General features: G+C 40.1%; 2 protein-coding genes across 4 annotated transcripts; both read left to right on the top strand.

The window, feature by feature from the left end:
* The first annotated feature begins 1,771 nt into the window (after window positions 1–1,771).
* faf1 (Fas (TNFRSF6) associated factor 1) lies at window positions 1,772–72,127 on the top strand. 2 transcript variants are annotated; one of them, XM_034710864.1, is made up of 20 exons: window positions 1,772–2,081; window positions 4,433–4,501; window positions 5,839–5,885; window positions 10,738–11,003; window positions 11,114–11,205; window positions 12,368–12,415; window positions 13,006–13,097; window positions 21,783–21,888; window positions 27,047–27,133; window positions 36,414–36,509; window positions 36,820–36,943; window positions 37,062–37,125; window positions 37,217–37,298; window positions 45,170–45,324; window positions 51,146–51,282; window positions 51,380–51,468; window positions 56,487–56,567; window positions 57,078–57,155; window positions 61,549–61,764; window positions 71,037–72,127. In XM_034710864.1, the coding sequence occupies exons 1-20, from the start codon at window positions 2,022–2,024 to the stop codon at window positions 71,118–71,120; spliced, it is 2,073 nt and encodes a 690-aa protein (XP_034566755.1). In that variant the 5' UTR covers window positions 1,772–2,021; the 3' UTR covers window positions 71,121–72,127. The 2 variants fall into 2 exon arrangements, with proteins under 2 accessions (XP_034566755.1, XP_034566762.1); XM_034710871.1 differs by lacking the exon at window positions 12,368–12,415 and having other exon boundaries at window positions 1,774–2,081; window positions 71,037–72,126.
* An 11,910-nt stretch (window positions 72,128–84,037) lies between these two features.
* Window positions 84,038–87,156, top strand: dmrta2 (DMRT-like family A2). Of its 2 annotated transcripts, none has more exons than XM_034712012.1 (2): window positions 84,038–84,872; window positions 85,377–87,156. In XM_034712012.1, exons 1-2 carry the CDS (start codon window positions 84,398–84,400, stop codon window positions 86,261–86,263), a joined length of 1,362 nt encoding a protein of 453 aa, XP_034567903.1. In that variant the 5' UTR covers window positions 84,038–84,397; the 3' UTR covers window positions 86,264–87,156. The 2 variants fall into 2 exon arrangements, with proteins under 2 accessions (XP_034567903.1, XP_034567893.1); XM_034712002.1 differs by having other exon boundaries at window positions 84,112–84,872; window positions 85,374–87,156.
* The last annotated feature ends 34,740 nt before the right edge of the window (window positions 87,157–121,896 follow it).

The raw sequence follows: 121,896 nt of genomic DNA, 5'->3' as shown, positions 1-121,896 counted from the left end.
TGTTTACATATTGTATATATGTATACAGTATTTACACATATGTGTGTGTTCATACAGTATATTTGTATTTGGTCATATTTGAACTGATGTATGAAGTAACTGTTATTTACCATACCTTAAATAATGATGTATTAAACATGTTGTCATTACATGAAGTCATAGTGACAGGATCATTAGTTCATGGGGAACAACAGGAATTCATTATTAATTCATACAGAAATTCATCATGAGTCATGCATTACTTCAACATGAATTAAGCATTATTTCACGAAGAAAACTGTTCCATTATTGTAAAGTGTTACCGGATTTTGTCCTCGCAAGGGAACAGCCAAATACAGACAGCTTTTACAATTTTGAGTAATAAAGCACCATAACTTGTTTATCAAGGAAGCAGATGTTTGCATTAGGTGGTGCCCTATTTTTGGGACTGCTACAGTAATGGGCCAGTAGGTTACAAAGGTGTAACGAGATCGACAAGCTTGGGCTACTCTTGCCCTCCATAGATTTGCCATAGTGGGGCATGGAAACACTTTATAAAATTACGGCTATAGTGTCTTAAATGAAATTAAAACTATGTGAAGAACTCGGGTTTGAAGAAGATTAAGGCTGCATTATATTGTCTAAATTTTGAGCTACTGGTCTGTCACAGTGTTATAATGCAGATTACGTTAAGTTGACTAGTGGTGGACAAAGTACACAGCTTCATTACTTAAGTCAAAGTAGAGATACTCCTGGTCAAATATTACTACAATACAAGTGAAAATTGCCCTGTCAAATTATTACTTAAGTTAAAGTACTGGAGTACTTGCTTTTAGATATACAGTACTTAAGTATTCAAAGTACTTCTTAAAAGATCTCAAAACGTATTTTCAAAACACATAGAAATGCAGTCAAGAGTACATTCTGTTACATCATGTTTATTTAGAAAACAATACTTGAAATCTCTAAAAACTATACCATGGAATAAAAAAAAGCAACTAAGTTACTACAAACACAGACAACTTAGTTTGAAATGTTCATCTGGAATTAAACAAACATTACGTAGCTCAACACGCTTTCTCAGGTTGGACAGTGAATTTTTGTATGTTTGGACAGAGTGGGAAACAAGGAGAACATTTCAAACGATACGTATCATTCTTCATTTCAAAAACCTCTAACACGGGCTGAAGATATGGCCATGGGTACTCAGGTGGAGAAATAAAGCCATCATTACCACCTCTACATGAACTGCCTGATCTGAGAAATCTGCTCTGTGTTTGCTCCACGTTCAATCGTGGAGACGCACGATATACAGGTACGGCTAAACCACTGAGACAAACAGAACTACATAAACACATTTTACTGTCTTAGGAGTCAGATTTCAGAAAAGAGAAGGAAATTCATGAACTAACTTCAAAGCAAAAGTAGTGAGTAACTAGAGCACTGATAGAAATGTAGTGGAGTAAAAAGTACAATAATTGTCTCCTAAATGTAGTGGAGTAAAAATAATACTCAAGTAAAGTACAGATACTCAAAAACCTACTTTAGAACAGTACTCAAGTAAATTTACTCTGTTACTGTCCACCACTGAAGTTGACTAACTGTTTATAGGCGCAATAACTTTCCAGAACATAGAGAAACAGAGGTCAGATGATGATTAGGATATAAGAATATATAGTTTAATAACTTTTCGGTGGAGCTAGCTTGAATAAGACGAATGTAATGCTTTTATGACTGAAGTAGGTAAACGTCTGGAATTGAGCTCCAGTTTCACGACACATGCGTCCGCTTTACGTCTCAGCCGTAAAGCAATGGAGATGACAATACTGATATGAGATAACTGAACACTGGGACGCTACTTTCAAGAATTTTGTCTATCTGAAGGTGTTAAATTCCGACAGAGTGTGATACATCCAGTTTGCCAACCTCATACTCGTTGTTACGCCTAAGCAAAGTATCTTATTCATACTCAGTGTCCCTCTGTGAGGCGAGAAAGCGACGAGAGCCAGTGGAAGAAGAATTGCTTTTAGCCAGTCATTGCCATGGCCTCCGAAAGCGGCGATAGCAACATGGATAGAGAAATGATTCTGGCCGACTTTCAGGTGTGTCTCGTTTGTTTCCTCCCGAATGTTTGCTTCAGTACCTCGTTTAATGGTGTGTAATAGTTTTTGGCTGGTGTCAGCGGCAGTACTGGCGTCGTAAACAGTAGAGCTGAGCTGAGCTGGGCTCTCCTTTCAGGGGCTAGCACACTAAGCTAACTAACTGACAGCTTGCTAACTGATTCCGAGGTTAATTATTAGCTGTAGCTAAAATCATTAGACACCGTCTGCCAGTCCAAAACACAGTTATGTGTGTTATACGTATGTTTGAAGTGTACATGCATGACAGGTAACGAAAACCTAGTGAGCTAAAAGAAGAGCTACGATGCTCACGACACTGTCAACTTGTTTACACATTCCCAGTTGACGGCTAGGCTTTAGAAACCTCGCCATAATAAACTGCGTGTCTCTTCACAGATTTCAGACCCCCCCCCCAAATGCCCAAACACTGATGCATTTTAATACTTCGCAAACCAAGGCTTCTAAAGTACGCCTTCACTGTAAACTGGCAGAGATGTGTGGCTTGCTAAATGGTTGTTTATCATGCTTATTGACACCAGTACTGAAACAGTAAACACTATTTGTTGTGTCGATCACAAGGATTTGATATTGTGCCTTTGCGTTTTGAATGAACAAGTCAACTTCCATGATTTCAGTCAGTTGACTTAAGAAACACAATTACACACGTTTTGAACACAAAATCGTCAATGTGGATGTTAGAGTGAAGCAGATATGTTATTATATAAAGATGAGCAGAGAATAGATACAGAAGTATAACCTTAACTTTTGAAAGTGTTGTGGGTTTTGCTGATGCTTGTTTAATGTTTAAAGTGATAAATGGTCCATCTGCTCCCCCATTAGAGTTTACTACAAAGAGTTTATATCACTGCATGCAGATAATGGAAGAACAACTAGGACAGCAAATAGAGGTGACTGTGTCATACACCACAGATCTTCTGAATTGGGCAAATCAGCCCTCTCTATTAGAGCAACAACTGCTTGGAACTCATTACAGAGTAAAATCAGAGAGTGCTGCAGCTTTGCTGAATTTAACTTGAGGATGAAATCATGGCTAAAATCAATGTAATCTTGTACTCATCACACTCAGATATAATCAATTTCATAGTGTAGTGCTTTTAGCTTTTTATATTTTATTATTGTGTGGATAGTTTGGATGTTGATGTATCCCTGTTGCTTTATAGTAGTTACAAATTATTGTGTAGTTGTTTAAATTATTTACTTTTTGTTTTTAACAGAGGCATCACCTCTGTCTCCTGCCCAGGGACTACATATGTAAATTAGCTAACTAAGTGGCTGTACACTGTTGAAATAAATAAATAAATAAATAAATAAATAAATAGATGTATTTCCAGTTTAGGAGAAAGACAGCTAAAAGTGTTGTGCCTTAATAGCAATAGCAATTTCATTTATAAAGCACATTTCATTACACGTAAGTTAAATGTGCTTCACAGCAATCAAACAAACAGCAATTATTCCTGCACATGCATCGAGTCACAACAGTCATTATATCATTCACACGCTTGAGAAAATAAACATGGTTTGAGTCTTTTTTTTAAAAGTGGAGACAGCTGTGATGGACCTTATAGAAGTTTTAAGCCAAATTAACACTGTATGGCATACAAATATGTTAAAAGCAATCTAATATTAAATATTTTTTGTCTTTCCAGCAGTAGTTGATAACCATAAGGAAACTTGCACTACTCAGCAAGAGGGGAAAAAAAGTGTCAGAAGTCACCAATAACATATAAGAAATTGAAATAAGGACCAGAGACTACTGCCTATTAATAGCATGTATTAAAAACAAAATCAATCACCAGTTAGCTGACACTCAATCAGAGAATGTGTTCGGATTCTTGTAGTTACACTGACTGTCAGAATGAGGATGCCTTTGAATTTTGATTTTGTGCTCATTAAGGGAGAATATAAAGGGAAGAATCCGAGGTATCACTACAGCTGTAATTGATATTGGTTTATCCTGATCCACTTTGCAGTATATGAGTCCTTTCACACAATGATATTTTGTTTAGCCTGCTTTGCAAAGGTTAAAGGTATCAAACAGAACTCAAGGAAAACTGGTGGCATTTTTTTAGACCAGATAATAACTGCATGGAGGGCTTTCTGCTATTACTTACAGTATTGCTGTTATGGTTAGTACCACAGTAGTTAAATGCATCTTTTAGCGACATTATTTATTTATCCTTGTTTTTTTGTAAAAAAAAATCATTTTATGTAATGGCAGATCAAAAAGTTTCATGGACAGAAAAACTGCAGCAGAATCTCATTCAACACTTTCTCTAATACTATTCCCCTGTTCTTTTTTCTCTCTCTCACAGGCTTGCACTGGAATTGACAACATTGCAGAAGCAATCACTCTGTTAGAGCTTAATAACTGGGATTTAGTGGTAAGTTCATTATCCACAGGCTTTGAGCTGTGCTCTTTGACAGAGAGGACACAGAGAATGAGTTCAAGAGGGCAGTAAACATCTAATAACAAGCTCTCTGTGTCATTTTGTTGTGACCACAGCATTTCTTCATTTTGCCTTGATGGGTGTCTTGTTCCTCAGACAGTGTCTAGACCCCTGCCCCCTTCCAGTGCTTTAACTATGACAGAAAAATGTGATGTGTGATTGGGGTATCGTTGAGTTGAGAGACACTGTACGAACAAACGTCCTCTGCGAGGTTTGTATTAAGTCATTATGAGTCAAAACTAAGGAACCCTTTACCTCGCAGTACATGTCAGAAGGGGTCACTTTATTTTTAGACCAATGCTGGCGGCAGTTCAAAGCAGGTGGCAGCAGCAGTCCAAGCAGTGGAAGGACAGATGGTGGGGCCTGGAATCATTGCACCTGTAAATCTAATCACTTCTAGTTCCCCTGCAGTAATGAGGAGTTTTTGAAACATTGGCAAGAACTTATCTAATGATCAGGTGTAGAGTGGTAAAACATATCTAGTGAAGCAATAATGCATCACAAATATGTCTTGAACAATGAGTGGAATCCAGTCATCATTTATATGATTTTTCACATTTGTCCTTTTTCTACTCTCTCTCACCTCATTGGTCGTCTGAGCCAATTGGGAAAAATGTTGAAAGACAATCCTACCTCAAAACTACAAAAAACCAATACAAATCACAAGACCAGGCACACATCTAATTTTAGAAGAGGAATCATGTTTGACCTAGGAATCTTCTAAGTACAGCACTGGAGTATGTTTAGTCCTGCATTAAATCTGTTACCAAAGATAACATGATGTTTTACGTTTACACTTTCTGGATCTTTTCCACAGTAATTCTTGCAAGCTGACAATTGGAACAATAAGTTGAGACCAACAACACTTTCAGTTTGTTGTGCCTTCTTATTTGAAGACCCTCACAATTGTTTTTGCCTTTTATATACAGTGTTTCTTTCTTTCAATACAAAAAGTATGTGAGGAGTGATTATAACTGCACCTCAGCTGACCTTATTTAGCTTGTTTTTGCTGTGAGAATAGTGGGTGGGTGTTCGAGTGAAATCCAATCAATTGTTTATTCAAACAAAAGCTCAGAGCTGGCAGTGGTCATGTTTGTCATTTTCACTTTCTTTGTGCTGATCAGCCAGCCTTTTTGAATTCTCCATCTTTCTCTGTCACAATCTGATAGGGCAAGCCTGAACCTTTTCAACAAGCCTATTTCACCCATATTTTTATTTGTAGATAGATAGATTGTACTAGGTTGTATAATACTTTTCCACTTTCATTATAGGCAGCCATCAATGGAGTGATACCACAAGAGAATGGGATCTTACAAAGGTAATTACTCATCATTCTTACATGTCAGATGACCTTACAAACCTAAATGAATGTTACCTATAATGTTGCATATCTTGTATGACTTTGCAACACACTGTCATCCCCCATTGCGTTCCACAGCCTCAATTACAAAAATGTTGGGATGCTGTGTTAATAAAAACTGGATTTGATGGTTTGCAAATAATAACAAAGCCTCTATGTAATAAAACATACTACAAAGAAAACACACCAGATGTTGAAACTGAAAATTGTTATTGTTTTATGAAATTATATGGTCATTTTAAAATGGTTACCAGCAACATGTTACAAAAAAGTTGAAAGGGGCGTGTTTACCATTCTGTTCACCTCTTCTTTTAAAAACAGTTTGGGTCTCTTTTGCTGTAATTTTAATTTCCTGATACAAACATTTTCAGTGGGTGACAAGCAGGCCAGTTAAGCATCCAGACTCTTCTACTACAGAGCCATGCTGTTGTAATATGTGCAACAAAGTTGTTTCGGCAGTGTCTTGCAGAAATATGCAAGGTCTCCCTTGACAAAGGCAATGTCTGGATGGCAGCATATGTTGCTCCTAGTGTTGCCAACTCCTCAGTGAGTAAAGTAGCAATTGGCTGTCCTAAAAGTCGCTAGAATTCGCTAAATGATGTCATTACTTAATTTGCATAATTTGACTTATAATGGACACTGTAGGAGAGACAAAAAGAGGTTAAAAAACACCCTAGATATGTTTATAATTACACTTAGGAGTCTACAACAAATGAAAGTAAAGCATGACATTTTTCAACCATAACATTGTCTACATTTTTATTGTATACAATCTTCATAAACAATCTAAACGGACCAAAAAGAGACAGTAGGTGGGATCAGCCACCGGTGTCTTCGTACATGTGTGATACATTTGCAGTCTTGAATGCAGCCTAGGAGGGACTCACAGCATCGCCAGCTGCTCGTTGAGAAACATACATGCTTTCATGTCAGTCTCAAAAAGTCTTCATTTAACACCAGAAAAAGTCGCTAGATTTGTTGCTCGTTGCTTTTTTGCAAAAGAGTCGCTAGAGGGGTCTAAGAACTCGCTAAATACAGTGACAAAGTCACTAAGTTGGCAACACTGGTTGCTCCAAAACCTGTATACATTGTTCAGCATTGATGGTTCTTTCCCAGATGTGTAAACTGCCCTTATCACATGCATGTACGCATCCCCATAACATAACTGCTTTTTAACTGTGTGATGATAACAAGCCAGCTGGTCCCTCTCCTCTTAACAGCGGAGGACATGGCATCCATGATTTCCAAAACAAATGTTAATTTTTGATTTGACAGACACAGGACAGTTTCCCTCTTTGCCTCAGTTCATCTTAAGTGTTAAATGGACTGTGTTTACATTGGTCTTTCTCTGGTCTTCTAACCAGTCAAAGAGCTTTACTGTGTCACATTCACCCATTCACATCTAATTCATACACTGATGGCAGAGGCTGCTGTACAAAGTGCCCACCAGTATTAACTAATCCCATTCAAACACCGATGGCTCAGCCACAGGTTGCAGTTTGGGGTTAAGTGGTGTTCCCAAGGACACTTAGGCATGTGCACAGTTGGACCTGGGATCAGACCTCCCTATATAGAGACAACCGACTCTACCACTGTGCCACAGCTGCCTCATATGTAAATAGACTCCAACTAGAGAAGTTTCCAGCGTTTCTGGTTCATGTTTATATATAATAATAATAATAATAATAATAATAATAATACATTTAATTTAAAAGCGCCTTTCTTAACACTGAATGCTACTTTACAGAGGGATTAAAACAAAATAAATAAAATAACATGCTAAAATAAATAAAAACAACAAGCAAAGTAACACCAAGTAAAAATTAAGCAGTGGAAATTAAGCAGAGAATGCAGATTGGAACAGAGGGGTTTTGATTTTTGATTTGAAGAGGGGTAGAGAGTCAATATTTCTGATGTCTGGCGGGAGTGAGTTCCAGAGTTGGGGAGCAGAACGACTGAAAGCTCTGCTCCCCATGGTGCTGAGACGGGCAGAGGGCACAGAGAGATGGAGGGAGGAGGGAGAGATGGAGGGAGGAGGAAGACCTGAGGGAGCGAGAGGGGATGACAATGTGGAGGAGATTGGACAATGGATATATGGTTATTTATGGGCAACCTGTCTATGTGTCGACGTGGTGACAAACTGTGTTTCACTGATAATGGTACTTGGAAGTGATTTTGACACCATGTAGTGATTTACATGACAAAGTTGTGTCTGTTCTGAGTTTTGGCCTCAACCCTTTAGTTCAGAAATGTCTCCAGATCCACTGAATCTTTTAACAATGTTTGGGCTGTGTATGATGAAAACACAGAATTCTTTGCAATGTTATGCTGAGGTACACTATCCTAACGATTTACTCCCGAGCCCCTTCCAAAGTGTTCCACCTTTTCCCATTTTTACTTCTGGGGGATTTGGCCTGGCTGGAATAACTTTTTTTACCCAGTCTTGTTAATTGCTCGTTGAAAATTAGCCTCACAAGTTGAGAGATGTTCCTCCCAGGTGATTTCTAGCATTGAAATAGTTTTGCAATGCTAGAAAACAGAGTTTTGTTGTCCCGGTCAAAACTTTTTTTGAAACATGTTGCTGGCATCAAATTTAAAATGAGGATATATTATTCATAAAATAATAAAATAATTAAGTTTCAGTACATTTGATGTACGTTCTTTGCTCTATTTCAATTCATTATAGGGTGTTCAAGCCATTTGCAACCAAATCTGATTCACACAGCATTCCAACTTTTCTCAATTTAGATTTTATTGATTTATTGATCATGAAAAAAGGATGAGACTGTGTCAAGATATCTGAGTAGTTGGTACTAGAGCAGCAATGTATCTGTGAAATAGTCTGCATCTCCTGGCAGACATGCAATAAAAGCAACTATCAAACATTGAAAGAAACGTGAAACAGCAACCTGATTGTGTTGTTGGGAAACTGAACTTCTCACCTTGGTTATGATCTGGTGATGTGAATATTGCAGATTTAGAGTGTGTCTTAATGTTGTACTATGATGTTGGTTTTTACTTAAAAACAGTGTGAATGCTTTATTCACTGGTTCAGAAGTGTTAAACTGATGAAAGTCATTTTTGTTTAACCTGCTCCTGTGATGAAATATGAATGTTAAATCTAAAAGAAGGCACCTTTAATAGATACCCTGTATGCATGTTTCTACTTAAACTCCTGCCGATTTTTCTATTTTTCTGTTTGATATAGAAGTAATATAAAAGACTCTGCAAAGTTTCTGCCAAGATCAGAGTTGTGAACAGGTTCTGGGTTGAAAAGGTTTCTTTAAGAGGCTTTGAGCGCTTCACTTTCCTCCAACGGATAGTTTCGACTCATGAATGCAACGTGCTGATCCGAACCCACTCAAACTGGAGACATTCTGCTAAACCGTTTCCTTTTGTGTACACACATTGTGCACACATTTGTGCACAGGCAAGCAAGTAGCTTTATGTAGTTCAGGCCCTTGGGCCATGAGAATATTGCGGGTGTTTCTCGAGGGCACACATTGCTATGAATGGAGGCTGGCTGGCAGCGTGACCAGCAGCCAACACATTTACTAAGTGGCTGGCACAGCTACGAGTAGGCTGGAGTTGCCCAGTAAACAGACTCTGATGACGTGACATGAGCTGGAGCCAGTTGGAGGCTACTCCAACGCTACTGCCTAAAATCCATTTCCCTCGCGTCCTCTTTAGTAAGCAGGTTGGGAATTATAATAAGCTTGCCTTGCTCATCAGCAAAAATCCTCAGGGCATTTTCTGGTCAAACTTGATGAGAATGGTGAATCTATTGTTGAACTGGCTCTCTGGTCTGACAGTTAGTCTTTGGGTGAAAGCCTCAACAGTAGAGTCTGCTTTGGGATACTTCACAGAGGAACAGTGCCATCTAGATGCAGGACAGCATGGGAGTTATTCCCAAACGGCAACAACCGACAATTTAACGGTCTTCAGTGTTGCTGTGCCAAGTTTGGTTGAAAGTGCTCTCATTTGTTGTGAATGCTCACCCTCAAAACAGTTTTTTTTTTCACATATTCTTTCAAGAGGTGTAAGATCTCTTTCATTATCCTCTCCTATTTTTAGTAAAATATTGTGTTTATTCATCTGTATTGTCTATATTCCTCCCCTCTCATTCCCTTCATAACACCTTTGTAACAGGAAAGTACTCGTAAGACGTGTTCACTTTAGTGACAGTTACATTTGGTGTTATCTCAGTGGCTCAGATTTCATACCTGACTCTCTTTCTGGGTTTTCTATGATGGATTTTCATCTCATCTTCAAATCCATTTAGTAGTTGACAGAGCTTAAGTCAGATAACTTCCTGACTCTTTAATCAATCCACTCCTAAAACATTCTACATTTAATATATAGATATTTAAATCTCAGTAAATCATTTTTTTTAATGTCAATCTGCTACGAGGCAGTTACGATGGGATACTATTGATTGAGTTTATCTAGCTCCCTGTTGACTTCTTTGTGTAGATTTTATGGTTGCCTCAGGACAGTGTCCCCTTCATAGGGGCAAAATAAAAGCCTTTGTTATAAAGCCTTGAGTCTGGCACACTCTCTTGTGAGACAGTTGCTATTTGCACTTCATGGAACAAAGAAAACTCTTTGTTCAAGGCCAGGAGACAAAGACATTATTTACAGCGTTGTGTTAACTGTGGGCCACAAACTGAAGCAAAGAGAATAACATAATAGAGAATAAAGAGATATTGAAGGGAGGGTGGGAGGAGCAGTCATCATCACTGAAACGCTCTCAGATGTTCAAAATTTGATGCGCAAGCACATCACCACTAATCCTCCTGTCTCCGTACAGTAACTTTTCCAATGAGGCGAGCCAGTCCAGCATGTACGGACCCCCTAGCCAATCAGAAGCAGCCGATGCAGCAGCAGGGGGTTCCATTCCTCCTCCCTCGTCTTCGTCTTCGTCCTCCTCTCCTCCATCGTCTTCTACTTCAGCTTCTTGTCCCAGCATCTCCTCCTCCCGACGCATTGTAGAGCGTCAGCCCCGGATGCTCAACTTCAGGGTGGAGTACCGGCAGCGCACTGTAGAGCTGGTACTGGAGGAAGGCAGCACAGTCGGTGAGCACCATAAACACCAACATAAGAGACTGTATAAAACCAAACATGTCACACTATCCCTTTAATGCAAAAAAAATTCCAAATGCCCTTTTTAAAATGTTTATTTACAGGAGAAATCAAACAAATTCTCGAGACGGAGCTTGGTATTCCAGTATCCAAAATGCAGCTAAAAGGATGGAAGAGTGGAGATGTATCTGACAGTGTGAGTCTATGAGCGTTCGTCACAAACATGCACATGAAAAATGAAACAGAACTAGTGATAAGCTAAACTCTGAAACTTGATTATTTTTCAGTCTTTTTGAAAAACCATATCTGTATGTATAACCCTTTTCAGACATGCACAAAGTTGCTGAAAATTTCCCCATATTAGTCAGGTGAGCTGTATGTGTGAACACAACCAGCCCAATTTTTTACCCCAACATCACCCGGAATATTTCCGACTAGCCTCCTAGTATTATTTCAGGATAAATATGTATGAGGTTGGAACGCAGCAGAACCTCTGCCAAAGAAATCACTGCAAGCAAGCTGGGGGGGGGGTTGATGTTTATATCATGTGCCTGGTGTTCTGCCTAGTTCAGCTGCTTGATTGATAGTCCTACTATTGCGCGGATCCAGAGCAGAGACAGTCAGTTTGATTTAGTAATGTTTTCAGGTCATAAACACAGGGTAAGATTGCTGTAAGAATAAGCGAGCATGTGCTGGTACTCTAAGTTAAACTTTTAAAGAGGATTCCAGGAGAGGTGTATCTCAGGACACCAATATCCTCTATCACATGATGCTCCCATTACATGATCACTATTTTTCACACAAGCAGTCTTTTGATACTCTTTACAAAAACCCCCACTGGTGACAAACACCCAGGATTAAGGCTTGTTGCATGCGCAGCGCCCTGAGTAGCACATCTTAATAGGAAACCCTATTCAATAGAACACCGCTGTGAACCCAGAAGAGCGACTATGAAACAACATCAAAAGGTAGTGACACTGCCTTATTCTCTTCTCCTCTCCAGTTTGTTCTTTTCACTCATCTGTTGATACTGGGGATATGTTCAAAAACTTGTCCCATTTATAATAAGGCAAAAACTGTTGTAAAAGCATATGACTCTGTCTCTGTCTACCATTTTTGTAAACCATCTTTATTTCAATCATTGACAGTAACACAGCAGTGAATTTACAAACAGACAGTATGCCAGTAGAGGGAAACAGAATAAAGAGAATAAGATAAAAAATATATTAAAGTATACGGGTGAGTAAAATGTAAGGGCCCGTGGTTTTGATCTTGGATAAGGTTGTAAAACATAACACAGTGACTATACCGCATCATCTATTTCATGTCATGATAAGACTCCTGAGATTTCTCCTCAGCCCGACAGGGAAGGCATCCCACCGCGAGGTTTTGAGCATTCCTGTCAGGTAAATTTCAGGGTCAGAGCTCCTGATATTTTCTAGAAATTTTCCAGAGTGCATGTCTGAAAACAGCTTATGTCTTAGCATGTATCTTAACATTAACATTATACAATGTTTGTTAATCGTCTGCCTTTGCACAGTTACTGCATTTTACTGTTTCATTCAAATTCTGCCACATCTCATCTCAAAAGAAAAGCATGCCATACATCACAATTTCTAACACTATCAAATTTCCCATAAAACAGTGACTGAGTAGAATAAAACCAGCAGCCTTCATGGCCTTTTTTTTTTTAAGTCACTGAACTTTAGATATCGTTACCAATATTGGCCTTCAAAAAACATTTCTTGAAGCCTTATTTTCTGCTCTACCTTTGGACAATCCTTAAAATGATTTTCCCACTTCTGATAAAATAGTACACTGTCACAGGCCTTCATCAAAATCTTCATCAGGAGATGTAAACCGTTTTTAGAGCTGGAAAAGTAAACATTATCATGTTGTGTGCACAAACAAATCATTTTATCCTTATCAATAAAGCCTACCTAGTGAGTGAAACTATTGACGTTTCATCTATGTATTTGTGTATGCTTGTCATCAGACGGTGCTGAGAAGTTTACACCTGCCCAAGAACAACAGCCTCTATGTCCTGACCCCAGAAATATCTGCTACTGCCAGTACCAGCAAAAACAGGTATTGATTTCGTCCATCAGCACTCTCTTTGGATCACTTTTTATATATTTTCCCACAAAACATCCTTCTCTTCCCATTCTGCTGCACAAGCATCATTCAATGCATTTGGGATTGAAATGCAGTACCTCATAATGACCACTAGGTGGGGGTCAATGTCCAGTTATGCTAATTCAGAATCCAGCCTGCAAATAACATTTTCACTGGAATATTAAGAGACATTTGACCTGCTGGTGCACATTCATTTTCTCTCGTCTATTGTGACATTTTGAGAAGAACATCTACCACTGCTTACTCTGTGTGTTGTGTCAATAATAATTTTCCTCTTGTTCTTTAAGCCTGCTATTGTTGCTAAAGGTTGTTATGCATCTTACATAGACTGTGTATATATTATTGACACTTAATACCTATTTGTTCCCGTTTTCCAAGACATATATCAGCCTGACACATGATTTATAGTACCCGCTCAAAAAAGAGGTCTGTTGTGAAAGCTTCATTAAGCAGATGCTCTCCTTCCAAAGGTTGTTCTCTTCATTTCGGGGAATCCGTGGCAGTATTAGCAACCTTTCTCTCTGAAATGTCAGGCTGCTGAGTGGAAAATCAAAGTGGTAATACAATCACAGGTGGCAGCTGAGTGAACATGTGAGTGTCCTTTCATCAGGGTCTGGTAAACAATGTCGAAAGAAGTCATAGTTCTCTCTTCATTGCACCTGTGCCGTGGAGAATGACCTTAGCCCCTTCTTATTTTAAATGAAAAAATATAAGCATTGGGCGGGTTAAAACATACTTATGTGAAGATACATACTTGTCTGTGTAAAATATATAACAAAGGTTTGGATTTTTTATGTCTTGCTATTTATGTATAGTTGGAGAGCTTTAATTTGCGGTGCATGTATGCACATTTTCTGGCTGTCCTTCTGTGGGGATTGCAGACATTTTTAGTCCAAATGAGGAAGACAAGAACATACCGTGCTGCTCCTGTGATTATTAAAAGGATGGCACATATTTAGAAGCCCATTTTGCCCACAATTGATCCCCCTCACCCTGAGTGTTGATCAGAATGAGGACTTAGCATTGCATCTATGAGAAAAAGAAAATCTTCAATGATTAAAATGTTTTCTAAGCATAAGCAGATTTAGCAAAGTTGAATTGTGTGCTTTTTTTTTTTTTGAAAGTTTCATTTTTATTTTTGCTTCACATGAGCATATAACATTGAACAAGTGAGGAATAAGACATTACATTACAATCAGTAAAAAATAAAGTGAAAATTAAGTATAACAGACAGGTACAGTACACAACAAAGGAATTCAGACAAACAGAAAAAGTTAAGTGTCTTTGTGGCTATAGCAATCCCATTTTTCCCAGAGTGTATCTCCCTTCATCTTTTGAAGGCAAAGAGCAAAAGTCATTTTTTCCATACTGTGAACAGAGTCAATAATGTTTTTAAGTAGTTAAATGGTGGAGGGTTCTTACTTGCAACCATGAAAATCTTCAGAAGATACGTGTCTCTTTCTGAGGCCTTCAGGTATTTTCCTGAGGTACCAAAAAATGAATGAAGATTCAAATGATATTTATAAAATCTCCAAGATTTGAATGAAGTTTTCCACTCCTCTCCAGAAAGGCTGACGGAATGGACAAGACCAGAAAACAGAATTGTGTGCTTTTAACATTAGTAGATATTTTTAAGATTACACAATGTCAGATCATGAGACATGTTTTTCAAAGCAAAGCATAACAATAGTCATCACCTGTAGACAGTCCATTATTGGCCTTATGTTTTTGCTTGTTCTTTACAAACTCAGTAGTTTGCTGTTGTTAATATAATGCTCATAATACAGATGGTTATAAACTCAAATACTGACTTAATAAATTAAAAATTGTGTTCTCTAATACAGTCGAGACATCCTGGGATGCTTTTTGGTGTAGCAATCTGTAGTTACAGTTTTTGCAGTTTGCATGTTGCCCCAAAAAAGTATTACACTGGATCTTTATAATAGGATACAGTGTATTTTGACAATTTTCAGGGGCGTTTTTCTTAGCCAGAGTAGTCTTATATAATGGCCTCAGTTTGTTTGTTGACAGTGGATTCTAAACAAAAATTGCACTGTTACTCTCCCCACACTTCTTCATGTTAGCAGCCAAGCAAGCATCCACATGTCACCAGAACACTTGTAAAAGAAGTCATTTGGCAGTTTGCCGGTTTGCCTGCTAGTTAGGCTAAGTGGTAGTTATATTGTGTTGGCAGCTAATGGCCCTCATCTCCCCAGTTTTCCCTCCCCTCTCTCCCTCTTCTCTGCCTCTCCTCGTCTTCTCACTCCCCCACCAACTGCCGGGTCCTTTTTAGCAGCACCGTTGCCATTTCTCCAAGTGTTATCGATATCATTTCGGGTGTCGGGAGCTCATTATTCTGTGTCAGCTATTTTAGTGGAGGACAGTCGGGGCTGAATGGAGTGGGTGGCCGTTGTGAATGCACATGCATTCGTGTGTGTGTGTGTGTGTGTGTGTGTGTGTGTGTGTGTGTGTGTGTGTGTGTGTGTGTGTGTGTGTGTGTGTGTGTGTGTGTGTGTGTGTGTGTGTGTGTGTGTGTGTGTGTGTGTGTGTGTGTGTATGGTGACCCTGTTGTCATACTGTGAGAGGATAGATGACAGATAACAGGGAACAAGGGGGAGCAGTCCCCTGTAGCGGGACCAGACAAGCTGTTATTATGCAGTAAAAATAAACTGTGGTCACACCAGAAATCCACATTACGAGCAATTTATGTGCAGTGTGTGCAAATTTGTTGCAGTAGACAAAGCTCTGTGCCAGTAAAGTCCCAGACATGTCATATCACCAGACAAACTCTGGGTATACTCAGAGGGAACTTATCTGCTCTGGTAATAGTATGTACTCCTTCTTAGTTATTAAAACAAAAACATTGGTAAACCTAATTATTTTCCTTAATTTAAGAGCCTCAGTGATTAATTCTGAGATATGCATACACTCTTTTTGTTATTTCTATTTCTTCGTTATTGCAATGATTTCCAAAAAGTATAAATCTTTGTTATTATAGGCTCCTCCTAAAGATAATAATCCAGAAAATATGTACTTTGTTATACGGTTAAAGAGTCATCTCTGAAAGACAGGCGCTATGCCCTCGATTTTTAACCAGGTAACTGCAATGGTTTATAATCAAATTCCCTCAGTTACAGTTTCACCCTTTGATTCAAATTGAGTTTCTCCTTCAACAAATCAAACACATTGTAGCACTGCAGAGGCTGACATTAAGTGAAGGACAAACCCCTTTGTGCTGGTTTACTCATCCTTGATTTGAGTTTCAGGCTTTAGCCAATAAACTGCCTCTTAAAATAAAACGTAAAAAGGAAATGGATTAACTTACTAGCTCGAAGCAGTCAGATGTTAAAATTATTCTTTGTAATATTTATCCTGCTAAGCTGTCGGTTTCTCTGTATCAACTTGGATTCCCTTGGTACAGATATTATGTCGTTGTTGTCAAATATAAGTGGTTTCATAGCCAGTAACAAGTGTTTGATGGATTTTTAATTGATTCATGAAATAGAAAAATACATTGTGTTATATTATAGATTTCAGAACATGACTGATCTTTATGTTAGAAGCAATATTGAGCTGCATTATTCTATATAATATAACATGATTTATATCAAACTGTTTTAGATTTGGTATGCTGTCATTCAGGATGGGAAAAATAAGTTAACATTTTGAGGGACACTGACGATCTTGCAGTGTTTGCAGACATTATTTGTTTATATTTTGAATTAGCTTTGTAAGCACAGGCCGGTGCTAATTACTTAACAATGCCATTAATTGTCTCAATTAAACACCCTAATTGATTAATAGCTCCATCTCTACTTTAAATCTTTTTTATAAGATAGTTTCCTAAAACATGGAATAATCATACAGTATACATATGTTTCTGCACCCAGCACTGTAGCTTTACTGGAGAATGACTGTTTTTATGACTGGCAGTAACCATGATATTGAAATCAATGAAAACAACTTCTCCAGACGTCAGTTAGAGAAGTTCCAAAGTTTAGATGAGGCTCTTGTTTATTTCTGTAAAGGTATCACGGGATCCACTGAGTTAAAATCAGCCAGCTTAAATTAAAGATTTAATCAACTCATCATGGGAAAGCTCCATTATTTAGAGCTTGTTTTAAAGGATGATTTACCAGAGTTAATTCACTTGTTCAATAGACATTTGAACAGGTTTGTTTTGCATGTAAGAACTTGGTCACTATGATTTCACTTCTAAAAAGATTGTTCAGACAGAAATGCACGACGTGCTGAGGTCATATATATACAGTTGTGCTCATACGTTTACATACCCTGGCAGAATTTGTGAATGTTTTTTTGGGCCATTTCTCAGAGAATATGAATGATAACAGAAAAACTTTTTTTTCACTCATGGTTAGTGGTTGACTGAAGCCATTTATTGTCAAACAACTGTGTTTACTCTTTTTATATCATAATGACAACAGAAACTACCCAAGACATCATAAATTCTGCCAGGGTATGTAAACTTATGAGCACAACTGTATATTTTGGGACCCCCTCTAAAACGAGATTGCACATCTCAAGGGGTTTATCCCAATAAATCAATTCCTTCAACATATATAAAAAGTTATGAGATGGCAGTTTGTTAATAAATTCTGCTTGATCTCCATAATCTTAATCATGAACAGTGCACAGCGCAGTAATGCAGTAATTCTGTAATGCTGTATTTTGTTATGAAATATCTAGACGTCTAAAAGCACAAAGACTTTCTTGAAAAGTCCAATATTATCCAATATCATCCAAAAATGCTGTTTCAAATGAGGTTACTAAAACCACAACTGTCTCCCAAATATGCTTTTGCTAGTTTTTCGTTATAGTCTGAAACCCCAAATTCAATTTTACAAACTCCTGTTTGCTTCAGATTGTTGCTGAGTAAAAATGCAAACGTCCCATAAATGGTAATATCCCTGCCAATTACTTTGTAGAGCTTGGCTCTTGCAGCACACATACCTAAACCAAACGGACTGATTAAACAGTGCTTCACTGTCATTATGATCCTGCTGAGTACACTTCTCTTAGTTGTCATGTTTGATTAGAAATAAATCTTGAGGCTTTGGGAGATTTTCCATTGAGCACCGATCCACCCCTGGTAGGTATTTAGTTAGTGATGTGATGTACAGTTAGCCCTGCAATGTTAAAGCCTGCAATGAAGAAGATTTCTCTCTGTGGCCATGCTGATGACTGTCTGTGAATACAGGAGGGTGTTGAGGAGGAGCTAATCTCTTGCATAAATGATGAAGGCCTGATGAATATTTCAATGGAGCCTGTTCCCTTGTTCGTTTACTCCCCGCTCGGCTCTCAGGCGGCGTGTTTGCCAACGAAAGGTTATTTTAATTTGAACTCCAAAAGAAATTAGAAAATTGCAAAAATGATTCATTAGGTTTTGTGTGTTTTATGGTGGCTCCCCACCTCCCAACTCTCTCTGTCAGCTATCTGGCAGCAGATTCACAGAGGCTTTATTATGACAGCTAGCTTGCTAGTTAGCTGAAGCAGCCTTTATTGGAGGAATCTGACAGTTAGCATGCTGATTAAGTTTGGGACAGGATGGCAGACCAAAACAGAGCAAAACGGTTTCGAATTCTCCTGCTTTGTTGTGGATGCAAAATGTGGAGGAGGTAAGAAGACCCTGTGTGTACCTCATGACCTCCCCTGTACTTATTGAAGGTAAAATGGTCAGTCAGCGTGTACTCTCCTGGGTTGATGTGCTTTGTGTGTCTTTAAGGAGTAGAAACACACACATGATGGTGTGGGTGGTTGGGGAGACAGAGTGTGTATGGGTATTTGTATTTTGCAGGCACATGTCACATTGTGTGTGTGTGTGTGTGTGTGTGTGTGTGTGTGTGTGTGTGTGTGTGTGTGTGTGTGTGTGTGTGTGTGTGTGTGTGTGTGTGTGTGTGTGTGTGTGTGTGTGTGTGTCTGGCAGTGCTAGTTTAATAAGGTCTAGAGTCTGCTCTGTGCCGCAGGGACTCACAGCTTAGGCGATGGGCTTACCTCAGAATGAAACCAATCTGTTTAGCCTGCTCTTCTCCCCCTGCAAAACGCTCCATTTTCCCTGTCCTTAAAGTTAAATGACATTTCCCTCCCTGCACCCTTATGCCATGTCAAGTACCTCCAGAGATATTTCAGGCCGACCTGGATGTCACGAGTGTGTGTGTTGAGCAAGAAAGAGACCTCTGAAGGCAGAAGCAAACACTGAGACATCCGCATTTCAACCCCTGCTTCTATCAGAAGACAGCTGCTTTGAAAACATCAGTGGTGAAAGCTGTCAAACCAAAGGGATATCAGACTTGAAACATGGGTGTTTTGTTTATTTATCAACCAGCCGGCCTCATCAGACAGATGGGAAATGACTCGTTATGAATGGCAGGTTTATTTCCCCTCTGACTGCATTTGATATTTCGAGTAGCTATATTTGTACTGTAGAGCACCATGAGTGGTCGGATTTTTTTCAAAGTAAATCTTGAACAGAATTCCACCCACACACATGCTCACCAAATGGCTCATCGGTCTGCCATAAATGACTGATAAGATGTTCCTTCTTTGCTTGGAAGGACAGAGTAACACTTCCACTCAGTTTACCCTCTATCTCTGTCTATTTAGGAGTCTAGCAGCCTGCCAGCAGTAGCTCGGGACTGTGTCCAAACATAATCATGATATTAGCTAGATCCTTATTTATGTGTCCCTACCCCTTCCATTTTCCTCTCTCTCTCTTTCTCGCTCTCCCTCTCTCGCACACTCATGCAAACACATCGCTCTTCTCCTTCTGCTCAACCCTATTACGTATGCATCTTTCCTTCCTACTCCACACATTTCCAATCTTCCCCAGTTAGCTACAACAAACATTACATTTACATATTGATTTCGTAGTTTTAGTCAATGTAAATATGCTGTCATTACAGTAAATTTGAGCTTCTGTTAACATAAGCTCGTCCAGATCTGTGCAGATTAAGGGTGTGATTGCATAATTAATGTGTGCGCTACATATTAATTCCCCCATCCCTCTCTTTCCCTCAACTCTTCCTCTTCTCCTCGGGTTCTGAGCCCTGATTAAGTGCCTGCTTCGGCCCTTAAGCCTCCCATTGATATTCAGCCGCACAGACCCAGCATTTGCTCAAAACGCTACTTAACCTCACAGCTTATTGTAAATGAAGCTTCCAAAAGTTGATTCCCCCCCACCTCCTCCTCTCTACGTGAACACACAAAATGTCTGCGTTTGCATTGTTCACAGCGTCTCTGTCACCGCTGTGAGAGATGGTAAGCGGGTCACGTTGCCGGTTCCAGAGAATCAGGCTCTTCACTTCACAGCCTCTTGATAGGTTATTTTTTACTTCCAGGTCACAACATCATCAGCTCATGACATCCTCTATGGATGTGCAAATATCTAAATCCATCACTGTCTCCAGTGATCAATGTTTATACTCTGATAGAAAAATGGAAATAACCAGAGGTGTCAAGTAACAAAGTACAAATACTTTGATACCTTACTTAAGTAGATATTTTGGGGTATCTATACTTTAGTGGAGTAATTATTTTTCAGCCAACTTTTTACTTCTACTCCTTACAGTTTCACGCAATTATCTGTACTTTCTACTCCTTACATTTTAAAAATAGCCTCCATTGCACCATTACGGTACTTATAGGCAACAAGTCATCATATCTTCCACTTTATGAAACACGTTAATGCTCAGTAGTACACATATATGGTTCTTTAATGTATTTGCATTGTAAGAAAATGCGTTCATTTTCAATGGGCATAAATAAGGCTGAAACATGTGCAACCCAAATATGTCAACACTAACATATTAATATAACATTATAGTCATTATGGCCTCTAGAAACATATTTTTTTTGGGAGGTGGGGTCGTGCACTTTAGGCCCCTGTGGTGCAGCCTAAGCTTTTGTCCTTAATGGCATTTATTACCCTTACATTACTTTTTCTTTTATACTTTTAAGTAGTTTTGAAACCAGTACTTTTACACTTTTACTTGAGTAAAAAGCTTGAGTTGATACTTCAACTTCTATAGAAGTCTGAGTAGGCACAGTTTATGTCCTTTGTATATAAGAACAACCATAATTCAAAGTGGAAAAAATAACCCATAACTGGTGATCAGCTGGTGGGTTCATTGGTCTATAACCTGTGGTTAGCTTGTACTGTACTGCATGTCACTGTAAAGTTGTTCTTTTAACAAATCTTTAGGGTTTGCGCTTTAGAAGGTGCTGAAAGCCCTCCTGGGTTTACTTCATAATAGCTGGCAGTTTTTTTTAGCAATAAGCCGGATTGATGGAAGCCATGCTGCTTCTGTGCAGCTGGTCATAGCTGTGGTAGCCTGCTGTGCCTGAGCGCAGCTCTGACCAGGCTTGTTGAGACACAACCAGAGAAGTAGGTGACTAGCCCCCAGAGGAGGCATCCACCTCCCCTTGGGCCAGCAGGCTACCACTGGTTTACAAGTTTCAGCTTGCCCTTCTCTTGACTGAGTCACTCTCAGTGATAATGTTTGTTTTTCTGTGCCCCCCCCCCTTTTTTTTTTTAGTTCTCTTGCTTCGGTATTCTCCCCGACTTTGAAGTTCTTGTTGATCCCTATTGCTTACAGTTTTACTTTTTCTTGTCTGATTCAGTGCTCTCGAGGAGTCATTAAACCAGAACTTCTTGCTGGTCATCAGCCACCGTGAGGCCCAGAGGGACTACAGTCTCAACTTCCCCGGCTCCAGAACCATACAGGAGGTAAGACACCAGCACATGAACACTAAAACCATTCAGGACATCAGAGAGTCACTGTATATTCCCAGAACCATACAAAAGCTCTCACTGACTCCCCCACATGCCCTCACATACATACTATTATTGTACCTGATTTCCTGGTTTCCCATAACACTGCCTTCATTCCATTGGCTAAACAGCGCTAGTCTATCTCAGCCATCGATTCATTATTCATCACAAATGATCACATTTCCGAGCACATAATTACTCTCACAGCTGCGGTCTGTTACAACCCCCTCTTTTTCTCCTGACTCCCCCTACTCAGCTTCTTTCTCCCTCCGTCTGTCTCTCTCTCTCCCTCTCAGCAGTCGAGGAGGCAGTTTAAATACTCAACATTGTTTGATTTTGGCTGGCTGGAGCAATGGAAAGAGACAGAGTCCATTCATTTTCTTCATCTGAAACTAAACAGTAGATTTGGCAGCTTATTAAGTATTTATAGACACTCGTACTGGACCTAGTTTAAAAGCAGCATGCCACTCTGTCCATCGTTATTATTATAATAACTACTGCATATGGACTGTAGCTTGAACAGCATAAAAATGTCTTCTCTCTTGTATGATGAGAAAGTGTGTTTGGCTGTGTCAATGTTTGGCCACACACAAGCACATAGATATATTGCTGCTCTGTATCATCCTGCTCTTCCCCCCATGCAGAGGGAGACCCAAGCAGGTGCCATTTCTTATTCAGAGTGGATATCCTGCTGTTGCAGGTAAAGGGAAATAAGCTGTAGTGGAAATTCCCACTATAACTCAATTGCAAATGGAAACATCCATCTTTAGTGGGTTCCTTTTAGTTCTAGCTTTGTATCTTTTTTATTTCTTGTATTTTCCCTCACGTTGTGGTCCTCTTGTTTTACAGTGAGCTAATTATGCGCTCTGAGGCAGCAGTGAGAAGTTTTTCCATGTCAGGTTTTTTGTTCACTGCAGCTTCAGGCCTTGCTCCTCGGTGCAGGTGAAGATTACACTAATAATAATCAGGCTACTAGCAGGGCTTGTAATGGTGCTAATTGAGCAGATTAGTACAACCAACATCTGAACTGGAGGAGGCAGCTTGCCTCCCTGGTTTTCTCCCTCTCCTTTCTCACTCTCTCTTTTTTCTTCTCCCTCCGTCATCTCTATCTCTTTTTTTTTCTCTCACCCTCTTCTCAGGCAGATGGTTTTGATGAGCACCCACTGTGAACCTTAAGTGTTTCTGGTGGGATTACAAACACTGGGGAGGGGTCCCTGCGGTGTGGGAGGGAGGAACCTTGGACACAGAAAGGAGGCAAAGGACTGCTGGCTTGGTGGGGGTGCTGTATGAGGCCATGGGGGAGAGAGAAGGGACAATGTGGGCTTAAACAGGCCTCCATGTCGTGGTCTTTTCCTTACGCATGCTTGTCTTTAGGCATCTCAAGGCCCCTGTGGTGAAAATGAGGCCTGGATCTTTAACCTGCATAGACCTGGACTCTGTTTGCCTCATGTTGACCACACTCTTTATATATTTACTCTGCAGCCAGGGGGTTGGTGTCTTTCCTTTCCTTTACTGTAATGTGTTAGGAAATAAAGCCTCATTAAACAATGTGTACACACATTATGTAAGGAATGTTTCAAAAGGTTAGGAAGCCAATTTTGGAGCTTCAGGTGCAAACACAAGTAGTAAAGACAGTCAAATAGTAGCTCTGAGTGACATTAATAAAGTTGCTGTTGAGTTAAGTGTGATGCTCAGGGTCAAAGGATGAGTTATGTAATGAGACTTATAGGTAGAAACCAATTAAAGGGAGAGTATTTCTGCCATCCTAATAAGACTTAAGAATGCAACAAAGAAGCAACACCATATTCAGCCAGGCTGACTCCCCATTCTGCTCATACTGTGTCCACTCACGAAACACATATGGCCTCCACTACAGAGCACCTTTCTCTCCCCATTCTCCCCTTTGTCTTATCTGAAGACTAGCGGATGGTCTCTGCTTGTGCATATCAATGGGGATAGAGTCCTGTCTTCTTGTTTGTCTTTGCCAAAGGCTCTGGCTATGCCTTGTGGCTCTCAGGGAACTACCCTTGCCCCTCCCTTTCTATTCCTTCATTCTCCTTCTCCCTCTCCCAGTGTCCTCTCTACCTTCTTTCTTCTATATCTCTCGAGCGCTGGGTTGTGTAGACTCTGATTGGCATTACCAGACAAGAGTGTGGGGGTAAGTTGCTGGCTAGCTTCTGAGCTAAGCTGGAGAGCAAATGTTTGCCAGGGACGAAGAGGGTAGAATAGGGATGGCTGCTGGTTTCGAGTTGTCCGTGACCAGACCAGTTGTCCTGGGGATTTCCCTCATTTTCTGCCCCCCCAGGGCTGGGCTCGGGCCCCATCCCTGCTCCGCAGCTGGGAGACATATAGGAATCAAATGCAGACAGGGCTACAGGGCTGAGAAAAGCAAGTTTGGATCGAAAAAGGAATGAAAGAAAGGCATCTGGTGCCTAGGGGAGATGAAGAAAGAGAGTGAGAGAGGGAGAGCTTGTGACTGTTAAACGGAAACCTTTCCTTTGATTTGCTTCCAGCCAGGGATTACAGGCAATTGGCATTTACAATGATTGGATCATTAATTTTGCCGTATCGCCCAGCAGCTCAGCACCACAGCCAGTCTCACTAATAGTGTTTATAACCAACTCCAGCTCCCCCTCATCTCAAAATGAACATGAACACACAAATCAGTAGTGCTACACTTGATATTACAACTTTGATTTGTTCTGCTTTCTTTTAAACTGTTCCTTTACATTTATTCTCAGCTGCACAAGTCAGGCTGATGGACACAACTCCCTCGCTGCTGGAGGCTTTTCACCTTGGGTTCAAAGTACTGTTTAGTAGTGACTCATACGGCAACACTTCTGCATTACGTCATTAACGTGGGCCGAACAAGTTTAATCTGACAGTAAAAATTGTTACTTCGAGTTATACTTTCAACATAGTTGTTTTAATTTGATGTAGTCTAGCTTTTATCAGTGAGACTGATGTTGTGGCAGACAGGGGGCAGCATTAGACAGTAGTGCTCCCTCTGTGATGGCTCCTGTGGCCAACACATGCATTGCGTTGTAACTGAGGGCTGCAACAAAAACTTCAGCTACCTGTGGAAGAATGAAAACCCTGTTGCTATATTTTCTGACTTTGACTTTTTTTGGCTTTATTATAGTTGCGTCAGATTTCCCTTTTAACACCAAACTTTTCATATGGTCGGAGACGGCCTGTGTGAGTGACTGTCTGCAGAGTCTGGTGGTGTAGTTTCAGGTGGGCAGGTCTGCTGTGTAGCTGTGTTTTCTTTCTGCGGTGAGATCAGGTTGTCCTTTGCCAGGTGCCTTTAGCTGTCTGCCCCCCCCCCCCCCTCCTCCTCCTCCTCCTCCTCCTCCTCCTCCTCCTCCTCCTCCTCCTCTTCCTCCACCACCTCTCACCTTCATTCTCTCTGTGGTGGGCATTAGTTTGTTGTTTCTCTGATGCTGCTTTAACCTCTGACTGCAGCCTCTTCATTACTAGTGTTTATGCCTCTTTCCTCCCTTTTCCCCTCTATTCATCGGCTGGCCAGCCGGTCAGTCAAATCCCTGTAGTCCGGCTGGTCAAACATAGATATTACACTCTGTAATAACACTGGCCACCCGCTCTGACCCCAGGCTGCTATCCTGGCCATAGCTTCTCATCATAAGGAGAGGCGCCGAGTAGTGTGCTGTGGGATTTACGATAGAAAGACAAAGGATGGACTGTGCCACTCATTTATTATTGTTCTTTTATTTTTTTTCTCTCAGCTTGTTTGTACTGCAAATTGCTTTGGTGTGCCAGGCCCAGCACAAATAAAATATAATTTCTTTGAGAGATTGATGACTTAGACTATTTACTGTTGCTTTGGAAAAGGGATGAAATCAAATTTGAATATATAACAATCTTTGCAAGCAGCCGATCTTGTGTCTTTACCATAAGGACATCCACACACAGACACAAACAGATGCAAAGCATGTGAACACCAGAGTAGTGGAGTGAAAGTTCCCTGCAGTCTTCTTGGTTCTTTGTTTTGTAGCTGCTCTCCTGCTTTGCCTGCCGTTGACTTTGACTTTGTGTTTGTAGCGTTCTTTAAGTTTCCACTTCCATGACCAGCAGCCCTGCATATGCCCACGGATCCATCTCACTTCAATGCTTTTTGCAAAGACAGGATTTGACCTGTGTGTGGATGGCTCTTTGCTCCACAATTGACAGTTTTCTCAGCATCAGTGTCCAGCCCTGCGGGCCTGTAGAGGAGGATTCTGCTAAACAAATGCACCAGAATCCACGGCCGCCAGCGCTCAGACGCCGACAGGGCTTTGATCACCTTCGGCTGGCGCACATCAGGCTGGCGTGAGGGCTTTAAACCAACAACCCAGTGGACGGTGTAACGCGGCGCTTGGTTGGACAGACGCTGCTGGCTGCTAACTGTTTAAAAGCACGGAATGTTATTAAGTGATGCAGATACAGCGTCCGCGCATGAATGGGAAAAGAGAAATACTGTTCATTTCAGAGCGTGGGTCTGTTGTTGCTGGGCATTAGCTGTGGCATCTGAAGAATGCTGATAACACTGGCTCTCTTTTTCTTTTTTACTTCTTCTCTCCTCTTGATTCATCTCCTCCCTCCTTCTTTGTCCCATCCTACTTTTTCCTTATGCTGCTGAATGGACACTTTGATGTAGCTGTAGATTGAATTCAGAAAATTGTTATTACTGCAGAAATAAATGTGGACATTTTGTAATAAAGTGTAATAAAGCAATTTCTAGATTTACAGTTGTGCTCATAAGTTTACACACCCTGGCAGAATTTGTTTGTTTTTATTTGGCCATTTTTCAGAGAATATGAGTGATAAGAGAAAAACTTTTTTTTCCACTCATTGTTAATTATTAGGTGAAGCTATTTATTGTCAAACAACTGTGTTTACTCTTTTTATATCACAATGACAACAGAAACTACCCAATAAAACCATAAATTCTGCCAGGGTATGTAAACTTATGAGCACAACTGTATATTTTAGCTGATTTGTCTTTAAAATTTCACATACCTGCTTTTACAGTACCAGTATTTTGTAAGAATGTTTTTATATCTTTATCTTTATACTTTAAACTAATAGTTTTATTTTTCCTATGTTTATACAGGTAAAGAGGAACGTCTCAGACTTGACCAACATCCCAGTCCGGCATCAGCAGTGGGAAGGATGGCCTGCGTCAGCAACTGATGACTCTGTAAGAAACACAGGCACACAAAAAAAAACCTTTATTTTTTCACTTATGTTACAGTGAACTACTTTATATCTACGAGCATCCACACTTTTCTCCTATCTTCCACTTTTCACTGCCTCCTTTAAAAATGATAATTACACTTCAAGCTCAAATTGAACCTTTAATTTAAAGGTTATTGTTTAACATTATATAAATACTTTCAAATTGAAGGGGAAACTGTTCCACACATTCAGCCCACTCTCAAGCATATGTCAGAAGCATGAGAGTAAGATGTTGGAGCTAATTAAGACGTCAAAGACGGGTTGCCATCCCGTGTCCTCTATCTGTGGACATTAAATCTCACATCATTGAGTCCCACTGACCTCTCCCGTCCCAGGGTCGCTCTTCCCAGCCTTTCACCCGGCACACAGTCGAGCTGATCAGAAGCAGCCCTCATACAGAACCTTGAGGAACCTCTGACCCCTTTTGTATAGCCCCATCTTTGACAGCATATGTGTTCCCATGCTAATTGTATGGGATGGTTCGACACTGAGGAGCTGTTGTGCACACATTCTTGAGCTAACCCCTAGCTAACGTTTTCCTTTTAGATCTGCGTGATTGATGTTTGGTTTGGAGCGTTGGTGTTGACTTTGTTTCACTTTTTTTTCTGAGTATGATAAGTCAGAACAACCTCGACTATAGCAACCAGACTACAGATTCCTCACTAAGTGTTTTTATGTGCATTTGTGGTTGGTATCCTGTTTTGGTGGAAACTGTCTAATCTGTGTGTCAGTCATTATTAATGTTTCAAAACATCAGTGTATGAACAATGACTACGCCTGTTTTTATGACTTGAAGTAAAGCTTTAAAGATTAACAGTGAAAGCAAATACATTGCACAATTAATGTTCTTAAAAGGGCAACGGACAAAAGGTTCTGCACCATTTCACCACAGGAGACTGTTTGCTTTAATTTGCTCTAATACAGCTCAGAGCTGGCAATGGTATAGCCGGGAACCACCAAACAAACCATACTGCAATGATACAGATTTTTTAATTTTAGTGATAAATTTGAAGACATCCAGATATGTGATCAGTGAATGTTCAAGCTGCTTGTTCACATGTTGGATTAGGGCTGTAGGCAGGAGATAAGTCTTTGGAGAATGGACATGACATCAACGGCATGCTTGCAGAAGCCACAGTGTTCACAACATGATGGTGGCAGAGCAACAGAGACAGATGCCATGATGATAGTTTTTGCATTTTTATCAATACGTGTAAACAGAGGAATATGCAGACATCTCTACTTTTTTTATCTTGAAAATGTTTCTCCTTTCTTAGCCTCAGATGTTTAGATTCACCTTTATATGTGTCAGTCTTTCAGGTTTGCTCCGGTGGCATGATGAAAACATCATAAACCCCACCAATCACTTGCAGTGAATTTTCCTGAATATTTCCTGCTGCTTTCTCACATAAGCTCACCCCAGTACTTCTCAGTATAATAGTGAACTGTTCGGTACAGCATCCATGCTCCAATATGAGCTTATGAATTGCAGCATTTTTGGTTTTCTTGTAGCTTCTATGCATTGTATTTCACTCCTGATTGGCTCTGTTTGTGTGTGCCACATCCCAGTGAGTCCACACACTGATGAGGAAACTCGAGTCAAAATCTAATCACTATACACTAAAGTTGGGGGAGCTGACAATACTTGTCGGATTTCACACGTTATTTTTAAATGGCAAGTGCTTAGGACAGGCAGCAATATGAGGAAGCACTGCAGTCTTTAAAATCTGTGCTGTGGTAATTGATTAGCAAAAAAATGATTTGCAAACATTGTTTTACACATGTTCCCTACTCAAATTGAAACACTTCCAACATGACTGCACATCTGCGACCCCATCACCCAGAGATATCACTGTCTGGAAGCAGGATTACCAGCATGTGACATGTAACACTGACATCCCAAAAGCAACAGTACCTTGTAGGTGCCTGCCATCACACATATAGATGTACATATAGCACTTATTCAGAGTAACAGAAAAATAACAAAGGCAGTTACCTCACTGTGATGATTCACTGTATGTCAGATTGTGAGATGAAGAGCGCAGTAATCCAAACCTGTTTCCTGTAAAAGTCATGATTCGGCAGAGGAGTTGACAAATGCAGTGAATACGTTGATGTTGGAGAGTCCAAACATGTCACTGGCAGTAACCACAGATAATATTTTGTATATTTATGTTTGTTTATTTATTTTATATCACAACAATATACCAGGAATATAATGGAATCCCCTGTGACCAAAAAGACAGAGGTTTGTATAGAATTGTCGGCTTATTTGTATAGTTATAGTTAATTATACAGTAACTGTGTTCAGAATATTGAATTTTCCAGATGCAGAGGATTAAAAAACAATATAGTCATTTCTCTGCAAACATTATAAGAGTATAAAATTATAATATAGGTATACAATAATTTTAGTGATCAGATGAATTCCTTGCCTGTTTTACAAAGGGAACTGTGAAAAACCAAAAACATAAAAATAAAAATTGCATTACATGACAACCTTTTGACATATTGACCTGTTCACACACACCACATCACAAGACTCTCTTTTCCTATTACAATCAATAACATTTGAATATGTCAATGCTAAAGATTTAAGAATGTAAAGATACATTTATTGCATGATTTAAAATAGATACCCCTCAATTTTCAACCATGTCAGAAATGTATAAACTATTTACCAATAAAACAAGATTTTTAATATATATTTTAAAATCCCATTTTAATTTTGAATTTAGATTATGTTGATGTCTACAAGTTGGGAATTATTTCACCATAAACACAAGAAATGCAAACTAATGTTTAAAGTTCACCAGCAAACAAGCTCAGCTAATCCTTTAGTGCTGAAAGTAAGTTTTAATTCAGTCAAACAATTCAGCTTTTACCTCCACTTATGTGTTCTTTGGGACTGGATATCAATGAATCACACAAGCCACCCCTTTGGAAGCTGCAGATATGATGACCTGGAATCATGAATATATCACGGCTCATTGTGGCATCATAGGCCTGGTTGGCACCTGGCTAACACACATCTGCAGCGTCTGTGCTTCCTGGATGAGAAGATATTAAAAAGCACAGAGACAGAAGTGTAATAATGGCCTCTGCTCTCGCCGCAGCCCTCTTATTGAAACGTCTGAAGGTATTAACAGAGAAAGCCCAGGGCTTGGCCGGCCTAGCAGGCGGATAGGAAGCCAGTGTTAGTTTCTACCTCATTAGCCCAGTCCCATCTCCCGGGGTTTGGGCCAATAAACATGGCAGCCAGAGGCCCAAGATTACGTTCAGCCCCACACATTAGCCTGCTCGGAGTGGAATCGATCACTACCTAAATGTGCTTTGCTGTTAAGTGAGTGATATAACTGCTTTTGCCTGTTTGGATCCTACATTTGTGTGTTTGCAGATGTGCCTCAGTTTGTTCTGCACACTTTGGCCAGTGCTGGGTCCTCAATACTTTGAGCACTAACTAAGATTTGATAAACAACTAACTGAAAACAGTCATTGAGAAATTTCTCATATTGTTATCCGTTTCACAACTTATTCTTTTGGTCATATGTTTTCAGATTTTTCTATATTTTTTAAAGTGCTCAACAATTTATTTAAGAGAAAATCACAAGATCAAACTTTGTTTAACAATACCCCGTAGCAGTTTCTTGATCACTTCTCAGACAGGTTGGTTGCTTCCGTTTCCTCATTAAACAGGGATAAACAAAGTTGTAATAATACATTTTTGCAGGCACTAAAACTATTTATTTCTCTTCTACAGTCAAAGTAACTGATCAACTTGTTTAGAGTATCTGTTTCAGATGCCAGTTTAAAAGAGATTGTGTCCTGAGAAAGATATTTGAGTGGTGTCTTTGTTTGTTTATGTATTGTTGAAGTGTTGAAAATGAGTTTGTCAGTAAGAAAATCTCATGTTTCAGGGAAACCAGTAGTCAATGTGTTACGTCACCCTCCCGGATATTGTCCACTCAATGTGTTTCATTGTTTATTGTGTTCTGAATTATTCAAGACCTTATTGAGAGTTGAAATTGGATCTTCATGGATAATGCTCGTGTAACACTGAACAACAGATCAGTTTATTAAGTGTACTGTGTTATTGTATGAGGTGTTAAACCAAGGAGGTTGACTGAAGAGGGAAGTGGCACAAAGTGTTGCTGAAGCACTGGAGATGTGTGTTGATGCTCATTTGTAGGAGGAAGGTTCTGTTTGTTACCCATCTGTCACATTCTCACACTGTTTTGATTGTTAATGACATTGTGTTCTGGGGTAACTAATTACAGAGTCATTTAAATCAAAATTTTAATTTGACTAACCAACCATTCTCAAGGTTAGTATAAGTTCAGGAAACATCACAATGTATTTGTCATGGCCAAAAATGAGATGGCTGCTTTGGTGTCACCGTTAGAAGAGCTAGCACCACCAGCCTCTGGTCCTCTTTGCAGATTAACGTCCACATGCCTGTGCTGGTTATGCATTGTACGGAAGAGGATTAGGGCCACTGAAAAAAAACAAACCATTATTTTTAATATGAGAAAAAAGTCAGAATTCTGACTTTAATCTCAGAATGCTGACTTTTTTCTCAGAATTCTAACTTTAATCTCAGAATTCTGATTTTTTTTCTCAGAATAATAATAATAAAAAAATGTAACCTTAATTATTTAATCATTTTTCCAGTGGCCCTAATCCTCTTCCGTAGCATTGCTTTGGTAGAGTTGTTATATACCAGTTTACAACAGACAATGAAAGATACAAATACTGCCAACCACTCTGAACTATGAGATGCCATCAGCATTTTGGGCTTGATTACATCCGGATCGTACAGCATTACAGCATTACGGCAGAAGCTAGTACCTAGACTTTAGCAATAGCCCCGGCCTGTGGCAGGTGGCTGTACTACAGCTTGGACAATTTTATAATTTGTTTGACTGTCATGTAATTCTGTTGCTGTCTTGCGAGGGTGATGATGTTTAATCGTTTAGTGGACTGAACACAAACATCCCAAACAGACATAATGATGTCTAGATTTGCAAGAGTAGCCAGGTTGAAGATCATAAGAGAAGGCACACTTATTTTTGTATGTTTTTTAAATCAATTTTCTTTGGTTTTGGAGTATGACAAACCGTGTTTATACTGGAAAAGTCCTCTGTAAGAAAAAACAGTCCACTTAAAACAAATATTCAGGGTTATTTATTTGCAAAAAGCACAGTCCAGCTCTGCCTTCAACTCCTGACTTTTGTGGCTTTGGCAAAGCTGCTCCTAACAGTACTGATGACGATGACAGAGGCCTTGGCAACAATACATTCGAAAGAGAAAACGTGACAAAACTTCCTGCGCTGATTGATCCCTCTCCCTTGCTTCCTCCTTTTCTTTCTTTCTCCTCTTCTATTCCTTCCTCCAAACAATACAGCAGCGAGAGTTTCCAGACAGGCCCCATCTCATTGGAGCTGTTTTGATTGGCAGTCTTTCCTCCACACCTGTTGGAATGATTGACAGCCAGTGGGACATCCTTATTACATCCCCTCAGCCCTCCAACCCCCCCACCAGCACCCATCCTTTCTTCTAGCCTGTAATTGCTGACATTTATGCAGTGTTTCATGGTGTTTGCTAATGTATTAATGCTGCCGAGCCTTGGAGGTGCCTTGCCTTGTAGGCCAGCACCTCCCTCCATTTCCCAGCTGGCATTAATGGAATCCTTCCCTACCTGATAGGGGCCTATGAAACCGAGGGTTTATTTAGGAGGGCCAGGTGGTTTCCGTGGCAACAGGGCTCAGCTGTAAGCTCAAGCAGAGCCCCCCTCCCCTGTGCGAATGGCAGCATTCAGGTGACATTCAGAATCAACTTTGTCTGTCTGTCTCACTCCCTATCTCTTCTTTCTGTTTCATGTGTAATTTGAAGCTCAAATTTCACAGTTTTTGTTTATGCCTTTATTTGTAGAGGATGATTTCATTCAATAGTTATGAGCAAATACGTCGCACAGGACCCAAGAAACCAATAAGGGGAGAAATATCTTTCTTGAACAAGGAAGTTAACAGGTGTTAAGGATGGGGCACACTTGATTGATAATCTTTTTGTGGTCTTTTTATATTTGAAATATATAGAGATATTTTATTCATTGATTTGTTTCTGACCAAAACTTCTTCCTCTAACTGTCCCCTTTCCCTTTACTATCCACCCTTCCCCTCTCCCCTCGTAGTTCTTCCCTTTCTCCATCAAAGAGAAAGTGGAGTAAGGTGGTGCTGTGGTTGTGGTTGCCTTCAGTGCAGCTGTCAGTAGTAATTATCTCACACTCACAGCCAGACACCTAATCCAAACACTGCCTACACTAGAAAAGAAAAAAATGAAACACAGAAAGAATGACGGGAGAGAAAGAAGGGTAGAGAAGGGAAGAAAGGGTTGAAGAGGGGAGGGAAAGAGGGAGGGAGGGGGTAAGAGAGAGAGAGAGAAAATTCTTTCCCTGTATCGGCCTCTGAATGCTTAGAGCCTCAATGCAAGTGTTAATTAAAAGAATCCAAAAAAGAGGAGCCAGTTCCTTTGTGTGGAGATGTGGGAGAGGGTCATTTGGGGGGGTTAACCTCGTCCCCACACCCCCCGTGCCCCGCGGCGCTTGGGCCTTGTTTCCACGTTTTACCACTGAGCCGCCAAGCTGCACTTGTGTACCTCAACATCAGAAGAAGCCATCGGGTCAAAGCAAGGAAGAGGATTGAGAGGCACTCAACTCATTTTTTTCCCTTTTCACCTCCCCTCCTTGCATCCATGTCAGAACAAACCCTCCAGGCTGTCTTTGACAGGGGAAGTGATCAACTTTATTTATACACTTATTAGGCCCTCAGACCAAAGCCTCTCATTGTGAGTGCCTAGGGTAAAGGGTTTATGGGGATCCTCTCGGCAGCCGCTGTTAAGATTCTCACGTTTGATTGCCACTCGATTTGGGAATAGGCAGAATAGACTTGGGGCCATGCCTTCACTTCCCTCAGGCTAAAACCCTGTATGTCTTTGTTGGACTCAATACCTACAACTCTCTGAGCACTTATTCAAATCTCAGGCCGAGCATCCATCATGTCTCCAATGGCTATGGTGTTTCTTTCTTTAAGAGAAAGACTTGATTGCTTATCACATTTTAACTGCTGGAGGAATGGTGTTTTTGTTCCATTATTTTGAAAAGTTCAGTTGAAAAATATGAATGACACAATGATCTGAAAAACAGACTACTAAATTACTTAGAGTTAAGTTACAGGTGGAAAGAAGAGGCAATTCAGCTAAGTGTTCTTCGTAGGTGTTCCTGGGATACTCGGCTGTCCTTACTGTGACTGTTAAACACTTCTCACAGCCAAGAGTACACTCCCAAATAATTGGTAATACACAAGAAATACAATCCGTTTCTTCTATTATATAAGTTTGCACATCTGTTACTGTGGCGGGGTTGACTGAATGTTGTAAGCCTTGAGGGACAAGGTGTTAATTCAACAAGAAACAAAAATCCTATTTTCATATATGATTTTAATATGTTTCATTGTTGACTCGTCTCTGTAGGGCTGATGTCATTCTTGGTTTGCATAGCTTCAACAATGCGTGGCAGTCTAGCCGCTGCTTTTTTTGAGCAGTTTTCTTTGCTTAAGACAACATGGAGGAGGAATACTCATCAGGATATTATTCATTCCTCAACTGTCAGGGGAGATACGGCGTTTCTCATATGTCCTGTTTTATCATTGAGCTGGTGGGAATTTAAAGTATAGTGGTTTGTATTATAATCACTTTTTTCATGCTACAATAAACTTTAAGATGGTTTTTGCTCTCCTGGGATACTCAGGGAACAATAATTTAAAAACCTAACGAGCAGGTAAGAATAACTCAATTTAAGGGATGGACCATATTGATTAAAAAAACCTCCTTCATAGTATGTGAAATGTTAAAAACAGCAATTAGAGTGTTTCAATGCATTTATCATTTTTTTGGTTAATAGGTAGAATTGATCACCTGACAAATCAAGGCACTTCCTCACATTGATGCAAAAAGACATACAAGTTAAAAACCTTGGCCAAATCTATACCATCTTGTTGGTTTGTTGTTATACTGCCCAGCACTAACTCTGTCGGCTCATTCATGTCGCTCAGCAAAAAAATGTCCAAATGTTTGTGTTTAAATGTTTTTGTCTCTTGGCTGCAGCTCACTAACTTTCGAACACTGAAAAGATAAGAGAGTGAAAATATAATACATAATAGACACCAGATATTACAGCTCTTATCAGTGCTAGGTACACAGCAGTACTCACTTAAGTCCATGGTGCTGACAAGGTCTGGTGGTTACACTGTTCTCTGCTGCTATAGAGGCTGAGGCCAGCATGAGGAACCACTCTATTTTAAAAAAAGAGACACAGAGAAACTCTGTGTGTAGCCCTTTTCAGACTCAATTGGCGTTGCATGTAATCGTCTCTTGATTCAACCATGTCCAGCTGCTCTTTGTGTGTCTCAGCACCTGACAATGGAGCAGATCACAGGATCTCTGCAGGGGGGACAAGCAGCTTCTCTGCCTCTTATCACACCAAGCTCGCCTGACCTGCCACAGCCCTGTTGTTTAGAAGTTTACACTCCCAGAAAAGTACTCACATCAGAGTTTTCAGCTTTGTTCTTAACAGTTAGCATGTCACTGAAAATATTGTCTTATTGTCACGTTGTGAAAAGTCTCACTATGTTAAAGCGACTAAACCATGGATTATCTGTTTGGTTACACACAGCTTTATTACAGTGTGGTATCCTCAGTTTCAGACTATTCCCTGTCAGAGCCTTGCCTGTATTGTTGATGTCCCTCGGGGTCTTAGCCAGGAAACACCAGCTGTAATGAGTCCCTGCTGAACGCTGACATTTTCAGTCCTGGTTTTGGATTTGGTAGCTCATTAGTCAGGTGCTCTCTTACTACAAACCACCACCACACTAACAGCAGGTGTACTGAAACCTCATCAAGGTTCTTCCCTTGTTTGTAAGATGAGCATGCTTGTGTTTGAAATCCATAAATTCACTCATGACACAGGCTTTGCCTCTACCTGGCATAGCCTGGGGAATCAAGTTCTAGATAAGCTAGTCAAGTTCAACCTGATCATTAGAAACTACCCAATTTAACTTATTACAGTGACTTTGAGCGCACAAAGAATTGGTTGATCATCGTATATGCTCCAAGATCTCACTTTACTGGTGACCTTTGCTTATTGAAGTTGACTTATTCTTTCTTTCTGTATGTTTTATCTTTTTCAGATGACGCTAGCTGTCTCTGGAATCAGCTATCCTTGCCATCACCTCAGTGTTTGTCGAAGGTCCTCACCAGCCAACTCCCAGGAGCCCACAGAAGAGGTAGACACACACACACACACACGCACACACACACACACACACGCGCACACACACGCACACGCACACGCACACGCACACACACACACACACACACACACACACACACACACACACACACACACACACACACACACACACACACACACACACACACACACACACACAAGCTTTCTCTAAGTGTCTTTGCTATGGGTTAATTTCTCCCTCATCTTCTAACTCACAAACATGGTGACCAAACACATGACACTACATTTCATTAATAAGATGAAAAAATAAAGTCTTGAAATGAATTAATCATGTCTGATTACAGTGTGCAGATGTTCATATGGTCAGCGACAGCGAGGGGGATGACTTTGAGGATCCGTCAGAGTTCGGTGTGGACGATTCAGAGATGTTTGGAATGGGCGCCTCCACCTGTCGGAAAGCACCAATGAGTACGTCTAGCAGAGCATCTTAATATTGGATTGATTGATTCCAGCTCTAGGTCTTGTATAAAGTGCTTTTAGAAAAGCCTCAGAATCTTGTTTAAAAACTGATTGTTGTCCCCTGCAGTGCCAGAGAACAGTGAGAATGAAGCTGATGCCTTACTGCACTTTACTGCCGAATTTTCCTCAAGGTGAACTAAGCTTTACATGTGTCTCATTCTGATTCAAAGATGGCTTTTGTGCATCACTTTATATGCTCATACACTGTTTGTTTGTTTGTAGGTATGGAGAGGCCCACCCCATGTTCTTCATTGGGTCTTTGGAGGCAGCATCTCAAGAAGCCTTCTATGGCAAAGCCAGAGATGTAAGTAAGCTGATCAGCTGTCTGGGGCCTTATAGGAATGTGCATAACTTTTTGAGATACTGTAATGGGAAACAAAATCCTATTTTTCTTGGTTTTGTTATGTTTCAAACACTTTTAATTTTGACTTTGTAAGATATGAGGTTCTGATGTTACCAGTGTTGACTTTTCTTTAGCACTGATATCATCCCTGCTTGGTGTAGTTCAGCTGCTACTTTTCTTTTTTTTTTTGCAATTTCTTTGCTTAAAACAACACAGATGAGGGACACAGACTGAGCAGGATATTTAAGTTCTCTATCAAGGGAGATACTGCGTTTCCCGAATCTCTGTCTTCATCGCTGAGCTGGTGGGAATATAGGACACAATGTTCACCAATTTACGCAGTTTCTTTATATGGCAAGTTTAGAATTGTTGATCCTTCTGTCTTAAAAAGAAGAGCGAGGAAGAGGTCATTTTGTTACGTAAAGCTCTATGTATAAACACACACAATGAAAAGATGGGATTAAGTAGAAAGTGGGGTACCATGTCAGAGATTTTGATTCTTGTCTGTACTCATAGACATATAAAGAGTAGATGCCGCATTGACCGCTACTACCTATTGGCGCTGACGAGCCATGGGGCCGCCATCTTGGTCCGGTCACCCGCTCCACTCAGTGTAATCTGTTTGGCAGGCGCAATTAAGTGACAGCACATTTGATCAATCATAACTCGCTAAATACTAAACTAGTTTTCATGCGTTTTTTTTTTTTCTGCAAACGTCATACATGTAGGTATGATACAGGACACATGGTTTGGCCTATTTTAATATTCATAGTGGGCTTAACAGTAATAGAATATTCTGATATGTGATATATGTGGTGTATGAAAGGTATTTTGCCGCACAGTGCTCTGGCATCTTGAAGTCTCTGCAGCTTCAGTTTACGTTTACAGGTAGGATCATGGGTAGGATGACCAGACCAAGATGGCGGCCGTATTTCTTGCGCCCCAGCAGCCAATGCGGCGTCTACTCTTTATATGTCTATGTCTGTACTCACCAGATCATCATCATGATTTTCTCCTATACAGAAGAGGAGGCTGTAAGGAATTACAACTGAGATATCAGCAGCTGCTGACCAAAAACAGTTCTGTGTTTTTAGAAAAGGATTGGCTCAGTGTTGGTGTAGTTTGTTGCTACAGGCACAAGACAAAGATAAATTCATGTACACCCTAAGAAGTCCAGCTATAAAAGCACAAGTCTGACAGCTCATCAAATGCCGAACACTTCAAGTCTCAGATCTCCAACATTTCAAATTTATGTACAAAATGGGCTTGCCAGTATTTGATCGACAACTTTTTTTTTTTAGCTGTCCCCTCCATGTCTGCACCCCAGATAGTGTGTTTAAACACAGAGATTTTGTTTGTCTAGCTGCAGCCGTATGTGGCAAAGAAGAAGGTTCTTTTTATCCGCAACAGCGCCATAATGCAGCTCCAGCTCTGCCATCTCACTCCTTTGTACCTTAATATTCATCCCACAATGGCGTAATGCTGGTGTCACAGTGTGCAATTTTACAGCACATTATGGCATTTTGTAAACACAGGATGCATGATGTGTAAATACAAAGAGGGAGCTTTACATACACGCACTAAGACATGCACACATACTGAGCGCTGTTCTGCCCTGCCTGTTCTGATGGTTCACGGTGATACCGTCTGGCCTATGTAACCCCCCTGGTACTACCTCTGATGCCGGCACAGCAGTGGGACAACTTGGTCCCACCATCATGCCCTCTGTGACATTTTGATTGAAGGTAAGACGTTTTAGGGGCGTAAATAATGGACCTTGAACTGGCAGTATGAAGAGGGCTAGAGATACAGAGAGACCGATAACATGAATGGAGAGTAGTCAAACAAAACAATGTCAGGTGACCTAATAACTATACCAACAATACAGAGTGCAGTAAGTTAAATTCCAATTAGCAGAGGTCACTCAATGTGCAATTTAATTGCATTATTACACTATGAAGGCAGATGGCAAATGCCAAACACAGACTGAAAAAAAATCATTCATTCATTGAAGTGACTATTTCCTGAATTGCCTAAACAGATTTTTTCTTCAAAATTGTGTCGGAATAGTAATTCACTAGGTCCAAAGTCCATTCTTAAATAGTGCTTACTTTTATTTGTGTCCCTCCTATGTCATGCTGTATGGACAAGGCTTGGATATAATTTGATCAAAACCCTCATCAAATTTTCGACCCGACAGCTGAGGCTTTATTTTTAGCTGTCCACTTTCCCCCCATGTTTTTTGGCTTTTGTCCTTTTAAGGATGCTTGTATCAACTGACAGCTTGTGTGGATTACAGCCTTATTAGACTGTGAGGACACAGCAAGATGTTAGGGGGGTTCACATCACCAGGCACACAAAGGGGGGGGGGATATAGTGGTAGGGGCCCAAACCAGACAACGTGGTGTGAAAGAAGAGGAGGATGCAGAAAAGTGGAAGAGAATGAGTGAGAAAAAGTCATGAAGGACACGGGTAAATGGATGGAACGAGTGTAAAACAGAGATGGGGGAAAAAACCTAAAGAGAAACTTGGCGTCTCGCCTGCTTCCCAGCTGATCTCCTCTCCTAAGCCAGCACAATATGGCCAGTGTCTCCCTGGTGTTCACACACTCTGTACTGTACTACTGTGCTCTAAGCAGTGCAGGGGCGAAATAGTATTCATTTTCACTGTATTGTGTTTTATTCTGGGTGAGCTTGATTTAGTCTGCCAACTGTGCTGTGGTTAGAATGGCTTTAGGTAAGCTAGATATGTGCAAAGAATTTTGCATGAAAACAGAGGCTTTTTGATCTGTTGTGTTTGTCCTGTTTTGTCAAAGGCATCCTAGACAACAGGCCAAAACATGCTGCTTTAGACGGTTTCATTACACAGTAGCATATGTGCCTGATTATGCCGTCCCCTCACCCAGCCGTCCAGCCATCCTGTGCTTTGCCCTTTGCTTCCATTTGTAAAGGAATCTAGTTTTTTGTGTCCTCATCGCAGAAAAGGCCTACTTCATTAAGAGGATATTAGAATAGGGTTGATTTGACTGAAGGGGGACTACTCAGCAGGTTTATAAACAGAGGAATCAGTCTCACTCTCTGAAAGCCTGGGAGAGGCTAATCACTAAGCAAAACACTACATTTGATGAAGTGTTTCTGAAGGTGTGTGTTGAGGGACTGTTGAGATAGACTCAATCCATCCTTAATGAAAATGCTTTGGGCTGCAGAGCTGAGCTGAGCTGAGCTGAACCCTCTTGGGGATCAGTGGTTAGTCGGAGCGCACAGAGAGATAGGCCACCCATCACTAACCACGATCCTCCTAAATCCCCATCAACGCAGTGGTTAATCACTCTAACCCCACTCTCCTACGCTCTCCGCGCCTCTCTCCTGTCTGCCACACACAAAGACACATCAAAATTCATAGCCTCACTGGAGAGGGGAGTTCAGAGATTTATCACTGCCAAGTAGCCGCTTTAAAACCCGGCTATAGCCTTGCAGAGATGAGAGGAAAGCGGGACGGGGAATCTGGACTATATGGCATGTAGGTACATGCATGTCAATCAAATCTAGGGATGTATAGCACCAGCAAATCTCAGTCATGGTTTATTTACTAAACCTGAAATGTGTAATTCACATGCACAAGTAGGTGGCTTCGGAGTTAAATTCATGTAGTGTCCACAGAAATTCTTTACATGCAGTTAAGTTCTGTATAGTGTCTTACAGGTTTCTGTCTTTAACACAGATTTTGGTGGATTTTAGGTAAATAATCAAGAACCTCCACAGCCAAAAGCTCTAATGTGGAACAGAAAGCTGTTATTTATTTTTAGCTCCTTTTAGGAAATAATAAGTAAGTTTGGATTTTTGTTCATGTTAGAAAGATCTAACTTGTTTTTGTACGAGCATCCTGTGTGGTTGCTTTTCGATCTTGCATGTGTTTTCTCTCTGTGTGATCACGGTCATTAGCTCAGTCACTTGAGCTCTTCATTTTGAATTGTTTGCTTTTTCAGACTGAGCCTGACATCTGTGGAAGCGTCATTATCTGGACCTCTCTGTCTGTCCTCCACTCTGTACCTGTCAGTGTTTATCAGTAACTCATTCCCTGGCCTCTCTGTTACACAGCGTACCTGTGATGAAAAGCCACTTTTTAAACTAATACACATAACATGCACGTCATGAATTTAATGTTAGCTTTCATTCAGAAAAAAGTGGAAATTCAGCCTGCAAGTTCTTTTTCATTTTCCCCCCATAGAAGCTCCAGAATTGAAAAATAAATCCTGACTAGACAGCATTGATAAAAGTATGTTAATGTGCCACAATATATCAGTATATATAAGCTAATCCTCTACTACAGAAAGAATTGGGAAAGATATAATCAGATTAATCTGAAAAGTTAACCCAGAACCTGGATGTAACACATTTAAAATGTACCGTGGTATGAGACAAGACATAATGCTGGATGTCAGATCTTTATATTGACTTTCCCTTAAATTCAAAGCTCCTCCCTCAGCTTCATATGTGACATCGTGTAGATTAACACTTAGTAGTTACATTCTTCAGAAATATAAATACATTTTATTTTATTTTTCATATTTGTGTTATAGTTTTAATTTGGGATGTTCTGAAGTGACTCATTTCCAAGATGTTTCATTGGAAATGTAAAGTCTGACTAACTGACGGTGAGTAAATGCTTAGAAAACAGTCAAAAGTAAGCACAATGTATTAACACCCATAAACAAGTGACTGCAGACTCTGCGGGTAAACTATTTCAAATTGGTTTGCAATCTGTGGCTAAATCCAGCAGAGCTAGCACCACCAGCATGTGCTAGATCTCGGACACAACAAATGACCTGCATTTATGCACACAGTAATGAATTTGTTATTAACTTGTTTAACTGACTAGTAATTCTGGTGTCAACTAGCAATGGTGAGAAGGTTTGATCGTATAGTTGACTAAACGTGCACATTACTTATTCAAATGAGTATTGATGAAACCAAGATGCAGGATTTAAAAACTGAAACTAATCTGGTAAATTATTCAGTGTTCAGATATTAATTAATCTTATGCTTGGTTTCTCTATGGCTGCCTTATTTAAGATTCTGAAAATATATTTTATTTTGGAAACAAATGTATTATTCCTGCATGACTGGGTGACCATATTTTGTTATAGGTGGTTGTGAATTTTTGTGAGGTAAGTAGCTTAAAGATTAAAAGGCAAAACATATAGCTTGTAGGCCTGTTTGATCTTTGACTGTTAGTGGTAACCTCTGACTGTTGTTGAAATTATTTATGTTTTAACTGTTTAACTCCAATACTGAAAATACCAGTGATATATATATATATTTTTTTTTCTTCCACAACCCCCCTCTCTAGGTTCTCTGCAAATGACCTTGTAGAAGATTTCACTTTAAAAATTACAAATATTATTGATTCCATTGCACCAACTAAAGTAAAAGTGGTCTCCAATAAGAAAAAATCTCCTTGGAGGAATACCATTCAGGTCAAACATGAAAAAAAGAAATGTCGAAAAGCTGAGTGCAGGTGGCGAAAAATAAAGCTTCAGGTTCATTATGACATTTGTAAAGTAAGACTTCACATTTTTAATCTACAACTGAGACCGTCAAGGCAGACCTTCTTTTCAGACATTATCACCAAAAACAAAAATAATGCCCTGTTTGCTACAGTTGACAGGCTAACAAACCCCCCAGTGCCAGTGGCCTCTGAACATCTATCTTCCAGGGCCTGCAATGAATTTGCATCCTTCACTGCCAAAATTCAGAAAATTAGACAAGCAGTCAGCACTACTGTATGAGGTACTGGGAATGTGTTATCTGTGTGTCCACCAAAAAAACAACTCAAATATTATGACACAATTTAATCCAATAAATTACAAAAACCTGCAAGACATAATACAACATTTGAAATCCTCATCCTGCTGCCTTGAAATTCTGCCATCTCCGTTTTTCAAAAAGGTTTCAGACTGCATGACCTCAGATCTGCTTCATAATGTCAACATGTCTCTTCTCTCAGGTTTTTTCCCCCAGGCCATGAAAACAGCAGTAATTAAACCACTCCTGGAGAAGAAAAATTTAGATGCATCAGAAATGAACAACTATAGGCCGATATCAAACCTCCCTTTTTTAAGTCAAATTATTGAAAAAAGCTGTTTTTCAAATATTGAACAATTATCTAATAATAAATGACTGTGTATATGCAAATACAAAGAGTCAATAACGGCAGGACTTTGTTACTGCGCTGTTGTGGAATTGCGACTACGACTGCAATCAGAGGAACATTGATTATACAATCAGATCTGAGTGTGAAACTGCACACACTCTGTCACACACTGGAACACAAAGCGTGCTCAGATTTAGGTGAACAGGTGTGAAAAGGGCTTTAGGGTCACTATCTAGCCCAGGTTGGACCTAGTAATTTAGCTGAACGGAGGGATTTTCTCCTCCCCGCTAAGACGGGCTACACAAAAGATCTGACTTGAAAGCAGAGAGGGAACAGAGGGCTACGGACAGTTAAAGTAAGATGAAGGAGTTCAGTTGGCCAAAATACCCACTTTGATTAGTCTTTACACTTGCTCTAATTGAGCATGCATGTGTGGGAGTCTCTTACTTGTGGGTACCTCAAAGTTAAGTTTGTGTGTCTGCGCATGTGTGTTGGGCCGTCAGTGTTTGAGCGTGTATCAGGTTGTTGTTTTTTTTCTTATGTTGTAAAACTCTCCCTCCCCTCCACACTCATTCCTCTCTCAAGACTGAATTTGCTTGTCTTCTCAGCATGAGTGTTTAATCTTTTCAGGCCGTTGAATCGGCCCAATGAATGAGTCCCCAGCTCCTTCTCTCTAGGAGCCCTGGAGATTATTCTAAAGCACTAATCGTTGAGCAAACACAGCAGTGCTCTCCCGTTCCCATTCTGCACAGGCCACAGTATAGCACAACTTCTTCTTTCACTTCTCCTCACGTTTTACGCCCTGTGTAGATTTTTTGCTTTTTGGCGTACGTAGCCTAGATTACGGCTCCTGAGAAACAGACCTCTTGACTCCCCCCTCACAGCCATGGTTAAAAATGCACTAAGCGGAGACTGAGAGAGTTTTTTTTCTTATTTGTTCTTTTATAGCAAGAGAAGTGACATGTAATTTAGAGAGCATTATTTCCAACATTGTCCCCTGGAACCTTTTATGTTTGTGGGTGTGTTTGTTTTTTAATTAGATTGTCAGTAGGGAGAATCTACCAGGCTTATATGATGGTGTCAATATCCTCGGATTTGGAGCTTCGTCAATATTGTCTGGCCCTGCCGCTACTAACCTGAACAGGCTGCTGGCATTTGGTGTAAAATAAATAGAGTGATTTGTCTGTTTTGTTTTCTCCATATCTCCGTCGCCTCCAAGAGAAGTTTTATTTACACCGCTCCCCATTTGATTTTGCGTGGTATTTGCTTTTTTGCCAGTTGTGGCCTTGCTGTGGTCGGTGGAAGTCATGCTGGATCTGCACCCAGTGGTCTCTCATGTCATTTTATGGTCATGTAATGTGAAAATTTCTCCCCAGTGATGGGACACCTGCACATGGTACACAACAGACCAGCAAAAATGCCAATTTTTTCTCTTTGTTTAGTTCCTTCATACCGAACCTTAACAAAAGTTGTGCATGAATTTATTAACCGCCAACTATACTAACATATGTTTTGTTTATTTTAATGATAAAACAACTCCAAATCAAAAAGAAAAAAATGCAACTGCCTTTCTACTTTAGTGAGACAAATGAATATTTAAGAAATCAGTGATGTATTTTTCTCACATCTTTTCTGTCTCTCTCTCCCTTCTTGTCCCCTCCTTTCGGCACCTTTGACAGAGAAAGCTGCTGGCCATCTACCTCCACAATGACGACAGTGTCCTCAGCAACGTCTTCTGCTCCCAAATGATGTGTGCTGACTCTATCGTCTCCTACCTGAGCCAGAATTTCATTACGTGGGCCTGGGATGTCACTAAAGAAGCTAATAAAGCCAGGTACTGGAGTCAGCCAGATGGCTGTTCGATTATTTTTAGAAGACGCTCTGGTCAAAGAGCTGCAGGATTTTGGTTTTCATGTTGTCTTTTGTCTTTACTGACCATTGTAGATGTGGCAGAAATATCAATAAATTAGGTCCAATACACCTTTTGTTAAAAAACATCAAAACATTTTAGCCTCAGAACCATAAATGAAATGAAAAAGGACAGTTGGTTTTAATATGAACATGCTTGTAGGGAGGACACAGTAAGTGGTACACTTTTGTTCATTTGTTTTCTTTCAAATACTTTAATACATCTACCATAATGAAACTGCTGAGGTTTTATTCTGGTTACAGGAATGAATAGGTTTAAAAAGTCTAAGCAAGCCATCAAATCAAATAGAATAGTATTAAACTTAACATGATTACCAGTAATATTGGGGATGCCAGTTAGGCTCAGCGGTTAAATTGTGCACCCCACAGGCTGGAGTCCTTGATGTGGCAGCCCCAGATTCAACTCCCACACTCAGTCATTTGCCGCATTGCCATTCCCCACTCTCTCGTCCCTGTTCTCCACTCTATCCACTGTCCTGTCCTCTCAATAAAGGCATCAAAAGTAATCTGTAAAAAGAAAAGAATATATACTTCAGACTGGCACCTCTAAGGATTATACTATGTTTAGTGTTGAATTGCTGAGTGTAAAGTAAAGCAGAGCAATAACTGAACCTCCACATGCTGACTGCATGCTTAATCCTAATGTTTTATTTATGGTGGAGTGGACTGTTTGCATAGTCAGTTGTATCTCATAAAGAGGATATTGAATGTGTTTCAGTACGAGAGCACTTGATTGTGTGCACAGGCATCTGCAAACTGCCAGAATATCCTATCAAGGAGGCTTATTTTATCTTGCTTGGGTATCATTTTCTTTACCTAATCTTGTAACTTAATTATTTATATTATTTAAAATGTTAAGGCTGCAAAGACGTTGGGTGGGCAATCTGGCAAAATTTCATGTCATGATTTTTTTTTTACTGCAGTATCACAATCGCGCATTTGATATCATTCTTTTGTATGATTATTTGGAAGACTATTTTGCAAGTTACTGATGAGACTTCAAGTATACTTAGTCTTAGATTTCAAGTATACTCAGTCTTAGACTGGTTGCTTAATTCAAAACTTAACATTGGTTTGAAATGTTAAACAACAACAACAAGACTCAGGTTAAGGACACTCAATAAATAAAATAAATAACAGAAAGCTTATCAAGCTAGCATATCAGTCCATTCACTTCACGCTGTTACTGAGGCAGAACTCAGTATGCTGCTATTTTTTCCAATAATAAAAGTCTGGTAGGCCTACCTCATGCATGAATCTTACTTTTTGTAAGATGTAAACTGACATCATTCATATGGGAATCTAATGATATATTTTTTAAAAAGGAGAACATAGCTTTGAAAAGAGAATTGTCAACTTATCAAGCCTGAACTCAAACTTCTACATAACTATGCAGTATAGTACCCATGCAGGCTAAATATATTGTAGTACTTTAACCACCTCTCCTTAAGATCATTTTATTCTGTGTGATTCATATATGACACACTTTTGTTGTTTCAAATGGTAAACAAATAAGAGTTACTTAAAGACTCTGTCTTTGCATTTACCATCTTTGCAGTGCTTTATGTGTGTGTGTAATCTGACACTGAAAGAGACAGAATCCTCTGCTCTTTCACACTGGGCAAACGCACCTCCTATCACAAAACAGGAAAACTCACTGGTAAAATTTTATATTTTTGTGTTGTCATACTCAGTATGTGCAGCTTAATAATGCAGTAGATTCACTTGAACAGGCTGACAAGCTGTTTGTTTATCTCGTGGCCCAGCACACTGGGTCTGTGCTTTAAAAATGATGTCAACATGTGCCTGTTTATAAGCATAGAACCACAAAAAAATAGAATCTGCCAATGCTACAATCTTTCTGGATTTGCAGATCATTGTCACATCCTAATTCTTCACCATCTAATAGCCTATCGCACAACCTTAGCAAGGACTAAAGATGAAGTTGTTTTGCCATTTAAGTGTGGACAGTTAGCTTTTTGAAAAAGATCTCAAATGTGTGAACAGAGCATTAGTCAAAACATAAACAGCGTTTCTAAATCTTTTTTGCACTAGTGTGCACATGGCCTTAATTGCTGGCATTCAACTCTCACTCACACCCTGTATCTCTGTCTGCTCATTCTTTCCTCTACTTCATTCTCTTTTTGAATTTCTGAGGTTGCATGCTAACAAAAGGCGTTGTGTTTGCATGGTGAGGCCCCTGATTGGGCAATCTTGACTAAGCTGTCTGAAAAGAGGGTCAGTGGGAGACGAAAGACTCCCTTGGAGTGCAAACATCTCTATCTCTCCATAATATTCTAAGTGCTGGTGTAGCTCCAGCACAATGTGTCAATTACTGGCCGGTCCGTGCGACACAAGTTTATTACTCAGGTTATCTTACTCTGATGCCTGCCGAAGCTTAGATTGTTAATTTTGGATTTTGAAAAAAAATATTGGACATTTATGTGAAAACAAATTTACTCTGAAATGTGTAATAGATCATCAGAATTTGTTCAGCTTGATTGAGCTAAGAAGAGGTGGACAGTAAAGTGGACCATCTGAGGGCTTGATTAGGTTTGCTCATTATCATTGTGCTCTGGGAAAATCTCATATTTCTTTGAGCGCTCCCTCACCTTTCTGCTGCATCTTTTCATATTCTCTCTTCACCTCTCTTATGCTTCCATCTTTCTTAATTTCCCTCCTCTTTATTCCACTACATGGACTCCCTCCCTCTCCCCAGAGCGTCCAGAGCTAAGCCTGCCCTCTGGTAGCAGCCATTAAAGAAAGTCTCACACCCTGACCTCAGCCCTCCATTATTTCTTTTAAGGAAATACCCTCCTTCCTTCATTCCACTTTCCTTTCTCTCCCATCGGCCTCCTTTGCTTTTTGCCCCAGCTGAGCCTTTTTATTGCACATTTAAAAGGCAGGCAACATCTGGAGCTTTTCATCTCACACAGCTAGTCACAGCTTTGCTGCTAACGCATGCATGCACATGTGCACACTCGCTCACTCACACTTACACGGTTTCTCCGCATTCTCACGCTCTCTGGCTGATCCAAAGTGACTGGTGATTGGCACCAGTCACACAGGCTGTTAGAAAAGTATCCTGATTGTGTATTTGTGTGTGATGAACCTGCTGGTATTGGAATGTGCCTATTGCTTGGCTCTGTATTCTCACAAGCCTCCTAGTTAAATGATTAATTATGCATAAATGCAGTTTCATGATTGGATGCCAGCATAATTGTCACCCATGGGAAATGAATCTGATATATCATACTGGCATTGCACTGTCATTGCACATGGCAAATATTGAAACTATCACTAGATAAACACTCTGAGAGAAGAACATTCTATGTCTTTATGAGTCTTGCTTTTCCAAATATGTTACACATTTTAATGCTAGCATGCTCGAAGCTCTGCTAAAAAGTCTAAATTTTGGATTTGTCAACAATAGAGCTGCACAATAAATTTCACTTTCATTGTTATTGTAACAAACACAAAACAAAGCCTGGATTTTTAGCAACAGGACTGTGCATTGTGATTATGTGCACATTGCTTTCACTCCATTATAATGCAGCAAGATGAAGCTAAAGCAGGCTATCAGCCACCCTCTGATAAAAAATGGTTTATTTATCTGTGAACAAACCCTAATCATTGGATTAATTTAGGATTCATGAAGGATATGTTATAAATCCAGGTAGGGTGCAAAACATGAATTACAACAGATAGACTGATTGTGAGTTAAATCTTATATGTATTTTTTCATATTTACCTATTTGAAGCCTTTATTTCACAATTTTCCACACACATTATGAATTGTTCCTGTATCAAGCAGGCCTACTTCACTACATAAATGGGCCTGTCTCAAACATTTAACACATTTACATTGTTACACTGTTCAGTTACCAACCAATACAGGTGTTCATGTTTTTGGATGTGACCTTTCAAGTGAAAGTTCTTTTCTAAACCTCTCACAGCAGGGACAAACCAAGGCTCAAACTCACTCATTACACATGACTTCTTCTTTTGACATCCTTCTATGTGAAAACATGACTCGCTGCAAGGGAGAACAAAATGTCATTTTCAAATCAAAACATGTCCACGTTTGCTCTGAAACAAAGTGTGTATGACACAGTGAGCTATCAGAGCATCCGGTTCCCATACATGCTCCTGAACAGGTGGCTGGCAAAAACATTCCCTGCAGTGCTACTGTACTAACCTGACTCATCAAGTGCTCAGTGAAGTAAATGTCAGGTCTAACCAGTCTACTCGCATCATCATGCACCACTTTGATGTGAAGAAATGTGATCTGACAGTCCAGAGAAACATTAACTATTTTAGCTGTCTGGATGTGCAGCGAGAGGTGGAGATGGGATGGTGACAAATTAGAAGCTGCCAATCACATTAACCATCCGAGCAGAGCCTTAAACCCACATTAGTTGTAAGTTTGAAGCAGGTGTTTCCTCTACATTAAGTTACCCCTAAAGGATATTAAGGCCAGTCTGGTACAGTCAAGACTACATTCTTCATCATGTTATGTTAAGGCTGGATGAAACTGTGCTGAACTGTTCACCTCAGTTCCTGCAGTGGCTTGACTTCCTCCCGACTCCACTGTTGTGTCCATACTTGTTCTACAGGTCGTTTTGAGGGCTTCATATCCGGGTTACAGTATTTCTGTCATTCTTAGTCTCAGTGGACACACAGAAGTTTAGGTTGTGTTTTTCTATTGGAATGATAGCTTGTACTTGGACCCACTGACTTTCTTAGTTTTGAGGTAGAAACCGAAGCAGGTTGTCTTGTATTAGATGGGAGCTTTGAGATTGGGTTACCCTTCAAGTTAGTGTCCATTGTTCACCTGGCCTTTCATTACAGGTTAGAGTTTCCCTGTGAGCTATTGTTATAGTACATTGAGGTTGAGGTCTGAACAGGGACAAATGTCAGGACAAAATGATCAGTAGGATTTAGGGTACCCAACCTCTATACTTCACGACAAAGGTCACTCAGAGTTCTACCATCCATATTTTGCATGTACTGGTTTTGATTATTGCTTTAAAAAGTGCCACTATGACTTAGAGTGCTCCCCTCTTCAGTTTTAGGAGACTGCAAGTAGCTGGCTCAGCTTTGGCTTTATGTTTTAATGAGTTACACCCCCTTGCAGACAACGTGCCTTCCGAATATCTTCTACCTCTGACCTGCTGTCCCTCTATCCATTCCATTACTTCTCTATTTTACCAGGCAGTTATTAAAGTAGATCTTATTAAAAGGCAGGAGAAAAACCTAATCTATATTTGCATTCAGTCTATAGCAATTCATTAATATTATGACATTTACAGGGAGCTTGGTGGGGCCCCGGCTGCCTGCTACCCTTTTCCCTCTCTGAAATGTTAATTTAAAAGTTCTGTCTTTGTAATGGAATAAGAAATCCTCTCCTGCCCTATCAATTCTTGGTGTCTGGTGAGGAATACTAATTCATCTGTGGTTCCAATTGAGATAGCATGTCACTCTGATGGAATAAGAAAATGCAGAATTGGTTTTAAAGTCCTTAATGCCACGAGTTGTGTGTATTTCTCTTCCATATAGTATGTCTCCCATGTGTGTGTTATGTTCATCTGTATTTATGTGTGTGCTTTGTGGTGTATACCTTAAGTTACAGGCTCTGAAATATGTTGTTTGTTCCAAGAAAATCCACACCGAATTGTATAGATCAAACAAAGTCATTTTAATCGCATTATGTCTTTGTCTTCCAGACTACTCACCATGTGTACGAGGCACTTTGGCAGTGTGGTGACACAGACTATACGAACTTACAAGACAGACCAGTTCCCTCTTCTCCTTATAGTCATGGGAAAACGAACATCCAATGAAGTTCTAAATGTTATTCAAGGTTGTTCATTAATGTTCTAAACTATTTTTCTGTAATTACTGAGAAAAATGTTAAATGACTGTGCACATTTTGATCCTGATGTTTTGTATACATTCAGGCAATACAACAGTGGATGAGCTGATGATGAGGTTAATGGGCGCAATGGAAATCTTTACAGCACAACAACAAGAGGACATCAAAGATGAGGTAAGGTTTGAGAATGATCAGAATGCCTTTGACTGCAGTGAAACACAAATAGCACTATGAGTACAACATTTTGTTAATACTTCGGGCAGCCTAGAAAAGCAAATACTTATCCTTATCTTTCTTTTTCTTAGTTTCAAATAAACAACCATCCCAGTCTTCTAATTTTTGAAGATAGGCTAGTAGAAATGTGTTCCTGTGTATTAGAGTATAATAACAGAGTAATAAAATGCCACTAAACTTTTATATCACCATCATGCTCACTAACCTCGCATCCCTTTCAAGAACAAGTCAAATCAAGTAGGCGCAGGACTTCTGATATCATCTTTTTCAACATCAATTGCAGATGTCTTTATGGAGAAGAAAATAACCAAGCTAGTTATTCAAGGGGACAATTTTCAGGTTGAGACCTTGTGCTAATGCTACAACACAATTTCTATCAACTGTTCATACAGTTTCCTTGTAAAATGTTATTGAATGAATTACATGAAGCATAAAAAGCATTTTGAAACAGACTTAACTTTCACTATCAAAGGAGGAAAGTGCTGTGGACAACTTTCATAACCTGCCAAGAGCAAGTGCCGGTGAAGTGTTTTAAGATTGAGGTTATGGGTGCTGCCAGTGCTAAAAACACTGTTAGTGGACACAGGCCCTTGTTCTCTTTTTAAGTACATAAAGTTGTCCTAAGGACTTCAATAATGTGTCACCTCCATTTGCACCTACATGTGGAGCTCAAATGGGAATTCTTAGAGGTCAGATGGTAAACAGGTTTTTGTTTGAAGTAAATGCAATTACTTCTGACTTTCCTCTCTTACTTTCTAGGATGTAACCTATATTAAACAGTTGAGTATGTCTTTGACATTCTGCCTAAAAGATAAATGACAAGATGCTGGGATGGAGCAAATAGTATTGTTACACTGTGGCATATTCCAAATGGCAAAGAGAGAACAATTAACCATTTCCCCTCGTCCTCTTTAGTGCTTGTTTGGTATGCCGTCTACAGTTTTCTGAATAGGTACAGGACTCAGACTTGTCTCCCATTCTTCCAGTATGTAGGCAATACTGTGCAGCTCTCTGTCTGGCGGCTAGCTCTTTGACTCCAATAGAACCTAGACAAACACCATTGAGAGATACGATCTATACAAAAAGTGAGTGAAGTGGAAGTCTTTCATGTACTGGGCAGGAATCTGGTATAGTAAGACTGTTTCAGACTTTCACCTGACCCTCTTAAACTCTTCCTTAAATGTTTACTCAGGGACATCAAACAAGAGTATGAACAACATACAATTTGTTTTTGTCCAGACAGGTTTCAGCAGATGGGCGTTAGATGAACCCTTCCGTGCTTCCTTTTCTTTTTACTTTGAATAACTTATGGTCTCAGAGGATTTAAAATTACAGTTCCTTTTAAGGTCACCAAGCGTGTTATAAATAATTGTGTTAGTAGTTTTAAGCTTTATGTATTTTAGATGGACCATATTTTACTCCCTATGTTTACAGAACAAGCTATGAAAGGCTTTGTCATAGCCTCTCTTATTCCCACACTTGTCTCTCTAACATTGTCGTGCGTGCCTCATTTTTTGACTACTGTATCTATAGATGACAGGTGTCACATCATATTAAGAATTTAACAGCTAAATCATCAGTCAAGCAAACAGCCTCTTCAAAAATGTTATTATGTAATAGACCAAGCATTTTCCAGTTATGGGAACCTTGGTTGAGGAATGATTGTCGTCTCAGACACACCCTGAGGCCTCAGCGTCCTCACATGGATCACTAGATTTTGAGCGAAAGTCATTCTCTTTTTGTCATTATTGCTACAATGCTCAGTCTTCATTTTGGATTCATCAGTCTTGTCACAATTGTAATGATCATTAAAGACAAGAAACAACAAGAGGTATTCAGAGTATGGACATGTGTCAGGTGAGACTGTGCTCTGTAGGTTTACACTAAAGGTGGAGTAATCTTTTGAGTTTCTCCAGTATTATGAGAACTCAGTGCTTCAGCACAGACACCAAAAGGATACTCTTCTTAATTTCTTTCCTTGAACAATATAAGCATGTCTTTCTACAAAACCCGATTCTCACTCTGAATCTTAAATGTTGTCTAAACACAAGCTGCTGTACAAGAACTTTGCTGAGATTAAACAGTCTAAGATTGGCAAAATTAACATTTAAATCAGGACCTGGCTGATCACAGGATGAGCAAATAACAATTTGAGGAGACTTTGGATGCCAGCTTTCACTCCTTGACAGTTTCTGATACTGTACTGAGGACTCGTTTTGCTTGATACCAAAAATAAGATTATATTCACCGTTCACCCTGTTCTCACCAGGCTGATTTGATTCACTGCATTATATTATATTATATTGACCTCACTGAGTGGTATTGTTAAGCTATGTTTTGTTGCTGTTTTGACACACAGAAGCATCTCAATAAATAAGAAAAAGTGAAAAAGTATGTACACTACCATTCAAAGGTTTGGAAACACCTTCTCATTCATGGGTTTGTATTTATTTTAATTATTTGAAACACTGTAGATTAATACTGAAGACATCAAAACTATGGAAGAACATACATGGAATTATCTAATGAACAAAAAAGTGTTAAACAATCCAGAAAATGTTTTATATTTAGATTCTGTAAAGTACCCCCTTTTTCCTTCATGACAGCTTTGCACACTCTTGGTATTCTCTCAGTCTGCTTCATGAAGTGGTCTCTTGGAATGGTTTCTAATTAACATGAGCCTTGTCAAGAGTTCATTTGTAGAATGACTTGCCTTCTTAATGTGTGTGAGACCATCAGTTGTGTTGTTCAGAGGTAGGGTTAGTACTCAATGGATAACACTATTTGACCACTGTTGTAATCCATATTATGGCAAAACCAGATTATTTCATAGTTTTGATGTCTTCAGTATTAATCTACAATGTCAAAAATACTTAAAATAGATAAAGACCATTGCATGAGAGGGTGTGTCCAAACTATTGACTGGTAGTGTATGTATATGTATTTTTTCTAATCTCATTCATAAAGGTTACCTTTTATACATGCTTATGTTCATGTTTGTAAAGTGGAATACTTCAACCCTCTTTTTTTATTTCAAAGACTTTGGCTCCTTGTTGATAAAAATCCAAACCCATTAACTAAAATTAATTTTTCCAAAGATCAATCAAAAAATAATTTAAACACAGAAATATCAGACTACTAAAAAAATGTTAATTTTTTCAGTCAATACTTGTTTGGGACTCTTTACCATGAATTACTGCATCAATGTCAATTTCTGCCTACCAGGGAGTAACGCCTTGAGATAAGGTCTCAAAAAGACAGCGTCAAAGAGGCTAACTGATAAAGAAAACATCATTTTCAATTGTGATGATTAGTTATCAGTAAGACTTCCGTATATCCTGTATCTGACAGGACCTATCCTATTTCAAATGTGAAGTCAACCTTGTTACTGACTAATCCGATCTTCTGTAGCTCTGAGGCATCCCTCTCTTGCTGGCTTCCCTCTCATTCTCCTTTCTGTTTTTCACTTTTTTTTTTTTTTTTAAACCTCACCTTTCCAAAGACAAACTCAGACACGAATACAGACATCCACCCAGCCGAGACATTCCTCTCTGACACTGACTTTTGTGTTTGTCTGGAAATGGAGCAGCTGGACAGCCACATTGTGTCTCCAACCAACCTTACTGACTCGCCAGTCATTCCTATGGTTGTCTGTGTTTTTACTTAGTGTAGTTAGTAACAGGCTGATTACTTGCTGCAGGTTTTGTTGTCTGTGAATGTCAGCATTGGGGAACATTTTGAGTTCAGGTCAATTTCCATTGATTACATTTGAAGAGCAGCTTAAACTAACCGTCTTCTGTTTTGGTCAAGTGCTCCTGAACCTGAAGTTAAAAAGGCATGAAACGACAAGAGACAAGATCAAAATGATACTCTTGAGTTGACAGTTATATAATTTCTCCCAAATGAAGCCACTCTAAGCCACTTGGTTCCAAACTTAAACAGTAGGGAAAAAATATTGTATTTTTTATTTTTCATTTTTTACAGCTTTCCCCAATTTTCTAGAAGTAAATCCAAGATGTGTGACAACTTGTATTTTTGACTACTTACCATATCTAGCCAATGCAATGACTAGCCATAGCAAAAGATGTTGGAAATCTGCATCTTTTTCCCACCAAAGATAAGGTCTTAAAATCAAGATACATAGCAGATTCACAGTAGATTAAAATCATGTTGTGCCACTCATGCACACAATGCCATTCAAGGTAAATAATGCATTCAAAAACACATTATAACGTTAAAGAAAGAGTCCCAAACATGAACTACTGAGCCACTTGTTTGCGTGACTCAGAACCAGTCTATTGAGGGTTGCCACTTTTGATGCTTTTGTCCCTCTCCACCATTCTTTTACAGTTTCCTTTCAATGTTCATCCATTATACGGGCCAAAAGCACAAATGTATCCTTTGCATTTTCCAATTGAATACAACAATACACACTGTGCTTTTGCTTAGCTGCACAGTAGCCCTCTGATCATCACAATAAGCTTACTTTGCCATATCCGGACTGGCACACAGCATGGGCCCTCACAAAATAGAAAACTAATGGCTGTGCAGCGTTAACACAATGGACACTCGTCTTTAGTCCAGGTCTTTATAAAACATTTTGTAGCCACAGCAGGTAGAAAGAGAAGGGCCGCCTGTCCCCGTCCCTCTGTACAAACAGGAAGAGAGAGGCAGAGTGAATGAAAGAGAAAGGGACGGAGAAACTGAGATGAGGAAACATAAAAGAAGCTCCGGGTCTGTGAAATGACAGCCCGGTTACAATGGATTCCCTCTCTGTTGCTACTCTTTCATACCTGGTGTTTGCACCTAACCACACTTGACATACTACTTTTTTTTCTCCTTGGTTCTTATTGGCTGCCCCACACCCGGCACCTCAGCTTAGATGTTTTGTGCTTGTGCGTCCTTTTTTGTGTTGTTAGTTAATGGGCTCCACTCTCTTTCTCCCTCTCTGTACACAGGACGAGCGAGAGGCAAGAGAGACAGTGAAAAGAGAACAGGACGAGGCCTACCGTCTGTCTTTAGAGGCCGACCGCAAAAAGGTATTTTAGTTCAAGGTGATTTTTTTCAATAATGTTTGCTGTGACAAAGCAAATAATTTATTGGAAGAAGTGCACGGTAAGTTTAGCATACTGGACTATAAATGGAGGTCATGCCATTTTCAAGTTTGTCGAAGGCAGAAGAATCATTTCTACAATGAATTATGTCACCTTTAAATAATTTTTGTATAGTTTTAAACCAATTCTGTTCACAGTATAACTATTGATTATACCAAAGTTGCTGCTATACTAAAGATGTATAATACTAAGCACAAGACCAATGTCAATATACACAGATGAAATAGCAGAGCACTAAGTATAATGACACCAAGGCCAAAAAATTGACTGGCAGTTGATTTGCCGGTTGACTGAAAATTCCACCTCTGTCAAAGGTAATGTTGCAACCTGCAGGGAACACAGTTACTGACTTCAGCATTGCTAATCCCTTTTGTATTTAGACTTTGATTCTGCTGTTACATCCCATTTGATTAAATTACTTTCTTCCTTTTTCAGAGAGAAGCCCAGGAGAGAGAGGAGGCTGAGCAGGTTCGCCAGGAACAGATGAGAAAGGAGCAGGAGGAGGAGAAGGAGGTGAGAGGAGCAGCCGTACACACATCATACACACATTATGCAAATTACCTAAATTGATATTCCAGATTAATCAGTGTGAGGCTGAGCAGTGATATGTTTTGCCAGCACACAATGACTGTGCCATTGTGCTGTTGTTGATATTTTTATCATCTGTCTTGCTCTCACTTCACAATAATGAGTCAATTAGATTGCGGTTCTGGTAAAGCCTTCCAGGCAGTGAGGCGTGTGTAGTGTGGGGAACAGGCATACAGCCATTTCAGAACAAATAAAATATCCTAATTACAGTCAGATCCCTGTGAATGTCACCTTACAAACACACAGTTATTGTTCTGTTTTACTGCTTTACATTGGTATAGAGTACAGCTTCTTATTGAAACCCAAGTGAACAATACACTGAGGTAATGCACACACAAAACCTGAGCAAACACACACATGTTCACTTGAAAACAATTATTGAATGTGAAGGGGGTTCAACACACACAAACACACAAACACACATACACAGACACTGTCACGCATGCAGGAAAATAATAATTGTCTGTAAGGATGGCACCAGTGCAGTAATACAATCTATAGTAACACAGTGTAGTCCCGCTGATTGTTGTTTACTCAGGAGCAGAGAGCCTGAGGCAGAGAGAGGGATTGGATGACCTGGCTCGCTCAGGTGATTTGTCACTGAAGTTAAACAGAAAGCAACAAAAGAGACCTGGGCAGGGCCTTCATAATTATATCACTGTAGTCCACTAACCAAACGCAGTGTGCACGCTTGTGTGTTTTAAACAACAATAGCCAATATGGCCCTGTGTTTCTTAATTATATTGACTTTCTTTGCCAAAGCTCACTGGTTTCCATGGTGTCTCCTGAACTAACACACTGAGTCAGTCTTATGCTACAGTCCAGATATTCATAAGTATGAGAGCCAACAACAGCTGCTGGGACTGGACAACAGAGACTTATGTTTCTAACACTGCTACGCAGCGATTGTAGAAGTTCAAAAAGTGCAAGCAAACAAGGAGGGTTAGTAACGAAGCATCTTCTTCCTTTGAAGTGTCATCAATTTTTCTACTTTTGATTTAATTTTTGAGTGATTTACTTCGATCTTCATTTGTTAAGAATTGCAAAATATACACTCAAACTTACACTTGAAACAACAAAACTTAAAATATTATTAGTGTTAGAAGACAAAATTACAGTAATTCACAAGCTGCTTGTAGTAGTTTGACTCAGACTCTGAGGAAACTTTTATTTATGTGTCAGAAACTGTATAATCTTTACTTGTTCCTATCCAAGTACTAGGGATAGACCGATTATCGACCATGCTGATTATCGGCGCCAATATTCGTCATTTTGACGCATATCGGCATAGGCCATTTTTAAAAAATCCTACGGCCGATAAGAGATCAAACTAAAACGTGGTTATTTTGGCTCATTTCTCCTGCAGTTTCTCATTACAGGGGATGAGCTGAGCAGCATCCGTTGTGGCCCCTACAACTACTAGTGATTGAAATGTTAATCTTTCACTTATCTTGGTTTTTAAAGGGATATTTAAATATTTAAGTTTTTTTGAGTGGGGTTGTATGAGTTTTTAGTTATATTGAAATTTTGGAAAACTTTATTTACCGTAGAAAACTTTAGAGAGCTATTTATTTGTTTAAGTTATCATTTAACTTTATAAGACATGCTGTTAAGCCTGGGAGCTCCCTGCACTTTTTGTTAAAGTTTTAAAACAAAGATGTTTATTGTCTAAGATTAAAAAAACCTTTAACATGTTGCAAATCTGAAAAGCTGTTTAATTAAATATGCTTAAAGGCATTTAAACAAAGTTAAGGGTTTGGAGTTTGTATTATTCAAAACTTTGACGACAATATTTTCCCTTTTACTGCAAATAAATATCGGCTCTAATTATCAGTTATTGGCCTCCTTGACTACTAATGATCGGTATTGTATCAGCCCTGAAAAAAACATATCGGTCTATCTCTTCCAAGTACATGAATTGACATTGGATTTCAGCATTTACCTCCAAATGTTGCTCTTAATCTTGGAGTTATTTCCTCATATTCTTAAAGACAGATTGGCATAGTTAAGATTATCACAAGATTGGAACATCCCTGGTCCTACTTAAAGCCTGAAGACATTTTTATCGATCCATTTACTGGAAGCCTTTTTTTATAGATTGTATCGAGCTGTTTTAACCCATCCTCAACTCAGAATAATTGTGCTTTGTTTACAGTTGTTTTCATAATCTTCTAATGTAAATAGAAGACACAACAGACAACACATCATTTGCCACCAGAGATTGGACAATACTAGTGGGAGTGCTTTCCCTCTGATTTTGGGTGGCTCGGGGAGGGGCTGCTTTGTGTCTGTGTTTCATGTGCCAGTGTAGTTTGTTTGTACTATTTACCTCCTTCAGGGGGTCTTAGCAGACAGTTGTGTGGCTGTCAGGTGCACCTGTTTGCTTTCTGTGGTTAGCTTAGCATAGATGAAGAGGAAGATTAATGGAGGTAGAGATGCTTCTGCCTTATTTGTGTGGAGCAGCCTGAGCCCGGGGCTCCACCAGACGCGTGCCCCGTGGTTTCATCAGGGACGCTACCTCTCACTTCTGTGGGTTTACATGCTTATGTCTGTGGTTGACTGTCTGCATTTGTATGGCCTCCACCTAACACATACTCCTTTGTGTTGTATGTCTGTGTGTGTGTGTGTGTGTGTGTGTGTGTGTGTGTGTGTTTGTAAGTTTGTCCCAAGGGGCCCCTTTAACTTAGTCAGCATCAGCTCTTATACCTGAGGGAGCTGATGGCGGAGCGGCACGCGCGCTACCCTGCCCACCCAACACCAGAAGCTGCTAATGAGCTACTGTTGTACACTCTTATGAAATATAATTGCATTATGGTGTGTAAATAAAGCCAGGGCGTGTTGTCACAGCATATGCTCCCCGGCTGGCCAAACAGGAACAACAAGCTGGGGGAAGGGGGGGGTAAGGGGGAGGAGAGGGGCAGGAGCAGAGAGAGGAGGAAGGCTCGAGGGAGTGGTGGAAGCGCGGTTCTTGTAGCACAGGAGAGCTGATTAGTTTTTTGGTGGAAGACAACAGTCAACGGTGTCTTTGTGTTAGAAAGGCCAATGTCATGGTGTGTTGACATATTAAGTTATTGTCTTTAAAATATATCTGTGTTTATTAAACAAGACTTAAAACTATCTGAAGTAGACACTGAGATAGTCAGGAGGGACACAGTCTTTACTCACTGAAAATGTACTTGGCATCCCTCTAAGCTACACCAGGCTTTAGGGAACAGGGTGAGACGCAGTGCAACAGATTTAATAATATTTTCAGGACAAGATGATCCTGAACTGAACTGGAGGACACGGTACTGCAACCAGACTCCGGGAACAACTTCTAGGCTATTCTTTGTACTTGTTTGCACAGTCAGTGCCAGTGTTCCTCTTGAATATCTGGTTTAAATTGAATTAAAACACAGAGATGGCTTCTTTTTGTAAGTGCACTTAGTTGGATCTTGATATATGTTTCTTGCACTCCAGATAATTTTTTTTGCCATGCTGTTTATCTCTGTGAACAAATAATAGTTGAAATTGATAGACATTTTAATCAAGAAGAAATGTAATAAAGTGCCTGCTAATGTTCTGTTTTTGAATCATCAGATTTATTGGATTTTTAAGGTTTTTTCGGAGGGGGTCATTTTTTGCCTTTATAGGATAGGACAACTGAAGAGAGGCAGGACATGTGGGGAGTAGAGATTGGGAGAAGACATGCAGCAAATGGTCGAGGCCGGGACTCAAACCTGCAACTGCTACAACAAGGACAACAGCCTCTGTATATGTGGCACTAGGCCAGCAGCGTCCCATTAATTGTATTTTTGACTTTTTCATTTAAATCACCTGTCACAATATTTCTTGTCATGACTCTGCTGTAAAATGAGCAAACTGTAAGATGGAAAGAAAGCAGGCTTTGTCATGCTAATGAGCTTTAAAAAAGAATTGCAGCACCAGTAAAGACAGCTGCATCCCAGCTGCACCTGTATGTAAACATCCCGGCTGTCATTCAACGCTGTGAATCAGATAGTAAAATTAATCCCTTATATATTTCTGCCTCACTTGTTAAAATGTACTTCAATCATTTTCTTGCATCAGTATGCTGAGAATAATGTGAGCGATGTGAAGTGTTGAAAAAAAAACAACTTTTATCCCCAGCTTCTTCATCTACATGTATTGACTGAGGTCTTAAACGATGTCATGGTTCTTCTGTTACCTTTGTGCTCTATAATCAAGACGATTCACTGCTTTATGACAGTGAAGTAATATAGATATTTGGACATGTCTCATCAATATTCATCGTGTTACACTGACTGAATTACTGTTTTTTCTGCACCCTGTCTTGCAGGCTATCCGCTTGTCATTGGAGCAGGCCCTACCGCCGGAGCCAGATGAGGATTCAGCCGAGCAAATCAGCAAACTGAGAATTCGAACACCAAGCGGCGAGTTTCTGGAAAGGCGTTTCCAGGGCAGCTGTAAGCTTCAGGTCCTCTTCGACTTTGTGGCCTCCAAGGGATACCCTTTTGAAGGGTTCAAGCTCCTCACCACCTTCCCTCGTAGAAATGTGAGTTATACTTAAACTGCTTGCATGGAAATCAAGCTCGTATCCAGGGGCGATTCTAGGATCGGATGTTTAGGGGTGTTGAGCCGTGCAAAATAAATTTCACTGTTTTGTACATTTTAATGCAATTTCATTCCCACATTTGTGAAAGAAAAGTATAACAATTTTTGGGAAAGTCTGTGACTAAACAATCGAATCTGATAAAGGTTATTAAAATGTTGAGCCACAGCGAAAGAGAAATGGATTGGAATCATAAAAGAAACATATGGTAACACTAATTTCTAGGGAAAGACTACTCATTTTGATACAGTAGTTCCTCAACATATACATAAACAGTATGTAGGTTTCTGGAGTAAACCAGCCCCCTATAGTGAGTAACAAAAATACCAAAAATTGACATTGGAGTTATTTTTTTGACTTTCATTTGAAATGCAATGCACAACATGTAAAACGTGGTGGAGCTGCTGGATTTTTGTAGTACTGTATGGTTTTGAAACTTTTGTAGCTTGTTAAAAAGGACATACAGTAAAAAAAAATTAAAAATCTCTCAAATTTTAGGGGTGCTGGGATTCAATTTAGAGGTGAGTGTGAGAAGCGTTTCTAGCCCAAAAATGGACTAGAAACGCCTATGCTTGTGTCTACAAAATAATGATCATAGTCCACTCAGAAAGATTTAGTTCACAAGTGAAGAAGGAAAAGGCTTTTTGCTCAGATGGGAGTTAAATGATCTAATTGTCTGATCTTATAATGTGCTGTCTGTCATATCAGTTCTTCTCTGCCCACACAGACTAATGCTAAATTGGTCCTCACTGTGGAAGAGTAGCAGCAGGTTATGAAGGGTTCTCAGCTGCAGCTCATATCTCTGCTGGAGAGATCCACAGCTGTAATTGGCTTTTCTGTTCAGGCCTGGGCTGAACTTATGGCCGTAGCTGTGAGTGGAGTGCAGCGGGGACAGTAGTTAAAACAATCTGTTCTGGCTTATTCGGTTTCTTTTCATGCTTTTTGTCATTATTGTTTTTATTGTTTGTGTGCGGCAGCAGCATTGCATTTGTTTACTCGTAGCTGTGATGAGCATACTGTTTATCCATCCACCTGCGCACATTCATTATTCAGTGAATATTAATTAGTATCAGTGCATTGTGAATACAGTATACTATGACTGTTAGGATACAGTAGTCAGCACTAACTGTTGTATTCTCTATGGCTCTTCTGCTGACGCCCCTGCAGCACTCAGCCAGCTACAACCAGTCATTAGAAGGCTTGGTCGCCGGGCTCTGTGGCAGCAAGCTAATGAGCACTATTTTAACTACCACTTTAATTAGCCATGCTGCTGGAAACAAAAATGGGATTTCCATTAATCAAGAGAGGAGTTCATGTGTAGGGATGGGTGGTGTTGGCGGGTGTGTGGAGGTGTGTGCGCGCATGTGTGTGTGTAGGCTTGCCCAGGCAGTGTGCCATCATAGTCTGTAGAGACCGCCGGGGCACAAACACCTCAAACTAACACACACATTAACGCGTAGCTCACACTCTTCACTTCGTCACAATCACACACTTCAACACATGCACAAATATTTTCAAGCAAACACATGCCCCGCTCACAACTTTGTCACTTAAAGGATTCACAGTTGTCTCTTTATAATCAAGAGTAAACATGTGTTTGAGACAGAGATAAAGATGTGTCTGCATCGCAGATGAAATTCCGGCAAAAACAGGATGGGAGGATTAGAGGGGGAGAGAAACGGGAAGAGGATGGTGACTGCAGAACTAGTGGAAAAGAGAACAGAGAAGACAAAAGCTTAAACAAAGAAAGATTTAATCAGAGAAACAGTCTGAAAGAGAAACGGATCGAGAAGACAAGTGGGGAAGATATTAAAAAGAAGAAGAGGGGAGATAATTCCAGAAAACAGAAAGGCGGGAGATTTGGGGAAAGAGGAGAGGGAAGCAGCTCGGTGGTAGTGCCAGTATGAGGCTGTGAACACAGGCCCCTGTCTAATCCTGCAGCTCTGTGTTGTAATTAAATGAGAGGGAGCATAGAAAGCCTCCATCCCGTCCAGACGCTCTCACTGTTGCTCTGCCAGGATCAGAGGATAGAGGATAGACCACTATTGCATTTGTAATACTGCACAACTGTTGAAACCTTCTTTCCCTTTTTCGAGTTTTCAGCAGCTTTGTGCAGTGTCACTCTTTCTTTTGCTATTTCCCTCCATCCCTCGTCAGCCTGCTTTACTTCATATCCGCACACTCCTGCTGTAACACAAGTACGCTGATCTACTCAATCCAACCTGGGAGAAGTTGTTTCGAACAATTTTGGTTAAAACTACAACAGCATTGACCAGGAGAAAAGACTATGGAGCATCAGTAAGTCTGGTGACAGAGGTTTATTGGCTTTTGTGAATCAGCTTCTGACAGTTTGAAATAAAACATCAGAGCCAAATTAGATTCCTTTGATTCATCATTTTTCCACCTACCCAAAGCTTTGCGGATAAGTGTCTATTAGTCTCCAATTTTTGGACCGAGTCTCTTAATCAACATTTGGTATCAGTGGCTTATCTCTTCAGCACTACAGCAGGCCTTACACTGGCATCATTTGTACTAGGCTTAGCCGTGCTCAGGGAACTAACCCTTTCTCCATTTCTCTGACTGTCAGCGAGTTTGAGGAAGAGGGGGGGCTTTTAGTGTTTCCGTTTTCAGCTTTCCATTCAAGAATTTCCCTCTTTTCCTTTGATACTTGTTGAACACTAACCACTGCTGAAAGGCCTGAGGTCTTCTTCCCTTCAGCTCGCGGTGAACATGTTTAGACTGCCAGTCCAATAATCGGCAGTCGGCTCTTCCTGCCCGGCTGCGCGAAGACACCCAAACACTGTCAAAGCAGCGTATTAGTTTTCTCACTGTGATACTGTACTCGACTTCACCTTCTGCTAATCCTTCCTCCAGCTCCATCAGTGAGTTCTGAATAATTCTTAGACAAAACTTGAGATGCAGAAAAAATAAACAATGGCACAGAAGAAGCTGCACATTGCACTGAGATAGATTTGACATCTGTTATACTGGTGTGTTTGGTTTTTCTTGTCCAGCTATCTGAAAGAATTCACAGGAAGAGCTGCTGCAGTTTATTTGAAATGAAGTTACAATCAAAAAGCTGCTTCCTCTGGACTATTAATCTTCCCTTAACTCATGTCTACTGCTTCACACACTCAGAACTGTTGGGCACTCTGCTTTGTCTTTCTGCATGGATGTGAAATATGTGTCTAACTTTGGTCTTGCATGTAGGCCAGTTTCTCCCAAATCTCAACTCAGAAATGGGTCAAGCTTACTGTTACTTCACTTGGATGTGGTAAAGCGTTACTGTGCAGAATGATGCAGTGTCGGTTTTGACTCTAGGAGGTAAATCTGCTGAAAGGAATAAGTTTAGATGGGCTTAGTGGGGCGCTGGTGGCCTAACGGTCTAAGCGCCCCACATACAGAGGCTACAGTCCTCAATGCAGGGGGGTGCCAGTTCGATTCCTGGCCGAGACCATTTCCTGCATGTCTTTCCCCGCTCTCTACTCCCCGCATTTCCTATCTCTCTTCAGCTTTCCTATGGAATCAAGGCAACCCCACCCCCCCAAAAAAATATAAAAGAGTAAAAATGAAAATAAAAGTTTAGATGTGCTTGCCTAAATCTGAGTCTGACATGTAGACATGGGAACTGATTTAATGACACACAATGAGTCAAGTAGGAGCCAATGTCATTACATTGGGGATTCTCTCAGACAGTAATTTCACTTTTTGTTGACCATATCAAACTATTTGTTTCCCAAGCAGATTATTTTAACAGGTTATAAACATGTCGGGAGGAAATCCTGATGTTAAAAGCTGAGTTTCACCCCAAGGGCTTCTTGGCCCCCTCCCCACCTTCAGCCCTCTCCCTCTCTGCCTTCCAGTTTTCCCTCCCTCTGTCTCCCTTTTCCCTCCTCCTGCCTCTCTACCTCACTGATATCAGAGTCCCATCTTTAGCAATTAACTTTTCTCTGAATCTTTCTAACCTTGTCCATTTGCCTTCTCACTTCTCTCCCCACATCCCTTTCTTTTTTGAACCCTTAAATATATATACATACATTTTGTATGAAATAGTAGAACCTTTCTATTTCTCTCCTCTCTTCTTCCCTGTTTCTCAGTTCTCCCCCCTCAGTCCTACCCCCTGTCTGGGCTGTGCGGTGCATTTCTCTCTTTGAAGTACCGTATTCTGCTCTGTTCCTTTATGTTCACACCCCAGCGCTACGTGCTGTCAACGCTCCTGGCAGCAGATAATGATCTCCCACTGCTTTTGTAATTGGCCAAATAAACACTTGACAACACTAGTTTAAAACAGACAAGTTATTTGGTTTTAATTAACATAGTAGGGCCTGTAATGGCTTCATTAAAAATGCGTTATTTCAGCTGCACGTTTGATTATGTTGGAAGCGGACATCTTGAGGGCCTGTGTTTATTTTCCCTTTCTTTTCTTTCCCGGCTGAGCGTTGCCGAGTGTCGCCTCCTCTGTTATCAGTGTGTTTTATTCATTTGAATCAAGTGACTTACAATTGTAGTATTTATTTTAAAACTTCACATTAGGAGCTAATTATGGGGTTTTAACCGATGAAATCTGCTGCATGATAATGCCAGAGACAGGGGGTTGATATCAGCCGATCGTTTTATGTCACACAATTTTTCATGGGGAAATAAAGACAAAATATCAAAGACTGCAGAGAAGCACCATCTGTCTTTTGTTTGCTTCCAGTTTCAAAATTTGGCTTTTTAATGCCCAGCTTCCAGATATTGTATTATCTACTTAGTTTTTGAGTTCAATTCAGTTTTTTTTCTGTTAATTTGTGTATTTTTAATTAACAACTGGAAAACCTTTTTCCTCCACTAATGCAATTTAGTCAGATGAAAACCTCTCCAAATTAATTTCCTCTTTTAAAACAGTCAGACAGTTCTCTACTTGAGCTGATTGATTTGATTTAAATTGGCTGATGAAAATTATATTGACTCAAGGTTAAAAACAAACTGCAAAGCAGAGAGCTAGATTTTGTCTGTCTTATGTATGTATGTATGTATGTATGCATGGCTGTGTAGGCACAGGAGGAAAGAATATGGCTTAGGCAGAGCAGAGGAAAAACAACAGCTTTGTTTGTTGACAGATGCCTCCATGCTTATGGTCTGTTAATTGGATAACAATGTAAACAATCACCGATGGCGCCCGTCTCCTGTGTCAGTGTGGCATCTTGTTTCCCTACTTTCTTTTTCGGAGTCAGATGCTGCTCTCCCCCCGTCGTCTCTCCCTGGTGCACTGCAAGCACAATCTCATCCTGATTTCACTGAAAGCGCACACTCCACACACACATGCTTTTATGTAGTCCACAGACACACACACTCACACACCTGCTCCACCCCAAAGCCTCATTTACTCCTACCTGATGCTGTGGTGTCATAACAGCCTGTCGGGTTCATTAGCATGGCAGCCATTTGCGACGCTCTGCTCCTGAGGTGGGAAAAGGAGCGCAGCAGCCCTGTTGGTGGTTTTTTCCCCCACCGTTGGGATGGAATATGTTTGCAGCAAACACACACACTTGTACAGAGACTCACACACACCATTTTAGCTCTCCTCATGGCGTCCTGCTCCCCGCTGTGCTATGAGGCAGCTGACTAGGTGAGGGGCACAGGGTTGATGTGGCAGCCCCACCCTGCCCGCTCCGGGACTCCCCGGGACCCTGCTGAGAAGTCAAGTGTCTAAATGACACGTTGAAATGAGGACAAGGAGATGAAAGACACGGAGTTAAAGAGCGCTGACTTGCACAGGGTGTGACATTTCCAAACACCCATGGGAGATGGATAGGCTATCTGATGCTGATATGTCCTCCTCACCTTCTCACACTCACCCTTTTGAACATTTTCTTGTTCTTTTCTCACCCTTCTCTCAGAGCCCTTGAACAGCCTCCAGTTTTGCAGACTGTGTAGTTATCGCAAGATTAAATGTGTAGATTGTTTTAATTATTTTGAGTGTTTGCTCAAATCAATGTGCTCAGTTGCAAATTAGAGTTTTTCAGGCGCCGACATAGACTCAGTGTTTATTACCGTGCAGCTGTGAGGCTGTTCACATCACAGACAAGTAAGATTCTTCAAATCAACTTTCTTTATGATGATAAAACGCAGAATGGCCTCTTGACTAGCTAGTGCACCAAATTCTACATGCAAAGACTTCACTTCAGAAAAGATCTTTTACATTTGGTGTACGACACACATTAAAACTATAGACTGTATAAAATATGGACGTAGTATCCGTGACGTCACCCATCTGTTCCTGAGCGCTGTTTTGAAGCCAATCGGCGGCGCCAGCCATATTGGAAATGCAGAACTCAAGCAGTCATAGTGTGACGTAAAGAGGCGGGGTTTGAGAATCCTAGCCAACAGCTACTGTATGTGTTCCTGTCTGGGAGTCAAGTCAGTCATGTCCTTATTTGGGCAAAAACTCGTAATCTTAATATCTTCTGAACTGTCTCGTTAGAAAAAATTCACCCCCGTACAGTGTGTGCCAATAGAGAAATTAGCTACATAGAGCCAAGCCGTTTTTTGAACCAGGCTGTAAACATGTTTATTAATGCTGCAAAGATCGTCTTTTTTGAATTGGTGTCTATGTGGTTTCTGGTGTTTCTGCAGCGAGCCTCAAGCAGATCCTCGATGAATTGCAGTTTATAAAACTTCCGCGTGGGCTTCATAGTTTGAGGCCGGGGGTTGCTGCTTGATTAAAACTCAACCCATCTGCTCTGTGTATAGATTTAAAGATATTAAACGTATGTGCTGGGAGCTTCTTAATTCCTTGAGGGTCAAATAGCTTTATCATGAGAGAGTAAGGATTGGCTCTTTAAGAAATACTTGATCATTTTAAAACTGTCAGTAATCAGAGACCACTTGTTTGTTCTAGACTAAATGTGGTTAAAGTTGCAGTTCATGTTCATAGTCCTTTATGTAATTCGTTCGCCTCGACCCTATCGCTCAGCTTGTTGTGAGGTCGACCTTTACCACTCTAGCTTGCCCTCTGACCTTCTACAGCAGGTACAGGGAGCCACTTAATTATCCCGCTGTGAGGTTAGAATAGGAGCCCTAATCAGAGGAGCTGAGGCAGCAGTCATCAGATAAGCCCAGGACACATCTCAGTGTCACACCATCTCGGCCATTCAGCCCAGGTGTTAGATTGGCCCATTGTAACACAACCCCTCTAGTGATTAGCTCACATAAGCTAAGAGGCTCACAGCATTGGTGGGTGTCAGAGAGAGAGTCAGATTTTCCTGTTTAAAAAAAACCAAGAAAAACACAGGTCATGTAAGCTAACTCGATCTGCCTCGCTGTGGGTGGCACTGCTTTGTTCCTCTGCTTTCGGACAATAGATGTTGTGTAGAGTTTTGAATACAGATAAATGTTTCCTCCTCTCTGCATCAGCAACGTTCCTGAAATGAGGCATTAATAGCGATCACTCACAAAAAGTTCCTTAGTCTCTCTCTCTCTCTCTCACACTTTCTCTCTCCCGTCCTGTAACCTTCATCAGTTTGTGTTGGATTGGAGCCTTTTTAAGAAAACAAACCTGATGGTCCTCCCAGGGAAATGACACTCTGGCTGCTCAGATTACTGCTTCGACTTTTCTTAAACAACATGTTAGAATAATACACACAGTACACACTCTCTTTCAAGCACACACACACACACACCTACATTCAATGAAGTCTGCTACTTTGGTGTTTCCCAGTCTGGATCACAGGGTGTATGTGGTTGCAAGGTGAATCTCAGAGGGAGGCTTTATGCGCACTTATATTAACAATTATTGAAGTTCTTTTTGCAGATTTAGATTCTTTGGTTCAAGTAGAGATTGTAAATCATGTTTTTCCCTTGGAGGTTGTTGTAAAGTTGAGTCTTTCTGTATTGTTGTTTTCAAAGGGTGTGATTAACTTTGCTAAGCCCTTGATTAGAAAGAGACTTGAAAGAGACCCAAGAATTTTGATAAATGATTTGAAGAATTTTGCTAAACGCCCAAAAAGTAAAACTAGGGCTGTAAAGTCAACACGTTACTTTCAATTGATCACAGAGAAAAAGAACGTGTTAAAATATTAACGCAGGTTAATCACACTGACGTCAATCGTCATACATTTTTCCACAGCTGGTTTGTAAATATGGTGAAAACACATGCTGTGTACATCTCCCTACTTCTCCTATATCTGTGAAGAAAAACATCTACTGTGAATCACACACATACACATAGAGACAGGCTTATGTCTAAACTTTGCATGCGTTGATTGAGGTTCTCCCTTTTCCATTCAATGCAAATCTACTTTAAATTTGGACAAACTTGCAATGTCTTAAACAACCGCGTTCTCTCCGATCGTTTTCAGACTCTATATCATTAACAACAAACCATCTCCACATGTCTCACATGCGGTGAAAACTGATTTATAAGCAACTTTCAAAACCTATTAAACATTCTGCTGAAGAAGATGGAGAGAGACAAAATTAAAGAGGGAGGCGAGGCAAGCAGCTGTGTACAGAGAACAGGGTTGTGTCTCAGGGAACAAGGTGATCACATTGAGACTAGACTAGGTCGTGAAAATAGGGCACAATTAAAACGTGGAAGTTAGTAGTGTTGTAGTACTCGAGACCGGTCTTGGTCTCGAGGCTGCTTATTTCAGGTATCGGTCTTGTCGTTACTGTGATAAGAGTAAAAACTAAACTTAAGGAGTCAAAAGAAAGGCAACAAAGACAAAACCAAACCTTGTTTGTTGCCGTCAATTGTATTCAAAGCAAACTTAAATTAAATAAACAGAAGTCTTTTATTTTGTTAACTCTCATAATGATTTTTCATTGATATATATGGTCTTGGTCTTGTCTCTGTCTTGCCCTGACTTGGTCTTGAATAGTCTCGATCCCTAAATGTCTTGGTCTTGTCTTGGTCTCAGTGCACTCTGGTCTCGTACATGTCTTGGTCTCGGTTAACGTGGTCTTGACTACAACATTAGAAGTTAGTAATAACCATTTGGATCAGGGTTATGCAGTCTGTCCACCTGTGATGCAATGCTTCCTACACTATAAATATATGAGATCGAGCCTCTAATTAATTTGATTAGTATCTCTAGACAGCACTAAACAAATACAAGTCCGATTTAGGAATATCAGATCAATGATTGGGAGCAGTCATGGTTTCAAAGTAATGTGATTGGTGGTTCTCTAATGACTTCCCTCTGTTTCCCACCTACCTTGTCTCTTCTCAGATCACCCAGTTGGAACCGGGGTCGACTCTGCTTGAAGCCAAATTGTTCCCGCAGGAGACGCTCTTCCTAGAGGCTAAAGAATAGGAAGTGGTCCTCTGATAGCTGAGAGGACGGAGTGACTGACTGACTGATGAACTGGCTGGACACACACTAGTCACCGAGCATGGGCCTCACCAGTCTGGGCCTCCAGTACACACAGCACACACACACACACACACACACACACACACATACAAATACACATATACACCAACACACCACATCATCCTCTCAGACATCAACATAAACACACTGGCATGCACATCCAGTGACACACAAGTGCAAGTAAGCTTCTCTGCCCCTCGGCCTGGTCGTGGCACCTGAACGCCCCGTGTACATGTGTTGCACAGAGGAGCAAAGACAGTATCACAAGCACACAGCCAAACATTCACCTCCTCTAAAAGAAACCTCCTGTCTCTCTCTTTCTCCTCTAACACAACTCACAACTTCACATACACAACTGCTGTGTCATGGTTTTTCTCTCACAAACACAACACAGGACTTCGGCAGATTTCAGCATTGAGAGACTGAGTAGACAAATCGTTGTCACTGGAAAAAAAAAAAGAACTTGTTTCCTTTGTTTCCACATTCAAAACACTGAGGCTGCTTTTTTAGAACATGTTTTTTTGTGTTTGAAATCCAAAAAAAAAAAAAAAAAAAAAAGCTTAAAAAATTGAATAAAATTAACAGCAAGAGGTGAAGTTACCCGGCAGAGATCTGGGATGTCTCTTCTCCACCTGCATTTATCCTTTTCCAACTTCCAGCCCCCCAAACCCCTTTCTCTGTCTTCCCCTGCCCCTTCTCCCACTCCTGTACCCCTCCGTCCACTGTCTGTTGCAGGGACGAGTTGTGATGGGACACCTGCGGCGTCTGAAGTGACCCCTCAATCTCTACTCCCCCCCTCGTTTTTACACCCACCGCTCCATACGCCAATGGATTGCTCAGTTTTCAGTTATTTTTTCTTTTTTTTTCCTCTTGATCCTTTTTAAGTTTGATGCTGTATTAGTTTTAGTTTGATATACATTATATAAAATATATGAATATGAACATCATTTTGTCTGGACCCCAAATCTGTTGAACAAGCCACAATACACATGTATCAATTTTTTATATTTTTATTTTTTAGTGCTTGAGAATTTAAGCACGTGAGATAAAGATAGAATAAGGAAGGCTTTTTATTGCTCCAGTGGGCAAACTCCCCTGTACATTCACACAATCAGTTACACATTCCCATTTACTTTCTCATAGAAATTTTACACAAAGTAATACTAAGCAGGAAACAACTTGGTACTTCCAAATTCATTGTTTTCTTAAGATTCTCTTAAAGCTCCTGTTAGGAGTTTTAAGCTGGTTATGAAAAAAAAAGAAATTAATATTGATGCGTCTGAGTGACCTACAAAAGCAAACAACACCACCCACGATGAGACTGATGATTTCTTTGTAATCATTTATTACTGTGCAGTCCTGTCGTGTGGTAGCTACAGGAACAGTTTTTTTTTTCACATTTTCTACTGTGAAGATTTACAGGTATTGATTTGGAAGCAGTGTGACATTTTTCATCAGTCATAACTTCTTGTACATTTACAGGACAAGATCAGCAAAGAGATTAGAGGCATGGCTTTGTCCATAGGAGGCGTCAAAATGAACACAATCCAAAAATTCTCCAGAGATTTCGTGTAGTGTAAAGATATTTAACAAGGGAATTTGAAAAAATTGTTGTAGAGATGCTCAAATAAGATGAAGATTCGCTTTTTCCTATAAAATCAGCCCAAATTTCCAAGCCAAAACATCCCCCCAGTGAGTTGACAGGGTATTAATGCAGGTTCACAGATTTAATTGTTCACTCTTTCAAAGCAAATAATGAGTTTATGTCAAGATTTTTCTTTCAAAAAATGTAAGTTTGAATTTTAGTTTTATCAAATCAGAGGTTGATTGGCGAGCTTTGAAACAGCATTGATCTAATATTGAGCCAAGTTTTAACAGGTGCCTTCAACACTACCTAGAAACTAATAAAAGGTGAGTTACAAAAAAATCAGCTGGTTCCAGTTCAAAAATAAATGAACCACTTTAAGGTAAGACAATAAATGGCTTTTAGGTTAAAAGCCAAAAATGCATCCAGTTTTAGGTCAATCAACTGTTTCCAGACAACAAATGTCAACAGTGTGGGGCTAGCAGAGTGTTGTTATTAAAGTTAGCAAAAAGTAACTAGTTTTATTCCTTTTATTTGAAGATGACTCTTTCTTTGCCTTTTCATGCTTCCCTTAAGAGAATAGCACAGTGGAGGAGAGGGATTCAGGTATAACATGCCACAATGGGCCACAAGTCAGATTTAAACCCAGGCCACTGACTTTGAGGACTAAAGCCTCTATACATGGTCTGTTTAATTTAACCACTGAGCTGAACTGATGCCCAAATCAGTGTTGTTTTTTTAACTGAACTAGTATCAAGGGGTTTATACCTCAATACCTCAACTTTTGAATGACAACTTATGTGAGTAAAGAAAGTGAGCTGCCAGTAAGTTTAAGTTAAAAGTGGTAATCACAAAGGCGGCTCTGTGACACTGACTGTGAGAGATCATCATGTTTTCTAATTAATGTCTCAGCGATAAAACGAGAAGTTCACACCTCGCAGATCTCTCAGCTTGATCACAGTGGAGATAACCTGAACACATTGCCTCAGTTTGTTTAGACGACTTTCATCAGATACCAAAGTTTAGCTCTGCATCTTCATGGCTTGGAGACCTTTTTGCCTAACAATAGTTTTAATATTCTCAATCACACACCACCTGGTAATATCAGCCACACCGCAGCTAATTTCCTGCCTTCAGCGAGGAGAGATCACGCAGGCTTAGCCCTCCATCTGTAGCAGGGCTCCTCTGTCAGCTCGAGGCAAAGTTTGAGAACCCCAGCAGACCCTGCGTCACAAACAAACTGCTGCAGGGAAAAAGGAAACTCACTGTGGAAGGACAAGAATAGACTTGGACAGGGGTTCACAGAGATGCTTCATATTGCCATTTCATTGATTTTATTTGTTGTTTGTTATGGACACCAAAAGGAAATCTGGAACAGAGAGAGAGAGAGGGGTAGCAAGAAATATCCAAACAAATATAGGAGATGTTACGGTGACAGTGTGGGTGCATAGTAGAAAACCAGTAAAAATGTGAAATTCCACATTAAATATGATCCTGAGAGTCAGACAGTATGGACAGTGGATAAAACAATGATTTGTTCTGAGATGTAAGATTGTAGTTGGATGCTCGTAATTTACGGATAACATTCCTCATATTTTTAACTTTAAGATACTTAATTTTAAATTAAGATACTTTAATATAGCTGACTGTATTTAGTTCTGTAGTTATCCCTTATAATTACAGCCAGTGGTTAATGGAAAATAAATCCAAGGTTATCACTTCTAAGACTCTTAACAAGGAATTTTCAAGCATGACAATTGATGAAACCGGAGTGACCAATCAAACAAAAGGATCTTGAAATGTCTTGAATTGATACTAAACGTTCCAAATAAAGCTGTTAACATTTTGATTAATCAATCTGTCTTTTCTAAATCATTATTACAAATACAATTTTAACTAGTTAAAGTCTAACTTTATTTTTTTACACTGACTTTTTTCTACTGCAAAAAAATACTACAGTGAAACTGAACTCTTCATCATCTCATTAAGGAGAGTAGTTTGAGACCATATTTAGACCCATGGTAGTTTCTTCATTATGAACCAGTTTGGAATAATCCAGATTAGGTGGAGCTTTGTAAACTGTTTTGAGTTAGTGGAGTTCTGTGAGCTTCGGCGTAATCTATGAAGGTGAAAAAGACAACTCATTAATATTTGTGTCAGCGCTGCCATCAAGTACTGTGACGTCTTAAAATGTTAACTAAGGTTATTCTAACACATGATGAAGTTGTCTCTAAATACTGGTACTGTTAATGTGATGTAATACATTCAGTGAGTGCATGACAAAAGCATCCAGGAGCGTGAGTGTTTGTTTGTCAGTTTGTCTGTTACCGTCTTGTTTCTCACGCGAGGAATGAGTCAAGCTAATGTGCTCAGCCAGCCGAGCTTCCCCACATCTGACCGGACAGGAGTTGTTGCTAAAGGCACTGAGGGTGAGAAGAAAACATTCCTCAGGATATATTCCCTTGACTGTATTTCTCTTTCTCTGATTATTGATGATATATAGCTTGTAATATCTAACCATTATTGTGAAACCGCAGGGGAAAGTAAGTATTCTCTCTCTCAACAATATTTGTCACTAAAATGAGTTAGTTTAAATTAAAGGAAAGATGACAAAAGTTTTCACTTTGAAAACCTAAGTTATAGTTCAGTCTTCCATGCCCCTTTTTAACAACTTAAAGCTTATAAACAAGGCCTTGAAAGTTCTCAACATACTTAAATTAAGGGTAACACCATGATGAAGTGAATTGCATATTTTAGTTTAAAGGTCTTTGGCAATGTTTCAGTCAGTAAAACCCATCTATTATGATACATTTGCAGATTTCTCAGTGCTTGGAAACCAAAGACATGCCTTTGACTGTGGAAACAATAGATGGATGAAACTACGTCACTGCAACAGCTGAAGAAGATAAATCAGGTAACGGTTCAAGTATCAACATGTAAATGAATTTATGTTTTTATGCCTGAGCTCATGTATGGTAATGAAAGTACTGTTGAAGTCTTGTGCTAAAACTTTTGTAAAGTTTTATTTACTTACATTTTGGGGAAAATCATGTGATATACCATTAAGCTTTAGGCAAGCTGTTTTGTTTCCAGAAGGGATTTGGCTATGATTTTATAACTTGATGTTAAAAAACTAGTTTTGATCAGTACCCTAAAGCACGCTAATGTGTATATCCCTCAGCACAACACACAGACCTTAAAAGTTAGTGTCCTTGAATTTGACTGGTGACAGAGCCAGAGGAGTGCTGACACCCGGGGTGAGTTGCTGGGTTTTCCTGTTTGTATCTGTGTGTCTGTCGTGGCCGTGCAGACACGTGCAGCCCCGGGTGAGGGCGAGGTCAGGGCGAGGCGAGCAGCTCAGTGAGCGTGAAGGCGGCTGTGCATTTATGCAACAGACAGGACAGGTGCTTCATGTCTGCCGGTCCTCAGGGAAAGAGTGAACATAGTGCAGCTCCTCTCAGGTGTGAGATTACAGTTTCTATCATGCAGATCTTTGAATTTAATGTGCACAGGCATGTTCCCCTGTTGCTCTGCAGCTGATGATGCTGATGGGGTCGGAAATGTCAATGAGATTTAATGATATTCCTCCATCCTACCTGACTAGACTTGTCATCAGTTTTTGTTTCAGCATGAGTAAAGTCATCAGGTTTTTAACTGTGTGAGGGGAAGAAGAGTGACACTTGAGTAACAGGGTTTAACACACAACACAATAAATAAATCATTCCATTTTCCTGTCTTGAAATCAACCATTATTACAGAACATAACAACTTAGAAAATATGACTTAATTATTATGGTGTCATTTCATTACAGAGAGATGTGTAGCTTTATAAACATGGGATGATTCATTACAAAGACAAGTTTCTGACAAATTTGTGTGACAAAAAGAACAGAAGGCTAACATCTTCTACTACTATTTCTTGAAATAATTGATGTTTTCTCATCTTATAAAGGAGACATTTTAAATATTTGGGCTCTGTCTTCTTGTCACATAAGTCAGACTCTAGCTGGATGTCTTAATCAGCAGCAGCCCTTCAAAGTGACACAGGAGGATGAGAAAGTGTCTGTGTACTAATAAGCTTACTCTGCCTGCCTCCCTGCCACAGATTCAGCGGTGGCAACATCAGGTTGCAGTCTTGATTCTCCAGCGACAAAAGAGGAAAGCGTCCGTGATGTTTAACCAGCTCCACCGGGGTCAAGAATGCAGCCCACTGGCGAGGGAACAAAATTCCTTACACAAAGTGATCTCTCCTCCCTCCTTTTGAAGTGAGACCCACTGTGATCTGCAAGCACGGCGGCTCTCTGAATCACGGATTCAGGGAGCCGCCGCTCGAATCCCAGACTGGCCTAATCTGGAGGGTCACCCTGAGTTTACTTTCTCAGAGACGCCGGGCCTGCCCAAAGAAACAGAATCTATGCAGCTTAAACTGTTGGATGGGCACAAAGGGAGGGTCATCTTTCCCTCTCTGTGTCTCTGTTCACAGTACTGTTTGTTAATGACACAATAGTCATGGGGAGACTTTGGTCTTTATCTCCACAAAAACAAAACACATTTTCCTCCCTGCCATGTCACCAATTTAATTGAATTTAAGAATTGAAAAAATGACTTTGAATTAGCTCAAATTTTTTGAAAGGGTAGAATTAGGTCCAGTTCCTCTTTTACTGCTTTAACATGTTTGCGTCTTTAAGAGAGTATGTTTTTTCTTCAGGTGCAATACCAAATGAATATAGTTTTACTCTGTGTCTAGTTTGATTTATCAAGCAATATTCATAGGGAAAAATATCCACTGTCCCAAAAGACATCCAACAAGAAGGCAAAAGGTAACAGACAAATTTCACCTGTTTCCATGGCCATCGCTCATAAAGAAGACACTACTTTCTTAATTTCTGTTTTTCAATGGAAACCATAAATGAATGTATATTAATAGGTTTACATGGCCATGATGAGTTCCTAGTGATAAATGTTTGACAAATTAATATCAAACCCCTGCAAATAATCATCTATGTTTTAATTAGTTTTTTTCTGTTACGATTACGTTTGATCGTAATGCTACCTTATTTTTTTTTTACTGTGAAAACAACCTTAGTTTTATTCAATTGGCCTCCTTTCAATACTTAAAAAGCCAAACAACATGACATTTTTGAGTCAGAATGTAATACTGCAATTCTGTGTTTGATAAATATAATACAGTCAGAAACATCTTAATCATTTAAATAAGTTCATTTGAATTTATGTTAAACCCAAGTGGCAAACATTTATCATCAATGATATGTGTTATCTCCCAACATGTCTCCTCCTCTGCTCACAGTTATGCTGCTGTCTGTAGCCGGGGCAATAATGTGGAAAAGCCTTATCTCAGCTGTGGTACTCAGGAGTGCCGCCAGGGATTTTTGGCCCGATTAAAACAAAAACACAGCACACCAGGCCCCACTGCTTCATTACCACAGGATATCCAATATGCTTAGGGCCCCTAGTTTACAAGTCATCTTCCCTTAAAATCATCCTAACTTTTTTTTTACCCCATCCAGCCCCCCAAGTGGTCCCTACTCTCAGTGAAAAATGTTAAAAACCTTAAAGCTGTAGAAAATAAAATAAAATAAAATAAAGGTCAGATTAAGATAGAATTAACCAAACTTTCAGGGTTATTTCAAAAATCAAATGTTAAAGTATGTGATGTAAGTAAAACAAGCCTAGCATTGTTTATTATTCTATTTTTCCACATTTGAATGTTAAAAAAGTGAATAAGTTAGCTAATATCAGGGAAACGAGTGTGCACCTGCACCTGCCATTATGCAAAGTAAATGTTGACGCTACAGGGCAAAGTATAGGCCACATCACATCATTGAGGTCAGAGTTATTTTATTAGATTTATTTTCTCTTATCTTATCTTAAGCGTTTAAGTTTACATGATAAATATTTAATTGGTTATGGTTTTGAAGTAGTAGACATAAAATGATTGTTGACCCGCTGCAGTGAAAAAAAACGTAATGTCAGATTTTAGGATATTATATCGGCAAGTTACAATGTAGTATTTATACATGTGTAGTATGTCTCTTAAAAGTCTTGTTAGCTTCATCCGTCGATAAACTACAGTTGACCTATTATTAAATACGCATGCGCCAATCAAGTCCAATGATGTTAACAGGCTTCCATATTAAACCCAAAGATAAAAAAGAATCGTTCTTTATTCATTACTACATGTTAATGTTTGTAGCTTACATACGTTTTAGGATCATTTTCGGCCTCTGTCGGCTCGTCGCTCAGCTCATTTGTAAGAAAGTTCCTCTGCAGTCACACCTCACATGTGGCTTTATAAAAACCTGTGGTATTCGGATTATCAGCCGCATGGGATAAAGCAATAAATGGGCCGGTGGGGTCCTGAATGGGTGCAGTGGCGTGAAGGGGAGTAATTACAGCTTCATATTAATTGTGTTTCTCTCTCTTAAAACACACACACACACACACACACACGCACACACACACACACACACACACACACACACACACACACTGCCTATGAGCGCTAGTGACATCTAGGAGGGCCAAGTCTTTGTGCGGAACACTTCAAGTTTCAAAAACAAGGCCAATTGAAGCGGCGGAGCTCAAAGCCTCCACCATTGTAGGCGAACACATTGAGTTTTGATTGGGGACAATGGTGTTTCTCAAATTTCGAGCAAAAAGAAAGCCATACTCCATCTGTGATCTCAATGAGCGCCTATTCATCCGCTTCCTTCTTTTCTGCTGCTGGAGAAAAGAAGGCAGATGTGGAGGGATCGAGCAGGGGAGAGTGCGTTTTAATTGGCTGCAGTGTGTAGCTCTGTCTCTGTCCTTTTTTTACACACACACACACACGCACACACACGCACTCATACTGGAGTTATATGCCACTATAGGGAGAGCGAGAGAGCCCAATAATCTCGCCGTGTTGATGAACACTTGTAGCCCATTCATTAAACAAAGATAATCCCTGCCAACCTAGCTCGAGGGCACAAAAACGGCATTTCTCTCTCTCTCTCTCTCTCTCTCTCTCTCTCTCTCTCTCTCTCTCTCTCTCTCTCTCTCTCTCTCTCTCTCTCTCTCTCTCTCTGTGTATGTGTGTGTGTGTGTGTGTGCGTGCATGTGTGCGTGGATGCATGCGTGAGAGAGAGAGAGAGAGAGAGAGAGAGGGGGGGGGGGGGGGGGGGGGGGGGCGCTGCCTGAGTGCTGGCCAACAGCTTTGGCAGAGAGGCACCCTTCAAATCTTTGAAATATTCATACGCCATGGCAGGGTGATCCCCCATTTACCAATAAGTGTTATTCTAGCGCGTGCAGATGATGCTTGTCCGACCTTTCTGCCTCTTCAGCTCGAGTGTTTGCCACTCCTGCTGAAAATGAGCCTACATATCTATGTGTCTTTGTCACCTTTGTAAAGGTGGACTGCTTGTTTGAGATGTGTTTGACTTTTCTCTCTTAGTATAATATAAATTTACTCAGTTTGAGCTTTTTCCCACTTTATTTAACACTGAATGCCATTTTTCAAAGTCATAACTTTATGATAGCTACTTTGTTCACATTTACACATTATAAACAGGCTTATTGCGTAGGGGCCAAACATGCCAGTCTAGATTATAGTTAAAAGTAGCTGCAACTACACTAAACAGTATCATGCAAAATCCAGTAATATATCATATTATAGCCTAATGCACCCTTATGAAGGCCCTTTAATGCACTATGGACTTCTTTCGACTGTTTTCATTTTATTTTCGGGAATGAGAAACATGACTTTATTTCTCTTTGAGAGTCATATATAAAAAACATCCTCACAGTGCATCGACATTTATGTGAATGCTGATAACGACTAATAACTGATCTCACCATTCGATAATGGTGCGTACATTATTGCTCTTATTTCGAATCGACCCTGTATTTTTCCAGAGCTTGAACTTAATCAATGTTTGGCATAACAGAAAAAACATAATGTTATACCTTCACTTCTCTAACAAAGTGAATTCTGTGTCTCCAGCCTCCTGCTCCCCTGACTCTGGCCTTGCAGGAATGCGTTTACCCTGCTCCATGGCGCGCTGAAGCTGGTGTGAAGTGGCAGGTTAAGAGCCTCTTGTCTCTAAGCCCGGGCCTTCTCGGTGTGCCCGTCAAGCGTGTAAATACTTCTGTGTAACACCCCGCGCGTTTCTTTTCTCCTCGGCCTCTTGTCTAACTGCTACTCTAACCTCTGCCTCTGTGCCGGAGCCGGCTGCTGCAGCGGGAGAGCGCGGGAGGGGATCCGGGCCCAGCCGGGCTGCAGGCGGGGCAGTGGCGGTGGGAGAGGCCGCTAGAAAGCCGCGCCGAGGTGCGGGGGCAGCGGAAACATGCTGCTACATATGTTGGGTCAAGCATGGCCTTTGTTGTCATCTTAAAAGGGTGTTAAAAACCCACTCGTCTGTAGCCTTCTTCAAAGCAATGAAAGCTTTTTTATGCATAGGCCTAATGAAGTGGGTAAAAGAATGTTGGATTTCTGAAGTGCGCACAGTCACTTTTAATTACGCAGGGGGCATTTTTAATTGGTCCACGAGAAAGAATGGAGAACATAATCCCTGTCAGAATGCATATTTTTGAAAATGAACCTTCTATTATAGGCTCAGTCAAAATGATTAAAGTTTGTGCGCTTTGGATGAACTCTGAGCCGGACTTAATTTAAGTGGAAACCCTGCACGATAAAATCACATGTTATGGAATTGAACGCAGAGCTGCAAACAAACACGGCTCGCTAAACATTGTCGTGCCACTGAAAACGCATTCTTAACAATGGGAATTGATGCTAATATATCAGCCAAAGTTTTCCTCTGTTCCCACTTTCTATTTCCTACCAGAGCATTCAATAAACCGAGCAGCCAGACTATCGAAAAGTGCAGGTGGTTTCATTTTGAAACCATCTATCCTGAGGTGAATGTGAAGGACGCTTAATCTCTCCCTCTCCAATGAACGCTGGGCCTCCTCAGCAGTTTGCTACTATCACTTTACGCACGCAGGACGCGGGCAATTTTCCTCCGGCTGAGCTCGTCGCCCATACAGATAATTACTTTGAATGTCAAAAAGATGTAGTTTTAATATCGTCTCTATTAGCCTGTTGGCTAGGTAATTAAGGTGCAGATGACAGCGGCGAAGGAAACAGATGGCATTTGCTTACAGTGATTCAGAAAGTAAACAATGAGCCTGAGAGAGAGAGAGAGTGAGAGAGAGAGTGAGAGAGAGAGAGAGAGAGAGAGAGAGAGAGAGAGAGAGAGAGAGAGAGACAGAGAGACAGAGAGACAGAGAGAGAGAGAGACAGAGAGACAGAGAGAGAGAGAGAGAGCAACCATTTCTTTTCTTCTTCACACTCTTCTTCTTCTACTTCTTCTTTACTAAGACTCTTGTTATCATCCTCCAAGGGACTGACAATTGTTGATTTCAAAAACATCTATAACTTTTTAATCTGATTTCAAATAGCTGCGTGAATTCTCTCCTGAGCGAACAGGTGAGGAAGCAGGTGGTTAGCGCGAGGTGCCCTTTTTGTAGCTCTGCTCGCGTGGACTCTTTAAATCTGCGGAAGCATCAAAGAATTATGGAGTGGGCAAAAACAACACCAATAAGCGCGAAACGCTTTTTATATTATTTAAGGAGTCAAACATGACGACGTAGGACATTTTGTAAATTGTGCAAATATTAATCACGCTCATAAATGTAGAACTTAAAATAATATTAACTGAAATTGGTACCTATATTTTTCCACCGTGAAACACTGAAGAAGGATGATACATGTTTTCCCAATGTGTTTTGTCAGGTTATTAGAATAATAATAACAATAAAAGTAATAATAATAATAATAATAATAATAATAATAATAATAATATAATTATAATAACATTTCAACATATTTATATAAATACATTTGCTTATACAAAAAGCACAAACACAATGCGCAGAATTAAGTCTGCACAAAAATAACATTAAAACAAAAAACAAGTACATCCACCGAGTAAATATATGACTAAGCCTATATAAAATAAATTAACAATGGAAAAAAAATCAGTTTTTCTTTTATTTATTTAATCAATTGAGTAATTTGATAATTTAACATTTCCTAATATTAACAAAAGCGGAGCAAGCAAATTCATGAAAATGCTTTCTTGCCTTGCCACATCGCGTTAAACTGATCAGAAGAAATTTGAAAATGTTAACAATAATGATAAATTACTTTGAAATAGTATAATGGATTTTATTAGAAAAGTATTTCTAAAATAATGTTTATTAGTTATCTGCAAATAATCGTTATGATATAATTATCCTTCTAGCTATCCTTACCATACATTTTAAGGGGTAAACATTTGTATGTGTATGAAATCCATGACATCATACAGCGAAATATAGCCTGTTTAATAAAAACCACATCAGAAATTATACTTAGACTCAAAGTTACATTTTAGATATACGCTAGACGTGACGAAACGCAGTGTTTTGTGAATAGCTTGACCAATTTCCTGTAATTTAAAGACATTTTTTAGGTTACACAGCTTTATCAAAATGTAAAGCTGATACCGTCATAATACTCACGTCAGTTGGACGCTGTTTTAACTTCGACTGGTCAAATAGTTTTACTGCGGCTGATCGAAAAATGCAGGTTTAACATTTAACATGCACAGCTTCACTTTTTGCAGTCAATAACGCTCTCTGCAAACACACTCTCTCTTCTGACTGACCAAACGTTCTCTTTCTTCTTCAATCAATAAAATAAATGATACTCACCCTCCAGGTTGACGAGATTACAGTCTGGCATCGTCTTTATTTCAGGGGAATACCACTCTGACAGCAGCCTCTTTAACGTTTCTTATTGTTTCGACATATTTTGAGACTTAAACATAAAGGCATACTAAATGTATCTTGAAAAAACATACTGAAAGTTTTTGGAAATAGAGAAAGTGTTCCTCAATATAAGGCGTATTTCTAATTGCCTTTGTTGCGCACCATCCTTTGATAAAACAGAGTAAATGAAACGAAACATGCTATTGTTTTAAAACTATAAAATTATTTTTTTGAATTACACACAGCATCGATTTTAGCTTTCCGGGAACTCCCTTCAGATTCTTAACACTTGATATTTGGAAGAAGCACTCAGGTGGACACAGTAGAAAAAAGAGGCAGGCCAATCAGATCGCTCCTTCCCCCTTTGGCCAATGACAGGCGCCACATTGTTGTCAAATTTGTCTAATGAAAACGTAGGAGCAACAATAGAGAGGGGAGAGAGAGATCTGTATCCACTGACAATCTCTGGAGGAAGTTAGTGTCTCAGGCTGCGGCGAGTAACAAGCTCGGCTCCTCCCGGACACTTTTAACTTTCTGTTGGGGAGGACTGATCGCTGCTCTCCACTTCTGCTCTTTTTTGGATCTAAACTCCACAGTACCTTCATTTTCTTCTTCTACACACTCCCAACAGCTTCCTTAAGAGTATTGTTTAGACATTTTTTAGATAGCCTCGTCAGTTGGTTTCACCTGTTGCAAGGAGATGTTCAAAACCGCTGTGCAGATGTGAACGTCTTACAGTAGTTTTAACTGAAAGTATATCGTTAAGAAGATTGCGGTTTTCTTGTTTAGACTTCAGCCAAAGAAGTGTGTATCTGGCATGGATCTGAGACCGGATCACCCCACAGTCTCCTCCGCCTCCCAGGTCCACCCCGGAGCTGCAGCGGCGGCAGCGGCAGCAGCAGCAGCAGCAGCCTCCATCCCCGTGTCTATGGCCAGCAGCCTGCTGCGCGGGCCTCCGCTTCTGCTGCGGGCCGCGGACAAATACCCACGCACCCCGAAGTGTGCCCGCTGCAGAAACCACGGTGTGGTGTCTGCGCTCAAGGGCCACAAGCGCTACTGCCGCTGGAAAGACTGTATGTGCGCCAAGTGCACGCTGATCGCCGAGAGGCAGCGCGTGATGGCGGCACAGGTGGCGCTCAGGCGGCAGCAGGCGCAGGAGGAGAACGAGGCGCGCGAGCTGCAACTACTCTACGGCACGGCGGAGGGACTCGCTTTGGCTGCCGCTAATGGGATCATCCCTCCGCGTCCGAACTACGAGGTGTTTGCTTCTGTGGGCAGCGAGAGCAACTCGGGTGAGTGGAGCAGCTTTACGCATTTGTGAATGTTAGGAAGTGCAGTTATTTGAGCTCTGGCTCCCAAGTTGCATCAAAAACCTTCAGAACTGTATCATAAATAAAAGAATGACTTTAGTATCAACGTTAGAAATATCATTAAAATTTGCTTTCTTAACATGGCGAAATATCACCCTTCCTGGGTTCAAATCAGTATGTCTGAGAACTTGTTGGTATACTTAAACTTTGGTGTCAGCCCCTGAACAGTGCAAGGTTGCAGAAAAATATGATTTATGCCTCGCATATTATCATTACAATTTAGTGAATGTATACCCTTTTTTTTTTACATTGATTCAAGAAGAGCAGTTTAAATGCTGCCTATTTAAATACATGCCAGATTACACATTTAATTCCTGACTGATGGAGAATTCACCTGTGTGATGATGACCTCTAATCTAACGTTATCCAGCAGTATCATGCAAGCGTTGTCATATTTTTTACACTCTGTTCTCTCTGTGTCAGCAGATTCAAGTATGCAGAAGTATGAGCTGTTCCAAAAGAGCCAGCTCTCCGGCTCCGCCACCCCTCAGCAGGCTGCGGGGAAAGCGGCCTCAACTGAGAGTGACTCTGCCCCAGGCATCTCGTCCCCGGACGGCCGGCACGGTGGCTCGGGTTCAGAGAACGGAGACAGCGAGTCCTTCATCGGCTCGCCTGTCTCCAAGCCTTTAAAAGAAGGAGGAGAAACTCCCGGCTCCATCAGCTCCCTCGGCTCCGACTCTGGCTCTGAGACCGATAAAGATGAGCAGGAACCGTCCCCGTCCTCTGCGGCCTCCCGCCACATGAACGCCATCGACATCTTGACCCGGGTGTTCCCGAGCCACAAGCGGAGCGTGCTGGAGCTGGTGCTGCAGGGCTGCGGAAAGGACGTGGTGCAGGCTATCGAGCAGATCCTCAACAACAGCGGGGCTCAGACCCCCAGCAAACCCGGGCCAGATGAGACGTGGACGGCAGAGAGGATGCTCCAAAACGCTCAGCAGCTTCCACCATCCTCCGCGTCCACTACAGCTCCGACCAGGCCCATGTTACCAGGCGCTATGACGCTCAGTAATCGCTCTGCGTTTTCTCCTCTTCAGCCCAACGCCCCGCACTTCGGAGCCGACCCCAGCACCTACCCTCTAGGCACCCACCTGGGACTGAACCCGCTGCGGCTGGCCTACTCCGCGCACAGCCGGGGACTGGCTTTCATGACGCCCTACTCCACCACCGGCCTGATGCCCACTCTGGGCTTCAGACCTCCGATGGACTACGCCTTTAGCGACCTGATCAGGGACAGGACAATGTTACACAAGGAACAGGGCTACGCCGGCGGCCTGTATGGGCCTCTGGTCAACAACACGCCGGAGAAGCAATGAGGTTTCCAGACTGACCTTATAGAGACACATTCCTCTGTATTTGTAGCCACAAGTGTTGAATGTTCTGGAGAAAATCTGTCATGTGTTTTGGCTGCAGGCTGCTGTAAATAATAAGAGTATCCGGCTTGTAGTCAAATGGCCTGAGAGGGAAAAAAATCTAACCTCACTTATGTGTAATTTTGAAAAATGATTTTATATGTTTGACTGCAAACGTTTGGATGACATTCCCAACATTAAAAAATATCTGGTAAACAAAAGACCTGAAAACATATTTAAAGATTTTTAAATAAACATCCGTTATAGTTGAAACTTGTGAAAGTAAACCCAGTTACGCTGACAGCTAAAAAAAAAAAAAGGCTGTTATTACTGACTTTTATTTCAGATGTGCAGGATTTAAAATGAACTCAAGTCACATAGCCCATCAATGGTTACTCAGAATTATAACTTTTAAAAGCCAAACTTACATGCGCTAAAGTGCATTTCGTTTTTAAAATAAAGCTTAAATTATGCTTTGAATTTCTGTCACACATATGGAATATTACATGAAACAAACTAAGTTATTATAACCTGTAGCTTACGGAGTGTTAACACTATTTCCTGATGTAAAAGTTGAACTAATATTGTGTAAATGACATCGCCTTTTTTTCTCCTCTGTATTATTTCACCTGTCTCACTTTTCTGTTAGCTCCTTTCAGACTGCCTGTATTATAAATCGCATTTGTTAATATAAAATGCTATGCTATGCTATATTTGACTTTTCATTTATCCGTTATAGTCAGCTCAGATATTTTGTGGCAAAGTGCTGGATCGAGTCAGTTCCTCTTCAGATGTTACAAGCTGTGCTGTCACATTGTATGAACATGCTGGAAATAATAAATGTTATTTTAAAGAAATGTGGAGAAGGATGATTATTGAAAGTGGATATTGGAGGGCACACAGACCACGCTCAACACATGTTATTATGGAGTGTATCACTCCAGGCGTGTTGTAACAATCAGATTGAATACTGCAATAATTGATAATCAGGGGAAATAATACCCCACATGTCAGATTACTGAAGAAATACATAAGACTTAAACAATGAGGAGAGATTGACAGATAGGCTAAATGAAAGATCTACTGTACAGTTTCTTAATAAGGGATACAAAATTTATCTGCATCACACTCTGAATAAAGTACATACGAAACAATAAATGTAGTGGCTATATTTCGAAGTTTTGTAGGACGCGTTTAACAGAACACGGACTTTCCTCTAACATGAGTGAAACACCACGTTGCACATATTTTATAGAGCGTGTCATATTTGCAGGGGTGCTGCCATGGATTTTGCACCCCCTTAAAAAAATCACAACGGGCCCCAGCACTCACTAACAAAAATGTTCCAACTTTTTAGGGCCCCTTTCCCTCATGGGCCCTTAAACGGTCCTATAGCCTATCTTCCCGCACTAAGGTGCCCCTGATTTTTTTGTGGCTACATCTTTCATAAGAAATTGATGAGATATATGTTTTAAGGATATAATAATAGAGAGGAAAATATTTATTTCTTGCTCTTTTTAATTAGCTAATGGTCCAGGAAGTTATCGGCTGGGGAAATCAAAGCAGATGATTTCCAAGAGCTTTTTTTTTTAACCAGCAAATAGACAAGCCGATGTAGGCTACACCCCATTCTCCCAATAATATCGATTAACTCTTGGTAAGGGAACCACATTAATAATACAATTAAAGCTGAATATAGGCAACAAGTAAAACGAAAAAAAGTGCTGGTTGTGTTCTTATAAAAGTTGAGGTCGAGCTCGTTCAGATCGGCGTAAAAAATGTTGACTGGATTCATGTCAACAGGAACGAATCCTATATTTTCATGAAAACTTAAAATACAAAAAACTGCAGGCTAAAAGCGTTTCTGAGCATGAAATGCCCACATCATCCGGGTCTTTATTTAAGAATAAACCAAAACAAAACATTAAACTGCCATTTTCCCCTCATCAAAACAAAGTTATAAAGGAGGTAATTCTTCTTTCTATACAGGCTACTTCTGTCAGTCTAAACGCCTTATTTTCGTTCCTATACTGGGAAAGATGACCCTTTGGTTGATTCTCCACACTGCTAACATTCATCCAGTCTGAGATTTCAGTCCTTTCTGCAGAAGATAATCTTCTCCAAAGAGCAGTGGCTCCACCTGCTGGTCATACGATGCCAGTACATAGCAGCCTTTTTCAGGAGCTACTTCACTCCAGCGCCTATTAAATGCTAAACGCTTATTGGTTGAGAGGTGGATGAAGCTATGCCGAATCAGGTGTGGGGTTGAAGTTAGACTACAATTGCAAAAATAAAATAAAACAATATACTAAAAAAACCTTAATGAATTTTAACGTAGAGACATTTTAAATAGTAATTTGGCAAATTCATGGACATTAAACCTATTCAGATATACATTAGTACATTCATTTTCTCAATAAACACAAGTCTTGCATCTTTAATTTAGTAAGACGTTTGAGGGCCTTATTTGAAATCATATTCTTAAAGTAATGTGTCTCCATCATATCTTTATAAATTATATCAAATATGCCTGTAATGTAAGGGCCCTCTGCATTACCTATAGCTTCTGTTTTTCCTATTCACTCTTAACATCCTGTATGGAAACAGACAATCATTCTAAATTTGTCGACATCATGCAGAACAGCCGTCCCTTCGAACAGCAAAGTCAAAGATAATTTAGACAGTGTAGTTTTTTATGTGATGCTGCTAAAGTGAGAAAATGTTGGTGCCCTTCTTTCAGACAGATGTGTGTAGCACGGAAAACACCACTAGGTGACAGTCTTGTCTAACAAATAGCTCTGCAGCAGCCTTCTGCTAAACAATATGCATGTCACAGACACCTGTGAGACCCAATGTCTCATAACAGGGGCCTATAGCTGAGTGCATTAATGGGTCATTGTTGCAAAGGAGCATTAACTGTCTATATTCCAAATATAAACCATCAAATTAGAGGTTAGATATTTAGTTTACAATATTTTTACTATTTTAAGTTTTTCCGTTATTTTATGTTTACAAAAGCTGGATAAGCATTACAACATTTTATTTTTGCATGTGTGTTGCTCATGGTGTTGCTAGGTACACAACACATATCCGGGGCAGGCATGGATTTAGTTTAGCATGCTACTGTGCAAACAGTGCCCTCTGCTGGTCACATGTTAGAAAAGCAATTGTTGCTGCCAAACCTGAGCAAGATGAACTCAATGATAGTGTGATAAAGCAGATTCATGATAGTTGTTGTTCTGATTTACAGAACTTTCATCTCAGTGCATAACAATACACTGTATTATGACAGCCATTTGACTCTGTGACCCCAGTGCATGGCAACCAGCTGAGACTGCAGAAGTGCTACAAAAAAATTCAAATCTCGAGGCAGGAGAAGCCTCAGTTTCGAGAGTAAAGCTGGTCTGCTGCAATGAATGCACAGCTATTTTTCAACGCTTCTTTCTGTGTGTTCACTAATGAATAATTAGACACTGGCAGATAAATGGCCATAGGCTCCCAGAGCGTGCACAGAAAGGGAGAGAGAGAGAGAGAGAAATCCATTTAGGTCATTACTCCATACATAAAACCCATTTTCATTTTCTGAGCTTCTGTTTGGTTTACTGTCAGAATAACAAATAGATAAGAGCAAAACAAACCAACAATGAAACAAAAACAATTGTGCACATTCTGTACTGAATTTAGAGCTGTAACTCTAACAGCCCAGCACATTGACACAAAATAAAAAAGATATATAAACTTTATCAATAAATTCTGTCTTATGGGTTACAGTATGCACTCAGGCATTTTACAGCTTTGCTGAACTAGCAACACCATATGTTGTCTGAATAATAGTGCCACTCGTGTTGAAAGATCTGAAACCTGTTGCTACAGAGGTTGAACTCATCATCTCAAACACCCAATGTTTCACATTATAGATAGGTCCTATTGTAACTAAATGCAGAATACTTAAATTGAAAATCTTGCTATTTCATCAAAACATTGAAGGGACAAATGGATTTGAGGCTTTGGGGGCTCCAGGAGGTCCGGGTCCTGGCCAGTTTCCCACTTGGCACCAAGTGAATTTAAGTGAAGAGTTTTGCGGTGCTTCTAAATATTAATGAAATGTGAACAAGTGTGACGAAAGGCAGATAAAATCTCAGGCACATGTGTGTGTGTGCATGTGAGCAGTCAGGTGAGCAGTATTGAGTGTGGGCTCCTCACTGTATGCGTTAATAACAAAACACCCTTGGATGGTATTGATTTGAGAATCTCATTCCCATCTGTCCTTCGAAGGGTCCCTTCATCATTCTGCCCCAGGAGCACACTACACCAACCTAACCCTCCTCCTCCTTCTCTTCCATCCCCCATCCAACATAAAGCTCCCTCTCCCTTTTTCCCTGTCCATACATCATTCCATCATATATGACTTCCCATCACATCCACTTTCTTGTGGCATGGGTGGATCAATATCTGGACACATAGCATTACCCGTGATCTGGGATTTGTGAAGCTTTAAGACTGGTCAGTTTTTGTAAGAGAGAAAAAGCGCAATGAACAGGGGAATAAGTCTGTTTCCTATGGTGTACCAAGTGTCCAAATATTTTTGACTAGGGTGGCCAAACTGGGTCTCTGACTTTTGCACAGGTGGTATGAAGTATGTCTGTACACATTCTATCTCTGCTATTTGTATTTAGCTATGTTGATGTATCCAACAGATTTCATGTTCCTGCTTTAAAAATTAACGCAAAAAGATTTAAAAAAACTTCTGAGACTAAATATTCAGAGACTTAAAAAGACCTTTGTCTAAAATCACAATTTGAAGTACTAACTAAACAAAACATGCTAAGTTGAGATCAAGCAGCAACCTCCAGTCTAAAAATATGAGTCCAATGCGGAAGTGCTAAAAGCTGCAGTTCATCGAGGATCCGCTTGAGGCTGGCTCCTGAAGTACCGGAAGTCACATACACATGAATGGGAAAAAGACGATCTTAACAGCAGAAATAAACATGTTTACAGCCTGGTACAAAAGACGAGTGTAGTCTGGATAGCTCATTTCTCGATTGGCACACACTGTAGGGGTGGTGAAATTTTTTCTAACGCTGCAATTTCAAAATATTGTGATTTCGAGTCTTCCAATGAGAGGCACAGCTGCCTGCGGGAACACTGTAGCTGTTGGCTAGGAGGCTCAAAGCCTGCCTCTTTACGTCACACTGGCTCCACAGCAGCAATATGGCTGCCCCAAACGATTGGCCTCAAACAGCTCTTCAGAAACAGATGGGTGACGTCACAGATCCTACGTCCATATTTTATACAGTCTATGGTTGAAATGCAAAGAATGCCACCAGCAGCTTTTTGCAACACAACTCATGGCCACCCATGGCCACCTCTCGGACCGGCCCCTGCACTTACCTCCAGGCAGGGTGAATGACCTTCATCAAGTCCTCTATTGGATTTGATGTTTTTGTAAAATGAAGCCCCAGAATCTTCTAAACCAAATCATATCAGAGGCTTGAACCTACTCTGAATGCCTATCTATGCACCTGATTCTTGACCCAAATCAGATCAAGACAGCAACTCTTAATTTTGGTCATATCAGGTGGCCAGACATGGCCTGGAACCTTTGTATCATTTACTTGATTTCAGAAGCCCTTGGTCTCTTGTTGCTCAGATTTTCCTTCATGTTCATTGCATGCAGCACATGAAAAATGACAGCACATAAACAAACTGGAATACTACCTTGAATGTCAGCTACTGTGGAACTGATTAAACAAAACTTTATAGGAGTGAACCGGATGATGTGGCACTCAATGGTCAGTGATATTCTTATATAATTGATCAAGCTAACAAAGTACCATAAAATTGATGTGGTAAACAGAACCTGGTAGAACTGTCCCATATGCTAGTTTGGTAATGGAGCTTTGGCTGAACCCAGTTCCGAACTGACATGTTCAAGAGCCCTAACAAGCAGCTGCCATCACATAGAAATCTGCAGACTACTTGTGATATCTTGGAAAACCTGGAACCAAACACAGCAGTCCAAAAAAGGTTGACATCCAAAGCAAAGTGGGCTCTCAAGTGCTCCGTTTGTCCCATGAAGGCTACTCACGTAGCCCACTGTGGCCCCATCATTAGCTCAACAGACGGTAAAATGCTAAAATTAATAATTTTAATGTGAAAGAGAGCAGGAGCAGTTGCCAGCGAGTTATCTGTACCCTGCAAGTATCCAGATGGCCTGTGTGTTTATTTTTAGGGTGCTGTCTAAATCTGCTGTTGTTGGAACCACAAAAACTACAGGCTCTGTGTAGCAATTAAACAGCCAACAGCTGATGTGTGATGAAAAACATGTACCTACAAAATGATTTTAAGAGCAAAGAAAGGAGTTCTCATTACCTTAAAAAGCTGAAGGTCTTCACAGAGGTTCACCATTAAATTCACACATAGACATCAGTAGAGAAGCAAAACAGCATCTATCTCTTCTCTCCTGTGATATTGAAGCCGCAGGTGTGTGTACAGTGAAATTTGGGACGTGCACATGGTCATGTTGGTGTGTGTGTGTGTGAGCACAGTTGGCACAGGGCTCACAGAGACGCTTCCTATGAGTTTTGAGGATAAATGGACGTCAAGCTGTGCCGACACAGCATGAGCACACTTAATCTCCTGAAGTGGAGGGTGTCAGTCAACACTGGAGGGGCAGATAAGGTGTGCTAGAATGTGAAAGTGTATAAGCTGTGTGTGCACATTGGGTTGTCTGTGATTTCTATTTGTATTTGGTGTTTGCATATGTTTCTTGCTCAATGTGTTTATGTGTGTTTGCATAAAATCATACAGGAGATGTAGCATGTCTTTCTTGTCAAGCATAATGAGCCTCCAACCTCTCCCTGTTAAACCTCAAACACAAACACAGTTAACACAAGCACACACATACACACACACACACACACACACACACACACACACACACACACACACACACGCGCGCAGGCATGCATGCATGCATGCACGCACGCACACACACACACAACCCCCCCTCCCCCAAAAAATGTCACTCTGTACATAACTGTTAAAGTTCAACATGCTAAATTTAGAGTCTCCTTCCAGGATCTTTTTGATCCCCACTCCTACACACAAAGTGCACAACTTTAATGTTTTTCTTTCTTCTCATATGTTGGTGTTATTTGCCAGTGTTAGTGCCGCATGTGTGTCTGTATGTGTGTGTCTTCACAGCTTCTCACTGAATTTTCACTGACATTCGACTGACTGACAGAAGTAGGTCTGTGTGAAAACAGCTCCCCTCTTCCTGGCTCTGTTCCTCACAGTAAGATCTCCAGTGAAACATCCTCATGGAGATGACTTGATTTTATCTGCTTCTGCTTGTCTGTGTGTTTTCATTCATTCATTCAATCATTCAATCATTCAATCATTCATTCATTCTCTTGTCCTTCCTTCCTTCCTTCAGTGTTTTAAGTCTCCCTTCTATGACGGAAAATCTTCAAATGAAGATTAAAGACACCGAAAAGCACACACACCACTGAACTTACACAATTACACACATGCACATGGATCCAAATGCACAGACACACACAGACACACAGACAAAGAACAGACACACAGACAAGAACAGACACACACACACACACAGTGGGGCACAAGACTACCACAAAGAGACACATATACCTGCTGAAGTACATGTGCAAAAACTTTCATGCATGCACTTCAACCCACACACACACACACACACACACACACACACACACACACAGCGCTTTCCCCCTCGGGAAACCTTACACAATTATGGCTAGAATGGGATTCATTCTCAGCCTTCAACAACTCATTAACTGCATATTGCAAATCGTACGTTTCAGCAGAAAGCATTGATGAGGAACAGCAAGAAAACGGGGGCTCTGGGAGAGGCCAGCTTCATTTTAACGTGTGTTCAGGATTCATTAGCATACCACATATTGTATACTGAATGTATATTATATGTAGAGGGAATGGAGAGGAATTTCAACCGTGCTTTTCTGTAGATATATTAAGCACACAAAGAGACCTGCAGGTCAAATATAAGCAAGTGGACATTTTTAATGTGCATGAAATCCAGCTAAGTGGAGTTTACCATAAAAGCATAGTAAACAGACATGTATGAATATGAAATGTAATCATCTTTTTTCCTGAAAACCACCAAACTTAGAGGAAGAATTAGTTGGTTAGTTCAAACCATAAAAAGTGATTCCAAACTCCTTTGTCTACTTCTGCATGCTGAGTATACTGGCCTGTTTGCAATTTAAATATTTTCTGAAGCACATATTGTCATTCAGTTGTCCTTGGCTTTGCACAACAAATTGTAGCTCTCTTGAGAGCAGTTAGGGAAGACAAGTGCACACCCTGAAACAGAAAAGCTTAATGTATTCTCGTCCTGATGTTCTCTGTTTCTCCCTGTGATTGTGTCTGAGAGGTTGAGAGTTTGTGTATGGGTTTGATTGGAGATAGAGTGTGTGTGGTTTGAGAGGCAAGGAGAGACAGAGAGCAGTGCAGAGGTGCAGCTGCAGCAGGATTCAGCTGATACGTGACCAGCTCATTAAAGTTTCATTGGCTCTTTGTTCCCCCTTTGGGTTATCCTTCACACACCAGGTACTCTCACTCACAGGAGCTCAGTCAGTGCCCACGCATCTCTGTGTGTGTGTGTTTGCAAGGGTTTAGAGTGTGTTTCCCTCTTATGATACACACCCTTCTCGTTCTCTGTGGAGAAGAAGACAAATGTTTCCTTTGGTTTGATAGTTTTAACTGATGATAGCATGCAGGAATAAAGTGAAACCAACTCAAAATGTCTGTAAGACAAGCACACACACACACACACACACACACACACACACACACACACACACACACACACACACACACACACACACACACACTGATGAGTCATGAAGTCTCAAATTAGCACATCCTTCCTTACTGGTGTTTTAATTGAAGACTGAAGATGGGATAGGTTAACAGCGTTGTTAGCTCAGCTCGGTGAAGCAGGAAAAAGGGAGAGTTTTTTTTACCTCTATCAGCTGAGAAGACTAGTATTGCACAGTGAAGAAGGGGCTATGAAGTGATAGGATGCATTACTTTTTACCTGCAACCCCCTTTAGTGCTGGACAAAACATTAAAGGTTGCACAGGGAATTAATCAACATTTAAGTCTAATGTAAACCAAATCCTAACACGTATTAACTTGCACTTCAAAGGTATTAAGGACACGAAATACTCTTCAAAAATCCAGATCACAAGAAGCTTACACTGATTCTCAGTAAGGTTTCATTATCTGGTGAGCACCTCCTCACAGGGGGGCGAAAATGAGAGCTGTTAAAATTTCTAACCTAATTCCAAGAAGGGCTGTAAGAGAAGATTGGTATTAGTAATGATTAGCAGCATGGACTGAGTGAAAGTTTTTGGCTATTACTTCTTATTTTGAAAACTATGGGATGGATTTCATCGATGCAATTTACCACAATCATAAACATTTTGGTGATCCCTACATTGCTTTTTATGCCATTAGCAGGACAACGTTTTGAACTAACCTGTGAAACATTTCTTGTTTAGTTGGCTAATATCTATTGTCCAAAGATATTTGGAGTTCAGGTGTTTCACTCCTACAAGAATGGTTATCAATATGGTGAGCTTTTGACCTTTCACATAGTGCCAACATAAGATGAAAACTGCCTGAGTTGATATCCTAATATCTGCAAAACTACATTCACATCAGCCAAGATGTTCTTTGCTTCATATGCTCCAACATAAATGTTAGTATGCTAATGTGCTAAACTAATAAGATGAACCATAGACTGTATATTAAGATAGATGATACCGTAGTCCCCCAAAAGTCAAGTGAAACATTTAGAGCTCCCCAACTGACTTTCTGTAATATATATCACATAAAGCCTGCCTGCTCCGTGTTCACAGAGGGGACAGGAGTCAAACCTTAAAAATCAAAAGAATTTGTAAATACATTTTCTTCAAACATAGTTTTGGGTGTTTAAGTTATTTCATATCATACAAATTAATGTGCAAGTGTTTTGCTTTGATTAGTTATTTGATGCCATAAAAATGGGTAAAATGCTATGATTGACAGCTCAAATCCTGCTTCAGCTGGCTGTGTGCTCCAGAATATGAAACAAGACGTCACCAATACTAAAACTAGCCTTTCAAATTATAGAATTTTAAGTGTTTGCCTCAAACTAAGGACAGAATATGTTATGCTGTAGACTTTTTAGACCTGAGGGATCTTTATTGTTTTTACCTGTAATTTAAATGTGTGTTTTAGTTAGTGAAGGGGCAGGACAATTACACCAAGGTTCCAGCAGCTGATTCTACTGCATTGACTCTGACTTCATAAATCCCCATGGGCCACAAGATTTCAGCACCTGATCTAGAGGGGTGGCATGGGCCCTCGCTATGAAATCTGATTGGCCACCCGTAGGTGCCACCTCAAAATCCTTAAGTATAATAAGCCTTTCTTTACATTTCAATGTAACACATCAGCAAACCGCTCAACCACACGATGCCATAAAAGCTGTCTTACATCTGTCCTGTACAGTAAAAACCAGGATTCATCCGTGAAGAGAACCCCTCTCCAAAGTGCCAGACGTCAGCGAATGTGAGCATTTGCACACTCAAGTCAGTTATGACGACAAACTGCAGTCAGGTCGAGACCCCAAACATGCAGGTAAGCTTCCCTGAGACGGTTTCTGACAGTTAGTGCAGAAATTCTTTGGTTATGCAAACTGATTGTTCAGCAGCTGTCTGGGGGGCTGTTCTCAGACGATCTTGAAGGTGAAGATGCTGGATGTGGCGGTCACGGGCTGGTGTGGTTACACGTGGTCTGCGGTTGTGAGGCCGGTTGGATGTACTGCCAAATTCTCTGAAACGCCTTTGAAGACGGCTTATGGTCGAGAAATGAACATTGAATACATGGGCCACAGCTCTGGTGGACATTCCTGCAGTCAGCATGCCAATTGCACGCTCCCTCAAAACTTGCAACATCTGTGTCATTATGCTGTGTGATAAAACTGCACATTTTAGAGTGGCCTTTTATAGTGGCCAGCCTAAGGCACACCTGTGCAATAATCATGCTGTCTAATCAGCATCTTGATATGCCATACCTGTGAGGACGATGGATTATCTCGGCAAATGAGAAGTGCTCACTAACACAGATTTAGACAAATTTGTGAACAATATTTGAGAGAAAGAGGCCTTTTGTGTACAGACAAAAAGTCTTCGATCTTTGAGCTCAGCTCATGAAAAATGGGAGCAGAAACAAAAGTGTTCCGTTTGTATTTTTGTTCAGTGTATGTATGTATTTCTTACTACATTATCACAGGGATCAAAAGAAAAGATCAGCATTTAACACTGCTGGGTTGCCCTCTGTCATAGCTGCTAACACATGGCACCTACTTGCTTAGGTAACAGCGTGATCAAATTAGGCCGTTGGAAAATTCTCCTCTGGGCCTTGGCAAGCTCAGTGCAACGTTCTCAAGTGTATTTGACAATTCATTTATCGAGCCAAGAGTTATTTTTTCCGATGCAGGTGTTACTAGGTAGATCATTATCAAAGTAGCGACGTCCTCCTCTGACGCATAAACACTCAAACTGGTGTCAAGTGGAGAACAGACGTTGAGAGTGGGCGTTGTTGGTGCTGGTCCTCCAGGATTAGAGCTGAAAACAAACTTCAAGCAAACACACAACTACACACACCAACAGAAAGAAGCAGCAGAGGAAGAAAAGTGATAAATTATGTTGTTTTGGTCTGTGGGTCTTTGTAAATTGAATTGAGAAAAGTGAGGATTGCAGGAGAAGTGAGAAGAAGACAAAGACAGAGAGGAAGAGATGAAGAGGAGAGAGAAAAGAGGGAAACTGGGTCAGGCAGGAGAGCGAGGAGGTGGAGCAGAAGGGAGGACTGGACTGTAGAAACATTATTGACACCCCTCTCCTCTCCTCCTCCTCACCCCTCTAGTGTCCACCCCCAGTCTCTGACCAGCAATTACACCTCTCCAAATTATGATCTATACCGGCAGAGTGGAGCTGACCACGGATGGAGATAGATGGAGATAGATTGAACCCTATCTCCCCCCTCTCTCCCCTCTCATTCTCTCTCACTCTTTCTCTCTCTCTTTCTCAAGTTTTTGCGGATGGAGACAGATGGTGCGGGGCCCCTGGCCTCGGCCCCTGCAGATTGATTATTGATCAGGAGGACAGAGATGGATCGAGGGGTGGAGAGGACACCGAGGAGTGGGGAGAGAGAGGGATGGGGAGGGGGAGGCGCAGGTGGAGAAGTGGGAGGATTTTAAAGGAATTTATGTTTTTAAGAGAGGGGCTAAAGGATGGCAGGATGAGAAGAGATGCAGGAGGAGAAAAAGTAAAGGGGGGAGGAAGGGGAGGATGTGGGTAAGGCAAAGGTTTTCTTTCTCAGCTGTCACCTTGAGAGGGAGCTATTGACTAAGCTGCAGATTTATAGCCAAAATTTAAAGTGTTTTGGATTCTGTTCAGGATTTCCAAGTTTAAGCTCATTTTTTGTCAATGAATGGCCCACGCTCGCTTTAAATAGGTGTTAATCATTGCTGTTGGTGCAGACGCTGCATTTCTGAAAAGAAAATGTTTTATGAATGAAGTTAGGCAAGTTTATATAAGACTCTGGGCCTGCAAGTTAAATTGAAGGGGTCACTTTGCAGACGAAATATCACTAAACTCTTATTCCCACTGGCTGAATGAAAATTACAGCAGCAAATCTCAGTCAAAATATCTATTTTACAATGTCTACTTATCACCTTTAAGTGTAGGTCGGTTGTGTGCTAGTGGCAGCCCTTGTGTTTGTGCAATAAGTGTTTGTGGGCATACTGATGTGTTGGGAAGGTGAAGCTGTCTCCCCTCGGTCGACAGATGGCTATCAGCAAGGCTCCAGTGAGTGAGTGCTGCTTTACAGCCGAGCCAAGAGGTTAAGCTGCAATCTTCACTGTCTCTCTTTATTTTTTCCCTCAGTCGCTGTACCTTTCATCTCTGTGTGCATTTGTGTGTGTGTGTGTACGCTCATTAACTCCCTTTGCAGTCCTACAGTATGTGTGAATATCAGTGTGCGTGATAAAGGAGCAGAAGGAGCCTGTTGGCTGGTGTGCGTGAGTGTGCTGGAGGCAGATACTGGAGGAAATAAACGGCATGCAGCAGCTGCCCTGCTCAGAGTTTACACCGGGCGCCATCACTGATGGCAGTTTCTGACTGTGTGTCCTCCAAACGCCATTATTTAACTAAAATATCATATTCATCTCTGAAATAAACAAAGTGCACACAAACACCAAAGCAGAAAACAATCTTGTTTATGTCTCTCTGCACATTTTGTGTTGTTATTTTCTTCTTTTCTCTTGACATTCAATGTGGTTCCAATACATCCATATGTACTCCAGCCCCGAGGCTGAGTGGGAGAAGCATCCCCAAGAGGAAGCATCTCTGTGGGCGTCACAGACTGAGAGGACTGGATGGATGCAGAATGGAATTCAAGGTGGCTCAGTTTGTCCCTGAAGGCTTTATTTAGTCACTTACAGCCTGAAGGAAAAAAACTAAATTAGGAATTGCTTGTTTACAAGTCTATTTTTGTTCAAGTATACATGATAACAAGAAGAGTGTCACAAATAACACATAGAAAAATATTTTTTCTGCTGGGTTTGAACAGTACCAGCTGGAGGCAGAGGCTAGCAGGATCTAAGAATCACCCTGATAGAGGGCCTAACCACCCTACCTAGCTATGCTGTAATGAAAAAGTATTTTTGGATCAAAAATCATATTAGTATAAAAAACACTAATCTGGCCCTTACATCTAAATAATAATGACATTTTTTTTAAATGACTTTAAAACATTTTTCAGTTGTGCAAGACCAGCTGTTGCTGCTTGTGTGATTTGATTAGTTTATATTTGTTATTCATCATGTTGAATTGAGCTATTATGATCAAAACTGTCTTTTATGCCTTGCTGTAAAATTGGACATTTAATTTGGGTTTCTACAGAGCTTACTTGGCTTAAAGTGCTCATGTGGACAATTGAGGAAATGCAGTTTTTCCCACGACCTCATTCACTTAATTTTGCATCACCAAAGGTTGTAGCTTGGTCTCACCTGAAGTCCTGAAAAGTTGACAGTTGCTTCGGAGGATGAGAAGCTTCTCATGAGCGCCATAAGCATTGCACCTCGCAGTATTTAGCTAGTTACAGCGGCGAGGAAAAACGTTTTAACAGGCAGAAACCTCGAGCAGAACTAGACTCATGTTACACAGTCATCTGCCTCGATCAAGACGTCATCTAACGGTTTCTGAAACAGAGTTTTGAATCCTTTCAATGACAGCTGCCATCTCAAAAATGCTTAGTCTTGAGATAACGTTTGTTGTGATTTGGCGCTATACAAATAAAGATTGATTGATTGATTGATTGATTGATTGATTGATTGATTGATTGATTGATTGATTGATTGATTGGTTGATAGTCAACCTAATTTTCGGTCGACCTAGCAAGAGGAAAAAAGACGGAGATGAGCATCCTTGCAAACAGCTACAGTGTGCCTCACAGGAGTCTTGACTGAGGAATGTATTTTGTATAGAACAAGGGAAAGTGAATGACGCTGGTGAAGAATATTCACAAGCTAATCTTAGCTATGAGAATGTTAACAGGATGGAGTACTGTCTGACTGAGTTGCATCAAATGTAAGTGTGTATTGCTGACAGTAATGTACTGTACCTCTGTATTTTTTTCCTGTGGCTAACTGGCAGCCAGTTGCCAGCTAGCTCACATTGTTTGTTGTTGTCTCCTTTATGGTGGTAATTTAATTTCAAAAGTACATAGGTACGTAAGAGAAGTATTGGAAATCTACAAACTCATCGAGTAAATCCTGGTTTGATTGTTTCTGTATGTATTGTTAAATTTTGATATTTTTGTGAAAAGAAAAGGTTATCACCAATCGGTTAGCCATCTGATTCTGTAGTAAATTGTGTGTTCTTGTACAGTGTGTACATATTTTGAGAAGATGTGTATCATATATGATGTTTTGTCAAACACTGAAGTGAGTAAATAAACTGAATATGGATGAATGATTGACAGAATAAAAACAAGACCAAGTTTTGAAGAGGGTGTATCCATATTGTCTTGACTTTCAGCGAAGACAGAAATTGTGGCATTGCTGCTCAGTGCCAAATCAACCTAACTTAATATACAAGTGTTACGTGGGACCAAGTAATGTGGGTGCATTGTTGCTGAAACTACACATCTGCATTCATATAATATTTATTACATAATTTTTGCACTTATCCACAGCTCATGAAACACAAGCTGGTAGACCGTCACTTTACAATTTAGCTGGAGTGTGTAATACATCCTGTCGTTTAGCAAGTTAGTGTTTACAGCGTTAAAAGGCTGCTTTCAGCCACATTACACATGCACATCTCCAGGATTGGCTGTGTGGCATCAGGGTTAATGAAGTTTCTCTCCGCCACGCCACAGAGGAGAATTATCTAGTGGAGCAGGAGATGGCTGGCTCTCTGTCTGAGTGTCAACAAACAGTGGGGGAGACCTCCATAAACACCAAGAGGAAGCCGGCCGTATTTAGTGGTATTATGCTGCCGTCTCAACATTATTTGGTAAAAATGTAATCAGTCTCACCACATAAGCAAATGAGCCCAGAAAATGAGAAATAACTTGTGTGCAAACATGCATTAATACACACACTGCCATGGAGGATTTTCAACAGGATGCTGATACACACCAACAAACATGTGCAAACAAACTCATAAATGCATACAAATAGCTAAGCTGGCTAGCACATAAAAAAAGTTCCCCATCCTTCAGATCACAGTTGGGGGTTTGGAGATTCTCCCCGAGTCACTGCAGTCAATGAGGGATGGAGGGAAAATGTGCAAATTAGAAGAAGAGGATGAGAAAGGCACTACAGAATACAAGTATAAAAAAAGTGTGAAATATCCTCAAGGCCTCCTGGTGTATCAAAGAGCATGGCCAGCTGTGTGTTTACCAGCTTCCCAGCATCAGCAACACACACACACACACACACACACACACACACACACACAAACACACACACACACACACACACACACACACACACACACACACACACACACACACACATTCACCTCCACACACACACATACACACAAATGCAAAGGCATCAGAGAACCACTAAGGAAATGTCTGGATGGAAAGTTGCTTTATATGTTTGTTGAGATCGAATAGTTTCCATGGCAGGAAATTCAGGAACACGTGGAAAGACACTGTGAGAGGATGAGGACTCTGTTTTCACAGATGTGTCTGCATGTGTATGCACATGTGCGAGCTATCAAAAGAGTTTGGTGTGAAAAAAATGTTTTATTCACCTCTCCCCTCCTGTTCCTTTCTGAGAAACAGTTTTTTGTCTGTTTACTGAGAGACAACAAGCCTGACCTGAATGAGACGAGCAGAGGTAGAAGGAGAGAGAAAGGAATAGGAAACATTTTGAAGCACATAATGAGAGACAGCATGGGAGAGCTGGGGCTGCAGGTGTGTGTGTGTGTGTGTGTGTGTGTGTGTGTGTGTGTGTGTGTGTGTGTGTGTGTGTGTGTGTGTGTGTGTGTGTGTGTGTGTGACTCCACTAGCAAGGAGGGATGTGTGTATATAACTGTTGTTGTGGATCTGAAGTGACACATACTTTTTAAAGTCCTTGCAAGTTGTGGAGACTGTAGGTTGTAGTGTTTATATATATGTATGTGTTAGGGCAGAGAGGAGACAAATGGTTCACCCATTCTGATGTGTGTGTGTGTGTGTTATATATGACTTGCTGCACCCCTGAGGAAGAGACAAATGCCTTCTGCTTTCAAAAAACTGTGGCTACATTTGTTCACAAAAAACACAGACACATGGAGTGAGGAAAACATTTAATGATTTAAAAAAAAATAATATATACATGCAGGGAAAAAATGAGTCTTATTCTGTCATTTATCATCCAAACCCTCTCTCCAAATATTGATGATCCCTTCTGCAAAAGTGATTTTGTTTTGTGAACCAAGGACAGGTTAATACCTCTGACCCTGCTGTCATTTATAAGAGTTGACAGTAAACAACAAACAGAGGGGGATGCATTATGTTGTAAGAATCAGTTCAAGACAGAGGCTTGAGTTTTTGTCAACAGGAGAGAACCTTTATAATTTCTGCCCTTAATGCAAAAATTAGCTATATATCTGACAGAGGAGGAGAGAAAGTGTTCCTTGTGTGATCTGGAGGAAGTTGAAAATGAAATGCACTTTTTATTCTACTGTCCATCATATCATGATCTCAAGTGCCTCATTTTCAACAAAATATGAGAAAACTGTCCTGATTTGTTTTCCATGTCTGATGAAGATAGACTTCAGTTCCTGTTTACACACAAAGTGTTTCAGTTTGCTCAGTTTGTGTTAAATGCCGTTCAGCAGCGTAGGAGCACACTTTATGTCTGATTTAGTTGTTGTCACTATCAAATGTCTGAAGTGTACCACTGAGCTTTTAAATTATGTTATGTCATTTTTGGACATGTGCAGTATTGTAACTGCCCTTCTTCTTCTTTTTTCTTTCTTTTTTTCCTATGTTGTTGCTCCTATTTTGTTTTGTTTTTGTAGTGTCTTGTAAGTCCATATGGGCTGGCCACCTTTATGGTGCATGACACGATGAATAATAAATAAATTAAACTAAACAGAAAGATACACTCAGGATCACAACATCTAATGCTTTAAGCAGTTTGCCTGTTTTGCATCAGAGCCTTATGTTTGTGTAATTAGACAGACTAAAATATGAGGCTTGGCGATATGGCTTTAAATCAAATCTCCAATTGTTTCACATAAAACTCGACTGACTATTTTAATCAAATTTTATTATCCTTCTTGAACAAAAGGATGTAAGCTGTTCAGAGGCGACACCCAATCACCAATAAAATGTGTCATCAAATACATGTAAGGCTACATGGTTTGACTGGACCATGTGTCTGTTGTAGTAGAATAACATGAAATCTCCTTCAGCTCTCCAGTGATCTTTTCTCATGGACAGTGTACAGATGAGGCAGGGAAACTTCAGCACAATACTTCTACTGGGTGGCACATACCTGGGGGTTGATAGTGTTAAGCACATGGATAAACCCAGGCTTCGAGCTGTATGTGAGGGCACCATATCTTAAGTGATATTTGGTGTGACTGCATCAGTAGTAGCTTTCCACCATGTCCCTTTCTTAACATACATGATGCAACGGGAAAATGATTCTGCTAATGTTGGCTGCTTTTGTGGGCAGCTGTTGCTCAGAGTCGGTCGTCTCTCAATCGGAAGGTTAGGGGTTCCATCCCAGGCCCTGCTGCCCACATGCCGAAGTGTCCCTGGGCAAGACACTTAACTCTGAACTGGTATTGTGAACGGTGGCTGTGAATGGGTGAATGTCACATGTAATGCAAAAGTGCATTTAGTGGTCAGAAGACTTAAGAAAGACAAATATAAAAAAATCCATTGAGCAGTCTTGTGCAACTGGTAATGAGGCACATTGCTCCCACTCAGTTGCATTCCTCTGTTTAAGATGTTAAAATGAACTGGTAGTGCTGCTGCCTTTAGCTGCTACAGCTGTGGAACTAAACCAGTTTGACATTCTTTACTTGCAGAGTTTGTGATCCCGTGTTTAGCCACATGAAATTAATTGTGCTTAATTTGCTGTCAGACTTGCCGGTAAGTCATCATTTTAATTTTCTCTTCTAACGGCTACAAAATGAGTTGATTCGAACATTCCTCAATTCTATTTAAGCCTCATACTATTTTTTACCACACCAACACATGTGTTTTTTAACATTTATATATATTTGAAATAGATAAATTCATAAACAAATGAATCAATAAATGTGCCTGACCTGAAGAGGGAGAAATTTATAAAAACATGTTTTAAATAAAGATGGAGTTATCAGTTGCTAAGTGAAATAAGGAACATTTTAGCACATCTACAGACCAGAATGTGATGATACTTTTCATTTTTACTTATTTATGCTGATGCTTTTGTTGAGCTTGGTCTCAGCCTGTTGCTTTGAATTATCAGCTGTGAGTCATATTAGCTATTTTTGTTTACACAGAGGCTGTTTATATACTTCGATATGACGTTAGCCACCTGCTAACGGCACAGCTAACAAAACAGTGTGCTAATAATGAATGATTCAGTTTTTGATTAGCTTGTCTCTATGTGTCTTGGTATCAAAGAATATCACAAGCTTTGATTGGAAGCAGCAATAAAACTAACAATTCCAGTCTTATTATATTGAAAATATCTGAGGTTAAATTGCACATAAGCAGCCTGTATGCAGACTAGAGATGACAAAATTCTGCACTGCTGAAATATTGCTGAAAACAGAGGATTGTGATTTGATCAAAATGACTTGTACAGGTTCCTCCTGCACATTTAAACCTCAAACCCTGTATGTTAAATATCATAAATGTGTTATTATTCTGCTTTTTTTGTACAATGCCAATCCCATGCCTGATGCAGAATCACACTCATGATGTAAATACTGAAACGAGGGATGACAGGCAGCAGTTAAGGCATCTTTGTCTCCCTCCTACCATTTTTTTTGCTGTCTCTTGTTCTTCCTTTTTTGTCCTTCTTTCTTAGAGGGAGAATTGAGAGGTGCAGCTGCCCCTCTGACTAAGAATTTAGGAGACGCTTGATATTGACCATGAGCTGGATGAAAGACAGTTGAAGAAAGGCAGGAGTAAAGAACAGGATGGACAGAAGAGAAGAAAAGGGGTAAAAATAAATTGTGAATAATGTATATTGCTGGCCTCCTAATGCTTTGCTGTTTAATACCGGCCTAAATCCCTCAACTTCTCGTAAAAACTTCAACAATTTCGCAGTCGAGTAATCTTCCGATTTAATAACCTTAAGCTTCCCTAGCTCCATAAATCTGACGTTCTTACGCCTTCCCTCCCCAACCTCGTCCTCCCCTCCCCATCCTCCCTCCTTTCCTCCCTCATTCCAAGCCTCTGTGCATTTTATCTCCATAATAGCACAAAGCGGCCCAAGCTGCCTCGGTGGGAGAGATAAGGGAAATTCCTGCCCGTATTTTAATAGCTTCGCTCAGCTATCTCTTCCTACCAACTCCTCAGGAGCTGCCAGCCAGCGCACTCACCTTGGATGCAGCACCCAGAGGAGAATCCTACAGAAAGGCATGACTGCTGAACGACTGGTGTGTGCGCGTGTGCACATGTGTTGCTGCTGTTTGTATGTGTGACAAAGAGTTAGATTGTGTGCTTGGGAATGTATTCTTGTAAATATGTCTGTGTGCTGGTGTGTGTGTGTGCTAAAAAACGAATTTGTGACTATATATATGGTCTATACTGTCTGTGTATTATTTAGAATGCAAGCTAGAAAATATTACTACTGTGAGTATCTTTGTGCTTGCACATGTCCACAGCTAATTAATGACGTTTTGTTAATTATTATATATTTGCTCATTTGTCCTTAAATATGGAATTGAAAAACCTTAGTCAATTCTACAAAATCAGAGATCACAGATTTCCTTCAATACCAATGTCTATTTAATCCAATTCCCTACTGTATTAATAAATATAAGACCTAAACATTGGATTAAGGCTGCTCAAATCATTGTCAATGGTAAATATTACAGATTGCATTTATTTAGCCCTGAGATCAAATGCTCTTCCTCGCCTGCAGCATCATATTCATACACACATTAGCTCTTTGCCTATAGCTACACATTTGCATGAGACACATATCACTGCACTGGCACTGCATGTTTGCACTGAACCCATCCAGTATCCCTAATTACATTAATATGGGACATATCAATTGCCAGATTTAAGTGCCAGCGCAAGAATCTCATAATGGGGACACCTCTCCATGTTTAGACAATATGCTGTCTGTCTGACAAATTCAATAATGTGTACCATGACGATGACCAATAGAAGCAGAGGGCACTCTACTATGCCAAGCTTTGAACATGACAATAAAAAAAGAGTGCTGCCAAGTGGAAATGTTACACAAATTAAAGGCTTTTTTTCCCATAGTTTGTGTTGGACTTTCTGACACTTTGAGCTTGAATCCTTGTTTGAAGAGAGGTAGTCCAGTCTTGAATGTAATAGTAAACTCTACCTCTCAGTATGAAAGTAATCTGCTGAATGCTCACTCTACAGTTATGTCACTGAAGATCCTTCTGTTCTTAAGCAGTTACACATGCAGCTTTTACAACACAATGATTAACAAATTTCCTCACATTAACTGCAAAGTTATACTAAATCAAACATACAGCAGCTTTAACTAAACCAACTCTTATTGTCAAAATAAAATTAGATCAAGATCCTTTTCCCAGAAGATCTTAAGCCTCAAATATCTCTCTCTTTTTACGGAAGGATAGCTCACAACAGGTTGCGTTACACCCACAACATGGCCCACAGTAACAATTTCACGATACAGTGATTTTTCAATAATTGATAAATAACAAGAAATTCATACAATGATACATCACGCCATGTCTGATTAATGCTCCTGTGAGTAACTTTTGTTAGTGTCAAGCTTGGAGTAACTGGTACCTCTAATCTCTTTGCTCTCTGTACACATATACAGTATATATACAGTTGTGCTTATACGTTTACATACCCTGGCAGAATTTGTGATTTTTTTGGCCCTTTTTCAAAGAATATTAATGATAAGAGAATTTTTTAGTGGTTGGGTGAAGCAAAATGTTTATCAAACAACTGTGTTTACTCTTTTTATGTCATAGAGACAACAGAAACTACCTAAGAAACCATAAATTCTCCCAGGGTATTTAAACTTATAAGCACAACTGTATGTTTATATATATAAGTAGTTTATATTTTATAAGAAATCTCATCCCTTTTTTTTAAACAGTCAAATGTATCCTGAATGAAAGAAATTCTGCTTTTTGAAGCAGTAAGCAGTTAATCATTGCCTTTGCCTACAACCTCTACAGAAACAGTTTCAGGAAATAAAAATAATTATACAATAAAACCTTATTCTTGTTGATGTTCTAGAGCTTTAACTGAAGAACACATAATGCCCTTAGAAGATTAAGTGCAGGATTAATGCCATTAGTGCGTCCGCGAGGGTTTGAATGTTTTTTTCTGACAGGTGCAATGTATGTACAACTGCTTTTTCATATTTTTGCAAAGTAATTGTAATTTCACTATTTTCTAAAACAATATCATGCGTCTGTTTCTATCTGCTTTTTTCATATCATACCATCACATCATGGTTCAAGGGACATTCATCACATCATCCTTCATGCCTCAGAATTCAGATTGTAAAGTCTGGTGTCAACATAACCAAGAAATTTAGAGCTATCTGTACAGTGTTATGTTCAATATTGCACAGTTCATATGCACCTTAGCTAGAAGAAAAGTAGGGGGCTGCTTGGTTCATAATCTTATCAGCTTTAGTGCATTTAATCTCTCAGTCTTGCAAATGTTACAAACATTCTTATGAACTTTAAGTTGTAATGTTTTAACAATGCCTTAAATGCATTTGCCATTATCACCGTTTCTTCCTGTCATTACTTAAACTAGTTACCATGCTACGATAATCTAGTCAGAAGTGAAATTAACAATGCAGTGAAAACTGATATTGGTGCCCTGTAGTGTAAACTGTCACCTGTCTCTATCTCGTCCAGTTCCTCCTGCACATGTGCCCCTACCAACCAGTAGAAGACGCTATTGCAGTGACAAGAAAATGTTCCCTCAGTGGCCTCACACCTTTACCGCTAATTGTCTTTGATGGAGCGCTGAGCCAGGCCTGAAGCACCCGGGAATGACACATTTTAAGAGTCAAGGACACAGAGCACAATGCCCCTTAATTTTTTTGGTCTTATGGGCCGAGTTAAGATGAAGGTAAACAGCATTTTGTCCCGACAGAATCAGCCAGTAATGGAATTGTTACCTTCAGGGACCACTTAAAGTAAAAACCTGCACCTGTTTCAGAGGTCCAGGAACTTAATTCAATTTAATGTCTTGCACTCAGAAATTTATGTAATCATCAGAGACAAATTGTGTTTTACATTTTAGGCCCAGTGGCTAATTTTATTATCTGGAGAGCATTACAGTATGTGGGCACATAAATGACCTGCTGAAGGAGATTTAGGACAAGGGGCAGTGAACACAGCTGCTGTGGGAATCAAACCAGAGACCAAAGATAACTCAGGATCTTTATTATTAAACACATTACACAAAGAAATGTCTGTCAAATGTTGAGCGTGCTAAGATACAAGAGTGAATGACGGAGCTTGGCTGAGTGTTTAAAACTGTTACAGCTTCATGTACTGCAGGTGATATGGATTCTATTTACCTATACTAATTAACACTTCAAAGAGAAGAGATTTAAAATTTGCATTTCACTGTCAGGAAATCCTATTACATTGTTTTGATGTGTGCCTGCCAAAAATGAGCTTGACACACAAAAGCCCACGTTCTAATGGCTTTTAATCCATCTAAGTCAAAAGCAACTGAGGTGTTTAGGAATATTAGCATCTCCTGTCGGAAAAATTCCTGACACAACCATTCCTGACAACTACTGCTGGATCTTTTGGAAATATAAAAAAAAAAACAGGCTCAATTCCATCACACCAGGAAGTGTGGGCTGCAGCGTTCTGATAGGCTGTTTGCCAGCGAGGCAGAGTGATGGAGTGTGCCGCTCTCACACTGTGATGACACTGTAGCCCAGCAAGAGATGCTGTGGGATCACTGACACAGTGAGTGTGTGTGCGGTGTGTGTGTGTGTATGTGTGTGTGTGTGTGTGTGTGTGTGTGTGTATTTTTACAAGCGTTTGTGTGTGTTTTGTGTGGTAGGGATATTTGTGCATTTGTTAAGTGTGTCATTGCATGGCTGTTTGTTTGCGTGCTTCACTGGCCTTACTCCAAATGTGTGTTTCTGCCTGTAAGCATGTGCATGTGCTGTCATTAATGTAATCATCCCAGTTAATTTGTGTGTTGTGTTTCCAGAATTAACTCCACAGAAACCACACACTGAGACGCACAAACACACCCAAACATGTGCACACATCTAACACAACTCAAACAAAACTTCATACTTAAAAGCAGCACTTTTAGGTGTTTGCCCAGAACTGGTGAGAATTGGAGGGAGATCCAGAAAACAGAGAAGACGGAGAAACAAACAGAGATTTGGTGTCTGCTGGGAAGCCAGATTTTAAAGCAAGCCAATCGCCATTATGCATGAACGCCCGCATGCAAGGACCCACAAACACACAACACACACAAAAGGTCCCAAAAACACAATTATGACATGTTTACATCTTCGTTCTGGGGAAAGGGATGGAGTACTTCTGACAAGCTGCTTTTTCAAGCATTGTGTAAAAACTGAACCATGATTCCTTATGTTGTTGTTGTTCATGTGTGTGTGCATGCACTTGTGTGAAGGAAATTTCTGGGTGGGGCCGGGGCTTTGGACTGGATAGTGAAAAGGAAAGAAGTGGGGGAAAAAATGGGGAGCTGGGCAGGGATTAAAAACTGACATTCTGCAGTTCTCAGCGCCCCAAAATACACTGTCTCTCTCTCTCTCTGTCCCTCCCTCACTCCCTCTTGCTGTGGTTTGGCAGTACGCTCTGGCAGTTTTGGGGTAGAGAGGATTTGCCTGTTAGTCACTCAGCTTTTATGTAATAGCAGTTTGCAGCGTTCCAGGGAGGCGTCTGTGGAGATGTGACTGAATCGAAGAAGCGAGCCGGGCTGCTCAGCCGACTGCAGCTGCTGGGGCTCGTGTCAGGAAAAAGGTCCCAAAGAGTGTGAGAAATAAAAAAAAGAAAGAGGGAGGTAGGGAGATAAAGAGAGAAAGAGGGGGCAAAAGAGTGTGAAAAGCCAAAATTTCAGAGAGGAAGACTGGCTGGGTGATCATCCAGCGGCTGCAGGCCCAGTCAGTAGCCTTAATGTACTGGAGATTGAAGTCTTCTAATCTTTCCTGCCTCCTGTCTAGTCAGCAGTGTTGCTTTAAGCCTAAGATGTGGTCTGATATGAATAGGTGGATATATTTCTATCTCATTCTTTGTGCCATATTTTGTAGATGGTACGCAATCCAAGGAGCTTTACAACTTAATATGGCACAGGTCAGAAAATAGCATGTTTCCACTGGATGCTGCCGGAGTAAAGACACATCTGATTGCTTTTTAAAGCATATAGTGTGTGCATTTTTTTAAAGCAAATCATCAATGTTAGGGACTATCTTTCGTCAACAATGTTTCACATATATATCGCAATGTGACACCTTTAAACCAAAAAAACCTTTTCAGGTTCTGTCTTAAACAAAAGAAGTATCTTTCCCTTATGATTCACAAAAAAACAAAACACACACCTTATCAGTATCAGTTATACCTCTAGACTAAGCTGGAAAAATAATGTGTTTTGAAATAAAAAAACCTTTGTTGCAGGCCTGTACTGCTGCTTGTGTGCGTTGAGACCAAAACTTAGTGGTCGCTTCACTATACAGAGAAAATTAATAGATCAGGGCAGTAACTTTTTAGTCCATAGGTTGCCTTAACAAACAAGATGAAAGCGAGGGTGCAGAATCATCAGGTCCAGTGGTAATCCAATGTTGCCAGAGGAACTCTGGCTGTAGTGTCCAGTGTCCTGGTGAAAACCATAGACTGTATATATAATGGACAGTGTCGCTCCACCTTTTCCCATTGTACGGTTTTGAAGCCGTTCCAAAAAGCTGACATCTTGTAAAATTTCTGCAGCCAGAGTCTGTGCAGTAGGGAATTTGTGTGTTTCCATGGTAACAAGCTCCGCCCTACAGCGTACTATCCGAGGTCATACAGAGTTTCTCTCTACGGCAGCAGTCAATCAAAGTAAACCCGGATGTAAAACCAAGTTCTTTTACCTCTGATAACTAACGAAAAAGAAACTTTTCAGTAGAGAGGCCTTGAACACTAAACAGTCAAATAATAACTACATATCACCACAGCATACGGATGTGAGAAACGTTCGTACGACGTGTACTTATTTTTAAAGCGGATTCTCGATGAATTGCAGTTTATAACACTTCTGCATGGGCTTCATAGTTTGAGACCGGAGGTTGCCGCTTGCTCTGGAACTCTCGCCTTTTTCTTTCTCTCCCATGACGTCACCGCATGCACATCATGTAAACCAATTAACACACCTCAACTACGTCTGTGACCAGGTACACTTCACCAGAAAGGATTTAACAGATTTTTTTACAACATAAATGAAATAAAATACATAAATGCATTTTAAAACATTCTTATGAACTTACATTCATTTATGATATACAACACACATTTTTACAGCAATGTTATGAATTCCCCAAGTCCACCAGTTGTTTATTATTTCACAACTAATTATATATATATACTTATGACTGTTCAGAAGTGCTGGATTGCCATTTCATATTAAAGGATCAAAACATCTGACATCCATGTCCCGTGACTCTTTGACTGGAGTTCCACTGCAGATGCGGAAGCCAACCTTATTAACCAAGTAGATTTATCTACACACACCGTCCTTAATAAGCAAAATATGTATTTTAACCGAACTATTTTTTAAACTATTTTTTAACCTTTTTAATAGAACAAGTATTTATTCATATTTTTCATTGGGCTACATATGCTTAAAGTGTTAAGTTTTTATGGCTACTTTTGCAGTTTCTCTCATGATGCAGATAGGTTTTTTTAAAATTAAAATATTCAGCATATAAATCTTTGTTACTATTGATGACTTCATCTTAGAATAAGTTTCAATGTTTGCAGTAAATAGTTGGTGAGTGTGTCCTAATCCCAATCAGAAAGCTTGTTACATTTTTGTCTATTTTCTTTCATTTTAAATATAGCCTTTCAATTTTTTTTACACTTTTGAGATGCTGCCTGTCACTAACACATCAGCCACATTGATGCTTTTGTGTGATGCATGTTGAAAAGTACAGGTCTTTGACAAAAAGCCAATTTCTTTAAACTTCTGACTCATAATTCTCGTGCACAATTTTCCCCCCGAATCACCCATGAGCCTCAGCTGCAGGGCCGATCCCTCACACTGAGCTGCTCAGCTTATTTAATCAAAGAAACTCTGCTTTGTGTTTCTTCTGTGTTGTTGGGGAGCTGATATTTGATGTTTCAATCACAGAAAATTGCAGAGAAAGCTGTTAATCCAGAGTGTTTTTAGAGTAAAGCCTATGATTAAACAGAAACACATAATGATGCATAAATTGTGAGGTTTAAACTTTTTAGTCGTGGTTCCTGCTGAGTTCTTGTGTCCACTCTTTCTTAAGTCCAGACAGCTCAGAGGTTGACAAGATCGCAGAATATGAAGCCAAAATTTCTATCAAAGAGGAATGCTTTGGTGTAATCCATGTGCTGTCTTTGAGTCCAATTCACTTGACCAATAGCATCAAGGAAACTGGAGAATTTAAAAAACCTTGTTTGAAAAGGATATGCTATTATTTCTTTCAGTCTTGACCCTAAAAGTGAACATAGTCGAGCTAAACTCCAGAATCCCTCTGACTTTTGTAAACTTCTGTGAACTCAATCATCGGGGTTTGTGCCTATGGGCCCGGCTAATTACTGGTTAATTACATTCTCAGAAGCAGGTCATAGTTGGAGTCGGAGCAAAACATTAACATTAGCTCATCTTTGCTGACAGAAACTGAACCCAGGCAAGAATTTAGCCACTTTGCTGAACTTCATTAAAAGAGTGTGAGTTGAGCGCTGTTGGAGTTGGTGCTATATGTGGAGTCTTTTTACATCACAGGCATGATTTAATGTGTCAGGAATACAATTTTTAATCATCAAGTATCCTTGAATAGGATTGTCACCATCTTAAACTAGTAGAAATTGAGATCAAAGGCTATTTCCATATCTCTCTATCCAGATCTGTGTCTAATTAAGTTTTCATGGCTAGGTGTCTAAATAGTGATTATGCGCTGATGATGAGTGTTAGCATATACAGTGCTGTGAAAAAGTATTTGCCCCCTTGCTGATTACTTATATTTTTGAACGTTTAACTCTTAAACCTTTCAGATCATCAGAAAAATAATAATATTAGAAAAAGATAACCAGAGTAAACACTAAATGCAGTTTTTAAATGATGATTTTATTTCTTAAGGGAAAAAAGTTATCCAAACCTACCTGACCTTGTGTGAAAAAGTAATTGCCCCCTAAACCTAATAACTGGTTGTGCCACCCCTGGAGGCAATAATTGCAATCAAGTGTTTGCGATAACTGACCATGAGTCTTTTACATCGCTCTGGATGAATTTTGGAAAGCCCTCCAGTGTGGCTGAATTAAAACAATTCTGTAAAGTAGAGTGGTCCAAAATTCATCCAGAGTGATGTCAAAGACTCATCCAATGTTATCGCAAACACTTGATTGCAGTTATTGACTCCAAGGGTGGTACAACAAGTTATTAGGTTTAGGGGGCAATTACTTTTTCACACAGGGTCACAGGGTTTGGATAACTTTTTTGTAACACTTTATATTAACTACACACTTTAAAGCATTAATTAAGCATTAATTATACTTAACTCATCATCTGTAAAGCATTGTTCATACATTAATACTCATTTATATATCATGTACAAACACAGTTATAAATGTTTTATTATTCACGAATATGACTCTCTATAATGTGTTAACTAACTCTTTGTTCATACTTTATAAATGATGGATTCACCAAATACAAATGAGCTATTATGATCATTATAAAGCAGTTATAAACACATTTACAGGTTATGATTCTAACATTTAGTAAGGGTTAGTGAACACCTTATTACATAGCAAATTATGATTAATTAAGGTAGTCACAAAGGACTTATAAGCTGCTTGTTCATGCTTTTGTGAGCTGATCTAAAGTGAGACTTTTTATGCTTTACAAATAATTCATTAATGAGATTTAAGACCAGCAGCACTTTAAAACACAGAATCCAAGTTATTGTTCAGTTTTGCAGCTGCATTTTAACTTGTGTTTACAAATGGTTTCATACAGCCAGCATTTAAATGTTACTGTTTCTTTCTATATATTTGATATGTCATATTTTATTTGAGTTTTTCCACTGTGAGCACCTTAAGTTTGAGAGATTTTCTTTTTCAGTTGCAGAGTATTTTAAGTTCATATGAAGAGTTATTTTGATAAACGCGGTTTTATACAGAGGTTCTTTCCTTTTAATGAACACAAGTTTAAGTACATGTGTTGTGTCTGTTTCCTTATTCTGTTGAATCAATATTTGTGACTTCTGTGTTTTAAGGTGCTGCTGGTCTTAAATCTCATTAATGAATGCTTTGTAAAGCATAAAAAGTCCTCACTTTAGATCAGCTCACAAAACCATGAACAAGCAGCTTATAAGTCCTTTGTGACTACCTTAATTAATCATAATTTGCTATATAATAAGGTGTTCACTAACCTTTACTAAATGTTAGAATCATAACCTGTAAATGTGTTTATAACTGGTTTATAATGATCATAATAGCTCATTTGTAATTGGTGAATCCATAATTTATAAAGTATGAACAAAGAGTTAGTTAACACATTATAGAGAGTCATATTCATGAATAATAAAACATTTATAACTGTGTTTGTACATGATATATAAATGAGTATTAATGTATGAACAATGCTTTACAGATGATGAGTTAAGTATTAATTAATGCTTAACTAATGCTTAAAAGTGTGTAGTTAATATAAAGTGTTACCAACTTGGGTCCCATAATAAATAAAATCATCATTTAAAAACTGCATTTAATGTTTGCTCTGGTTATCTTTGTCTAATATTAAAATGTGTTTGATGATTGGAAACATTTAAGTGAGAAAATGTGCGATAATATGATAAATCAGGAAGGGGGCAAATACTTTTCACAGCACTGTAGATCTTTTCCACTTATGTTGATGCTGAGGTTTGGATACATTTTTGAGCGAGCAGTGATGAGACTTGCACAGGAGCATTATAGTTGGAAAAATGTATCCCAACATTAACTTCAACATATAGTAAGAATCATCTGGATGCTCTGCTAACTTTGGACAAGAAGTATATTTTTAATAAGGAAGTCAGACTTTGTTCCCACTGTGCAAACAACAGTGCTCTTGGGGACCAGTTAAGGGAGCTTCACAACTAAAAGCTACTGATTAGGACTGTGATTAAGGTGTTAGTTGGCTTTGTTTGAGGATTATATTTAAGTGATTTGATCCAGCCTGGATTCTGTAAAATATCTTAGTTTATATTTTGCACCGCTTTAGCAGATAGGCAACAAAGTGTTGACCATTCAGATTTTTCATTCATATGTGTTGTAAAACATGGATACAGCAGTGATCAGGAATTTTGAAAAAACATCATGAAGGACATATTGCAGTCGTCATGACAGTCACGTTAGCATGGCCTGTGACCTGTCAGCATAAATAAGATCGATGGCCTGAGTAGAAACTGGGAAAGAATACGTATGAAAGCTTATTGTGCACATATGGTCCATTAAGCACTTTCCTGCTTGTTTTTATGGCTGGTTTAATCTTTTTTAATCTGTCAGAAAATCAATTTGTTCACGTCGCTGCCAGGTTGCTGAGCAGAGCACTCCATCAAGCATCCACAGACCTTGCCTGCCTGAGCAAAGCATTGTGCTGGATGCTAGTCATCAGAAAGCGCGGCACAGAGATAAATGGATGCATTGATGGACAGATAGGGGAGGGAAAGATGGAAAGGAGCTGAAAGAGAACGAGCAAGTTTATGTTAAAGTGAGTGGAAAGATAAATGAACAGACAAACAGCAGACAGACAGATCGCCCAATTTACAGTAGAGATCCATGGGAGTCTAATACAAAGTGTACAACAATAGAAACAACAGTTTTAAAAGGCCTATTCATTATGAATATATTTCTGATTCCATTTGAGTTAATAATGAACACAATGTGATAGAAACAGATCAAGGTATACAGGTACATTCATAATGTTCTGTTATAAATAACAACATTTAGTTTTAACACAGATTTTGCTGTTTTAAATTAGTTCTACAATATTGTACCTAAATTTGTTGCTGCATGCATTAAAGTCCGTTTTCAGGTTAATTATTGTTATATATCTGGTTTGTAGATCGATGAGTTGGCCGTAGCATAACAATAGAAGAAGAAGTCAGCTGGATATTCTTGGGACAATGTCAGACAGCTGACAAAGAAGTTAAGAGATATGCTGCTTCACAACCAAAAAGAAGAAATATAGAAAGAGCTATTCCAGCTCTTTGTGCTGAGACAACAGTAAAGGATTCACTCAAGTCTGCAGAGAGTTTAACTCACCTGTGATGGGTGGACTTCAGGAGTCCTCCATTATAGATACCTGCCATTTTGTAGACGAGTGGGAAATGCATTCCTTCGTGCTACAAACTAGCACGATGCATGAGACTCACACTAGTGCTCATATGACAGAAATTTGACTGAAGGCTATGGAGCAATAGCAGCATGCTGTGAAAGACCCTGCTGTAATTATTGACATCGCCGTGAACACGCCTGTAGTTGTTACAGGTACAGTAATACACGTTAAAATGAAGAAAAACTTAATTATGTAAAGTTTAAGCATAAAATTTAAAAAGGTTACACATGCAAGTAGGAAATGACTGGCAAGCACTAAAATGAACATTTATTTTTAAAGTAATTTCTCTTTGCCTGTTTTGGGCATTTTGTATTCATAAGATATCTTGATTATTATTATATGGTTGTCTGTAGTATATTGATTGTTGCAGCTATATTGCTGTATCATGGTATTTTCATTATTATAGGCCACTTATTGCATATTTTATTGGATCGTATCATGAGTCAGCCACACTGTTAAAACGAAAAAGCTGTGAAAACTCAAAATTTCAAGGCCACTGTCTGCACCAGATTTTTGAGTTTTGAGGCTAACTAGAAATCTTACATTTGAGCCAACTGATTAGTTTTTGTCGTGATAACTTATCATTCATTTATAGTGTAACTTAAAGTTTTGGATTGTACATACTAAGAAGTGAAAGTTGTGCCAACTTATTATTTTTTGTTCAGAAAATGCTCCTTTGTTGCTGCACGTTACTGCACCATTTTCCCACTTGCAAGGTAGCTAGCTAATGTTCAAGGCAGCTAACTATTGGTAATGACCATGCCTTATTAAACTAACTAACTAAACAAATTAAATTGGCATTAACCGGTAATTGAAAGTGTGGAAGACCCCTGTAGATTTGAGTTGGAGACCACGTTCTTTGCCTGAAGCATACTCAAATAATTTAGCCTAGCCTCAAACCCAAAAAGTTTTGCCAACCTAACTTATGAAATGAGACCAACTTTACACAACAAACTTAATACAGTTGAGATAACTACTCTGATTTAGTTTGCAACAAAATGAAACATTTTTTGTTTACCTAACCTTACTTACTTGCATTTCTGCCTTTATGAAATACAGCTGAAGAGACAGGTAATTCAGGGCATTAGAGAGTGGGGGAAACACATGCAGCAATGGGTCATGGCCTGAGGTCGAATCAGAAGCGTGGACTTCAGCCTCAGTACAAGGGGCATGCAGTTAAACCGCTAGACCAAATGGCGCCCCAGGAAGTTGCATCTTTTTAGGCTTAAAGCCAGAGAATCCATCTTGAAAAAAGAAGATTTTGAGCTCAGCGAGATAGACAGTAAAAGAAAGAAGAGGGGTAGATTGAGCTTCGTTTCCAAAATCGGAAATCCAAAACCCCACAGTGAACCAGTGATTATCCTGCATTCAGCAAAAACTAAATAAGTCCTGTAATTCCTCCAAAGGGCTGGGATGCTAAAGGAGCTAATTTGACAGAACAAGTATAAGAGAGAAAAAGTACTTTCAGTCATAATCTGTGGATTTAGCTGGAGAAAGGGAGGATACCTGGGATAAAGCAGGGGTTTGGCTGAATCCATTACACCAGCGCTATGGGATTATTAACACAGCCAGGAGTCACTGGGGCTGATAAATACCCATATGAAGACATTGCAGGGGGCAGTGAAATGTGTCATTTCCACTCTCCTCAGCACGTAAAGGAAGGAAAACCATTAAAATTGCATGCAATTTATTTGTCAGCTTAGAAGAAAAAAAGGGAAGAAAGAAGTCTGTATCTCATAAAAGTATTTTTTTTTCAAAGCATGGAGGCTATTTTCCTCTTGAGCTGCTCAGAAAGGGAATACGCCTTATTAGCCTCTGCGACACACAGAGCGTTATTTGGTTATGCAGTGAAGCCTAAAACAGAGTCTGCGTTTAAAGCTGCTCCGTCCCTCCATCCCACTGAGTGATTACCTCTGTCAGGGCCTTCAACAGACCACACACAGACACACACAGGAAGACACACAAACACAGACAGACAGACAGATAGACAGACAGACACACACACACACACACACACACACACACACACACACACACACACACACACACACACACACACACACACACACACACACATACACACACACACACACACACACATGCACCAAGCATAAAACACCTGTCCCCTAAAACGCCTGAGAGCTCTCATCCTGCCTCCGCCACACCTCAATGTGCAGTAATTCTAGAAAAGGGCCTCTTTAAGATTCGTGGCCATAAAAGAAAGGCGCAGACTGAGCCATTAAACGGCTGCTGTGGGTGCTGGGATGCATCTGCAGCTCAGAGCAAGGAATCATTCTTACACCATTAGTCTAACACTCAGATCTGTAGACAACAGGAAAAAGAAGCGCCTATGAAAATGTGTTTTATTCTTTGTGATGCAAATGCGGTAAATGAAAGGGCGTGGGTGAGAGATTCTCAACAAAAGCCATTTCCGGGATGAATGGAATAAAGGGCGAAGCTGAAATAACTAACACCGTATCGCTAATGAGTTTTGTTCAAAAAGTAAGAGGCAGTTGGCTCACAGTCCCTCTCCAGCCTGTCCCCTCCTCACTCTCTCCTTGAACATGGAGAAACTCAGGAGGAGGACGAGGAAATGCAAGCCAGCACTGGTGGGCGCTGATGTTCAGTTAAACCCTGTCTTAATTAAAAACATGAAAAGACAACAAAAAGGCAGAGAACCCAAGGATATGCTGGTTTACTGTTCTCCCTGAGCCTTTTCCAAGGACTCTCTCTAAATGTTTAATTTCACTGCAGACAGTGATATTTATCTGTTGGTTTCCAGTGGGGATGCTCATAAACAGCCTGTTCCCTGGACAGAGGCATCTCAGCCTGAGGGGGGTAGAAAGACAGGAACAGAGCTTGAGAGAGATGGACAGAAGACAGAGGCTGCCTCATTTCTTCTGATTGAAAGGGAAAGAAACAAACAGATAAGATAAAAGACAATATAGTTTAACTAGATCTTCAATTAAGTGCCTCTTCTCCACATTGCCTCATCATGAAAGTGAGTACCAGTGTTAACCTTTCACAGAATTCTCTGAAGTAGACTCCCCTCATGAGACTGAGATAAACTCAGTTAAGCCTTGATAGTTGATGTTAGAGAACCAAAGCTTTTAGAAGTTCCGATGAACTGAAGCCCAATGATGGTAAAGTGAGCTTTAGATTCTGCACTTTGAACATGATGGTTGTTGGTAGTGAAATTACATGGTACACCTGTGAGGGCTGATGCCCTGTGATATATTTCAAGTGTTCTTGGATGCAATCTGTGAGAAAGAGGTTGTGGTGCAATTCCCCAAAGGAGTGTCCGTAGCAACAATGAGGTGGAATGCCAGACAAACAATGGAAGAGTTGGTAAAACTAGAATATCTAATTTATATCCTTACACATTCAGAGGGGATCTGCCAAAACTGTACACAGGTAGTTTGCAAGGAAAGCAAAAAGATTCTGCTTTGATTTAACCTTGAAAGAATAGGACAGACGTAAGCTGACCAGATAGACTGGTATTGATTTTTCTTGAGAAGAACACCGTGGCATCATCAAGACACAGCTAAAATTAGGCATGGAGGTGTGGGTGACAGTGAAGTTGTGAGGTGGTGATTTACATCTGAGGAAATAAAGAGTAAAACAAACATAAAGGACATGCCTTCTCAAGTTCAAGCAACACAAGAAACATGCTAAAACCTGGATGGATACGCTCTTGCCTGGTGCTATATATTTCAAATGGGTTAGCTGAAAATCTTAGCTATTGAGTAACAATAGTCTCCTCTCTATCCACTTGTCAGAGGTTGGTATGACCTAAGAATGAACCGTGTCAATCAACTACACCTCCTGTTTATAACTGGAAGGAGCTACATTTTGATTTGTGTGCCTTGACATAACCATGAAACAGTTTGCTTGCTGAAGGCGCTATTGTAATGCAAGAGCCAATATTTTGGCATGAAACTTACTGATGAAATGCACTGACATAGAAAGTTTACTTAGAATTTTAACTTCAACATGTTGTTACTTGCTGGTTACAGTATGTGCATTTTCAAAGTTTTGTCTACAAGTTGTGAAAAATATTTAGGCAAAGTATTTATACTTTAAGAATATTTACTTAGCTGCCTTTAACTAAAGTTATGTTTTCAAAGCCTTATTTATTTTCCACTTGTTATTTGACTTCACATGAAAGCTTTACAGGTTTCTGTTTTATTAAACCCTTGTCACGCATAGAAAAGACGTTCCCACAAATA

This window comes from Notolabrus celidotus, chromosome 2 (genome assembly GCF_009762535.1).
Source record: "Notolabrus celidotus isolate fNotCel1 chromosome 2, fNotCel1.pri, whole genome shotgun sequence".
NCBI classification, from domain to species: Eukaryota; Metazoa; Chordata; class Actinopteri; order Labriformes; family Labridae; genus Notolabrus; species Notolabrus celidotus.
Note: the sequence above shows the minus strand (reverse complement) of the source record. Positions and strands in the feature narration are given on the sequence as shown.

Excerpts from the sequence above, each read along its gene's own strand:
- faf1 (XM_034710864.1), top strand. The coding sequence starts at position 2,022 with ATGGCCTCCGAAAGCGGCGATAGCAACATGGATAGAGAAATGATTCTG. Across the intron at positions 11,206-12,367 it reads GTGGAGATGTATCTGACAGT|CCCGACAGGGAAGGCATCCC; the intron begins GTGAGTCTATGA and ends ATTTCTCCTCAG. Across the intron at positions 57,156-61,548 it reads AGCAGGAGGAGGAGAAGGAG|GCTATCCGCTTGTCATTGGA; the intron begins GTGAGAGGAGCA and ends CCTGTCTTGCAG.
- dmrta2 (XM_034712002.1), top strand. The coding sequence starts at position 84,398 with ATGGATCTGAGACCGGATCACCCCACAGTCTCCTCCGCCTCCCAGGTC. Across the intron at positions 84,873-85,373 it reads GGGCAGCGAGAGCAACTCGG|CAGATTCAAGTATGCAGAAG; the intron begins GTGAGTGGAGCA and ends TCTCTGTGTCAG.